General features: G+C 36.1%; 6 protein-coding genes and 1 non-coding gene across 7 annotated transcripts; 1 reads left to right on the top strand and 6 right to left on the bottom strand.

Moving 5' to 3' along the window:
* Positions 1-32,643: 32,643 nt before the first annotated feature.
* On the bottom strand, positions 32,644-56,090 carry LOC134662450 (proton channel OtopLc-like). The gene is given in 15 exon segments (XM_063518679.1): positions 32,644-32,986; positions 33,884-34,133; positions 37,603-37,758; positions 38,622-38,721; positions 39,053-39,252; positions 39,791-39,918; positions 41,403-41,599; positions 42,081-42,222; positions 42,560-42,762; positions 44,771-44,859; positions 45,480-45,633; positions 48,212-48,277; positions 48,622-48,694; positions 53,266-53,436; positions 55,679-56,090. Coding segments are annotated over 15 exon segments (2,409 nt in total). The 5' UTR covers positions 55,838-56,090; the 3' UTR covers positions 32,644-32,665.
* On the top strand, positions 33,473-33,544 carry Trnat-cgu (transfer RNA threonine (anticodon CGU)). Its single transcript has one exon. It is a non-coding gene; the product is annotated as a tRNA-Thr (tRNA).
* Positions 56,091-58,258: 2,168 nt separating the features above from the next.
* Positions 58,259-78,653, bottom strand: LOC134662657 (proton channel OtopLc-like). The gene is made up of 11 exons (XM_063518930.1): positions 78,544-78,653; positions 70,076-70,181; positions 69,536-69,682; positions 67,350-67,524; positions 64,631-64,839; positions 62,944-63,067; positions 61,002-61,151; positions 60,748-60,841; positions 59,845-59,997; positions 59,367-59,616; positions 58,259-58,637 (listed from the first exon to the last, which is right to left on the bottom strand). The coding sequence occupies exons 1-11, from the start codon at positions 78,651-78,653 to the stop codon at positions 58,314-58,316; spliced, it is 1,842 nt and encodes a 613-aa protein (XP_063375000.1). The 3' UTR covers positions 58,259-58,313.
* An 865-nt stretch (positions 78,654-79,518) lies between these two features.
* LOC134662656 (uncharacterized) lies at positions 79,519-86,719 on the bottom strand. Its single transcript, XM_063518929.1, has 8 exons — positions 86,555-86,719; positions 85,966-86,139; positions 84,825-85,153; positions 82,496-82,670; positions 82,076-82,171; positions 81,517-81,615; positions 79,905-80,116; positions 79,519-79,781 (listed from the first exon to the last, which is right to left on the bottom strand). Exons 1-8 carry the CDS (start codon positions 86,708-86,710, stop codon positions 79,550-79,552), a joined length of 1,473 nt encoding a protein of 490 aa, XP_063374999.1. The 5' UTR covers positions 86,711-86,719; the 3' UTR covers positions 79,519-79,549.
* A 7-nt stretch (positions 86,720-86,726) lies between these two features.
* Positions 86,727-111,986, bottom strand: LOC134662439 (uncharacterized). The gene is made up of 9 exons (XM_063518665.1): positions 111,857-111,986; positions 111,290-111,437; positions 104,464-104,569; positions 97,842-97,986; positions 97,146-97,238; positions 96,665-96,763; positions 96,369-96,583; positions 95,658-95,889; positions 86,727-86,737 (listed from the first exon to the last, which is right to left on the bottom strand). Exons 1-8 carry the CDS (start codon positions 111,953-111,955, stop codon positions 95,658-95,660), a joined length of 1,137 nt encoding a protein of 378 aa, XP_063374735.1. The 5' UTR covers positions 111,956-111,986; the 3' UTR covers positions 86,727-86,737.
* On the bottom strand, positions 93,761-95,494 carry LOC134662432 (organic cation transporter protein-like). Its single transcript, XM_063518653.1, has one exon. The coding sequence runs from the start codon at positions 95,389-95,391 to the stop codon at positions 93,772-93,774; it is 1,620 nt and encodes a 539-aa protein (XP_063374723.1). The 5' UTR covers positions 95,392-95,494; the 3' UTR covers positions 93,761-93,771.
* Positions 111,987-127,232: 15,246 nt separating the features above from the next.
* LOC134662429 (uncharacterized) lies at positions 127,233-129,347 on the bottom strand. Its single transcript, XM_063518649.1, has one exon. The coding sequence runs from the start codon at positions 129,256-129,258 to the stop codon at positions 127,246-127,248; it is 2,013 nt and encodes a 670-aa protein (XP_063374719.1). The 5' UTR covers positions 129,259-129,347; the 3' UTR covers positions 127,233-127,245.
* Between the last annotated feature and the right edge of the window lie 14,832 nt (positions 129,348-144,179).

The following is a 144,179-nucleotide window of genomic DNA, read 5'->3' as shown; positions in this document are numbered from 1 at the left end:
TAACCTCTACGAAAAAGCAACGTCAGTGCGACAAGATACGTGCGACATTAGGACGTTTACCAGGAACGTGTACCCACAACATAAAACATTTCACATCCATTAGTAAACTATCTAAATAAACGTTTTATTCGTATTGTAGGCAAAGAGGCACTGCCATGTGAAATGTCGAAGTTATAGAATCAGGGAATGTGACACCAGCGCGGCGTCGGCCTATTCACGTCAACGGTGTCTGCCTCGGCGCACCGCACGTGGTGACAATAGCCTTCTGTGGTAGGCGAATTCGATCAATCAAGCCCCCACATGCACTAGAATGTGCCTTCCATACTAAACGCTTTATTGCAACGCTTTAATAGATACACATGGCATATGACTGTGTTGACGATACCTTTACAGTGGAGTTGTTAAACATAAGTACTTTGTTGCTAAAAAGTTTATCTAGACAGTAGACACATACCTCTTATAAATCCTATAGAAATTTGATTTGACCTCTATTCTAATTATATTAGTCGAGATGACGTGTCACCTACTGGAATTGAAATGTCAATTGCAAACAATGTCGTCAATCATGACAGGTTTGATACCGAACGATATAATAGTGTGCAAAACGTTAAAGTTGATAAACAATATCAAGTGCGGGTAGTTCGAAAAACTTGCGAAAAAAACGGAGGAGGTTCTCAAGTCGACGCGTATATTTTTTTATAAGGTGATGTCCTGAGACGTGATACGTTCTTGAGAAATAATAAAGATAAGATAAGATAAAAGATAAAAGATAGTTTATTCAAGTAGGCATAATTACAATGCGCTTATGAACGTCAAATAAAGCTAGGTAGACCGGCTCCAACCCTACACCTCTGCCCCGAGAAGATTTAAATCCCCCCTCAATTGGAGGAGGGTATCCCAATATGGGACCGGCAACAAACTCGGCGGGACACATCTTTTCAAAAATAATTACATCTTATAATTAACATGCATTACGAGAAAATAAGGGAAAAAATACAATTTAAATTACTATAGAATTCATGCAATTATACACATAAGGTGTAATAGAAATTTGATTTAGAAAATATACATATGTACATGGAATCATACATAATCGTAGCTCTTTCAGAAAACATATCAAATTCTTACAAAAGGAAAAGAAAATAAAGTTATTAAAAGAAATGGGAAAACATATTATATAAATCTGATTGATTATTATTAATTACCAACATATAATATTTGATGTGCTTTCCTGCTTACCTGAGCTGTGTCACCTATAACTCTATACATAATACAATGTTTTTAATTGCTACTACTTTTTATTAGTTAGTTTCTGGTTTGGACCATGCATGTTTGTCTGTCAAGTAGTCCTCGACTCTGTAATAAGCTTTTAACATCAATGACTTTTTTAAGTAATTCTTAAGAGCTGGAAAGGGTAATCTTAAAGCATTCTCAGGTAACTTGTTATAAAAATGAATGCATTTCCCAACGAATGACTTTTGTACTTTACGGACACGAAACTTTCTGATAGCAAGCTTATTTCTATTTCTAGTGTTAAAGTTATGGACATCAGAATTCTTAGTGAAGGAGTCTAGATTCTTAATAACATAAATAATACTATCATATATGTATTGGGAAGCTACAGTTAAAATATTAATTTCTTTGAAAAGTTCTCTTAATGATTCACGCGCTCTTAAGTTATATATAGAACGAATGGCTCTCTTTTGTAAGACAAATATAGTCTGTATGTCAGCTGCTTTGCCCCAAACCAGAATACCATATGACATTACACTATGAAAATAACTATAATAAACAAGGCGAGCTGTTTCAACATTAGTCAGTTGTCTAATTCTCCTCACGGCGTAATAATATGGTACCTACAGGTGAAGTAAAATGTTGTATTGCATATAATTTACTTTACATTGTGGAGCCCATAGCTTATGCCGTAATAAAAAAAATCAAAACAAATCTGTAGTTCAGCCATTCCCTACTTCCATCAATCGCATGTTTTATAGGAATTTGTAGAAATCATGTAAGTAGACATATTGCCTGACATATTGCATTGCAGTTATTGCCTGACGTTAATTAACTTCTAAGTAGGTATACCTAAACTTATTGCTTCAGGATTTTTCATCATACATATTTCTTCTCGTCCATATGTATGTTATTAACTTTTATTCTTCGCTTATAAAATTTACTTTAACCTATTTGAAGATAAATTAATTGAACACGCATAAATTGCTAAATGTCGGCAAAATATAATCTCAACGAATTACTGAACACCGCTTAATTTGTTTTGAAAGGTATAAAATTACCTTCGTTATTTTATTTGAATTCCGAGTGATTCGTAAAAGTTTGATTAGCTTCAAATCACAGAAGTCGGGAGCGCCGTGGAAACTCATTAAAAGTCAACAGAGAATGTCGCAACACCAATCAGATGTGGCTAATATATTGGCCGCAGGTATGTTTCGTACGCGGTTGAGTCCGATGCCATTAAATACAACTTCATATGCTAAAGTTGTTTGTGCCCGACGTGGCCCCGGAATCACTGCGGATGCTACATTGAGCATTGTTCCCGAACTATTTCAGTGCAGTTATATGCGCGAGTAATTTATTGAATATGAGACTGCTGCTGATTGCAGCTGTTGCTAAATGACTTAATGTAAGTCAAACAGCGATAAATAATTCATAAACAAATTTAATGTATTGTTTAAATATTTTTACTTTTTTGTGTAGTTTATGTCATATTACGTTAAGACTTAGTAAATAAAGTATTTATATGTATGCCTTTTTGCATTAAGTCGGCCATTATTTATCATCATACATTTTTCCTTATTTGTGCAATAATATTTAAAGAAATAAATGTAGTGACATTTCATTGGTGTTGCGCTTTATGTAGCAAACTCATCGAAAGTAAGTACCTGACAGGGGTACGCTGACGACCTTGTTGTGACGGTGAGGGGCAACTGCCAAAGTACTTTATCAGACCTTATGCAGAGGGCTCTCAACACCATAAATACATGGTGTGGAGAGAATGAATTGTCTATCAACGCAGATAAGACAATTATAGTTCCATTCACGAACAAGCGGAAAATAGACAAACTCAAACCGCTTGTCATGAATGGTAAAAGTATTCCGTTCTCAACAGAGGTCAAATATCTGGGGGTAACACTGGACCAGAAACTGACCTGGAACAAGCATGTGGACGGAATTATACAAAAGGCTAGATCAGCCTTGGCAATATGCTGTCGTTTAGCAGGCAACCGATGGGGTCTAAAACCCAAAATTGCCTTATGGCTGTACACATCTATAGTGAGGCCGATAGTGTCTTACGCCTCTGTAGCATGGTACAGGAAAACGACGCAGAAGGTAACAGTGACGAAGCTTGGCAGCCTGCAAAGAACTGCCTGTGTCATCGTCACTGGAGCCATGTCATCCTCCCCGACGGCAGCCCTAGAGGCCATACTAAATCTACCGCCCCTTCACCTGCATCTGGAGTTGGAGGCGAAATCTAGTATGCTTAGAATAGCGGGCGCGAGGAGAGGTAATTGGTTATCGAAAACTCTGAGACTGTTTAAGGAATCAGTGTATGATATCCCTGTTCTTGGGATGCCATCCGACACTATGGCACCCAAATTTTGTCCACTCAAACATTACTCAGTGGAACTCCCCAAAAGGGAGGACTGGTCAAACAGTCAAATTAAGTGGAAAGAAGGAAGCCTAAGGTGGTACCCTGATGGCTCCAAATCCGGATCTGAAGTAGGCTGCGGAGTATACGGTGAAGCGCCTAGGAAAAGCATCAGCTTAAACCTAGGACGTTTTTGCTCTATATTCCAGGCGGAGGTATACGCCATCCTAGAATGTGCGTCAATCAATCTGCAAAGCAACTACGGTAATCACACAATCTATATCCATTCGGATAGCCAGGCGGCACTCTTAGCCCTAACCTCTGATGTCACCACATCGAGGCTGGTTGAGAACTGCAGGCAACTATTGAACAACCTTGGAGCCAGGAACAAAGTTGTTCTACGTTGGGTCCCAGGGCATGCGGGTATCGTAGGAAATGAAAAGGCCGACGAGCTCGCGCGAGCAGGGGCTAAAGGGATAAACTACAGTCCTGAGCCGTTTTGTGGTATCCCCAAAAGCCTAACGCGGCTCACCCTAAAGACCTACTGTCAATACACAACAATTCAACTCTGGAGGGAAACAACAGGTTTGAACCATTCCAAAGCGCTTATCAAGGCCTTCAGCAAAAAGGCGTCCTCGAACGCCTTAGCGCTGTCTAGGAACCAACTGCGCAACTTGGTAAGGGTGCTTACTGGGCACTGTTGCCTAAATAAGCACATGCACACCATGGGGAAACGTGACATGGGGCGGTGCAGACTCTGTATGGAGGCAGAGGAGACGCCCTTGCACATCCTCACAGAGTGCCCTTGCCTAATGCGTACTCGTGACTTAATCCTGGGCGGGCACATATTGCGCCCGGAGGAGGTAAAGTCTCTCGAGTTCAAAAAGATCCTGCAGCTATTTGAAGTTGCATGTTTGGATCGAGAGTTGTAGTAGGTGGCGATCACAATAGATCAGCGATGGTCGCAGTGATACATAGGCTTTGGAGCCTTATATAGCCCCTAACAAGAAGAAGAAGAAGAAGTACCTGACGCAAGTTGCACCATATAAATATTTAGAGACTTGGAGACGACCTTACACAGACTTTTGACAAAATAGGTCCGGTTTAAGTCGGGTAAAAGAAGCACAAACTGAACTCCAGAATTCTTTAAAAGCCAACAGGAGTGGTCATTTCTCCATACAAACTACTCGACTGTTTCCTTCGTGGGTTTTGAAGCTAGAGCAAAGATTTTTTCAACACAGATTAATATTATCAATATCTGTGTCGAACCGTTTTGCTTTTTTTGATATTTTCCTTTTTTAAGGCGCTAGAGCCCTTCAAAAATGGCCAAAATGGCCTAATTGACTATGCCGAAATAAGAGGCGTGGTATTCAAAACTGATATCAATTAGCCAAAAAAGCAAAACGGTCCGACACAGATAATTTCATAATCATTTAGATTTCCAAATTTGGTTACGATTGGTTAAGTTTTGGAAGTCGAAACAGTCGAGTACGAAACCTCGATTTTTGAGATTTTTACGCAGGATTTTTCGCCTTGTCCTTATCGCACTAGTTTTAGGAGCCGCTTCCGTTAGCGAGACGGGTATATTTACCTAAAATATTTAAATCTCAGCTCCTGTTTCGTCTTAAGCAATCACAATCCACATCCAACGGGTGCGCGGTATGTAGTGTAAATGTACCTGCTATTATAACGTCATTGAAACAACGACCTATCTCTATGGACGCGGTTGCCGAGAACAGACGAGACTAGCGTCAGGACGCCGAGTGTGTTTCATTACTAGATGACTAGATGACTGGGCTGGGACGCTGGAATTTCCCTTTGTTGTGTCAAGGCTTGCAAGTACATTTTATATGCGGTTATGGTCACATTTTTATTATCATCAACTCATCAGAACTAAATATCTATAATGATAGTAAGTTTTTTCTCTAATATTTAACCATTAAATGCAAAGATGAAAGATAAAATAACTGGATGTAGAAAATGGTAGAAAAGTTTTATTCGATTTAAAAAGTTGTGGGATTTTAATGTTTTTACTTTTTATGTAATACATATTATACGTTAAGACTCAACACATAAATCAGTGCCTATATGTATTTGATATTAAATGTTTTATCTAATAGCTTTAAACGAGCAATTCTTGTATTTATTTAAATGGCGATTAGATAATTATATTACTGGGTAGGTAGGTACCAACATTTATTGATTATATATATATATTATAATCTTTTAGTTCTGACACTTAGAAACATTTACACCTCTAAATAATTTTCTAGGTTTTTCTCTTTGTATGTTTGTTGTTTTTTTTTGTAATTCGATATTTAGAGACTTTATACATCTCTATGTTATTGTAATACTTTAGTTTGAATTGATATTTGCGGTTAGATGTATTTCATAATTGTTGATGTGTTTTTTTTGCTTGTATGTAAATTCCATGTTGACGTGTAAAAGTGCCCTTGCGGCCTATTTGTTGCATAAATGTTGATGTTTGATGTTGATACATCAATAAATGTTAGTACTATTGATGCATTTATTGATGATTTTTTCTGCATCTTTTTATTATAAAAAAATACATTTTGTATCGCTATAAATGCTATAATAAATAATCTGCATAACAACAAAAACTAGCCGAACGTATGCCAAAGCTTAATAAGAACAAAAATTAAAACGTTTTATAAAATACCAGTGAGTGAGTGTGTAAATAAATAAAGTGCTTTTGAATAATGTCTTTTTTACTGAAATGTTCAAAATTCTGTAAAGTTAAAATAAAAATTATATTACTTTGTAAATATCTGTTGACATAGTTTAAATTTACTTTTCAAATAAGATGAAAATGTGACAGCACAGAACCACCGGTGCGCGTGTGTTTTAGTATTTTTTTTTACCTACGCAGTATTCTAAGCGCTGGTGGCCTAGCGGTGAGAGCGTGCGACTTGCAATCCGGAGGTCGCGGGTTCGAACCCCGGCTCGTACCAATGAGTTTTTTGGAACTTATGTACGAAATATCATTTGATATTTACCAGTCGCTTTTCGGTGAAGGAAAACATCGTGAGGAAACCGGACTAATCCCAATACGGGCCTAGTTTATCCTCTGGGTTGAAAGGTCAGATGGCATTCGCTTTCGTAAAAACTAGTGCCCACGCCAATTACTGGGATTAGTTGCCAAGCGGACCCCAGGCTCCCATGAGCCGTGGCAAAAATGCCGGGACAACGCGAGGAAGAAGAAGACCTACGTAGTATTCTATCTAGTACGTACTTACATTTGTGCGAAATCGTATTTGTTTGATTACATGCATTCCTTTGAAAATTGTGTTAAATATATCCAATCACGTGATTGAATTTTTTCAGTGACCTCTATTATTATAATAAAATAAGGTTCACAATGGCTAAGTTTTACTAAAATAGGTTAAAATGGTTCTTAAATAAGTTTGCAGATTTTGTTAAATTCTCAGATGAATAATATATACAACAAAAATTCTAACAGAAATTAAGTTACCCATTTACAAGATAAAATAATTATATCTCATATGTATTTCAAAGAGATTGTTCTCAAAAAGGTAAAATTGAAAATAAATTTTGCATATTTGCTCAATAATAATCCGCGAGTGGTAAAAGGTCAGGCGAGGACACCGCTCATAGATGATTCGGCTTGCGCTCCCGCCCAAATTACAATCCTTTGAAGATTAATGTTCTATCCAAATTTAATACGACCGGCGTCGAGGAAAATATCAACCAAATTCTAACTTGGGTCGGTATTCAATCTTCAGTAAATACGCGATATTTACGTATCAATCAAATACGCATAAAGGGTATATCAGTCGTATGAGCTGACTCATCATCAGCCATGAAAAACGCCACCTTTTATTTTTCTGTTTTTAATGAAAATAAATGGTATGAACAGAACTATAGGAACGATTCCTCAATAAAAGTTGAATATTTAATATGTTGAGTATTTGATTTAAGTTATGTTGAAACTTTCGGACATTAGGCACGTTTAAATTTGAAGTTCTGCTAAAACAAGCCCAACTTCACCTTGTTTCATTATTTTAGATAACTTGGTTTTAAACGTAAGTATATTCGCGAGACACCGTAGAAATTGCTTTTTAATCAAATAAAATGTTCACTTACCCTCGAGCCGGCGGCATGCTGTGTTTCGATAGGGTGCGAAGGCGCGCGAGCGCGCCGCTCAACCCCGCGAGAACAACTGAATTTCCAGCGTGAAAACTTCCTCCAACGCGTCATAACTCACCCCAGCTCTAGTTCAGCCAATCACAGAAAAGCAACGTTGACGAACCTACCCGATCATCCCCGGGAACTCACGAGCGCACAGGGCGGGCGGCTTGCCTGTCACATCTTTTAATCTGGAACGTAAATGCATGAGAAAAAGAAAATTAGTGGTGCTAGAGAATCCGAGTGCGGGATGAGCGCCGTAACATGTAATCGTATAGCGCAACAGGTAAGGGACAACACAGCAAATAATTGACACAACCCACAAATTAGCCAAAAATAAGTATCAAGACATGATTTTTAGCAAATATAGGCGTGTAAGTGAAGAAAAATACTAACATTAGTGTGTTGCACTTATACGCGAGTGATAATCGGCGCAATCAGTTTACCCATTAGCTCATTCAAATAACCCCACTAGGCGGTACCTACAAGGTACTCATCAAATGTAAATTGGACGTAGGTATATTTGACTGCACCACATATTTGGGAAGCAAGAAGCTAATTAATCTGTGGGTTTAGATATACTAAATATGATAAGGATTAAGCATGGAACTACGTGGCTGCAAGACATTTATTAACTTAATTCTGATTCATAAAGCAGATATTTTGTGCTAAAAGAAACAGTGAAGTCGGTGGATTTGTCGGATTACGAATTACCTACTTTACAATTCAAATTATTTGTTTACCGCTAGAAGTGGGTCGGTATTAAATTGTTAATTTATTCTTGGGACAGCTTTTTTGTTAATTGCACGAGGTGAAATTTCGTATTTTCTAAATGTTGAATGAATTATTTTTGTGGAATTTGCGTTAATAAATTTCCAATGTTTTTTTTTTCTAAATTAACACCTTTATATTTAGGTAAGTCTTGTGTGAAAATAAGGTAGAACAAATAATTATTTGGTTTGTGACATTAGAAATGAAACCGTATGTAATGCCTGGCGGGACGTGTGCCGGTAAATTGAAACCTCAAAGGGCGTCAGTGGCAGCGCGTCACGTGCGCTCCAATAGATTACTTGTTTAATTCTTGACCACGAGAGCAGCCGTTCGTAATCTAAGTTGTAAACTAAATCTTGGGCCCCGTCTCACATATCCCGTAAGCCGGGCTTGGCTGCTATTTGAATGCTCCTCGAACGGGCACGAATTAGTATGCGCGCTAAGTTCGGGCGCTGTCCCATGGGCCGCAAGTCCTATTCTATGCATTAGGCGTACGCACACACTCCTAAAACAATTAACTTTGGGAAAACATTTAAATATTTTAAATAAAATTATCAGTTAAAATTTCTTTGTAGTTTTACATGTATGTAAAATGTATAATTATTGGTGCAATAAAGAATATTTACTTACTTAACATTATACATAGGTAGTAAGTAATTTTTACGAATAAGTCGTGATACTCAATTTTCTGTTTTAATATTTTGGATGATAGGTATTTTAAATTTTTGTTTATTCAAGTATTGTAAAAATAGTAAACTTGTGTATACGCTAAAAGAAAAAAAACCTGAGTTACCTACCTGTATTTACCTACCCGTGAATAATTCAACATTTGAAGCCTGCGCCAAAGAACCATACTTAAAATTAGTTAAAGACGTAACCTATTTGTACATACCTCAACAATTAACGGCACATCTGATACTTAAAGAACAGGTTGACTGTCTCGGGTATAAGTTTTTCATCCGATGCAATATATGCAGTACCTACCGTAATACTATTACTTAATCTGTGATAATGTTTGGTATAGGCAATGTTGGGCAAGTTTGCGGTAGCTGAGCGACCGGAGCAGAATAGGACTGTAGCGCGCTTCAATTTGTAGGCGGGATCTTGGGATACGCTCATTTTGTGTATTACGGAACTACACGGAATCATTCCCGTGGAGCCTGAATTATGTAAATATGGATTCAAATATTTGTGCAAATAAATGGCTTCTCTGTCCTCTACTATCCAGTATGAATATAGGTATATAGATTGCGGCTGAGTAGATAATGAAAATAAAAGTATTTTGATTTAAATTGAAATAAATTGTTTCTTTTTCCTTCGCCTAAATAAATACATACAATATTTACGTAGAGTGAGTATAACACTCATGCTATACTTTAAGGTTAACAATGAGTTCTCCTTGAGGTCACTTAGGATTCGTTTTTAAGTGCATAATATGTGACATTATCTATGAAAAGGGACCTTATTGTCGATGGCGGTTACGCCATTATTACCGATGCTCCGATATCCGTACGCGCCATCGACAATAAGGTCCCTTTTCGTAGACAATGCCCCATATGTAAAAAGATACGTCTTAGACAACATGCCAATCGCTAACGCTCCGTAGCGAACGAAACGCAACTGCTACTGTCACTCTAATATGGAAGAGCGATAGAGAGACACAAAGCAATTCGATGGCGAAGCGCAAGCGATTGTCATTGCACCTTGGTTAGGCCGCCAGTTTAAGTACTTACCTTTAGTTTAACCTGTAACTTTTGGGTTAGGAATTGGGCGATTTTTTTTTGTTGTCCCCTACACTTTTTTTTCCAAATTTGGGATTTTTTATGTTATTTCTACTCAGAATCACAAGCTCTTTCTATCCTAATAGGAGAAAAAAAGTGTCCTACACTTTTTTTTCCAAATTTGGGATTTTTTATGTTATTTCTACTCAGAATCACAAGCTCTTTTTATCCTAATAGGAGAAAAAAAGTGTCCTAAGGTTTTTATTTCCATTACGTCACCATTTTTCATAGACTTTGTATGGCGGTCGCGGAATGGAAAGATCGAAAAATGTATGGAAATTTTAGGACACTTTTTCTCCTATTAGGATAGAAAGAGCTCGGGATTCTGAGTAGAAATAACATAAAAAATCCCAAATTTGAAAAAAAAAAGTGTAGGGACAACAAAAAAAAAACGCCAATTGCATTTATTAATATAGGTAGAAACATGAACCTATAATATTACGGACAGAGTTTCGCTTACAACACAGCTGTGATTCCAACATCCACCAGTTTCTAAGTATTTACGCGTGACACACACACATTGACAGCCTACATCCACCAGTTTGCCGTCAGACGAATCGAAACGTCATTGAAGTAAACATGTCGAAGAAAAATATAAAATATGCCGGCATGCGTAGTTAAATCCTGCTAGAATTGTACCGATCGAAAGAAAAAAAGTCACGGAATAACTTTTCATTCTTAAGTTTATCAATTAGTACGTAAAATCACGATAATTTGTTGTTTATAAATTATCAAACTGCAAAACAGGAGTGTGACCAGTAACATGAATAGGGTAATTTCCGGAAAGTAGGGTAATTGATACCCTTCTTATTAAATCATTATTTATTAAGAGATCATTTAGGTAAATGGTTAAATTATTGATTGTGCATTTCAAACTAGGTCGGTATGGTAATTTCCCGATACTAAGGAGCGATACGTTTGTTTGTTATGTATTATAATTTTTTTGTTGAAAACCAGATATGTTTCAAGTTAAATGTATAAATTAAAAAAACATGACGAACTGATTTCATTACGATGCTAAATATCATTAGGTATTGAAAATAATGTTTGCACAAAGTAATTGTGCAATATTGCGCATTTTCAAGACCTATAAAATCAGATACGTACACACCTTTTTTATTGTCTAACGTAAAACTGTCCTAATTTTTTATTTTAAATAAAAAAAAAACTAGGACGATATTAAAAATAATTGTTTCACCATTAGGGGAGAATTTGTGTTACATGGTAACACTCGTCTACACGCACACATTCAAACCGGCCGCCATTGCAGTGTCACAGTTTGTCTTAGGTGACAGTCCGTCCGTAATATTCTAGGTCCATGGGTAGAAATAGTACTTAAAGCTCAAAACCTTAAAGACCTGGGACCTTACCATGATGTCCTTATTGCGATGCATCATGGTAAGGCCCCTGAACTAGATATTTGAAAAGTAAGACTACTTGTAGCAGATACAAAGTTGGCAAGTTAGATATCTTGATGTACTTAGTTCCGCTTATCAGGCCCGTTCAACAATGGCTCCGTGTACAGTAGAATACAACTCTGACGATTAAACTAAACAGTTACACTTACACCTTACATTCGCATGGATTTCTATTTTATCTCTCTGAAATTTACTACAATACAATAAGGTAAACGTACTAGTACTCGGCATGCTAATGTCCAATAGATGACACCCTGCTGGTACCTCTATTAACAATGACTTAAGTTAAAGATGACATGTATTGGGACCGCGTCGAGCACCAGTACGTTCCATCATCATCATTTACTCTTTATTGCACACCTCAGTATGAGCAACGATAAAAATCACAAGGTTAAAAGTAAAGGTAACACAAGCAGCGGTCATATCGCTAAAGGGTCTGGGTAACTTTTTTTAAAATGATTATAGGGTGAATTGAAAAAAAAATTACGTAGTTAAGCATTGCATTGTTAAATAGGTATTATAGTTATGTTCTAATTAAATGTTACGTAATTGATAAGACGAACACAATATTTAAAAGCGTCGTAGGTGGGAAACGGTCAGATGAATTGCCAGATGGTAAGCAAGCCGGCCGTTGCCGGCCTTTAAGATCGGAAAATGGTATTTTATTGATGTTGTTGTCTATTTTTATATTTTATTTGGGGCATTATCTATAAAAAGGGACCTTATTGTCGATGGCGCTTACGTCACACAGCGTCGTGCGGCATTGTATTTATATCGGAGCATCGTTAATAATGGCATAACCACCATCAACAATAGGGTCCCTTTTCATAGATAACGTCACTTTCATTTTAGTAATAGTAGTAGTTTCACTTTAAATCACTTTATTGTACAAAGACAGGTTCATATGAAATTCACATAAATGTAGGTACAAAGGCGAACTTATCCCTATAAGGGATCTTTTCCAGCTAACCTTAGAGTTAATGAGAGAGTGGCTTTGGTTGCTTAGAGTTAATTGTCCTTTACGGTATTTTCTTGAACTATGGCATTTTACAAAATACAGTGTTTTAACTTTAAAAACGGTGTGGTTTTTACGGTAGTATAAATAAGAATGGTCACCACGGTCCACATTCTGACTTGGCCATTGATTAGGGCTTTGTATAATTTTTTCGTATTTTTTTTATTAGGATCACCAACAAGTTGCATATAAGTAGTAGTAGTAGGCCATCACAGCATAATCACTAAGTTAACACTATTGCATCAGAATAAAAAGTAATTTAGGGCCTGATTCGGATTTTGTAATAGACATCTATTAGATATCTTTAAGACATCGCCAAGATACGATAACGATATGTTTAAGATCTAATCTGTCAAATTTGACATTTCCGCGATTCTGGAGATACTCTTGAACGATTTCCGCAAGATATTACTTAGAGATCTAATTCACATCTAATAGATATCTAACACGATCTATCGTAAAAGTGACATTAGTTGCCCGAATTGCGCTGCAAAAGAGAACTAGTTGAAATATAAACTATAACGTATCTAGAATGGATCTAGTACGTGAATATCTAGAAGTTCGAATACGGCAGTTTGTCTAAATTAGAAGAAGAACAAATCGTTTTAACGAGTGACCTTAACACATCAGCTCGTGACTCTCTTAGTACTTAAAAAGCGGATAAATTTGAATTTTATTTACATGTGTGGCACAGTTTTCTCATGCAAATCTGGTTTGCCGACTTTTGGCGTAGCCAATACTAATAAATGCTAATTAAGATTGTTTTAATGCACTATCTATAATAATTTTTAATTCATGTAAGTACATAGTTTTAACCCTTGAATGTTTTGATTATAAAAAAACTACAAGTTGAATAATTTATCAGTGTCGCAAGCGTCTGCAGGGCTAGGTAGGAGGCAATTTAAAAATTTGTCGTGAAGGCGTCGGTCGGGCGTCGTCTATACTCGTATTATGGGGGCAGGTAGGTACCCATGCAGCGACGCGTAGCGCTACGAATGTCTCGACCTGCTACGACTCTACGGATACTTTGTGTAGCACAACTGACAGTAATTTAAAGATTTGCCTCTTTTTAAGAGGCCTGTCAGTGATTTTTCAATAATTTGTCGCAGAGTTGAAAACAGAGTTATACTCGTAATTTTTTTTATAGAAATTTGACGTATATTTCCACACTTTGTTATTGCAAAGTCAGTGCAGAGTTAGCCTGGTCCATATTCATTTATGAGGTATAGTAGTAGCAAATGAAAAGTTCCACTATTTATCTTCTGGCTCCATCATCATCAGTTCATCTCTGATAGCAAAATATTGTATTAATCTAATCTGTAAGCGTTTCAAAAATGCATTATGTACCTACACTGTTAGTTTAAAGTTACAGGTGAAATTAATAAATGTGTTAATTTCAAATAAGAAACGTCTATCCAAACACAAAACTTCACTACTACATTCAAAAGGGGCTTTTCTTCAAATACTCTTTCCCTAGGTACAGTCACCAGCAAAAATATATGACTGTGGGCAGCCGTGCAAAAATATCTGATGCTCCATTGGAGGCATAAGTATATGACGACACTACCTCGGTAAAAATATGTGATGCTTTGTGGCCGGCAAAAACATCGTTACTCTGTATCCGCATAAATATCGGATCGGATCGCTTAAAAATATTTGATTACTCATAAAAATCAAGATTATGTGATTACTCTCATCTGGCATAAATATCTCTCCAATGTGAATGCAAATACATCGGATGGCAGACGGACCGCCTATATATCTGACACGTTGGAAAATCACAAATATGTCATCAATCGGCAAAAGCGAACCATACCTGGATAGCATAGAGCCTTACATTGTTTGAAGTGATTTGACAATTTACGAAAAGAGTGCAGACTTGTCATTGCATATGTCTGTCTCACATATTTCATTTGCAATTTTAAATTGTGACATAATTCAGGTAGACTTTTAATAGACAATGTGTAATAAACCTCCTTCTTACATAAAAAAGAATGATGAAGAGGTCAACCTGTGAGACTGACAAGGACAAACAATAATAGCGCTTTCGCTGCTACTCCTACTGAAAGATACATAAGACTATCCCGTTTTGTCATTTCCCCCACCCCTCGTGCCAGATCCAGTTATATACTAGATTCATGATTGCAATACGTTACAATTCAAAATTATATCCAGTTTATGCCGTCAAATCGATGATAGAATATAATGTGAGACAGACATATACAATGACAAGTCGGCACTCTTTTCGTGAATTGTCAAATCACTTTATACAATTTACGGCTCTATACCAAACATGTATGGGTTCGTTTTTAAAGGGCGATAACATATTTGTGATTTTCCAACGTGTCAGATAAATAGGCGGTCTGTCGTCCATCCGATGTATTTGCTTTTACAGTGGAGAGATATTTATTCCAGATGAGAGTAATCACATAATTTTGAATTTTATGAGTAATCAAATATTTTTAAGCGACCCGATCCGATATTTATGCGGATACGGACTAACGATATTTTTGCTGGTCACAAAGGATCACATATTTTTACCGAGGCAGTGTCGTCATATACTTATGCCTCCAATGGAGCATCAGATATTTTTGCACGGCTGCCCATAGTCATTTATTTATGCTGGTGACTGTACTTGTAAAGTAAAAACCGATCATCTCTCCACGTTGCTACATCTACGTTTCTTCCGCAGCGAGGCGGGGCGCCAAGCAGACTTGATTGGAAACCCTATTCCATATTTATTATGGGCCTATTTTGTCATGTTTATTGACGCGCCTGTCGGGTTCCGCTTACTGACTGGATATCCAGTTAATGCACCAATCGTATTAACATTTCTTTTTATGTAACACTTCTAAGAATATTTGTTACACACCATTGGGTACTACCTATCTTTATCTACATTTACCTATGGAATTTGAAATATCGATATACTTAAAAGGTTTTATAAAAAAATCTATCAGTCTACTTAGCTAGGAAGGTTTTGTATTTTGAATTATGATATTATATTTCACTATAAAGTTGAAAATAATATTTATTGTAAGCTTTTGTTGAATTGAAAATTCTAAATCAGTTGTTAAATTATACAGCTCTTATAAAGTAAGAGTAAATCCCTATAATCTATTAAAGTATCTCTCGTATATTTAAGCTGCTCGGATGTTCAGGAAACATTTATTGTGAGGTGGAAACTCTATCAACAAGCGAGCAGCATGACTTGAAGCGATGCTGTGGCCAAGCCTCGTCTGTGCGACCATATACGTGTTACTAAGCCAGTTACTTGGCGTTCTACCAACTAAAACACTGTACTCGGTGTTTATGGAATTTGCATAACAGGTGTTTAAAACGGGGTATTTAATCTTCCATTTAATAAAAATAATGACCATGTATGTTTGAATTACTTTCATTCGAATCTGCATATAGGTATAAGAAATCTTAAGACATGTTGATATCATATACCTACACTTATTGAAACGGAAGCATATGTAAGTTTTGGTGGTTTTCTAATAAATATTAAACTGGATAAGTGCCTGTCAGACCACATATAAAGGAAGGTTCCGTATCTTCATACGCTACAAAAAAATCATAAGTATAATAAGTATATAAAAACCCATCTACAATAAAATTAAAGGGGCGACTTAACTGATCATGTTCAAAATAATTTTTAGTTTTTTTAAGTAGTAGTTTTTTGTAGGTAGTTATAAGTTTAGGTTAGGCAAATAAACGATTCATCTATCTATTCTAGGTTACTTTTTATTGTTAGTTTATACTATATGTGGTAGTTGATAGACTAAATGCCTAAAAATGTACCTATGTATAGTCCTTGCCTATGTTTAATTAGTTACAAAATGTTATTTAGCCGAAAATGGACTACAAGAAAATCTGGAAGGCCTTTAGGCTAAAGCACAGAATAAATAATAGTACTAAGTACAGAAGACTCACTCTCTAACAAAACGCGTCTGTTACGATCAGCACAGATATGACCGCTAGGTGGCGACAGCGCCACGCGCGGCTTATGGCTTTCCCCAAAATTGGGGTCGAACGGATGTACTTTTAGCTACCTGTAGCAAAGCGACGAAATCGCGGAGTGAGACACGCCTGGATAAAGGTAGAAGATAATTATCTAGATAAGACATCCACATAAAAATAACCAAAATGAGCACCCTCTTACTACTACTTAACGACTCGGCGGCAAGTGCACTGGCCGTGTAAAGGCGTGCAGGCGCCCGGAAGCGCTGTTAAAGGCATTATTACCCGGACGGTCGCGCCGCAAATAAATCGTCTACCGAGCGGCTCTTTCGATTATCCTCAAATCTTCATTACACCTACGTATGCCTTGCCTGTGCTCTCGCGCCCGACCCTTGCACGTGTGACATGTGCATTATGGGGCCATGGCGATTGAGTTTGCCTTGTTTTACACCCTCTCGCGTGCTATGAATAAGTATATTGTTCCTTTGCAGATGCGGTTTTTTGCCATAGCTCATATTTATCTACTTTATTTTTAATATTTATACTTATAACGATTTTGCAAATAAAATTTTCTACAGCAGTTATCTTTAAAATATATTGCTTGAACTAAAATTATATTAACCTACTGTACCTATAATATTTAAACTACAGGTTTAGCATGTACGCGGCGCTAATGTTCTTAAATTATTCTATAAATGAAGATAGGTTCACACTTCGCGTTTATAAGTATCAGCCATACTCTTATTATGGAGACTTTTGATGCGTACTGTGTTAATGCTAATTGTACTGCCGAACACATTGACATAGATATCTAGGGACTGGCTTTACAGGCATTGGCTTGGCTTTATAATGAGGCATGACAGGGGCCAGTATACAGCGGTGTGAAATCGCTACAACGCGATTGGTAGATGAGTTCGCATCACGCGCGCGATTGGTTGACCAGTTCGCATTACGCGCGCTATTGGTCGCAACTAGTTGCGTTAGACTGCACGATTGGCTGGAATTCGTGAGTAGCACCGCTGAAATTGTACCATTTTTAGTGCCCCATTAGCCCGTCCTTAGATATTATACGTCAATGGCCGAACATAAATACGGCTGAACGGCCAACAAAGTTGGAATAGTGAAAACATTTTGCTCCTCGTTACTTAGTTTGAGTTACAAGTGCGTTTCGCATCAAAGCTTAATAGTTATTTTGCTCGAACGCTCGTATTACGGATTGAACATCGCAAGAAAATTTCACCCGACATGTTTCCAACTCTGCGGAGCAATGAAACTTAAGTTCAATAACAAACTTTTAATGAAACACTGTTAGTTGATCTCCGTACGCTGTTTTCATTAAAATGAAGTTATTTAAAGCTTATTTTATTGACATGCACACACTTTTCGGATTATCCATCTTACGCAGGTAGGGAACAATTTATTGTAATTATTACTCATGCCAGGGCGTGACCTTCAATATAAAGTTTCGAAGTTTTGATAGCCACGAGTAAAGGAGAGGAAATATAGTCAGCAATAAAAACGTGTTTTTTTTTATATTAACTTCATTGTGTAGGTTAGGTTAGTAGTAGGGTTAGAAATTTAAAATAACAGCTCCGTTCTTTTGATACTTATGATAGATACTAAAACAGTGTATCTAAATTACCCAAGATTACCTATCGCACTGATCTATTTGGAATATAGCACTTAACTTAACTTATAGTAACGGAATGGAAGAAAAACCTGGGCGGGGTATGGTTATAATAAATACAAGCCTAGTAGGAAATAACTCGTGATTAATATAAAACAATTATTGATATTTCCAATATCTATAAAAATTGGGGGTGCGATATTTACGGCCCTGAACCTGAACGCATCTCGGAAGTGGCTAGTGGTTGTGGTCGCTCGGCGCGCGGCAGCCAGTGGCCGGCGCGCCCACCGGATATTGATTTACAGCGGCCATTCGAGCCCGTTTCCGGTTGCAGCCTGATACACTGCCACATGTGCTTTGTGTGCCTAATTACTTTATAATTAAATGAAAACGGCCAGGAAACACATCAGGCTCCTTATTACAGCCGCTTTTCATATCTTTCGAACGGGTAGGTACTTTACACAACATATTAGGTTAAGTACCTATTTTTTTTTTATCATCAGGAAAATAAAACAAACTATTAAACTTTATACCTACATATTTCTAAGGGCCACTTGCACCATCCCACTAACCCGGGGTTTAGCGGTTAAAGCGTTAACCAAGTGTCAAATTGTACTGGAAACATGGTAACTCCAGGTTTAATCGGTTAACCCCAGGTTAGTGGAATGGTGCAAGTGGCACTAAATGTGTCACTATTACTTCTACAAATTAAAAAAATACCTTTTACGATATAATGAGTTATTATGTATTTCTTAGCTCGTTAACACATTCATGTGTATAGCAAGTCAAAATTTTGCAATAGACAATCAACATATTTTGGGGTCAGTCTTTTTTTAGGGTTCCGTACCCAAAGGGTAAAAACGGGACCCTATTACTAAGACTCCGCTGTCCGTCCGTCCGTCCGTCCGTCCGTCCTTCCGTCCGTCCGTCCGTCCGTCCGTCCGTCCGTCCGTCTGTCACCAGGCTGTATCTCACGAACCGTGATAGCTAGACAGTTGAAATTTTCACAGATGATGTATTTCTGTTGCCGCTATAACAACAAATACTGAAAACAGAATAAAATAAAGATTTAAGTGGGGCTCCCATACAACAAACGTGATTTTTGACCGAAGTTAAGCAACGTCGGGCGGGGTCAGTACTTGGATGGGTGACCGTTTTTTGCTTGTTTTGCTCTATTTTTTGTTGATGGTGCGGAACCCTCCGTTCGCGAGTCCGACTCGCACTTGGCCGGTTTTTTTTGTTAGCTTAGCGATAATAATAAACTATGTAATATGAATATGCGCCTTATAAAATAGATTATTCTCAAGACAGGAAACTGAAAACATAAGTCCCTAAAGTACTCGTAACTTCATACCTACAATACTGCCTGGCTTAGAAGGGCAGAATATAAACCCTGAAATATTTTGACCTGCACGTGGGCATCGGCGTCGTCGGTGCAAGCCTTGGAGGATATAATCAAACGGAGACGCCATGTCTGTAATTTTCTGTACAAAACTGTCTGCCGATTTTTGCGGGGGAGGGGAACGTCAAATGTATGCGTAACGTAAAAATAGCCATGTCAGATAAACGTCAGTCCATACATTGTGTATGACCGTTGGCCGCCTATTTTCGACAGAGGGGAAAGCCTGTTAATGGCTACTCCGTTTAGTTGTATCCTCCAAGGTGCAAGCTTGTTAAAGGGGTGCACGGTGCACCTATTCTATGATGAATACGAGTACTTATTTAGCCCACATACAGTGAGCAGCTAAAACAGGCCGCGCTGTGTTCATGAGTAGGGATAATAGGTAAATCCAAACAGTGTGGGAATCGTGTAATGCTCGCTAAACGTTTGATATGGTATGAATAACATCACAAGCCCGTTTCAAATGGATGAACCGCATACGGGACCGTGCTTGCGAATCATTATGAAGCTATATTTCATTTGCATAGCTTTGAAATGGATGTGGCAAGTTTTAATGAAAAAGTAGGTACCTATTAAAATGTGATTTTGCTTATTGCGTGAGAAAAAGTAATTTTTTTTATTAAAATTCCCCTAGTAAGTTATTTTCCAGATAAAATGTTAGCTGGATAATTTTCATTTTGCGAGATTAAAATTTAAAACTTTTAACTTAACCTATTTTAAAATTTAACATCACCTATTAAAGTTTGGAAATCAAAAGTCTTACCTAGTCGGATAAAAGAAAAACATCCTTACAAGATTTAGTGTTTCGACAATCATTCATGATAGTTGTGCAATTTTGCCATAAATCCCAGTGGTCCCGTGGATAAAAATATTTTAAATTTATAAAACATAATATAATAAGATGAGCTAAGATACAAAAATTAGATCACTGTAATAAGTTTTACTAGACGTCCATTATTATCTCGGAATAATAAACCAACAGGAACCGCCATGAACAGGCGTTCCCCTCTGCCAAAAGTCGGCGGCCGCCGGTCAAGGAGGTTATATAAAACTAGTTGCCATACGTCATACGCCATTCAGCAAACGTCAGTCTAAGCGGAATGTTAGGAGCAGAAAATGCCGAATTGTAGCGTTTTCTCCTGTAAAAACCGATTTGACACATCTAGCGTACTTAAAGAACACGTTTCTTTTCATACGTAAGTACTATTACATGTAAATATTATCAAATAGTACACTAATTTAGCAAAAAACTAAAAAACATTGTTGATCTGAAAGTGATACCACTTCATGGTACTAGATCTAATTTAGGGTAATATTTAAAGAATACTTTCTAAATATTCATTAGGTATACCTAACTTCTAATTTGCGTTGCTTATTATTATATAATTTATATAACACATTATTTTTCTATAACACCTTATTTTTATATCAACATAATCCATTCAATGAAATAAATAGTATACATCATAAATAACGTGATATTACCGATATAGGGTCATTGTGCTAGTTTCCGTCCATTCTCTAGTCTCTAGTTTTCGTCCACATGACAGATTAGCAAATAACATATTTGTTGATATTTAATTTGCTACTTGCCAAATACATTTTTTAAGTAGATAGATACTCGATCGTATATTGTCTCGACATTAAGGATTGCATTAAGTCCAAATTTGTGCAGCAATGTAGATTTATATTCAATTTCGTCAAGTGGACGAAAACTAACGCCCCTACCCTACTACTGTTTGAAAAATCATTTTTCTCTTAGTTTCTATCGTATATTTTTTATTTGACATGTCCAATATTTGTATTGTATTTTATTTATTTTAAGGTATTTACTGCCGTCATTTTCCATAAAAATAGGCACTTTTAATTTATTACTCTGGTATCACTCTACCATAGTTAGCGATGGGACACCATAAAAACCAATATCGATAAAATCTATATGAACATTATAAATATATTGTTATTTTGATTGATTTTTTTAGATTTCCAAAAAATGCAATAAATTTTAAACATTTAAAGTAGTTTTCAGCTTATAAAGCCATCGAAAAACTAAAAATATTGCAATATCAGTCACGTTTTAAAGATCTAAGAACTGCATAAGTAAGTTTGTAATTCCATATAAATATATGCTATTACAAAGTTACTGTTGCAGTTCCTACAAATAGTAGATAAAGTAAAGGTACACTACGATGTATGTACGATGTGAGTATGTGTTTAGTTATGATATAAGTATACATAGTATGGGTATGAGTACCCGAAAAGAAGGATTGTCTACAAAAAGAGATGAGATCCCATCAAAAACATTACATGTACAGTCTCGCAACGCTTTTATTACAAAAAGTTCTGAGATGTAACGTGAAACCAAGTCGGTTATTTTAATCAGTGCCAGGGGGTGTTAAAACCGTATCAATAAGATATCTTAAATTTGTAATACATATAATGACGTGGCAATCGCACATAATGCTTTACTCGTACCGTACTCGTAAATATGTGTAATGCTCAAACTCCAATTAGCGCTAGCGTTATGTTCAATTAGAATTATTTTTAATAGGTGACGATGATCCTTATGTCATTATGCAGCCGTGCGATGGCCAAGTCATTATACGTTTTACAAATTAAAGATATCTTATTGATACGATTTTAACACCCCCTGGCACTGATTAAAATAACCGACTTGGTTTCACATTAGCATTACATCTCAAAACTTTTTTGTAGTAGAAGCGTTGCGAGACTTGCACCTTTTTACATGTAATGTTTTTTATGGTTATAATTGACTAAAGCAGACAGTTAAAATTCAGTCAATAAAATATCGACAATATTATCGACAAGTCCCTCGCACTTCTACGTTTACTTAGAACTGACATCATCTCGTTCACGGACAGGGTTGTCTGTGTTTGTTCTTGTATTTGTGTGAATATAGTTTATGCTAGTGTTTGATAATTTTGTTGTGTGCGTGTGTAGCGACGCATGCAAAAAATGCATTAGTGTTTACATTATTTGTGTGCGTTCCTCGCCCCCCGCGCCGAAAACGGCAGAATGTTTCACATAGAAATTAGTGCGTGTCACCACTCCATATTGGATTATTCCTCCGAGATTATTATATAAAAAAATACTACGTACCTATCTAAAATTCTATATCGCTACTAGAGTCTGTGCGGAAAGAGAAGAGTCTTGGAATGTATGGGGCCCAATACATTCCACGACTCTTCTCTTTCTGCCCAGGCTCTATCTATTTGCGTTACCGTTAGGTAAACTAAAAGACGAAGAAATATAAGACATATAATGCGCTTTGCGCGCCTACATATATTCTCGCGCAATATGAATGAAGACTGATACAGTTCATTTCGTATCTCCATTCAAACAACCGTTTACCTACACAAATATTATATATAACTTTATTAATTCGCGTTGAATCTAAAAATCAACAACATTTCTAATTCCACGTCACCAGCATGTTTCCGATATGGAGCGGGACGCGGGCACGATTCTCTCACTCGACAGATCACCTGAAAGTATACCACTTAATAACTCACATCCTCTCGCGGTTCACTGGGCATCCGCTGGATCGTCACATATCTCTAAATATGAGCGGCGGAGCGTGGCGCCCGCGCCGCGCCATCGGATTACGACGCTGCCTTCTCCGTGCCTCGGTGATTAAAGCAAATTATGCCTCTTTCAGATCCTCGTTTGTGATTTTAAACACTAATCTGTTCCTGTGAGCTTCACAGGTGGTTCAATCAAAACAGCGCTTCATTTTAAGCCCCTTATATTGTCACTCATAAAAAATAAATAAGTAATTACATTCATTATATAAATTGTTATGTTATAAGGTAAATATTTATCTATAGGTCAATCGTTACCTGAAAATAAAGATTTTTATTTTATTTTATTTTAATTTCAATACTCGTATCTGGTAAACAACAGTGAACTATTAGGTTGATTTATTATCAAAATTTTGTCCACGCACTAAGCATTTATTAAATCTATTAGTAATGAGGAGGATGTTCATGTTGCATAATGTTTAATGTTATGTTAGCGTATCTATGGTTTTCGCCTACAAGATAAAAGTACAAGGAAACTATTGAAGAGTTTAATAATATTCATTGAGCCCGGGCAATTTTCCGGGCGAGTGGCGTCGCGTCTTTGATCGGCTCGACTACTCCGGGAATAGTCGAATTGGTACACTAACTATGGCAACTAAGTAACTTGTACCTTGTACTAATACCTATTTAAAAAAAACATTACTATAGCTGCCATAAGTAAAATATATCTAACGACATTTATAACGTTCAATTCGATCGAGCCATTGCTGATGAAGTGCTTAAAATAAGTAGGTGTGAGCAAAATAAAATACTTACATAGATATAACATGACAAATTTATCTACACAATTGGTTTTGAACAGATCACGGAGGGATATTTATCAAGCAACATCACATTACTAAAAGCATTTTCGAAATTCTTGTTCCCCAAAGTAATTCAATTTTACACCCCAAATAAGTGAGTCGCGAACACGTGTAGGTCGGTAATCTGGCGGCCGGCAAGGGTTGCCGTCTTGCCGGTGCTGCCTTTAAACATTATTTCCGGACCACCCCATTATGCACAGCACACTGATCACATGAACCTATTTGGTTCGACTAATCACTTCGGTTTAAGGAGGTTCATTAGATAATTTTGCATGTGTAATTTTCATAATTCCTTTTGATAGCCAACGAGGTGTTCAAAATATGTATGTCGTACCATACCACCACCTCGTATCTAAGAAATTTTACAAAATAGAGATATTATGATCGTGTTTCTTCCTGGCAACTTAAATACACGAGATTTTTGGGCGAAGATTGCTTTTAGCCATCGTGATATATTAAATCTATTGCAAAGTGTTGGCCGCTGAGTTATTTTGTCGACGTGTAAAAATGCTTTTACTACAGATAAAAGCCCATATTTTACTTTATGTACACATCAATGGGTCATTGTAATAGTTACTATATATATGAATATGAACTATATTTACAGTTGCTATTTAATGCAAACGAGAGGCGTATTAAAACTTGGGTGAACCCATTCTTGAGTAGGTAATCGACAATCGTTTTACGTACCGAAATGGTGGGCATTGTTTTGAAGTAGATATTTCAAAGTTGACAAATAAATTTGTAAACCTTATTGTAAACATATACAGTCTATGAATGGACAGTTATAAGAATCGCTGTTAATCAATACATATTATAAAACAAAGTCCCCTGCCGCGTCTGTCTGTCTGTATGTTCGCGATAAACTCAAAAACTACTGTACGGATTTTCATGTGGTTTTCACCTATTAATAGAGTGATTCTTGAGGAAGGTTTTGGTGTATAATTTGTAAAGGTTTTGTGTAAAATCGTTGAACTACCCGTGCGAAGCCCGCGCTCTCTTGTAAATAATTTATGTAAATACCTATTATATTTTGACATGCATGCTCTCAAAATTTGTATGCCGTAAGGCGCCACATAGTGAAACTGACTGAACTGTAACACCCTATTACCTATGTTGGACAAATAAATAATTTTGTATTTGTATTTTTTTGTATTTGAAGCCAGGGCGGGTCGCTAGTTAGTAATATTATGCTGTGTAATATGCTATTTAGCAATATTATATTCAACTGTAAGTCTTGTGGGTCACAGTATCACGACAAGCTTTACAATTGCGCCGCTACCTTATAACGTACTTGATTACGCGCGAGATTATAATTCAATTTCAATGTAATTTTGGCGATGCAAGAACTGAAACTCAGTGCAATAAAGAAAGATAAACTATTTGATGTTTACACGTCTCTAGATTGTTGAAGCTAATGGTGTTGCCGAGTGCGATTGGTGATCGAGTGGGATAATAAGTCGCTCACCTTGAGGCTGTAGGGTCCTCCAGACCCGGAGCATCCTCGACGCGGCGCAACACTAATACGTCCTGATAGACCGACGTGGAGACTCTTCACGTTTGTTCCGCTCGGCTTATGGCAATCTGTGTCACTTCGCGTCTCGTGTTCTTTTCCATCTGTATGTAATTGGGTGAAATAAGTGTAGTTTTACTCATTACAAAATGAATCTTCCGAGGGAAATTTCATTAGTCGCTCTTCTCCACTTAAGTCAGCAATACATTTTTGATGAATGTGTTAAAATAAGTGATTCATTATATAACAAATTGCAGTGGGATCCTAATCCTGTTCAAGGATATAATAGCGGTTTTCAAATGCACTGTATTTTTTTTTGCTGTGTGACTAGGTACTTGCTTGCGAAAAGCAAATTTTGAAAAAAATACTTTACTGATACGGTTCTTATACCTACTCGTCATCAATTGCCCCATTCGTTCTGAGCTAAATGCTCTGCAGATATGTACCAGTACTTATGCACAGATTTCGAAAAAAGGTATGTAAATGTTTATGATATCACTTTTATCTCTTCAAATCACATTTTTTCAATTTGGTCCATATATCACGTGTGCCTCGATCAGGCAACAAAGCGCGTGTGCGCAGTGTCACGGGTCGTAGGGGCGCTTCCGTCGTCGCGCCCTTCCGGCCTGCAACATCATTACCATGCCTTTCTAAGCCTGGTATTTGATACAGCCAAACCAGTGTAACTGCTACCCTGATACGCATAACTGCCACGGATCTCGAGGTCACAGATCAGCCGAGTCTAGTGCTCGTGTGTACTCGGTAAGCGTTCAAAATAGGTACTGAGCTTGCGCGGGCGCCTCGAGCGTGACCGCTATCCATTATAATATCTCATTGTCCTGAACCATATGTGCACGCAGAGCGAACTTAACTGTCCATTAAATAAATGTATCGAGAATTATACCGGTCATATATGAGAGGCCGCTCCGGATTTAAGTTAACCTTTTAATGGATAACAGCAATTAATGCTGTTCCAACTATACAGTAAGGCCGTTGTATAATTAATTTGTTGTTAAACGCTGCTACGATAATAAGAGGACCATAAACTAATTAGGTGGCAGCTAAAAAGCTGAAATTACTGAAAAAGCTTTTATAACGTAAAATGCATTTAGTTAAAATGACATGAAAAACAAAGGGGTATCAATTAAAACGTGACACGCTAATGGCCAGGGCCACCTGAGCTGGCGTTTTAAAATATTTCCCTTTATTGAAATTATTGCGTCATTTATGTTCATAATTTAATTAAAGTTAAACAGATCTCACGTTAATAACTGAAATCCGCAAACCTGTTAAACAGTTATTGAGATATACATATGTTGCAGAAGTTGGCTTAGTTTTATAATCAGAAATCAATTATTTTAAGGAATGGGATAGATAGTGGATAGATTTTTAATTAAAATATACCGACAAAAAAGTACTTAACTCATGTCCTATATTAATCGTACTAGTTGAACTAGGACAAGCACTTGCATAGAGTCGGACCAACCTAGCTGTACAGATTTTGCAGTAGCAGAGTGTGGTGGAGCCATCATAAACGTCAAATTCGGTCCCCTAAGGTCCCCCGAAGGTCCATATACATATTACACCTATAGGTCGGTTTTGTGCAAATCAGCAAATCTAATCAAAATTAAGTCTATGAATGTCAAAATACTTAAAAAATAGATAGATTAGATTAGATTAGATTTAGATTGACCAGAAGTAACAGATTTTGGCAACACTGAGAAGTGTTGCCAAATTCTTTCTGCCATTCTCTTGGCAAGGATGGACTGTTTTGGATCCTCGGCCTCGGATTGATATTTAGATAATTTGCATGGAATTTGTTTTTCAAAACATCGAAAAAAGTCAAATAAAGGGGCATGATATGGGGTTAATATACAATAAATTGTGTAAAAATGTTTTCCATAATGTCAATATCAATATCCAGGAAGGAAAATGGGTACAGTCACCTGCAATCATATCTATGTTACACAACGAAGGCTGCAAAAATATCTGACACGACTTTATTTCTAGCGCCATATCCTTCGAAGAGTACCTACCATATTATTGCAGGTGACTTTACTAATGTTTGTATGGAGAACCGGTCGTCCAATATCGTTTTCTGCATGCATTGCGACTAGTACCTAACTATCAACTCGTTATAAGTATATACTAAATATAATTTAGTGGGTTTTAACTCAAAATGCTATATAGCATAAAAAAGATCATAATTATATTTCAAGTGTAATGGGGAGATACAGGGTATTACACTCAATACTTACTAATTGTAGACATACCTACTCGTAGTAAATTATATATTTCTACTCGCCTAAACAAATAAGAATACCAAGCATAGATAACTGGAGCATCCAAAATTCCTATGTGCTCGCTATTCATTTGGTTGAAATTCGTCAATAGTAGGCAGTCGTTATTCAGAGAAGGTCGGAAACAATTAAACAACAGTGGCATTGGTCAGCCGAGCGCAGATCCGCGTGATTCGAGCGTGCCCTACTGGTTCACGCGCGGCTCATATGTTCCAGCGTCGCATAACAATTGAGAATATTATTCACGAAATATATCGGGAGGCCAATTGGATCTTACGTTTTGACATCAAAATGGTATTTGATCGTTATCATTCGTCTCACGCTCGCGCCAATACATGTATTAACAAGTACGAGCGAAATGCTCGCGCGAATATAACAAAATGACATCATTGAGATATCAAAATGTAGGTTTGAATTGGCCTCCGGTTTCGTAGTTTCACTCACGTATAAAGACTTGACGTAAACGTAACGTTAAAAAAGGAAAAGAAACAAACAATACCCTAAATAAATACATAGTAGGTATGCCAGTATTGCCGATCTAAAAGGTATCTATAGGTATCTATTCATCTGACGAAACACAAATGTTGCAGAACTACGAATCTGACATAAATACATATATAAGAAACTCCGAATATTTTTTGTGATGCAGTTTTCATTGTGATCTCAGCCAATAACAAATGTATGTTTACATATTTAATGAAGCCTTCTTCTCATGCGATTGGTTGTCGTTAGTACTTAAGAGTTCAACGTCCTCAAAATTCTAAATTGAAATGTTTCACTGGTTCACTTATTTATATGTAACTTTGCTCTCTTGTTGCACAAATAACTACTCTTGGTAGTTTTGGATATGTAAAGTCAAATGTAAAAATATGGGTGCACAAATCACCTCAAAAATATGTCCCATAGCTCTTATGTCAGCGAATTATAAGCTATGTGATAGGTATATTTTAGAGTAAGTTGTCTACACTACACCCATATATTTTTACACTTATACCTACCCCTATCCTATATATTATATAAGTAGCGCATACCTACTTGAAGCTTAGAGCATTTAGTAACTGAAGATGCCTTGTGTGTTATTTTCTGTATAAAACAGGCTGCCGATTTTTCGGGGGAGGGGCACGTCAAATACACACACACACACACACACACACATACACATACACATACACATACACATATGTCAGATAAACATCAGTCCATACAAAAGTATGCACAATTGTGCAAGGCAAAAAAGGCCAAAGGCCCAATTTATATAACGCTCGGTCCAAAATACTTTGACGAAGAAGGCAATAGTGTAAAGTTCACCCGAGTACGTGGGTAAAGTACACATCAGGCTTGGGTACACACACAGCGTGCGGCATCGTGGCCGTAGGTACAAATTAAACTATACTGTAGCAAGTGTAGCAGATACGGGGCTTAAAAACAATTACTTATCTCTTTATTTTAATACAATGGTCAATCAATAAATATTCTTGTTGTTAGATTTTTTTTATTGTTGCCACCTGTCCCTTTGCAAGCGAAAAAATGGGTATACATGGCGGGATCCGGAGTCACTTTAAGTATTTGCCCTATAAATAATACATGCGAAAGTGATGAAATTCTGTAAGAAAAGAGCGAAAATGCTTATTTTCGATAGTGACGAATCTTTAGTATTACCTATTTAATCTATGATTCCGGTACCTAACTAGTTTGTATCCTGGCTAAGTGCGCCCTGGCTCCTCGGTGGTAGTACTTAACCTAATATTGGGTAATTGCATCAGGGTAGAGGCATTAATTAACTCGCTCGCTGGGTTGGTCAGCTAAGACGCCGCCGCCGTCGTATTGAGACGTGCTTTGTGGTTATGCTCAAACGCATATCGTGAGTAACTACTCAATCCATTTACTGCGTGGTTACTGGGCGTGGTCGACTTACTGTCGATCTAATATTGAACATTGACCGTGTTGATGTCTCTATTAACTTCATATTACTAACAACAAGAAAACTTGTAGGTACGATTTCTAAACAATTGTTTATACTTTCAATTTCATTTAAAATACACCACATGATCGATATTCGCTGAAAATTGAAGTATCTATTGATTATCTACCAAGTAAAAGTACCAATTAATCGTTTACTTATAATAGTAACTATTCACTTACTACTTACTCATAATACTACTTACTTACTATGTCTATACCTACGAGTATTTAATGTTAGTGGTAGTGTTGTTTTTAAATAAAATATAATAATAAATCTACCATGTGTAATTTTAAGTGAAATTGTATATTGTGAGATCATCATCTTCCTCGCGTTTGTGAGATAAATAAATCATATCATATCATATAAAATAAATAGTTACCTACTTATTCCTTTCGGGCTCCATTTTATCAGGAAAAAAATGAAAGTTTAATAAAATTATTTATTATTGTATATGTATTTTAATAAGTATATTATTACATATATTATTAATCATATATTATTACAACTATAACTACTTATAAATATACTAATTAAATTAAGACATTCGACCGAAAATGTGATTCATTTACACATTGATTGTTAAGTGCGAGTTATGAACTTTTGCTACTAAACACAAGTAGCAAATGTATGAACTCGCAGTTAAGTAAATCGGGCCTTAGATAAAAGACGTCACTTTCTGGGGTATTAATTAGGACAATATAATTATAACCCCATAATATTAATTTTAAAAACGCGTCGTCAACCACCGAAAAGTGCCACCTTTGTTCAAGACTTGAGTGACTTTCCTGTAGTGTCCCTTATTAACAAAAAATCTACTGATTTTAATGGGTTTCTTATGAAAATTACTGCCACACAGACGCAGTACCTGAATATTATTCAGTGTACGGTACACACCATTGGTATTGGTGAAGTATGGAATCCGTACTTAAGGTGACTTGTTATTATACTTCATCAATAACACTGGGTGTGTACCGTAATTGAATAATATTCAGGTACTGCGTCTGTGTGGCAGTAATTTTCATAAGAAACGGGTTCATATTGGGTTGCATAATAATTGATTGTCCTAATGTAATGTTACGCATAAAACTCATTTTACAATTGTTATATGATGCTGAATATATTAATATTTCTGAAAAATTATAAAATAAACCTAACCTAACCTACCCTGTTCTACACAACCTATACAAGATATTTTCGAAAATTCTTTTTGTTTCAGCTGGAGAAAAATTATGCGAAAAGAGTTTTATGCGTAACATTACATTAGGATTAAACAATTATTATGCGACGAGATGTAAGACATACATTTGTAACGATTTTTTTTATACAAAAAATATACCTACAGCCAGGGCCGGATTAAGCATGTCGGGGCCCCTAGGCAGTGCAATGCTCGGGGCCCCCTTAGGCCCTTACAGTCAATTCTGTGTACATAATGTTAATTTTTCAGTTCAGGGAAGTAAGTTTGTGGTTTTAATTTCAACCTTCAGGTGTCGGTTGAGCCGATCCGAACATGCCAAGCGATGTCTTTTTCGCTGTTATTGCGTGGACATAAAGCTTTTTTCTATCAGTTTTTGCCGATTCCTTTTTGCGCCAAGTGTGGGGAGAGCCCTTTTTTTCTCAATAGGTAGTTAAATATTGTGCGAGGCTGAACAGCGATTGTCCGACCATAATACCATACGCCGAGCCACATGATTAAAATTAACGTAATAATAAAGATATTCCATAGGTTTAAATTACTATTGATTCACCAGTCAAGTTAGCATGTAGGTACAGGGTCAACCAGAAAAGTAGCAAAAAAACGCGAGCGCAGCGAGCGCGAAATTTTTTGTTAAAAAATTGTGAAAGCGTGTTAAAAAGGCCGGGCCGGGCCTAAAAATCCGAAGTTCCACAGTGAGCAGAGCTTTCATACGAGGTCAAAGCCGTGCTTCAGGATAAGCTCAGCTAGAGCACAGACGCCAACCAATGTCCATTGTATTAAAAAGCGAGGCCGCAGGCCGAGCTTGGCGCAGCGAGGCCAAAGGCTAAGCTGAAGAAGAGGAGATTTGGAAGACAAACCAAAAATGGAGGTAAAAAGTGAGGCTGAAGGTCGAGCTCAGCAATCTCCACATTACTTAACAAGCCCGAAGCGTACTTATAACCAGCGAGGTGAGCTTTCATGCGAGGCAAAAGGCCAAGCTTCTTAAATCAATGTTTATATTTGTTAAAAAACGACGCCGAAGGTCGAACTGTAAGAAAGCAGCGCTCTGACACGAACCAATCGTCAAATGTTACTCGACAATAATATGTGCAAGAGTTACTCAGAGATGAGGTATTAGGCCCTCGGGAGCCTGAAAATCGAGCTCGATATTACAGACTTTAAATCTATAAAATAACATAATTTACATAATCATCTAATGATTGTGTATCTGAGAAACTGATATTGGACATTAAGTAGGTATTAATTAGGTATAAATATTTAGGTACAATAAAAACAATATTTATGAATTTTGGCCATATGAAACAAATATTGTTTTTGGCGCGCGCGGGGCCGCCGGGGCCCCCTAGCCGAGGCGGGGCCCCCTATCCGAGGCGGGGCCCATAGGCAGTTGCCTACTCTGACTTAGGGTTAATCCGGCCCTACCTACAGCTTTGTCGAACGTGAATTAAGACGAAGTTTTAATTTACGTTTATGATAATACTCTCACTCACTCACTCTTTATTCAAATCATAACCGAGACAGAGAAAGAAGCATTTGTTCTAATGTTCTGAGCCCGGTTTGTAGGCGGAGTCCCACATGTCCACGAAGCAAACGCTCGAGTGGAACCGGTAGAACATGATGAGCGGCAGGCTGATGTGGCCGAGTATGGTCCACGTGACCTTCCCGTAGTACGCGTACCGCTCGTCGAGGCTCTCCGGGCTCTTGTAGGAGAAGGTGTTGAGGAGCCACATACCCACGTTGGCAATGATGAGGAACATGAGCAGCTCGCGGCCCGGCTTGCTGCGCCGCAGCTTGCGGCTGTTGCTGCAACGCCGCAGGCCGTCCACTAGTAACGCCGTTTGCAACACCACTTGGATCATCTTTAAAAAATAAATTAGTAAATATTCAAAATTTAAGTATGTATAATAAAACAATATTTGTGAAAAACGGCTTTGCGGTTATTGTGCTATTATCAGATTTACTATGGCCAAATCACATTCACTCATAAAAGATTACCTGTGATCGAGTGGTTTAAACATTCAGTCAATTAATTTATATCATGAATGTAATGGTTTTGCGTCATATTCAGATTATATGCTAATAAGCCATGGCAAAATTCACCATTTTCATCTAGTAGCAATAAATCATTTATTAATTATATGAAATTGGTTGTTAACTATACGCCGTCTTTACTCCTCGTGTTATCTTGAAGACGTTGTATTGTATAAGATAAATAAATAGCTTGATTGATGATGTTAGACTGGCGTCCGTGTATGTGTGTGTACGTGATGTATTTGTTTATAGTTCTTACTGCTACGGCCGAACGGCGCCGATCGTCTGATTTAATTTAGCAAAGCGACCTCATCGCCTCTTTAGCTCAGTGGTAGAGCACTGGTCTCGTAAACCAGGGGTCGTGAGTTCAATCCTCACAGGAGGCACATTTAGTTACTTGTTTTTATTTAAAAATATTTTTTAAACTACATTTAATACCTCATTGTTAATTTTTACTCGATAAACCGTAAATAAATATGTAATCATTATCTAATATTTTACCTTAAACATTGTTCCTTATACTTATTCTGTTTCTTTGCAAGCGCAAAGAAAAAATTGCCAATTAGTTAATATCGAGATAATTCTGATGAACTTCAACTTGGTAATGATTTTCATTTTACCGAATTTAATTATTACCAAATAAATTTGGACGACAACTTAATATAGATATAAAACAGAAATCATTATTTTGCAAGTTAAATAGAAGCTTGTAAAACACAACTCACCATAAGTATCAAATCGACAGTTTTCACAACGTTAAGTATCGTGATCGTAGCCACCAAAGACAGTACTGTCTCCAAAAAGAAGGCGGGTATGCAGATAAAGAGTAAAATGTCGTCAAGAAGGGAAATGGGATGTTCGTTGATGTCCAACTTCCTCGTCTGGAAGTAAGCAAATATGGCCGCGATGAACATTGCCGCGTGAAGTCCCAGTTTGGCGGAGTCGTTCATCAAGTATCCGATCTCCAAAAGTCCCCTGAAATATAAAACGCAAGCAACTCAAGGTATGTACAGTCAGCTGCAGAAATAACTGACCCCTCACTTGCCCTCTTGCATATAAATTTCTTTGCAGGGGCGTCAACTATTTCTGCAGCAGGCTGTACATACATTCTTACATATTAATAAATAACAAAAGTAATACTTATTAATTTAGCGAACATAATTTTTAGATAAATAGGACTTAATTGCGTATAGACTTGAAAATTACCTCAAACTTGTGGTGTCGGAGAAAGACTATTCTTAGCTAGTCTCAGTTGACACCAACGGTCAACTATTTATTCGAAAAATTAAGCTCCGTTTTAGTAAACAATATATGTAATACAAGTTGACACTAAATATATTTATTAAAATGTCTAGACTGGGGCAAGCCATTTAAATAGGCATAACTACAAGAGGCGGCCCAGGTCGTCGTGTCGCCAATCGATGCGAAGAAATCTGCGCACGATTACTATTTAAGATTACAAATTGAATATAATAAATACAGTGAAACCTGGATAAGTGAGACTTCAAGGGACGAGCAGATTTGTCTCACTTAAAGAGGTATTTCACTTACCCAGGCTCTAATATTTTTTAAGTCTGTTTAAATATTTCTTTGAATTTACTTTGAATGATTCTCCAAAGGATAGATTTTTTCAATTAAATTTGATACGGACTTCATTGCGTCTTAGAAATGTATTAAATGAAAATCTGTTTATTCGTGTTACTTATCAAAATTTCAGCTTTCGTTTCGATAGTTTTAACTACATAAAGTAACTAAATGAAACTTGAAGTCGTTTAGACACAATTAAGCAAATGCGGAATTTGTGTTTCTCACTTATCCAGGTCCCACTTAACCAGGTTTCACTGTAAATAATAATAGGACATTTTTTACACAAATTAACTAAGCCCCACAGTAAGCTCAAGAAGGCTTGTGTTGTGGGTACTCAGACAACGATAGATATAATATACAAATACTTAAATACATAGAAAACAACCATGACTCATGAACAAATATCTGTGCTCATCACACAAATAAATGCCCTTACTGGGATTCGAACCCAGGACCGCGGCTTCACAGGCAGGGTCACTACCCACTAGGCCAGACCGGTCGTCAAATATGGCTCTAGTGCTTGAACTGCAGCACAAGTGTTCCCTGTTCCCAGGGGCGTATTTACCCTAGGGCCAAGGGGGCCATGGCCCGGGGCGGCAGACCACGGGGGGGCGGCGAAGCCGCCCCCTCGCGGCTTTTTCTGGGCGCCTTTTATAATCAAACTTAGCTATATATTTTATCATATTTTAATTGACATTTAAATTAATAAACAAACGAACACTTCAAACTCCACCAATTGCTTAAAATATCTACCAACAAGTACCTAAATTAAGCAACATTTTCGTTCAAGAAGTATTAGTACGGCGTAACTAAAATAAAATGTTACGCGGCAGTCTAGTCCACGTCTAGTCTAGTCAAAAATTTTTGGACTTCAATTTCATTTCAATGAATTTAACCGCAAGTTGTTACAAGTCCATATTTTGTTGGTTTCCACGTTTTGATATTTTTACACAGTACGCAAACACGTAGTAAACGCCAGTACCAAATGTATGGGATAGCATTTTCTTAAATTTTGTATGGACATCAAAAACGCAGTAATCCACCTGAATATGACAAAAGATATGCGTAACAAAGTTTCAAACGTTGCGGTTTAGAAAATTTGGGTGAACAAAATGCTGTAACAGTATTTGTTTTCTTCTTGTAAGCAATTTAGAATGCATTAAATGTATTGCCAAAAATTTTACCACACCCTTAAAAATGACTTTAATGGCATCTTGTAAATTCTTGTAAAAAAAAAAGTTAATTGCACGACATTTCAAATGTATACTATAAAATGTGAAGATATTTCCGGGATTCATAAACGAAAATAAAACATCTATTATGATGATTTGAATTATTAAAATCAATATGAGCATTCTTAAGACCAAACAAAACACATAATCTTTGTTTAATATTCAAGAACATAATTAAATCTTATAATGTTATTGTAAAACCAACTAAAAAATAAGAAGTACATTTTGGAAAAGACATAACGTAATGGGAGATCAAAAGTTAACCAAAGTATATCAAAGTAGTTTGGTTAAAAAAGTGGTTTCTACATTTTCTTATAAAATAAAAGTCCACTTTAGACAAAACAAACTTTCACCAGATACCATAATAAGACCAAATTTTATTTAAGTACCATAAAATCGATACACACACCGTAAAATATTGCAATTTCACATGCTTACAATTTAAAATAAAATACTTTTCTTAAATAAGAACAATCACTTTAACCAAAATCCCCGTAATATTTTACTTAATTATAAACATGTCGACTCACTTTTCACCCCCCGAACCGCACTGAGCGACGGCGCAAACGTTGGAGTAATATCCGCCATAGCCGCGTTAAAACGAAATAAGGCGCAGGAGTTTAAACCTTACGCCCTACAACAGTGAAGTAATTATTAAGTGGTAGTTTTACTTGATCCTTGTAAACGTAGTTAAAATCATGTCTCTCAAATTTTAATAGTATGTGAATTTGTGTTAAACCACTACTCGACTAAACATTATTTCCCGCCAAATAGCGTAACTGCAAGACATTTACATTTATGAGCGGCAAACACGTAGTTAGTAACCTACATTTGCGTCAGAACAACGGAGGTTGTAAATGACAAAACTAGAAATTGTATGGAATTCAAAGTGCTGTAAATACAATGATTTAAATTATTGAGTTTTTTTGCTATTTACTGCGTGTTTGCAGAGTAAATTTAAGAAAAACGAGAAAATTTGTGTTCCTATTTTCCCCATTTTTCATCATATTGGCACGTGGTTTTGACCTATCGACGCAGAAAAAATTGGAGATTCCAAAAATGCAATAAACATTTTTTGACCTTGTGTGGGTTACTACGTGTTTGCTTTTCGGCGTCGATATGTAGAAATTGCATTGCGCATTTTTCTTTGCACCGCAGTGACTAATTGCAGTGCAGAACGATCATTTTCTGTACTCAAAAGAATAAAAAATTATCTACGTTCCACTATCAGCGAAGAGCGCCTGAATAGTTTAACTCTTCTTAATATAGAAGCTGAGCTGACAAACGTTTTATTTAAATTACGACAGCGTCAATGATGATTTTGTCAACCAATTTGTACATAGGAAAACAATGTAAATGCCTATGTGAGTAAATGGTAAAAGTTTAGTTTTTTTTTTCACACCCCATAGGTACTTGTTGCAGGTTTATCTTCTTAAATAAAATACTTTATCGTCACTGATGAAGGGGGGCGGCAAATCAAAATGGCCCGGGGCGCCAAATTTGTAAATACGCCTCTGCCTGTTCCCTATTTATTGTTGTAAATTGTCAATGTCAAGTTTAAGTTTTCGATTTAGGCCACAAGATGGCAGATTTTCCAACAGGTTCTATATTCAAAAGAAACTAACTCGCCGCCGCTGCTGAAGACGAAACCGACGATGAGCATGCCCACCACGAAGACCATCAGCACCAGCCCTATGAACATGCCGCGGTTGGATGCGTGGCAGTCTGCATGGATCACGATGTTGCTTGTGAAGTCATTGTCCTCGTTTGCTGTGGGGATTCTGCAGAAAATAAATAGCTAAATAAGTCAAACAAAACTTAAGAGTCCGCAGTAGGGTTTGCATTCCGGATCCGAAATGTATGGAATTATCCGGATCTGGATCCGGATCCGCAGATATTCCCATACATTTAGGATCCGTCGTGCAAACCCTAGTCCGCAGCAAGCTCGGCCGAATTTCACCTTCCCATACAAACGGAGTTTCGTTCTCATTTTGAAACTACATGTTGGATTGTAATGAAACTTTGCACATGCTCCTACAATGACATGAAGTATATACTTTATATAGCTCCAGCTTTTAATACAAACGAAATAGAGCAACAACTATGACTATACTGAAGCTACATTAACTAATTACAGGCATATAATTATATACCTTATCCTATTGTAAGTACAAAGTTTCAGAGCAACCTAGCTAGTCGTTTTAAAATGAGAGTATGGAGAATCGAGCTTGCTGCGGACTGTTAACAGTTATAAACTAACACGTGCCATAAGGTAAAATCGGTGGCTTTTTCTGGTAAAATCGGTGACATTCAAGGACTTTCAACATCTGTTGTCAAAGAGTACGTTAGTTTAAGAGATTCTTTGCCAGTAAAATAAATAGTATCACTGAAAATCCACAACATTGCGATAGCCAAGTAGATATTTTCAGAAAAAAAAAATGAAATTATGTTTAATATCATCGACAACATTTGACGATTCTCACAGCATTGTATGGGGGTTGTAAGTCTTCTTTATTTATTAGACTCTGGTAATATTAAAGATCCATTAAATAATCCAGTAAGATGTGTAAACAGTGTGTAAAGTTTAACCCGTGTGTAAAGTTTATTTGAATTTAACAGGTGCCGTAGGTGGCGATATACTTACTGGCAAATGGTGTTGTGGTCGCCCAAGCTAGAAGAGCCGTCTCCGCTATCCTCGTTGTCGCATTTACCGATACTGCTCCAAATTATGTAGTATATGGCAACTGGAAAATTGTGAAAATAATTCCTTGAGTTAATAATGTACTTGGTTAAAAAAAGTGAAATAATTAGTGACTCTTATGCTGGGAGAACTAGGAGAACACAGTGTTTTACTTGGATATGTGACAAAAAACTTCAGTGTATAAATTTCATAAATTAGCTGTATCATTATCAAACTTGCAAGTCGATTTTAATCACTTCTTATAGTCGTATCGCTTTGAAACATTGAAGCATATATAATGTAAATATAATAACAGTACAATAGGCAATCTGGTACCAAGTACCTACAGCCGGCAATAACGTGTGTTTTTTTTTGTAGAAACTTATTTTACATACCTATTAGTATATTGAACTCGACACTGAACGGGTAAAGGTACGGCGAGAAGCTCTCAATCACTCCCATGACAGCGGTGGATCCTAAGCACTCTTCGTCGTACAGGCCGCTCACGTCAAACACTCTGCTTTGTTGGCTCGAAGCTGAAAATGTTACATGCCCTAATTTATAAATCGTTTTATGATTTTCTTCAACATTTCTTCTTCGTTATGCCGAAATTTAGATCTGTGCAGTATGTATTGAACTATAAATTTAAATTAGAATTCAATACCTAGGGATCCACGTTCCGCCGATATGAAAGGTTAATAAAAGAAATAAATATTAAATTAAATATTTTTGATTTAAGTACTTTCAATTCGCCCAAGACAGAATATAGTTTTTTTCATTCTTTGTTTATCTGATTCTTCCTAATTATTAAGAACATTAATGTTCTATATGTATAAGGGTATAAAATAAAGTTTAACTAAGAAACCTAGTCCTTTGCAAATGAATAGATAATCCTCAAAAACGGCTTAGTAATTTCGATGCTACCATGCATACAAACATACATACTTATATTTATAACGACACACACTGGTAAAAATCTTTACCATTTTTTATAACTTTTCAGCGTTGGGAGAAAAACCATAGCTAGGTACGTTTCAAAGGTTAAAAGTTTTACTATCTTTGTAACTCATATTTTATAAACACATGGAAGAATGCAATCACACTAACCTGAGGAATTAGTGGCGTTTTCATACGGCCCTCCAGGTCCATATTGTGAGTAGGCGTAGATAGTGAGTGCCACTAATGTCTCCCGGACGATTGTGCCGATCCAGAAGCAAAGACTGCTCCCAATTATGTGCATGAAGGCGTAGCTTGCTAAACCCTGTCAACCAACAAAGTTCATAAAACAACTTACATTCAGGCCGATAATCTAAGCAAAGACGAGTATGTTAGTCTTGTCTGAGTAACGAAAATTAACCCACTAATTTTACCCCGCCGCGCCGCGGGGTATCGCTAAGTAACAAACTTTAAATACCTATCCAAATGCACGATAACTAAATGACATCATTCAGCATCATTCAGATATCATTCTGATGCCAGTATTCGTTCGAATTTGGCCTCCGTAATAAGAATTGATTTGTGTAGGTAAGTAGGAAAAATCGGCCATGTGCGAGTCGGACTCGCGCACGAAGGGTTCCGTACCATTACGCAAAAATCGGCAAAAAATCACCTTTGTTAGATAGGAGCCCCACTTAAATATTCATTTTATTCTGTTTTTAGTATTTGTTGTTATAGCGGCAACAGAAATACATCATTTGTGAAAATTTCAACTGCCTATTAGCTGTATATGGGACACGGTTCATGAGATACAGCCTGGTAACAGACAGACGGACAGCGAATTCTTAGTAATAGGGTCCCGTTTTTACTCTTTGGGTACTGAACCCTAAAAAGTAGGTTTTAGTTTGCTTTGAGGTGAGGAATTCCTGAGGACTGAGGTGGCGGTAATCGCTTACCATAAGGTGATTCGTGTGCTCGTTTTGTTACTTACAAATTTCTGTTAATATTGATTTTATCCTTGGAGGGATAGTTTACATACAAACTCTTTTCCTATAATTCACACTGATTTACACACTATGTTAGTACTGAGTAGGTCAACTTTACACCCAACTGCAAAATTGCATGGCCATTTTATGAATGAATTAATTAATAATCCCTTTTGCAGCTCGATTATTATACATACGTATGGATATTTTATAATGCATTTGCGATGTAAATAACATCGTACATACTTGTATCATGAAAGCCTAGACTGTGCAAGGTTGGATTACGAGGTGAAAGTGCCGGGAAGGTCTGTCAGGGATCAATTAAACTGATCGTGAAGTTTTAGTTTATATTGCGTATAGTTATAGTTAAAATTATACCATGTCGGGTTTTCTGTACATATCGGGTCTCTACTAAAACAAGAAGCTTGGCAATGTCTACACAAAATCGCGTTCCTTCTATATACAGCGCCAACTATTGTACGGAGTTTGAGTCATTTTGACCAGAGTTATAAACGCCGAAGGAAATGGATGAAACTGTTGATCTGATTTCAATACTACGTATAATAACTCAACGTTCGTTTATTAGATGGCGCTGAGGTACCCAAACCCGACACCAGAGAGGCCTAAGCGTTGAGCAAATCGTCACTGCTGTATCTGACGGGAATCAAATGATAATCTATCACTGTATAAGATTTATCCTGTGCATAAGGGCGTCGCAACGCTAACTGGCGCGGACGCATGGATGCGATGGATTTTACGGTGCGCCCGCTGCGCTGCGTGCACCCGCGCCAGCTAGTGGACGCCCCGAGGTATAAATAAATACCTTATTTCTTAAAACGATGACGTTTGAGTACTTAAACACGAAGAAAAGCTGCTGGAAACAGTAGATAGGGCTGAATATGTCCTGTGCGATCTGCGAGTAGTTGACGCACTTGTCGTTGTTAACGTTGTCGTCGATTATGTAAGCCACCTGGTTGACGATCAGCAGCACAGAGTGGACTAAGTGGCCCATAGCGAAACCTATAAATTTAAAATTATTGTATTAATTATTAGGAAAGCGAAAGGCCACATCGGTGCATAACCCCTCTCTTCTTGCTTCCCACCAATTCTCGAATTGACAAACAGACATAAGGAAAATCCAGTGTATGATTGATGATAGTGATGATTTAGAAGAGATGATGCGGCGTATAAATTGCGTCTAGTTCTGTTGTGGTCGATGCATTAAATATAAATTAAATAAATAGGTAAATAAACCTATTATTGATAGGTATAAAATTGTCTTAATACCGCCAGGAATACTGTAATTAAAACCTTTCAGGTAGTGGTACACACCTTATATATATGAGCCTTAAGTTTGTATAGGTTACGTGCAACTCTACTCGTCACACGCTATATTAAATAATGCTTATTTTGACATCTTCAGTAGTTTTAAAAATTCTAGATCCTTGCTCTTATTTTATAAATCTATTGAACGTAAATTGCTTTGAGTTCTTTTTCTTACCAGCAGCGCCAAGTTTAAGATAGAAACTGCCGGAATGTCGGCCTTGACTGAAGCAATAAGCATGTTTTAAGGGAATGAGTAGTGGCGGCGGTTTGAATGCTTCGGAGCCGGGACTACCCGGCATACTTTGGCCAAATTCTTCCTGAAAAACACATTTCATAAATACATATACCTGATTACTCTATTGTACACCTTAATACGTAGGAAAAATTAAAACAATGAACTATATAGGTATGTATAGGGTTTGCAATCCGGATCCGAAATGTATGAAATTATCCGGATCTGGATCCGGATCCGCGGATACTCCCATACATTTCGGATCCATCGTGCAAACCCTAGGTATGTATACATTTAATGTGGAAGTGGAATGGCTATAAAGTTATAATTTCGAGACAGTACTTATAGCATTTATAATATATGCGTATGCATATTTTCATGTAGCGGACCAATAAATAGTAGCGAAGTGGAATCTTACTAACCTCTTGTTTCCTAAAATAATCCACAATCTTTTGCTCGTGCAGACCTTTCATTTTCTGATTATGCAAGGCAATACTCTTGTATCGGCCTATATCGATGAACAAATATAAGTGATAAATGAATCCTATGCAGGTCAGCGCCATTGTATAATACTAAAAAAAAAAACAAATGACATAATTTTAGATTTCAGATATAGATATTTAGTCTCATAATATAAAATTAAAATATGAATGATCCTAAACTAATCTACCTACACGATTTTATATTATGATCGTCAGTAGGTACTACATATAAATTACAGTATTTAATAGATCCAAAAATACAATTTAATAACATAATTTAGGTAGGTAGGTACATTACATTATGCAACATCTGTTACAAGCATGCCGTGTTTGCCTGTAATTGGTTGAATACCTACTCTAGCAATATTATTTTATAACTTGTTATTTATAAGTATTTTTTGTATTGCATCTGTTGGCGAACATAATAAAAAAAAAATCAAATAAATTAAAAATCAACTTAAGAATGTCTGAGTAAGTAAGTAATATGTCAAAATTTTTATCCATTTATGTCAAAACAAAAAATCGGGAATAACTAATTCGGGAATAAACACCTAATGATCGTTATGTTCTAAATAAATAAAATACTAGGTACAAATTATTAGAGATGCCCCGAATAGTGGTTTTGACCGAATACCGAATATTCGGCCCCTCCCTCGGCATAACATTTGTACATTTTGAGTCACATTTATGATGAAAACTGTTCGCCAATAAAGCACAACGTTTGCTAAGATTTAATTTTGGTTGCTCAGAACTAATGAATGTAGTCTGAGACAGTAAAATCGAACCTATGATAAAAATAAAATTATTAGTAACCACAACAAATGCTCAAAAAAACAGTGTTCATATTTAACAACTTTCCAAGAAAACATTTTAAACATTAAATATAGTGGTTTGTGGTTATTTTTATTGTATAATTTAGCTTTTTTGTAAGGTGTAAGAGATATTCGGTATTCGGCCGAATAGTAGGCAACATTCGGCCGAATAGCGAATATTCGGAAAAGTAACCGAATAGGCCGAATACCGAATAGTTGCCGAATATTCGTGGCATCTCTACAAATTATAATACAAAAAAGCGGCCAAGTGCGAATCGGACTCGCCCATGAAGGGTTCCGTATTTAGGCGATTTATGATGTATAAAAAAAAACTACTTACTAGATCTCGTTCAAACCAATTTTCGGTGGAAGTTTACATGGTAATGTACATCATATATTTTTTTTAGTATTATCATTCTCTTATTTTAGAAGTTACAGGGGGGGGACACACATTTTACCACTTTGAAAGTGTCTCTCGCGCAAACTATTCAGTTTAGAAAAAAATGATATTAGAAACCTCAATATCATTTTTGAAGACCTATCCATAGATACCCCACACGTATGGGTTTGATGAAAAAAAAATTTTTGAGTTTCAGTTCGAAGTATGGGGAACCCCAAAAATTTATTGTTTTTTTTCTATTTTTGTGTGAAAATCTTAATGCGGTTCACAGAATACATCTACTTACCAAGTTTTAACAGTATAGTTCTTATAGTTTCGGAGAAAAGTGGCTGTGACATACGGACGGACAGACAGACGGACAGACAGACAGACAGACATGACGAATCTATAAGGGTTCCGTTTTTTGCCATTTGGCTACGGAACCCTAAAAATATATGTATTAGCCTTCGCCTGCGATTCAACCAATCATCAGTATCATCCCCCTTTTGGATTGAATATTAAAAAAAAAATATTCCAATGTGGGTGAATAAAGTAAATAACAGATAAGACAGTTGTTACTGCACTGTAAAGTACCAGTGATAATTCTATTTATACCTACATAGCAGTTTAACGAGGTGGCGTGGAATTTCCAGATAAAAGTCATTGTCAGAAAGGCTTTTATACAACTTGCATTTAACGGCATTATAGGTCCCTTTTTGCTTCCTATTAATAAATATAGCTGGTCAACCAAATCTTGTCAGTAAAAAAAGGCGCGAAATTCAAATTTTCTATGGGACGATATCCCTTCGCGCCTACATTTTTCAAATTTGCCGCCTTTTTCTACTGTCAAGATCTGGTTGACCAAGTATACTTACATATAACAGCAATATTTATTACTTATATTAGTAAAGGATTATTTTATAGGCAGTTAACTTACCGTAGTCAGATTATCTACAAAACCGACGAATGGCTCCGCTAAGAAGACAATCAGCCCAAAGGTTACTAATAATATGGCGTAAATTGAGCTTAAAATGATATTCAAATATTCACTGAAAAAGAAAACAATATTTTAGACACATTAAAAATCTAAGGCAATATGAAATACTAACACAGAAATTTGGGGGTTAGAATAGAACCAATACTAGCAGATTAAAAAACATCGTTTTAGGGTTCCGTGGTCACAATGGCATAAACCTATTGAGCTCCGTATGTATGTTATGTCCGTATGTATGTATGACACAGCAATATATTCTCACTATTTCTTACTCAGTAATTGAAAAGTGTACTAAGTTAATAAAATTGGAACTGGAGGTGTGTTTTCTAAGCGGTTACTCAGATTTGTAAGTACCTAAAGTCAAAAAATAAGTTTAAGGATTTCACTCAATATCTGTAACAAAATGGAAAAAGAATATTTGGCCTAACATGAACGTTTGGTACATCATTTGATAAAACCTATAAAATAACTTAAGAAACATTTACTAACTCAACCACAATTTTTAGAAATAACTGGTCCAAAAGTCACTTTTGAACCAGGCATACAAAGAATATGATAAAATACTAAGTAACGCCAACATACGCCGCCTACATGTTACTTTAGTATGTAAAAATAAAAAAAAAACAAAGTAGCTGTAAATGTTACATAGTTAGCTAGGTAATATATCGGACTAACTTCGTAAGCCGCTTGTTATCTTCGGGCCTGGTCGGCGCCGGCGCGTGTGTCTCCACGGAGCGGATAGACAGCGCATCCATGGTGACGACGGAGCGCTTGCGCGGAGTCGCGCCGCCGCGCATGTCGTTTGCGGGCGCGTATAGCCGGTAGCTGTCTGAAATATAATTTTACTAGCGACACGCCCCGGCTTAGCACGGGTTGACAAATTATATATAAACCTTCCTCTTGAATCACTCTATCTATTTAAAAGAACCGCATCAAAATCCGTTGCGTAGTTTTAACGATCTAAACATTCATAGGGACAGACAGACAGCGGGAAGCGACTTTGGTTTATACTATGTAGTGATGCTTATTAGTAGTGATGCCACTTGATAATAAAGGGTTAGCCAACTAACTTGGAGTTATACAGGGTTACTTCATAAACGGTTAACTCCGAGTTAGTTATCTAACCCTGGAACGCGCAAATGGCCTTTGGCCAACGGAGAGCTAATCTTCGCGTTTACTGTAATATTTTAAGTGTGTTGTTAACTGTTAATTATTTGTCTTCCTTTATGTACTTAATACACATCACGTTGGATTACTCTGTAAGTGATATGTATAGTTGATTAAAAAATAATTTTTTTTTTCCCTATTGACACATTTGTTTGTTTGTACTTTTGCGGCATAACATAAGATAAGTTTCTCAACTTTATGGTCAGTTATCGTTATCATACGAATAAAATTCTGATAATGTTGTTTTTTTTTAATGAGGCTTTTAAAATACAAAGAAAAATTATAAAAAATATTATGTACTAATAGAATTCACAGAATCTCAAATTAGTAGACAATTTTATTTATTGGTAAACATTAGGCATTAAATTATGTATTTGAAATCATAACTTTGTACCAAAATATGATGCCTGGGATCGCTACGCTGTGATTGGTTGATATAATCTGGGGGCACGGCAGTGCCCCCGCCAAGTCGAGCGCGAAGCAAACACTGCCGTACTATCCTTTACTGGAACCATTTCGCCGCATTTTCAGGACCCTATTTGAGAACCTCTGGATAAGACCAGAACGCAGAAATGTTCGTCATCCAGTAAGCTATAATCACATACTTAAAATCCAAAATTTCAAGTCTGTAGGTCATTTAGTTCCGAAGTTAAGCGAAAGCAAAATTTCGCATTTATGACACTCATTCATTCACTCACTCATGATCATCAGAGTAGAACTAGTACTTCCCATAAACTCAGAGAGCTGAAATTTGGTATAGAGTTAGGGTTTAATGGCCACATAAAGGGAAAACCTAAAAATATTGCAATATCAGTCACGTTTTAAAGATCTAAGAACTGCATAAGTAAGTTTGTAATCCCATATAAATATATGATATAACAAAGTTACTGTTGCAGTTACAACAAATAGTAGGTAAAGTAAAGGTACACTACGATGTACGATGTGAGTATGAATGAAGATATGTTTAGTTATTATATGTGTATACATAGTATGGGTATGAGTACCCGAAAAGAAGGACTGCCTACAAAAAGATATGAGATCCCATCAAAAACATTACATGTAAAAAGGTGCAAGTCTCGCAACGCTTTTACTACAAAAAAGTTTTGAGATGTAATGTGAAACCAAGTCGGTTATTTTAATCGTTTCGGCGGCTTGGGACCACAAATGAAAATTACCACTTTTAGTATTGTCCACAAGTAAAATTGTCCAAAATCATCATGCCTACTTTTAACAATACCTAGTTCTATTAATACCCATCTTGAAAAAACACCAATTCTGAAAATGACCACATTTTAAAATGTATACTTTTTAAATTGAGCTGTTTCCAAAATTACCGTTTCTTTAAAAGATTACTTTTAGAAATGCCCAGTTGTAGAATGAACCACATCTGGCAGAAGCCATGCAACCACGGGAAGTACCCGATAGGTTTTGCGAGTTTCAAAATGTCTGAATTTTACAGCGAGCAGCAAGTAGCGATCAGCGAGTCTTTTCTTCGCGGGCGGGTGACTTCTCTTAGATAAAGTATTCGTGGACAGCCTGACCAGCCAGCAATTAGCGATTTATACATGCGTCTTTTTCATTCATGTGGTATCTACATATACTCGGACTCGTGCCTTACAGTATTGTACTCGTATTATTCCCATGCTCCAAACCGGATTCTACCGATAATACCCATAGCACCTCAGTGGGTACGTAAGGCTACGCTTTGAGCATTACCGGTGGGACTAGTAAATTAAATTTGTATGATAAAAAGAAAACGTGATCCCAACTGGTGATTCTCATGACAGACAAGACAACCCAACGCTTTGGAATAATAATTATCGACGAAGTCAAATCAATAATACTTCTGGTTTTTTTCAGAAGTGGTGATTATAAGAAGCATGTAATTTAGAAAAAAGCCATTTTAAGAAATAGTCATTATAAAAAAGCAGCCAATTAAAGAAATAGTCGTTTTACAAAGTGTGTGATGCTAGGATTGGGTAATATTAAATAGAGACATTCTACGTACAAGACATTTTGTAAAGTGGACATTTTGCGAAGCGGGAATTTTGAGTAGTGTACTTTACTAAAAGTGGTAATTTTCATTTGTGGTCCCAAGCCGCCGAAACGCACATTACCGTTTATCTCAAAACTTTTTTGTAGAAAAAGCGTTGCGAGACTTGCACCTTTTTACATGTAATGTTTTTGATGGGATAATGGTTTAATGTAATCATTTTACTATCACGTCTACTGTTACTTACTTAGTGACTTCATGTCGCCATTGCTTTTGTAAGTGCCGTTGTATGGAAGTGGACTGTGTCGATCACCTGAAAAAAGTTTTCTTTAAACATTAAAATTGTTACGAATAGGTAGGTAGGTACTATTATTACCGTCTCCACCTTCTCTAATGTATTGGACGCGTCATAATTACAACCAATTAAGAGTTACTGGTAAATCTACCAAGATTTTTACCATCATCATCAGTCGACTTTACATAGTACCAAATTATTGTTTTGCCATCTGGATTACATATACTTATAAAAGTCCGTTTACTTCGGCGATTGAAAACTATGTAATTTCGAACATTGTTAGCCCGAAAGAAAAAGACAAAATATATACGTAGATATACCGAAGTGGCTCAGTGTGAAATACGTGTCCGTGGACAACTTACCAACTGGCGTATTGGAGCCGGAGTCGTCATTCCTTCCCGGAATTATGATTTTTGGGGGTCTCTCAATAGATTCCTGGAACACATGAGCAATGAAGAAGATTACTTATTTTATATACCTACTTATGGCGTTCTTCATAAACGCCTGTCAAGTTACCTTAAGCCGTTGATAATCGTCTGAGTTTAATCCGTCATTTTAACTTTTGTGTTTCTTAGATAGGGACAAAACTTAACAGAGGTTTGCTTTATGAATAAGGGGGGGTTACTTTTCTAATTCTACCTACCTATTGTAAAAACTATGCTTTCCCGGGACGCAAGTTCCTATCTCCATGCCAAATTGATCTTGGTCTCCGAGGGTTAATCGTGGAGAGGTAAGTAACCAACAGAAAGCGGTATATTTAATATTAGTAGGTATTTATACAGACACGCATACCTTTACCTAGCAGTGGGACACTTTGTAGGCATACTATGTAGTACGATTTTTGCACATATACCTATGTGACATGGAAATGAAGTATGATAATATAATTCAATATCAGTAAGTGAGCAACATTTTGAAGTAAAATTAGGGAATTTTCATACCAAAGTTTCTGTATATGGTTCCGTGTGTCGAAATCCAAATTGCATATAAATTCATATGTGCGCGGAGCCGCTAAAAAGTGCATTGAGCGCGAACGTCGAAAGCCGTGCAAAATCGCATTAATAACTTCATTAGTCGCTTGTTTCTCTCGATCGACACTACCTGTATTTCACTATATAATCCTATTACGGTATTCCACCGTGGAATTTCCACGTTTTTCGAAAACGAAATTGTGATGGTAGTTTCCACTACGTATGTAGTAGGTACTTTAAGAATAGGCATTTTAAAACGTAGCAGATAGGTATTAAAGATTTTCTATGTTTTTATGTTCCGGTATCTGAGTTACATATCTGAATCTGACTATTATAATTTTAATTATAATATCAGTTGCCTACTTTTTGTGTTTTTTGAATGTGAGTAAACGTAACGTATGTATTATGTAACTAAGCATAGTTGTCGATATTTGTCTTGATGAGTGGTAAATTACTGGAGAAAAAAGTAAATTCGGCGAAAAACACCTGTTATACACTAAAAACAAAAATCTTTTTCTTGGGTAGGAACTAACAGACGTAGAATGGACCATTACTAGGAAAAGCGACACAGTCAATAATACTGACAATTCTGCTTCAACCAGCAGAATTATAGGAGAGGGCAATATGATCTGAACAAAGTTTTTTAAAAAGATTTTTGAAGTGAAAACTTCTTTAGTGGCGCTGTGCACTTTTTGAGGTGGGGAAAAAATGTTAAACTCGAGACAGCGTAAGGCGTAAGGCGTAAGGCGTAACCCTCTCTTTCTACCGCGCGGCGAAAATGTATGCCTGAGCCTGCTGTTTCGTTTATATTCACCAAAGAACTTTAGTCATAAGTCATAACGTATCATAATCAGGTCAATTATTTAAAACTGGGCTTTTATATTAAGCAATAAAGCTCAATGTTCTAATCTGGTACGGGCTGAAATACGAGGATCTCACAGTTACATTATATATACTATAACTTTATATCACTCCAATATAATTCAATAAAGCTACATCTTGATGAAATCGCTAATAAAAGTGAACTCTAGTAGTGGTGAATAAAACTCAAAATATCATGACCAAATATATTTAGATGAGAGCTCTGCAAGGTAACTTTACAATTTCTATTCGAATTATAAACAATTAACGCTAAAGCTCACTGGCCAGCAATTTTGGAACTAAAGTTTTTCAATAGAAAGGAGGATGGGTCAATTATACATAGTGCTGCAGACATTTTGGACTAGTCATTGAGTTTTTACTTCTATCAGCATTCTCGGAGTGCAACCCGTTATTTTTTCTTTTTTATAATACTTGCATTAAAATTTCCATCGAATGTTATTATTATTATTATACAAACGAAATAAATTATATTGAAAATTGCTATTATTGGTTCCATTAATAATATATAATTTTTGTTTTTCACTAGACGAAGTCCGCTGCATCGAGGCTCATACAAACAAAAATGGCATATTGAAATGTTCCCATTATGTGACGTGGTGAGTTATAAGGGAACACAAAATAAAGAGATTGAAATTTCATTAGCCGAGGCGTTGGGGCGGCACGGTGAGTTCGCAGTGGGTATTTACAGCGAGGTAAGGGGGTCGACGTGGGGCGAGGGTGGCTTGCAGGCGGCTGGACTCAAAAGGTTCACACTTGGTTGCGCTGGAGTTGACCCGCCTTGCAAACACGGCCCGCTCGCTCGCCGCTCACCGCTCGTTCATATGGAACTGTACCTTTTCACATTCCCTTACATTACATTTTTGCTAATAATAATAGACTTCATTAAATTAATGTAAATGTTTGAAAAGGATACTGTAATGATTACATTGCACTTCCGAACAGGATTAAAATTTATACAAAGAAAAATCATAATATTTTGTAATTCAACTCGATTAAACACATACAATGACACTGCTTATAGATTGAAGTGTGACATGAAAATTGCTGGTCGGAACCATTTTTCCTTCTGCCTAAGCCTATATGGAATGGATTATACTTAATTGCTTTGCTATTTGCCTAGTTGAATGACAAATTATTATACATGCACATAAAAATATAGGCTATAGTGTAAATCACTACATAGTACAAAACAAAGTCGCTTCCCGCTGTCTGTCTGTCCTTGTGTATGCTGAGATCTTTAAAACTACGCAACGTATTTTGATACGGTTTTTTTTAAATAGATAGTGATTCAAGAGGAAGGTTTATGTATTATTTGCCGGGGCGGGTCGCTAGTACTTGAAATAAAATAAATATGTAAAATTTTCTTCGTATCTATCGTATTAAGTACAATCGAAAATCATATCATGTCATCCGATGAGAAATTATGTTCTGATTGCGTCTTGCTTGAGATATAAGCGTTAGCGCTATAATACTTCCATATATTTTGTTTCTGTAATTAACCATGTACTATTTTAAAAACGTTTTAGGTTAGAAAAATTGTATAAGTGGTACTAAATAGTTTTTCTATTATAGCCTAATAAAGATAAACTGAAATAGATGTCATATATTAAAGAAAAAGTGACGAAGCCCTGCAGGGGTGAAGGCCGGATTCGAACCGGCGTCTTTAGCAATCCGGGCTAACGCCTTGAACCCCTAGGCCACTCCGCTACGGTGGAACCGGCCCCCATTTCTAGGACTAGGCGTCTTTGAGCAACTCTAAGGGCAAGCAATATGCCCTTGCATTTCCTATACGAATTTCTTACGGAATTACGATATAGCGAGAGAGACTGGTGCTAAAGACGCCGGTTCGAACCGGCCTTCACCACTGGAGGGCTTCGTCACTTTTTCTGTAATATATGACATCTATTTCAGTTTATAATATATAATATATAGTAGTGTGACTACTTAAAAAAACACAAATCAAAATATTTAATAAAATAATTTGATTTGTTCCCAAAGTTGTCTAATAAGACATTTTAACACATTAGTCAAATCAAAACAGATTCCACTGAAAGTTTCCAATTTTGCTCTGAGAGTACAAAATGCGATTTGTATACAGGTATAAATCATTCTTGGCGATGAAAAGACGTATTTATCAGTTAATGACAACACGTAGTTAATCGTAATTAATTAGGTTGTTATCTGTGATGAATGCTCGGATAATTTGTCATTAATGACATTATGTCTCCCTCATTGAATAGTCTGTTAATTTAATAATTATTGATATTCAATAACATTATTATGCTTTACGTTAAATGATGTAATCAGTCTCAATCCAAAAGATATGTTTCACGTAATAGATATTACCAGAATTATTAAAGTAATAAATAACAATATTTCACGCGACATAATTATGATTCGGTGAATTGTTAAAAATATGAACTTTATTTAAATAAAAAATATATATTATTAATTATATTAATAACAAATAGTACTGGAGAACAAAAAACATGATGTGACCTAATGTGGTTTGACGAAGTTCCATATACTTATATACCCGTAAATACCGTACAATCACCTGAAATATTATGTTACACAACGAAGGCCGTAAAAATACTCGTATCTGATCTGAAACGATCTTATTATTTGTAGTTGCTTAAGACCGCAGGTCACATATTTTTGCGGCCTTCGAAGAATAACATAACTGCATATTAGCATAAAGGCCGATTAATGTTAGTTAGCTGCCATATGTAATCTATCAGATGAGTGAATGTTTACCACATTTCAGTCGTTTAGCCTGTTTAATTGACATTTAAAATTGACAATCAATGAGCGTTATTGACACGCCCTCTATTCGATAAAATTAGGATTGATTGATTAGTATGATATACTCGTAATATTATCGTTTTATTTTATGTGATGCTAAATCAATATTTTTTTACACAATGAGATGGTACAAAAGGCAAAAAGTAATTCACGATCTGTCACATGTTCCTATTAAGCAAGATAATGTCACAGAATAAGTAACATTTTCTACACTAAAATGTTCAGTGTATATTTCCCTCTATCTGCCGTCTACGATAGCCATGATCACATTTAGTTTATTTTAGTGATATTTATTTTAGGAAGTTTATGTGTTTATGTTACTTATATTATGATGATGCCGTTACTCACATTTCTTTCGATGTTAGCTGCGTAGTTGACGCTGCGCTGCGGGCGGCGGCGCGCTGCGCGGGCGGCGCTGGCCGTCAGGAAATTCCCCGACACCGGGCCCGGCTGGGACACAGTGCGCCGCCGCCGGGAGGTTTCTTCCCCCGAAGACCCATTTACTGATGTATTTACAACCTAAAAAAGCGAATTGTATATATTGAATTGTATACCTTTATGCTTATGACTTTTTAGGAAATATGTGACTTAAGTAGCAGGATTTTTTATTTTTAAAGTCATCACCACCTTTTTACTTTGCTTAAGTAGATAGGATTTTAGTCTTATATTGTACTACAAATGTATTTGCATCCTGTATTATGAGTTTGAATTCGAATACATAATCAAACGCAATCAAAACAAATCATGTAACGTAGAAAAAAAGCCGTATTTACTGAATGTTCAAGACCGATTCACTTTTTTGCTTAGCATGCATGAGTTTGACAGTCCTGTAGGAATTCGAGCCTTGGTCGGTAGTCATTAAAATGTTAATATTAGCGTAGCTCACAAATGCTTAAACAAAAGTTTCATCCTTGTAGAAAATCCGCTCGTTTAGGTTTTTTCTCTGAAGAGGTGTACTTTTTTCATAAGGTGTGTAGTATTTGAACAAGTTTTAATGTTGCCCTAGAGCGCACATTTTCATTGAGTAGATAAGCAATTTAACAATCAAACAATCTTTGTTTTACAAAAGAAAGTACTATGCTTAATACTACGCTTTTTGTTCATCATGCTAGAGGCGGACTAAAACAAAACAAAACGCGCCCCTCCACTTCAATTCTCGTAAAATTCAAAATAAATTTCTTGTTAATAAAATACAAGATTTAATAGTTGACTGTACCCTTATGTTTCTTACAAGAGTCATCTATTACTCATCGATACAATGCACAGTGTTCCTATGGCCACCTCCGGTCTCCAACATCAGAGCAGCTGGATGTCATAGTAGTAATGCATTGTCAGTTGTCACGTCTTTTATAAATAAGTATAGGAACCAACTCTGCTTTAGCACAATCGGATACCTTACCAAAAGGTACTCGAAAAATGATTTGAGCGTTTTCCAAAAAAAGTGTACATTTCATTCATGTCTTCAAAATATTGACTTCTTGGGCTCATTTTACTCAGAATCATTTGTACATTCACGCCTCATACATAAAAAAATGTGTCCAAAAATTTCCTTTCCTGATCGTCACATTCTGTATGAAATTTTTTTTATTTGTATGAACGTGACGCACTGGAAAAAAAAATTTTCATACAAAATTTTGGGACACATTTTTTTATGTATGAGGCGTGAATGTACAAATGATTCTGAGTAAAATGAGCCCAAGAAGTCAATATTTTGAAGACATGAATGAAATGTACACTTTTTTTGGAAAACGCTCATTTGCAAATTAAGAAGACAACTTACAAATGTCCAGCAGTGGATTTCTGATATCAAAATTTAATTTTAAATATAAAGTATAAGTATAATTAAAACAAAACTGTTTATTTTATAAAAAGAACTTGAATACGTATTTGAGTTTTTGAAAATCACATTTTCTAAATGTCGAACTTTGCCATGTACGCATTCCTCCAACCTTTTTCACATATATTCCGTAATTAATGCAAAACTTATGCCTTGCTTGCGGTACAAAGTGAAAAGCCATTGGTTACGATACGCCTTAATAGCATAATTCTGCTGGGCTGGCCAGCGATCCATTGTCACTAGTCAATTCGCAACACTCACGAAACTAAAACACCCCGCTCTGGGATCGCACTTCGCGTTAGAATATTATTTGAATTTGAAATCTAAAATCTGCCGCAGGACACCCTGTAAGTAAAATCAAGCCCTGGATTTAAAGCCCCATGGTCAGAGACACCATGTATGTAATTACTTGAACATAGATAATGCGTTTATTTCTTTTCCACAATACACACAGGAAATCTTATTCTTAACATCTTATTATGTACCTAATTTATGTTCATGACTATGCAATAAATGAAATAAGAAATACAAATAGGTAATAAAATGACAACAAAAAACAGATGATACAAAATCTAAAAAGAGAAACACAAATTTTTACAAAATTGTAATAGAAATAACCGTTCCATACCAGTTTCCATACATACAAAAATGCTGTGTGCGTCTCAGCAAAACAAAAGGGTTCTGGCTCAGTATTACGCTTCACCCTATGGAAGAGGCACTGATATTCTGCCAGGACCGGATCACGTCATCCAAGATACAGTGCAAAGGATGAAATATTCAAAGTTAGTAAGTACTTACCCAAATACGTTGTTTATAAAACTAGTGACATATACCACTCAGAGTGTGTACCTACCTACAATTTACATGCTTAGTTATGATGTTGAAGTGTCACATACACACAAATAAAAATATATAGGTACACACCCCCGGATCTCTGTCAGCTTCCACGTCATAATCAGGTTCATCTTCTGGTTCCTCATAATGCTGCAAAGAAGTCTCCGAATGAAACTTCTTGTCTCCCATTCGCTTCCTATTCACTATTTCATCTAAAAGGTCTTTTCTAATATTGCCCGTATCAGTCATATTTGAACCACTTTGAAATTAATGAAATCACTTCACGTTTTAAAAATAATCTTCTTCTTTGCAAATAATTCAATAATCTGTCGTATCTATTACTTACGCACGGACGATTATAGACTACCTTCCTTGATCGAGTGAGTCCTGCAATTTAGATTGCGAATGAATTAATAAAAATATTCCGATTGTTATCTTTTATCAATCCGAAACGTAGCAATCTACACATGGTTTAATTGTTATGAAGTTCATTGAATCGTTTCCTTGTCTGCCGGCCTAGCCAAGCTGACAATCGCTATCGCTTCGACAACGAAACGCTTTGTGCCTCTCTATCACTCTTTCATATTAGTGCAACAGTGACAGTTGCGTTTCGATCGCTACGGAGCGTAAGCGATTGGCACGTTGGCTACGCGGCCTGGTTGTTTCCTTTTGTATATTGCGTTCTTAGACTACGCTGCTAACGCACGGTTAGTAAAAAAAACCGGCCAAGTGCGAGTCGGACTCGCGCACGGAGGGTTCCGCACCATCAACAAAAAATAGAGCAAAACAAGCAAACAAACGGTCACCTGTCCAAGTACTGACCCCGCCCGACGTTGCTTAACTTCGGTCAAAAATCACGTTTGTTGTATGGGAGCCCCACTTAAATCTTTATTTTATTCTGTTTTTAGTATTTGTTGTTATAGCGGCAACAGAAATACATCATCTGTGAAAATTTCAACTGTCTAGCTATCACGGTTCGTGAGATACAGCCTGATGACAGACGGACGGACGGACGGACAGCGGAGTCTTAGTAATAGGGTCCCGTTTTTACCCTTTGGGTACGGAACCCTAAAAATGGCCTTTGTGGGCACAGGCTTGGACTATGACGTACTCAAACTTTTGTTATGTTTGTAAAGAAAGGCGGTTTCGCGCGTTCATGCTATTTCCTCTTAATTCGCAATTTAAAATAGACCGTAGACCGAATTTTTATAATTTATTACTTTAAATATTTCGTTGAAATACCCGAATTTCATTCGACGTCCTGACGCTCATGATGTACCTATTGCATTCAATTCCCATTTCCCGCTGCTCCAACACTGTATTAGCAACTGTTGCAGTCGCAATTCAAATATGTATAACCTTAATAAGGAATTTTTATCTGCATAATAAAAACAAAAAGATTTTTATTAGGATGCTACATATTTATTATAAATACAAACTTAGTACTAGATGGTATCTTATCTACAAAATAATTAAATGCCACCAACTTTGATACAGTATAATTAATATAATTATCAAATTGCGATTAGAACGGGATTAAGCAGATTTGTATTTTTTTCAAAGTACATTATCAATGGTAAAGTAAGGTCAATGTGGCTAATTCCGTCATAGGGACTATTTCGTCCACGAGCGTACATTTATTTTACTTCCATTATTTGAAAACCATCTGCTTTTGATTGCTGAAAATAAAAGCAATCGCAGCTTTGTCGAAAAAAATATCAATTTTGTTCGTTGTTCGAGAAAAACGCTAGTAGACGGAATAGCCTCTATGACGGAATTAGCCACATTGACCTTATGCGAATAAATGAGATAGGTACTTGTTTAAAAAAATGGTGTTCTAAGACAAGTGGGAAAAAAACTATGGTATCTTCATCAGTATCACCTGTTAGAATCACGCATTTAATTTTTAATTTAATTTTAACACATCATGTCTGTATCTGAATTGTTAACCTTACGGCTTTGTAATAGAGGCTTGGCGTCACCCTTACACTCGGCGCTAAATAAGGAACACATAATATATTCAGTAATATTTACATTATGAATTAATCGTCTGGGCTAATCATAAGTGTAAGGGTACTTTGAAATCTTTGAATCTCATTCTCATTGTGGTCGAATAATATTATGTAGAGTAAGGGCCACCCCTCACTAGCGTCGGTGTCTAGTCAACTCTATGGAAGCTGCTCGACGCAACGTCGGCGCAACTGCGCAGAGACGTCATTTTCGCTGACTACATGCCACGCCGACGCTCAAAAGACGACAGTGTGGGGTGGCACCATAGAGAAATATAGTAAGACAAGAGTGCTCACTCCATACATCAGTTAGACTATTAATTTCAGTGTCTACATCTAGCATCGAGTAACGGAACTATCAATACTGCTACTTGACAATAGATGTAGCACCGACCGGAAAGTCTTATCTCAACAACATAAGTTCCGCTACTTCCGGGACTTAGTCTACGCTAAGGCGGTTTTCACATTGGATGCGGATTAGAACGCCGCTTCGGTGTGCGAGCGGGACATCTCTATATACGCGCATAGCGCTGTCACGCTCATAACAGTGTAACTTTAATTTGAACACTGACTTGTCGGTAACAATGTATGACTGTGCCACACTTGACTTAGCACTTGGCATAGCCGTACTGTATTTAAAATTAAACTTCATTAAGAGCTTTCAGATGCAGTAATTTTAGTAAAAACTAAAATCTAAATCCAGTCAATTATTAAAATCAGTGATCTTCAATCTCTGGTTTATATGCATAAGTCCAGATATCAGCTATGCACACACTCGAGTGAAATCGGAAGAACATTATTATGGGTTGACAAAGGTGGCCGATTGCGAGCCACATCTCTTTTCCGTAATACTCATATCTCACGTCTTTGCTTTCCGGGGACTGGTATGAGAAGGTATACATAACCCACATTGATACATTCGCGACGAGTAAGTATAGGACAAATTCCCGGCCAGGCTTGATTCTTCGAATTTTTCGAGAGTTGCTGCATCGCCGCAACCCGTCAATTATGAAAACGATTTGTATTACCATTTGTAAAGACTGAAACAAAATAAAGTCTAGTTATTTGTGTATTCAATTTAATAATTAAAACTCGTAAAAATAAGATAACGAGTAAGGAAACGAAAAAGACACGTAATTATAAACGGTTTTGTGAAATATTTGGCGCTACGAGAGCTACTTACTTAGTTGAAAAGTTCTTTGACTTACATACTTACGAATCGTATCAAACATTATTTCTTGAGAAAAAAAAATGCTTGAGTAGCATAATAAGCAAATGTTTTTCATACGTTTGAGGTGTTAAAAACACACACATTTAATGTCTTTTGAATAATCGTATTCAATCGAAACAGAATTACATTGTTATATGATTTATATCAAACACACAAGACCATTGTGCAATACCATTTTGTGATTTGTTTGATTTCATATGATTTTTAGCGTTATTGTTTTTCTCATCACGAGTCATTAGCCTAACATGCAACACAGTATTTAAATATAAAATGTTGATATCGATAACAATATTATTCCTACTGCCCTGAATGAATGAATCGTAGAATGACTAGTTGGAAAGGTTTTCAAATTGCCGTCCGTATAGAATACTCGTAATACTAAATATATGATGTTCCGATTTTGGAAATTCGTACAATATTTTGTACGAGTATGTATAGTTAAAACGCACACTTTTTAACGGCACTAATTGATGATGACGACGTATCTCTAGATATCTATGTTTACAACCTTTATTTTTAATCATCTGCGATTACTCACCATCATGATTGTATCTAGGAATTTTACTATATTCAACGTCGTGATAGCAGGAATGACGGTCAGCATTGATTCTAGGAAAAACGCAGGCACGCAGATGTATAACAAGACGTCATCTAGCCACGGGACTGGGCGCTTGTTGATGTCTAGGGATTGCGTCTTGTAGAAAACTATTCCACTGGTTACCAACATGACTATGTGAAGTGTTAGTTTCACAGTGTCAACAAAATATTGGCTGATGTGTTGAAATTCCCTAAAACGAAAAATAAAGGGAAATATATACACAATAGGTACGTTTTTTAGGATTTGATAGAACTCCGCAGAAGTAAGCATCCGGTTTTAAATCAGGAACTTTATGATTGAAAATCCCATGTGTTTAGGAGTAAATGGTGAGTAAAAACTAAAAATCATATTACTCAGATTATTAGACATCGATTTTAATCCTCACAGCTAGTACTTACACATTGTAACTAACACTTACTCGTTTCTTATGTTGCCGAGCACGAAGCTAAGTATAATAGCAACAATGAGTATGACGACCGTGAAAAGACTAGAGAAGAGTCCACAAAATGCGCTGCGACAGCTGATGTGGATCTCCAGAGCGTGAGGACTATTTACATCCCCACTGACGTTACTGTAAAAATATATATTCCGTAATTACTGACACGGATGTTCTGGATATTAAAATATTGAGGTAAACATGTACTAACTAGACATGAAATAGCAAAATATAAGATAAAAATACTAAAGTATTCGACATATCTAGGGTTCATACCAGCATACGTATAGGTATGTAGGTACGTATCACTACATATTATAAAACAAAGTCGCTTCCCTGTCTGTCTGTATGTATGTATCTTTAAAACTACGCAACGGATTTAGATGCGTTTTTTTTTAAATAGATAGTGTGATTCAAGAGGAAGGTTTATGTATAATTTGTTAACCCGTGCGAAGCCGGGGCGGGGCGCTAGGCGTAGTTATATTTATAGCCTTCTTATCAATTTGTGCTTTTGGACAGTTAAAACAATGAATAGGTACTCTTATTTATTAAGTATGGGCTCTATTTAATAATATCAGGCAGGTGTTTTTATTTTATTCCTTTAACTCCTAGCAATTAAGCCTTTGAAACTTTTGGGTTTTAACACATACGTACCTACATAATAAGCTGACAGTTTGATACAATACAATCACTACATGATAAGATAAGAACATTCATTCATTCATGAAATACCTATTGATTTCGATTTTCCTAAAAATGTACTTTTCAGTCGTTCAACACTATGTAACTACGGTTTTGGCGTTTAGCGGGCTTCCAACGTTTCGGCGATTGTTCGAATTGAGACAAGTCAGTATAAAATATTGTTATGTTTTGCTAGGTACTCACGACTGTGCGTATAATGAGTGATGAAAATTTTGGACCTCCTCTGCGGAATGTCGGCATTTACCTATACTCCTCCAGACCATGAAAAAGATTCCAACTGAAAAAAAACAGAAACTATTACTACGCTTACGTGTAAATAAACAAAATATATATTTATAGCATTTCAGCAAAAGTGAAGCAAGCTATTTTCCTACAAACTGTTTCAAGCTAAGCAAAACGAAGATTAAATAAGTGTTTTTTTCTAATCTTTAATTTACCTACTAAAATATTGAACTCCACTGTAAACGGGTACAAATATGCTGAAAATTCATCATAGATTTTTGCAGCAGTTACAGTCGGCCTGCAAGTCTCTTGCCAGCTGAAGTCCGCTGTAGCTGGGAGTACTGAAGTGTTTGTAGTATTATTAGCTAAAAAAAAGTTACCATAAATAAAGCATAACATAAAGATAAGTCCAAAAGAGTAATCTACCTTAGTACAATTTTCCGTCCTCAGAAGGCCAATTCGAGCGGGTATTTTAGTGTCTAATATAATTATAGCTGGTCAACCAAATCTTGTCAGTACAAAAAGGCGCGAAATTCAAATTTTCTATGGGACGATATCCCTTCGTGCCTACATTTTTCAAAGGGTGTAGCAGGATAAGCCTTCAAAAATTGCCCCCAAAGCTTTGAGTTCAAAACTACTACCAGTTGATGCCCCGTCAAATGAAAATAATCCACACCAATTTTTAACCCTCTACTGCCGCCTGGAACCCCGTGACATTCATTTAACCCTAAAAAGTTTTTATTTTTTTTCTCAAAAAGTATAAAACGGACAATTATGAAATTTTTCATAAATGTTGATGTCATCTATACAAACTATCAAAAAAAAAACTAACTCTCTACTTACTTATTTTCCTAGAAAAAAACCTAAATAAAAAAATAAAACACCCTGTATATCAGTTCAAGCTCGTCGTACTATCACCATTTTTGTACTAATTATTAACCAACTACCTATCTACATAATATATAAGTTTCATGTAAATAACAAAGGTGGAACAGTGTGAAAATATAAGTATTGTTCAGTACGTACCATGTATGTAACACGCTTACCAAACGACGACACTAGTAAAAGATATCGGCCCGCCAACCGGGAAGCCATCCGTAATCATTTTTTTTTTGTTAATTTGAAATGGAGGACAAATGAAACTCATTAATACTTATTCGAACAAGTGTTTCTGTTTATTTTACTTTATTGTTTTGTAAAAAGGTACTACGTAATTGAGTTACTTAGCATTTTATGTAAGTTCTTGAGTCCTGCAAGCGAAATAAATTAAAAAAAATGGCCCTCGGCCGTGATGCTGGCCGTGTTCGATTTTCAAATATTTTTTTCGTAATTAACAAAAAAAAATGATTACGGATGGCTTCCCGGTTGGCGGGCCGATATCTTTTACTAGTGTCGTCAACGTTTGGTAAGCGTGTTACATACATGGTACGTACTGAACAATACTTATATTTTCACACTGTTCCACCTTTGTTATTTACATGAAACTTATATATTATGTAGATAGGTAGTTGGTTAATAATTAGTACAAAAATGGTGATAGTACGACGAGCTTGAACTGATATACAGGGTGTTTTATTTTTTTATTTAGGTTTTTTTCTAGGAAAATAAGTAAGTAGAGAGTTAGTTTTTTTTTTGATAGTTTGTATAGATGACATCAACATTTATGAAAAATTTCATAATTGTCCGTTTTATACTTTTTGAGAAAAAAAAAAAAACTTTTTAGGGTTAAATGAATGTCACGGGGTTCCAGGCGGCAGTAGAGGGTTAAAAATTGGTGTGGATTATTTTCATTTGACGGGGCATCAACTGGTAGTAGTTTTGAACTCAAAGCTTTGGGGGCAATTTTTGAAGGCTTATCCTGCTACACCCTTTGCCGCCTTTTTCTACTGTCAGGATCTGGTTGACCAAGTATACATCAGTAATGTAACTAAGCTGGATCTCGTATAAACACGGTTAGCGCTTATAAAATCATAAAAGTAGGTTACTACTACACACTAACTTAATGTACGGGCAATAAAGTCGTGTATAAGTGCTTTTGGAAATTTGTTCGTGTCGATATTTAATACCTCTCTAATACGTAGGTTAGATACAATAAATCCGATATTCAAAAAACTTTATAAAATCGATGAAGCTGACTATCTTACTAATGTTACTTACTTATTTGTTTTACTTGGAGGATTTCATAGGCTCTGTACGCAAGTCTCGTTTCCGTGGTAACTGCTGCAAACCAAAGGCAAATATTTCCCGCCATTACGTGCAAGAATGCTACACGTAGTATATTCTGAAACATAGTACATAGATACTATTATAGTAGCAATATTTGTACCTATACAGTGATGAACGAAAGACAAGACTTGGATTTTTTGCATTCTGAGCTTGTATTGTTACATGGGATTAAATTATTCCATAAAATACTTGAGTGTCTTTATTTATTGTAGTTGGTTAATGATTCTTGTAATTATAAAGGAAAACAAAAAATTATATAAGTATTTACAAAATATAATTTTTTTTTCAGGAATGAACGAGAACAAGACAAAAATATTCAAATTTTTTGGAAACATACTTTTCTAACTTGCACATCCGTGAACGTACAGTCAGCTGGGGGGTCACTTTTCTCTGTAGATGACTGTACATGAGCTCAGTGCATGATATATGTATATTTATTTATTTAGAAATTTAATTCAGGCAACAAGGCCCATATTACAAATACCTTACAGACTAACATACATATGTATTTTATAAACTTAAAACTAAACACTAGTTATTTAGTCGATAAAACGGCTATGCATCTTAGCGGGATATGTATCTATGGGCAAATTATTAACATTGGCTATATGGAGTATTACTGCAATGTTTTGCCGCCAGAGTGCAGCACTAGCGCCTTTAGTAAACCATAAAGTAACTTATACATACTGTACCTTAAACTGTTTTTTGACAAGTTTTCACAGACAATCAAATATGACATTGATACATTAAGGCGGTTTGTTTACAAAGGGCGTCTACGCTAACTTTGCACCGACTTGAATTGAACAAAATGAGGCAGTTTCATTGTAAACGTCATAATTTCATAGAAATTGGACATTACAAATGCCATGCAGTGTTAGTATGGTCAGACTCTAGCTGAATGGGCTAATCCGTCATACATATAACCATAACCAATGTCTTAATTCAAATAACAACTTGAAGATTGAACCCTGTCTGTTACGAAATATTTTCGTTGTTGTATTAATTTAAAATATTGTACCCAAAAATTATAACTGGCTACAAATTAACAACAAGTGCTCTCTCATTATGTAGGTAGGTACGTACCTAATAGAGGCTGCTCGAACGAGTTGGATTAAATTTGCAATATAGGGATTTACGGGGAAGAGGAATATATCCAGCTGGATTTCATTTCTAGGAAAATTCGTTTATTCGGGATTCCAAGTAACTAGTATACAGCAAAATATGACAATTATTTTAAATCATCACTTGATATGTAATAATAACATCGAATTTGCCGAATATTTATTGAATTTTTAACTACTTCTTACTAGGTCCTTATAGTTTCCTGCTATGCGTCTATTATGTTACACATTTTATTGTGTCGTTAACTTTTTCGCGTCTGTCCTGTAGATCTCGCAAAGTTCAGAGAATCACTTTTTTACGCTTCACCCTTACAGATGGGACACATTATTTCAGTCCTTGAGACTCTAGACTAAATGTACCAGAAATGTTAACTTTAATTGTTTTGTCCACAGAAGGGACTTTTTCTGAAATAAGTTTGACCCGTAACCGTAATCAAATTAAATTAAATTTAAGGTAAATCTCATAGTTGTTCGGTGATTATCAGTCCGTGGCTCACCGTGTGTTTAACGATGATTAAGTTTGAGTAGTTAAAGATGAAGAATAGCTGCAGGAAACAGTAGAAGCACTGCAAGAGGCCGGCGGCGTACTCGGACACGTTGATGCACTGGGCGTTGCTGACGGCGAGCCTCCAGTGCACGGTCACCACCAGCAGCACGGTGTGCACGAAGTGCCCCAACGCGAAACCTGTGTACAATATACATTTTTCTACTCCAGCACTTAAATGTGTCAATTAAATGACTGACAGTGATATCTAAAGCAATGTCATTTGAATGCTTTGTCTATAGGCTCATAAGATGACTGCTAGCAGTCATCTTATGAGTATAATACAACTGCTTTATTTTTTTTAAAGATACAAGTTCCGATCATCTTGATTGAAAGAGGTATGTTTTCATTTACAATAATAACTCTTTTTTTTTTTAAATAATAACTCATTTTTTTTTAAATAATAACTCTTTTTTTTAATAATAACTCTTTTTTTTAATAATAACTCTTTTTTTTTTTTTTTTTTGCTGCAGCTGTCATAGAAAAAGTAATGTATGCAACAGCTCATAATTGGTTCTTAAAATTCTCGGGTCTTTTTTTACAAAACTCGACTACGTCTCGTTTTGTAACTTCGACCCTTGAATTTTTAGAACCCTTATTATATCACTGTTGCATAAACTACTATTTTAATACCCCTACTACTACTACTTGTTTGTCCCTCTTGCTGTGGAAACCACTGGCTGTTGGTGTGCTGAGGCCAAGACTTTTATTGAGGAAGTTGGCAGGCGTTTGAGAGAGAGTGGTCATGACCCTCGCTCCGGGTCGTTCCTTATGCAAAGGTTGTCCATCGCGGTTCAACGTGGCAACGCGGCGAGCGTGATGGGCTCCTTTGTATTTGGTGAATAGGTTGTGAATTAGTTAGTTGTTAGTTTAGAATGTTTAGATTAAGATTTAGTAGTAGGCCTTGTTTAGTTTTAAGAGTTATTTAAGTATAGTTAATTTAAATGTAATTTATTAATCTTAAAAAATATTGTATGAAATACATTGTTGCCAAGCTTCTTTTAATACCTTATTAAAAGTATTTTTCATGTTAAATAAATCATTTTCTGGTTTAATCCAAGTTAAAAGATTGGTTGTTGCTGAAAATATGCAATTGGAACATTAATAGTTTCATGCCAGTGCAGTGTTGTGCGAACATGGAAGCCACAATGTAATTGGGTCTTATTTTATCTATTGCCAGAAAAAAGTATGATAGATTTTGAATTGGATAAAAATTGCCTTCCCAAATTGTACCTGATTAAAATAATAGAAATTCATATCTCATACCTTTAAACGAGAAATTCTTGTACCTACATAATACCTATATGTATGTATTTATATATTTCGGCGATCTCGGAAACGGCTCTAAGGATTTCGATGAGATTTGCTATACCTATTTGGTATAGGGAGGTCTCTGGGAAAACGCGCATTTTTGAGTCTTTATATGTCTCCCAGATATTATTGATTCATGTAAAAAGATAATAACGCAGTGGTAAATGCCTTATTTTCATACAAATCAGGAGACAATCAAGGTCCAATAAGTTACCATGAAAGAATATTTACAGTAGTTATTTATTGAACGATGTCATCGGGATTTATACGTAGCTTAATTTAAACCTCTTTCTCCATCACAAAATAGAAAATGAAAGTAATGAGCATGTATTCTAAAATATACATTGTACGATAAAGAGTAAAAAACGTATGCACCTACAACAAAAAGTAGAAAGGTCGAATTAACGTAGCCACACATTGACACCACACACACACACACACACACACACACACACACACACACACACATTGTTACCATTTATACATTTAATTTATTGTTTTGTGTGCACATGTGCTGATTCCTACGGGACTACGTATTGGTCTGAAGGGCATGTATTCTAAAATATTAACGTAGCCACACATTGACACCACACACACACACACACACACACACACACACACACACACATTGTTACCATTTATACATTTAATTTATTGTTTTGTGTGCACATGTGCTGATTCCTACGGGACTACGTATTGGTCTGAAGGGCATGTATTCTAAAATATACATTGTACGATAAAGAGTAAAAAACGTATGCACCTACAACAAAAAGTAGAAAGGTCGAATTAACGTAGCCACACATTGACACCACACACACACACACACACACACACACACACACACACATTGTTACCATTTATACATTTAATTTATTGTTTTGTGTGCACATGTGCTGATTCCTACGGGACAGTTTTTTATGATTTGTCGTGGACTAATTCAATGTAAGGTTAATTAGAAAAAAATACATGTAGGTACCTACCTACTCCGTTTCAAAACTCACGTAACGAAAAAAACCGGCCAAATGCGAGTCGGATTCGCGCACAAAGGGTTCCGAACCATTACGCAAAAAACGGCAAAAAAATCACGTTTGTTGTGTGGGAGCCCCACTTAAATATTTATATTATTATTTGTTGTTACAGCGGCATCAAAAATACATCTGTGAACATTTTAATTGTCTAGCTATCACGGTTCATAAGATACAGCCTGGTGACAGAGACAGACGGAAAAACGGACAGACAGACAGAAGGACAGCTGAGTCTTTAATTAGTATAGGGTCCCGTTTTTACCCTTTGGGTACGAAACCCTAAAAACGGTCACTTCTTATTAAATATTAATAAACGGTAATTTTATTTTACCATACCGGCAGCTCCCAATTTTAAGTAAACACTTCCCGCGTGCCGCCCCTCTGCGAAGCAGTAGCTGTGTTCAATGTGCTCCAGCTCCCGTACAGGAGCAGGCGGGATGAATGCACTTGATACGTCCAGTTCATTGCTGTTGTTCAGGTTACTGCCATTTTCGTCCAAGTGTGTATGATACTGTAAATGCCAATATACCACTTATTCTAACTACAAAATAACCTTTAAAATATAAGTAAGGCGTATTCGGGTAATTGCGAAAGTCGAAAACAGTCGGATAATTTCCGAAAGAGGACTCTTATTTTATTATGGTGGAATTTTGGGTGATTTTCATCTGATTTGATATTTTTATAATGTCTTCGGTTACCGCGATAGTCATAAAACTCATGAAATAAAACTATTAAAAGTAACTATTAACAGTGTAATATTTCCTCAGTCATCCGTTGACCACGAACGCTGTAAGTAAAGGGTTCGAAACGTCGGGATGATGTGTATAAATTCAATATACGCGATATAATTCGTTTTAATAATTTTATTTATAATAAAAAAAATCATAAAAGTACTTCATTTATTGTATATGCAGGTATCGCTTAAAAACATTACATGTTAAAATATGCAAGTCTCGCAACACACTTCTTCTACTGTAAAAAAGATTTGACATATACCTAATGTAAAAAAATTAAAAATGTAATGTAATGTAAAAATGTGTTACTTACACTATCTGTTAACTCTGCAATTTCATGTGATGTTGAATAAAAAATTTCTATGTCTAATGTAAAACCATGTCGATTATTTTATTCAGTGTCCTATTTACCGTTCCATAGAACCCAAATGTTATAAATTGTTATCTACGAGTAATAATGATTAGTTAACAAAATTACCTGTTATAGTGACCGCAGCAATATAAGAAATTTTTAACGAATACTTTATTATTTAAATTGGTCTCATTGGTGGTATTGGTCTGAAGGGCCTAGTCACGTTTGCTTTAGTAAATAACATCTATTTCAGTGTATAATTTATATACAGTGTGGAAAGATAAGTCGGGCCCTGGGGGGAAACTACCTTAAATCCTTAAGCTGGCTCATTTTACTTAATGGAGACATTCCTTTATTTTTAAAAAGAAACAAAACTGCATTCAAAGTATTTTTCTTTTTTTCTTCAATTTGGCTTGTCTAAAAAAATCTTGAGTACTAAATATTACATTTTATGGATTGTTTGTACGATAGAAGAGTTTAAGATCTAATGTTTCTTGGAGAAATGTTATCATTAACATTAACTGTATCGACTAGTAGAATAAAATTGCGAGTTTTTATTTTTTGGAATTTTTAGTCGGTTCGAGTCCCGGGCGAGGCAAGCGAGTTTTAGAAAATCTTTGAATGCAGTTTTGTTTCTTTTTAAAAATAAAGGAAAGTCTCCTTTAAGTAAAATGAGCCAGCTTAAGGATTTATTATCTACTTCTACTGTGACCACTTAAAAAAATACAAATCAAAATAAGATGATATGTTCTCTAGTTAAATTGGTCCTAATTGAACATAGCGCTTTGCATTTTTTACAAGGGGGCAAAGTTATTGTTTAACCTCTCGTGCTAATATTGATACCTACCTGAGCAAGGGAAATATTCGAAAAGAGGAATCTTTCAAGGCACGAGGGTTAAACAAAATTTGGCAACGATGGAAACACAAAAAAAAACACCGCACCAACGCAAGGAAATACTAACTGTAAAATATCACACAAAATCAAACCAAATCAATTCAAAATGAGTGTTATTAAATATGTATCATTCAAATCATAATTTAAAGCCGATACATAAGAAAACCACTCAAAATTTGCATTTGATTACTTTGCCATATATGTGGATAAAATGCAACTTTCTCATCAGTTTTTGAACAATAAAGAGAGCCTTTACCATTTGGTGTGGTGAATTTTTTTTTACATGGAAATATTTCAACGCGTCAGATACTTATTATATTGATTGGGTTGGTCCCGCAACGTTATAATGGTTTGATAAATAAACTTAAACTTTTATTACAGCCGAAATATTGCAGTGAATTTAGATTTAGTTATCCTAGTTTGGTTATATCGTAAAACAGAATTTAGCAAGTTAGTTCAACATTACTCTTATTTTGCGCAATTTATATAAATTCACTGCCTGGGATTTTAGGGGTAGGTAACTTAAAAGATGTGTTTTTACCTCTCTCAGATAATCTAGTTCTCGTTTCTCTTCCTTATTTCGTAATGCTTCTACCTGCTTCCGTATTCTTCTGGTAAACAGTTTGACGTCCATGATTAATATACCCAATATTATCAAACCGCTTACTGTTATGTAGATGGTTATTATCTGAAAATAGATAAGTCATTTTTAATTAATATTCGTAAAAGAACGGACGGTTAGTCTAACATAAGTTTACATAAAATGTAAGTAAATATACGGATATTTTTTTTACAACAACCAACTTTCAAAGATCCGGTTCGATTAGTGTATACGCAGGGTTTTGGAGAAACAACATATTTCAAAATAACATAATAAAGACCTAAAACAGTTGATTTTAGAATTGCTCATGACTAAGTTTAAGAAAATGTTGGTTATAATTATTTATAAAATATATTTTTTTCATTTATCGATATATAAACTAAAAACCAAGCTACAAACTGGCATTTAAATCCAATCTATAGTGTTTACGCGTGCTGCCACATTATTGCTTTTCAGCATTCAGGTATTATTAATACTCACAGGAGACCATTTATCGTTGATGAGTGCTGTCGTCGAAAGTACTATTACTGCTAATATTATCAAAAAGGATGAGTAGAGAAATCCCAGAACATATGACAAACGTTTTCTGAAACAAGTCATTCGTATATTACAGACATTATAGTAAATAATTACGGTGGAGTCGACACACATCTTTTCAAGCAAACGTTTCTAATAGTATTTTTTCTACTCCAGCACTTAAATGTGTCAATTAAATGACTGACAGTGGTATCTAAAGCAATGTCATTTGAATGATTTGTCTATAGGCTCATAAGATGACTGCTAGCAGTCATCTTATGAGTATAATACAACTGCTTTATTTTTTTTAAAGATACAAGTTCCGATCATCTTGATTGAAAGAGGTATGTTTTCATTTACAATAATAACTCTTTTTTTTTTTAATAATAACTCAATTTTTTTTAAATAATAACTCTTTTTTTTTAATAATAACTCTTTTTTTTTAATAATAACTCTTTTTTTTAATAATAACTCTTTTTTTTTTTTTTTTTGCTGCAGCTGTCATAGAAAAAGTAATGTATGCAACAGCTCATAATTGGTTCTTAAAATTCTCGGGTCTTTTTTTACAAAACTCGACTACGTCTCGTTTTGTAACTTCGACCCTTGAATTTTAAGAACCCTTATTATATCACTGTTGCATAAACTACTATTATACAACCGTTGTTTAAGAGAGGTCAAAAAAGGCGAGTGGCGTGAGTAACAATTCGGCTTCGCCTCAAATTGTTAATAAAGACGCCTCGAGTATATTTTGACTCAGTTAAACAACGTGGGTTTTCCCATAGTTCTTAATTCGCTGACATAAGAGCTATGGGACATATTTTTGAGTATGATGGTGGCACCCATATTTTTATTACACATACATATTGTCAAAAAACATCCCTTGCTTTATTTGCAAAACAACAATTGTTTTAAACTGAAATAGATGTCATATATTAAAAAAACAAGCAACAACGGTTGCACTCCGGGAGTGCCGATAGAAGTGAAAACTCACCTCAATATGTTACCGACGCCCGGTAACACGATACATAGTTACATACGTTTAGCGGAGGTATTCTATTTATTTATTATATATTATTATCATTTTCAAATAAGATCACACTTTTTCATTGACATGTTTATTTACATATTACTGCCATGACAACGTCAAATTATTTGAACATAGATAAAGAGTCTTGAAAAGGAGTCCGCAACATAAATGTTAAATAACATTGAGTTTTTCTTTATTGATTTAAATGCCATTTAAATTATGTGTGGCCACCTTACGAGGCTTACGGTCATGTGATCGCCTTGCGCCCCTTACAGTCACGTGATCGCCTTACGCTGCTCGAGTTTATCATTTTTTTCCCCACCTCAAAAAGTGCCCAGCGCCGCTAAAAAAGTGACGAAGCCCTCCAGTGGTGAAGTGAAGGCCGGATCCGGATGACATCTATTTCAGTTTATAATTTATATATATATATCTGTCATTCAATAGAACTTGCGAACTATGTAAACAAAAGTTACTAGTAATTTGACATTTAGTGTCAATTTTAGTATGGCGGTTTGTTTACATAGTTAGCAAATTCTATTGAATGACATTTTATATATATATAGTAACGGCACCAGTCATGGGACATTTAAGAGGAAATTTGCTTGTAATAATGTAATTTAATTGGTATGTGTATACCTAATTTCAAATTTGTACGCCGGCCGGCGAAACATAGCGTTCTCAAATACTTTTTGTACCTATCCAACACTGTTACTTATGTTTACAAATAAATAATTTGTCTTGTCTTGTCTTGTCTTGTCTTTGGAGTATTTGTGATATTTCCCTGATACATGTAAAAGTTCTACCGCTTAGCTTGTTAAAAGATGAATATCCTATCCTTCTTTCATGTTTCAGGCGTGTTGTATCAAAGATACTGCAGTTAGTTTCCACATAATTAATAAATTAAAAGTATGTTTTTTTTCTCCAGTCATGGACACCAAAGCTCCAGTAATGGAACCCCGGTAATGGACGTGGATCCAGTAATGGGCCCCCTATAATGGGCATACCCTATCAGTATAAGATATTGGAATAGGGAATAAGTTTTTGGAAAAAACTAGTTATTAGTATTTTTTGTCACCCGATTGCATTGTCATCCGATTTGCTTACGTATCCAAAATTTCAACTCAATCGGAAATCCAAAAGTGGCTCAAATGCCATTTCCAAGATTTGAACCACACTAACTAATACAGTTTTTCCGGTTCCGGTACTATAAACGTCAGTTGATTGAGAGTGAAGCTCCCGTGTTTTAAATCAAAAACTGTGCAAATAGTTACTATCTGGTAGAAATAAAGTGAATTCCAAGTTATCCGTGTGACTGTGCTCATAAACCAACCAAAGTGCAGAAGAAACACATCGGTTTAAGCGATAAATCATTACAAATATCATCTCAAGAAAAAGTGAGGTTATCTGCAAATAAAAAGCAGTACCAACATCGTAGCACAACTGCGTTTTGTTCAACAACAAAGAAAAACGTTCCGTTTTACGTCAAGATGTGTGCGCAACTGACATCAGAAATGTCACTTTTACTCGAAAAGATGAAGGAACAACTTAACCTCCAAACAATAACAATTACGGAAAACATTACAACTACAATAATGGCAAAAGTGGATGAAAAACTCAAACCGATCATAGAGGAGAATGGAAAACTTAAAAACGAAATAGAAATACTCAACAGAAAAATAGAAAACCTAGAAACAAACGGAAAGAGAAATAATTTGTTAATACACGGGCTCCCAGAACAGAAGGACGAGTCTCAAGAAGAACTGAAAACGCTTGTAATATCCACCATGAAAGAAATTGATGTGAATCTGAAAGAAGATGAAATTAATAGAATGCAGAGACTAGGAAAACGAGAAGTACAAGATGGAAAAATCAGACCCATTCTACTGGTTACAACAACTCTTCAACGAAAAGTGCAAATATTAAAAAACAAGAAAAAGATGAAATCTAACACATACATTACACAGGACTTGTCTAAAGAAGCTCAACTCAAAAAGAAGGAAAAAAGAAACATCAATAAGAAAGACAATGAAAACGAGAAGAGGAAGAGATCTGAATCCCCGAGCCCAAAATCTAGTGATAATAAAAACAAGTCAGACAACTCAAAAATAAGGAGGTGGGATACCTTTCAGTACTTGCGTCAAAGATCAAACTCACTCTCTGACGCCCATTCAGACCGACCCGAAGACATGCCGAGTACCAGCCGGAAACACACAACACAATCATAAAAAACAACTACAAAAACCGCCCCCAAGCCGGCTGGTCACCGTGGGGGTTACCGACCACAACCTTCCGAAATCGCAGGATACAAACTATATAAAAAACATATATATCAACACTTACAACACTAGATCACTTTCTAAAGAAGAACAGCTGATAGAATTAGAATCTGCCTTAAAACACATAAAATGGGACGTAATAGGCCTAGCGGAAATAAGAAGAATGGGATACAACATAGCTGAAAGAAAAGACTATACACTATACAGCTATGGAGAAAATAAAGGAATAAGAGGAGTAGGCTTCATGGTTAAAAAGCACATAAACCGCTATGTAGAAAACTTCAGATACATCTCAGAAAGAGTATGCTCACTTGACCTGAACATTAACAAATTCAATTTTTCTATAATTCAAGTGTATGCTCCGATGGAAAAATCAAGTGATAGTGAAATAAATACCTTTTATGAAAATATAGAAGAAGCTATGACCAACAGCCACAAAAACATAATTTTACTAGGGGATTTCAACGCCCAGATAGGGCAGACAGAACCAGAGGAAAGTGCAGCTTTAGGAAAATTTGGGTTTGGTACTCGAAGCCCAAGAGGAGACAAACTTGTTCACTTTGCAATGGAAAATCAACTGAAAGTCCTTAACACACTATACAAAAAGAAAAATGGTAGACGCTGGACGTGGATATCACCTGGAGGCGACACAAGAAACGAGATCGACTACATCACGACAAATTTCCAACAAAACTTCAAAAACTGTGAAGTCATATCCAACCTACAACATAACAGCGATCACAGAATGCTAAGAGCCACTTTATGCATAGATACACTTCGTAAATCTAGGAAAAACTTTAACAGAACTCTAATAACAACACCACCAGAAAATCTGGCAGAACTCAGGGAAAAAATACACCAAAAACTGGAAACCATATTTACGGGACAAAGCCCCTACCCCGTGCAAGAACTCTACAACAAATTTGAGGATGTTTTAAAAGAAAATTTAGCGGGAAAGTCCAATACAGGACGACTGGATAGAAATATTTTGTCAAAAGACACACTAATACTAATAGAAAAACGTCAACTTTTAAGATATACAAAATGCAAGACGAAATCACAAAGAGAAGAACTGTCAAACCTTTACAAGATTACCAAAAATAAAATAAAAGAAGACATCAAAACCTACAAATTAAATGTCATTAGAGAAAATTTAGAAAAATCAGGAACAATAAAAAAGGCACAAAAAATTCTAAACAAAGAAAAACCAATTATACCAAAACTGAAAAATAGAAAAGGAGAAGAAAAAACCAACAGGAAGGATATCAACGAAATTGCCACAATTTTTTATGAGGAGTTATACTCGTTAAAACAGACAAACCAGACAACTAGAAAACAAAATGAAGAGAGAAATCAAAATGTAGATCCGTTCACAGTTGAAGAAATACAAAAATCAATACATAAACTTAAAAAAGATAAAAGCCCAGGACCAGATAATATCAAAAATGAAAGTATACATATGATGAAACCAGTAATAGCAGTTCCACTAACAAAAATATTTAACAAAATTTTAGAAAAAAATGAACAAATACCTACTCAATGGACAGAGGCACATATATCCCTACTATACAAGAAAGGAGACCCACATGACATATCAAACTACCGACCAATTAGTCTAATGTCTAATATCTACAAGATTTTTTCAATGACACTACTACAGCGCCTCACACCTATTTTAGATAATAAACAGCCACCGGAACAAGCCGGATTTATGAAGGGTTTCTCCACAACAGACCACCTTCAGACCCTAAGTCAAATAATTGAGAAACACACCGAGTTCCAGATACCGCTTTATATAGGATTTGTCGACTTTAAAAAAGCTTTCGACTCGATTACCCATACATCTATATGGCAGGCACTAGAGAATCAAGACATACCAGAAGTCTACATACAGGTCATAAAAAAGATCTATGAAAAAAGTACAGCCAGAGTAAAAACAGATAAAATAGGAAGACAGATCCAGATCAACAGAGGGGTAAGACAGGGAGACCCAATGTCACCAAAGCTGTTCATAGCGGTCTTAGAAGAAATATTCAAAAATCTAAACTGGGAAGAAAGACAAAAAGGCATCAAGATAAACAACAAATATTTATCAAATCTCCGATTCGCAGATGACCTGGTAATATTAGCATACAGTGCAACTGAGCTCAGTATATTACTACAAGAATTAAATACACAAAGTCAACAAGTAGGTTTAGAAATGAATGAAGAAAAAACTAAAGTTATGACCAACTCAAAAAAAGTGACTATACAGATAGAGAATACATCACTGGAATATGTTGACGAGTATATATACCTTGGAAAACAGGTATCTTTCACAGACTGCACAAACAAAGAAATAACAAGAAGAATTGGACAGACATGGAAGAAGTACTGGTCCATGAAGGATATATTTAAGAAGAAACTACCAATGAAACTTAAAAAACTAGCCTTGCTCACTCACTAACTCATGCATTCTACCCTGTCTTACATATGGCAGTCAAACATGGTCACTCACAGGAGATATCATCAAACGAATTCAAGTATGTCAACGGTCAATAGAGAGAAGTGTCCTTAACATAAAATTATCAAACAGAGTTAGAAACACAGAGATAAGAAGAAGAACAAGATTTATAGATGCGGCAATACATATACTGAAACAAAAATACAATTGGGCAGGGCACATCGCCAGGATGAAAAACAACAGATGGACAAAAGTAGCAACAAATTGGAATCCAAAAATTGGTAAAAGAAAAAAGGGCAAACCAAAAACAAGATGGGAAAAAGACCTAATAGAAACAATAGGAAAAGACTGGAAAGAAAGGGCAATAGATAGACAAGAATGGAAGAGAATGTTGGACAAATACTTAAATATATTAGAAAAAGGCGATTCGGAAGAGGCCTAGGTCAAAAAGACCTTACGAACATGCATGTAGAAATATATATACACATATGATGGTTAAATGAAATGTTAACAGTTCGTATAAGAAAGGCTTTAATAATAATAAATAAAAACTAATACAGGGTGGATTTTCTTTTTGGGTCAGTGAGGGCAGCTACCAGATCCCGTGCTGCTACGAGAAAACGATCTTAGAAGACCTTCCCTCGATTTCAAATTAATGAAGATTGGCTCTTACAGATTTTGGAAAAAACATACAGGGTGCGAGGAAAAGGTAATTTCTGACAAACTTTTTTTTTTATGCCAATCGATCCCATTCCTATTGAGGATCAAAAGCTTGTATGGAACCAAAAAAAATTTTCCGGCTAGAAAAGCCACAAATCGAGGAAAACTTTTCCCATACAATGTATATGAAAATGAAAACTTTTATTTTTCATATGCTATTTTTGTATGCCAATCGATTCCATTCCTATCCAGTATCAATAGTTTCTTTGGGGTCAAAATTAAATTTCACATTTTCTCCATAGTAAATGTATGGAAAAAGTTTTTATTAATTTGTGGCTTTTTAGTACATTACCGTAAGTTGACCTCAAAGAAACTATTGATACTAGATAGGAATGGAATCAATTAGCATACAAAAATAGCATGTGAAGAATAAAAGTTTTCATTTTCATACAAATTGTATGGGAAAAGTTTTCCTCGATTTGTGGCTTTTCTAGCCGGATTTTTTTTTTGGTTCTATACAAGCTTTTGATCCTTAACAGGAATGGGATCGATTGGCATGAAAAAAAAATTGTCAAAAATTACCTTTTTCTCGCACCCTGTATGTTTTTTCCAAAATCTGTAAAAGCCAATCTTCATTAATTTGAAATCGAGGGAAGGTTTTCTAAGACCGTTTTCTCGTCGCAGCACGGGATCTGGTAGCTGCCCTCACTGACCCCAAAAGAAAATCCACCCTGTATACAAACTAACAGGGCAAGTTATTTTGTAAAAACGATATTAATTTATCCGAAGTCCGAGGAGACCTCCTGACATAGTTCGTACGAGTAACTACATTATACTTCTGTATTGTTTAAACATGAAATTACGCCATGGCAAGCATCATTATGTAAATTATCCCATCATAGGAGGTATGCAGTTTTACAGCTCCTATAATGGGATTGGGCAAAATACCACTATTTTTTATACATCTCTAGAGTCACAACATAATGTGTTGTATACCTTATCTCATGGTAAATGCAATTAACAAAACACATTCTAGTTTACACCAAGTAATAATTAATTACAATTTAATATATGAACTCACCTCTCTTAGCGAAGTTGTTAAGAATTCTTACTGGTTATTTTTTCCAGTGACACGACAACTTTTGGGTTGGCGCCAATTTCTTAAAAAGTAACCGAAATTAATAAAAAGTCAAACTTAAACAGCTCTATGACTCTTATTTATGGTAAAATATTGCCAGTGTTTATAAACTACTTTTACATACTTATTTTAGAGGATTTGTGGTTTTATGTCCCATTACCGGTTCCACGTCCATTATAGGGTCCATTACTATATATATATATATACAGTAGTGTGACTACTTAAAAAAAACACAAATCAAAATATTTAATAAAATAAAATAAAATAATTTGATCACGCGGCCGCGGTAGGCCTAAGAAGCGCTGGCTGGACGTTGTGACAGCGGACATGGGAGAGAACAATCTCACACCTGAGGATGCCGAAGACTGGGCAAAGTGGAGAAGACTGAACAGGAAAGCGGACCCTGGCGCTAGGCCGGGAAAACGCTAGGTTGAAGAAGAAGAAGAATTTGATTTGTTCCCAAAGTTGTTAACAATAGTTTTTTTATGTAATGGTCCACTTTCACCAATGGCGCAAGACCCTAAAAATTTACATCTACCATAATTTGCATAATTTGCAGTCAATAATACTCGATTTTTAACCGAAATTCGGTTTTTAGTTCGAGTGTGACCGATAGAAAACTGAAACTCGGTTTTCAGTTATAGTTGCATTGCCTATTGGCCACGCTTTTATCATCTGTCATCGTAGCCGACGTAGCTGTCATTTCTAACAGGTATGCAAGTTCGAGACGAGAGTGATTCATGAGAATCATGAGTCTCAGATGATAAAAGTGCATCCATCATATCCGTACAGCTGTGCAAAACACCAGTCATCATTAGTCCTAAACAGAAAGTTTATAGTAAACAGCCAGCACTGAAAGTTTAAAATTATATATAATGTTGAACATACATAGTCGTTGCTTTCTTCTCGCAAGGAGGTGTTGGTAACGGATTGTAGATTTCGTGCTGGTCCTGTAGCGAATGTGCCGACCCTACTTCCATTGCACCTGCTGATGTCATTTTTCACAACAATTTTTACCACATAAAAACTAAACACCTAAATCTATATATCAATTAGCGTTTTAAATAAAATTAAAACAATGTCGGAATTAGGTAAGTCTATTTAAAATACTCAGATACTTCTTTTAAATCACAATAACGCACTGACTGATGTAACATTTTAACATTTGCGAAGAACTCACATTACACACAAATAATTCGTTTAACCACAAATGTGTATTTTACGTCACTGTATTATATAGAATCTAAGGCGTGTCTTATCTTTTGAGATAATGTTATTTTATCTTAAGATTATCTTTCTTTTCAAATTCTATATTTTATTCCACTAACACTTGTCTTTTGAATCGGGCATAGAAGAAAATTTTAATGCAATAAAAAAATGTCTATTAAGTAGTTCGTTTTTTAGCATTCTTAGAAAAAGACTACGCGATCTTGACGTGTCTTTTAATTGAAAAACGCTTTTAAAAAATGAGTAACTATTAGTTATGAAAGCAAAAGAATGTAAGTAATCGGATATGATTAATAATTGTTACATAATTGCTGTGACTTATTTTTCAACAGTGTTTTTCAATAAAAAGACACGTCAAGATTATTTACCTTTTTCTAATACTAAAAACGAACTATAATAGATTTTGCCGGTCGCCGGGTAACCAACTAGGTACCTACTAAATAGGTTGTACATTGTGTTGTTGTGTAGGTACATTGTATTATTTACCTACGTTCATTTTCATGTTCATAAACTCAGTTGATATTGTATTTTTTTATTTGCCAAGAGTTTTTTTTTCTTTAATAACATGTTCAAAACAGTGAGAATAACCTTCACGTTACAAAATGTGATTATAAAATTTTTGTAGGTCTATAATTATGCAATATGGCGAACGAACGATTGGTACTACTTAATCGTTCATAATTTCCTGCAGTACTTCTTTCAGTTCGAGAGTAAATTCTGAAACTGGCAGGGCTAAGTCCTGAGTAGAACTAATACTGCTTCCTTCTTTTGCAAGTACATAATCCGATGGTATATCAAACGCTTGCTTTTTGTCTCCTGGAGTCTCCAACGACTTCAAGTACTTAGCCATTGGAAGATGTGGACGCTTCTGAAGCCACGCGTGGAAAGATTTTGTGGACCTGTATAATACGATTAATTAATAATATCTTACAATTCGACATTAAGAGTCTACTGGCATCGGTAATTTCCAACGAAACCGTGAATAAAGTTTTAACTACTTTAGTGTTAATAGCTAAACTTACGTCAGATGGGAAATTTGGTCCCAGACGGCAGACATAGTCTTAAGATCTTCAGGTATTACAAGAGAATGCCACATCTTTTTGGTATCATTATTAGGAGGAATATGCTTCATCCTCTGCGGAAGACATGTGCCGAAGGCTTCCTTATGTGCGGGGCTAGTTTCCGCGTGAATATCGTATGCGATTTGTCGCTTAAGTACACTCGAACATGAGGCCTACGAGTAAAGACAAGTGTAATATTGTAATAGAAATTGTGGGCATGTTTCTTCAGTTTGGTCAACTCCAGGCCAGGTTACCGACGTGTAGATGGTAAAGTCTTAGAAACTAAATAATATCGTTCGTTTCTCAAAATGTAGGATCCAATTACATACAAATTTGTGTTAGGTAGTCATTTTTTGTACAAAAACAATTATAACACAATCGGTATAATTTAACAAAACGAAACGTAATGTAAATATATCAATGACAATGCGTTAAAACCGGCCTGTGCTAAATTTCCTAAAAAAAACTCCTCCAGAGGGCCGATTTTTTAATTTCGAGCGCTTCGTCACTACAAAATCTGTAGAAAACGGCGAATTGAAATACGAGAAACAGAAATTGAGAATCTAGTTGTATTGACCATTCGTTTTCAATTCTATTTGTATAATTTGAATGCCTAGTCGTGGAGATATACATATTATATATTGAACGGAACCACACGAAATCGAGCGATCGAAATTCTAAAATCGGCCCCCAGAGTTTCAAAAAAAATGATTTTGTTTATTAAGAAGAAGAATTAATAATGTTTATTTTGAACCCCATTCACCCCCATTAATCAAGAAAAAAATTAAAATAACTGGCATGGCCTGACACGAGCAAATAATTAAAACATAGATTATACTCCTGAAGCGGTGATTGATACTTCATTTCAATAACTTTTAAAAATTATGAAGTCTTTTGACTTCCCTTTTTCCAAACAAATATTATCTTCAATGTACGCCATTTTCATTGTGATTCACACAGTGAACGCATATAACTGGATTGACATTGCTTGTCACGCCTTAAAAATAACAAAATTCGCAATACATTGCGTCTTATAATAAACTTTAAAGTGTAAAAGATAAGTTATTTTTACAAGTCGCTGAAGTTGCTGAACAAATGCAAGTCAGTAAGAGGAGTACAGCCTACAGTCAGGGGGCGAAACTGATCCTTTCGGGCATTCTCGGCTCCGTTCGGCTCCCGCTTCCCCTTCCCCTCCCTTCCCACCTTTCGTGTCCCTTTGCGTGTACGACCACAGCTAAGATAATGGCTTGAATTTTGACAACCCTAAATAAATAGTACCATACATAAGAAAGGGACAGCATAATTCGTCCCTGAATCGCTGTCAAACTTCGGTTTGGTAGGAAGTTTCTTTTCTGTACTATTAATTATTCTGTGCTACAGTTTAATTTTTTGCTCGTATTACGGCCACACCCGTATACGTTTGAATATGTACAATATCTTGTACATTGGGTTTTACAAGGTTAGCTAGGCAAAATTAAATCACTCCCTCGAACTTATTCCACGCAGTCAAAAATAAAATATCACGTAAGTGTAAAGCGACAGGTATTATAAAATGTATTAAACCTATGCTTACCTTAGGTACGCCAACAAATTTCGCAATACTCGACAATACACAAGGTAGTATTTTTGGGTCTAGTACAAGTGCTCTTGAGGCGTGTTCATCGAACAAAACCTGTCGGACGAAATCATAGTTATTCAATATTCAGTACTGATGTATACCTACTTAGATTTTGACCTGTGAATAATCAGTTCTTAGATTTTTTTTTCGTAGGTCCCCCGGGGGGGGGGGGGGACACTGGGAGTGTAAATTCAAAAAGTAGACTGTATCAGGCTCCTGTGTATATCCGAAAAACGGTTTTTCTTGAATAACTCGGCCATTTTTGATTTTACAGTAGAACAGTGAGGACAAAAATTGTAGGAAATTTGATTCTCTACAAGTTTGGTCCTCACAATTTTTCTTCTAGGATCGATATTTTGGAAATAAAATTTGAAAAAAGCGACAAATTCAAAATTTGATTCTCTACAAGTTTGTCCTCTTCATTTATGCCGTAAAGTTGAAAATAAACTAGATTCACGGGTTTTTGGATATAATGACTGAACTAAGTCAATAGTAAAATAATGTGACCATTTACTTGGAATAAGTCTTCGATATCTTCAGGACGCTTGATTTCGCTCTTAAACTCCACATTGCCTAAACCTACCCACCAATCATAAAACTCTTTTGAAATCTGAAAACAGCATAACAGGTAGGTACATTTCATTTGTATTGTAGGTGTTATTAATATATATTTGCAGGCTTTGATTTAGGTTTTTGTGTCCCGGTGTCTGTCTTTCTGTCTTTAAAAGTGATATTCGGTTCTCTTCCCGATTTCCGACTGAGCTGAAATTTAGTATCCTCTACCTACGTAACTTTGGTAACTAAGTAAGTACCTGGACTTTGCAAGAAAAAACAATAACGTAGATGATTATTTCAGACATCACCAGATGTTTTTTGTCATTATCATTAACTTTACTCTCTCTGCTAATTACCTGCTCCTCTCTGCTAAACCTACCTGTTTAGCCAATATCTCAGCTTTTTTACTGAATTCATCGGAAGCCGATATTTCAAAAGCTTTCTGCTTATACTTGGAATTCCATTTGATCATATCGGTTTCCGATTCGTTGCAGTACAGCATTTCAAAATGGGGGTTTGTCGCAGCCATTCCAAGTTGTGATTTCCCGACGTTTCTAAAATAATTATAGGAAAGGTTGAGCCGTTTTACAGACTGTACTTATAATAAACTAACTTAACATTACCAAACCAAAACCAAACACACAAATTCAATGAACAAATGCTCAATACCATAGACTGACGTCTATAAGTACCTAAGTATTTATGTATATAAATTTTGTAAACATATTATCTTATTATGGGTTTGTGTTAGCGAAAACATTAAACGCTACTTGCATTTCCTTATAGACCAGGATCTCTAGAACTGTGTCGTATGCATAATTGTTAGACCGCAGTTTGACTTCTGATCCTTGTAGCGGTGCTCCCAAGCTTCAAGGAACTCGATGTTGCCGGGCTGAAAAGTGGTGCCGTTTCCACCACCAGCCCTTTGAATTTTCCCCTTAGAATTCTCATACATTCGCTGTCGAAAAAAATAATTTTTTTTCACAAATAGGACTAATGTGGGTCTAGCTCTTAGCGTATTTGCACTACCTAATTAAAAATGATATCAATTGAAAGTACGTTTAATTACCTTTACAATGACATATTTTTTGTTTGCATAAAATATTATTTATTTGAGTTTTGGACTTTAAAAATAAAGTTGCAAATACAAGTTTGAAGGGCCGGTGTTGTGTATGTTTGCAAAAGCAGAGGCCCGTATGAAATGTGCATCATAGGAACCTTATTTTAGCATTTTGAAATGTAGTTTTCAATTTATTTAGACCACTGAAAAACCTGATAAATGCCAAAACGGCTGAATTCACGTACCATAAACATATTACACGACCCAACTCTTATTAGAACTAGTCCACCTAACTGATATAGCTCCAGAAGTTTCTATTATTAATGATAATTTTCTGGCTTGAGTTATGAAACGAGCATTAAACACAACTTTATCTAACATCTGTTAAGTGCATAAGTATGATCCTGACCATTTTCAGGCCGTTTTTACCATAACGGAGACGCTTTAGAAATTAGCATAACGCGCCACCCTTCAAACAGTTATTTTCATGTTTTTTTCAAACATCTTAAACTCAATAGGATAATATTTTCTGTAAACTTAAAATAGGTCTTTGTAAAGGTAAATAAACGTTCTTTCAATTAATACCAATCTTAATTATGTAGTGCCAAACCCTAAGATCTAGACCCACATAAGTCCTATTTGTGAAAAAAGTTTAATTTTTTCTACAGCGATTGTATGAGAATTGTAAGGGGAAAATTCAAGGGGCTGGTGGTGGAAACAGCACCACTTTTCTTGGAAAAGCTTGGGAGCACCGCTACAAGGATCAGAAGTCAAACTGCGGTCTAACAATTATGCATACGACACAGTTCTAGAGATCCTGGTCTATTAACAAAACGTACCTACCTACGTACAAGGTAAGTAAGTTCAGTTAATCACTACATAGTATAAAACAAAGTCGCTCCCTGTCTATCTGTCTGTCTGTCTGTATGCTTAGATCTTTAAAACTACGCAACGGATTTTGATGCGGTTTTTTAATAGATAGAGTGATTCAAGAGGAAGGTTTATGTATAATTTGTTAACCCGTGCGAAGCCGGGGCGGGTAGCTAGTTAGAAATAAAAAAAAAGCTGTATTGAACAACGATTTTTGTGGGACATACAGTCAGTAGCAGAAGTTGCTAAGCGGGCGAGGTGTTCAAAATTACCTAGACACGCTCTTATTCTCTTAACAATAAAGTCGCGTCAATATCACTTTGAGCACCTCGCCCGCTTAGCAACTATTGCTGCTGACTGTACATAGGTAATACAATTTTTATTTGTTTTAAAAGGTTGTTGTTTAACCCGTCGTGTCGCGCTAATATTAATATCCTAACAAGCGAACGAACGTAGCGAGTGGATCGAAAAGTGGAATCTTGAGCGTTGCGAGGGTTTCAAGGGTGAAACACACTTTGCTCCCGAGTGAAACATAATATTTTTCACCACACCAATACGAGTAACATATTAACTGTAAGACGCTGCGATTCCAAATCTACACTTAAAATAAATTTTACTAGCCAAAATGAAAAAACAACTCGAAAGGTGTGGATTTTGAAAAATCTTATTCTTCAAAAACTGATGAGAAAGCTCTTACGAGCTGGTGTGGTAAAAAGTAAATTAACTTGCGAATCAAACAGATATTACCAGAAGTCACATAAAATTAGGGATAAAATACCTGCCATGCTTCTTACTATCTTGAACAATTAAATCATCATCGGTACAAGCTGGGGAATCGACCGACACTGCTATATGTGATAACCTTTTTGAATATCTTATAGATGATTTCTTTATAAAAGATTTATTTGTAGACAATCTTGTGATATTCATTCTGGACGTAAAAGGTCTTGACGAAGTGGATTTAGACTTTGTCATTGATTTGTATCGTGAAGGTTGGTTGTCCAATGCTTCTGATGATGTGCCCCAGTCAGAGTATTCTTCCTCTTCACCCTCTTCTTCCACTGAAGGTTCATACTCACTTACCGAATACCTCGACTGTTTTCTTGGCTACAAAACATTTGATTTTAAGTGGTTTGGCTAAACAAGGCTAAATTTTGGTAAAGTCAATCCTACTATCGAGAACGTAACTTACTTTCTATGCATGGTACGTATAATAATATACTCCGCCTGGTACTCTCTTCCGACCACGTGACTGACACAAGCCTTCGTCATCATGCGACAGCGCTATATAAAGTGGCAATGTTATTGTGACGTAGGCTTGTGTCACTCTGGGAAGAGAAGATCATGTTTTATTAGACTATGCTTTCTATGCATAGGTACGTAGACGTTAGCGTATATGTCAGTTTTGACACTGTTTCAGTCAGTCTCGGTACAAAAAGTACTGTGGTGGACTGAAGTAGCATGACAAATAGAGTCTGTACGGAAAGAGAAGAGTCGTGGAATGTATGGGGCCCAATACATTCTACGACTCTTCTCTTTCCAAACAGACTATACGAACGTTTCCAAAAAAATACGATGGAAAACAATTATGGACTACATCTGTGGCTCCTCCATTTTGCTTTTAGTTGTTTACATGGAAACTTACTTACAAGTACTTTACACTTGACATCTTTTCCTACTTTGTCAGTCAAAATCCTCCTGTCAAAATAACTCAACTTTCTTTAATAGATGGCGCTGATTGAAGGACCGCGCGCGCGCTCGCTTTTGCATTGAAAAATCCAACCTAACCGCGAAAATCGGTGTTCGGGTTCTTGTTTTATTCGTCCATGGTAAAGATTATGTACTTATTTTTTTTTAATATACACGTTTGCGACAAAATTTAAACTAGAAGTGGAGTAGAGGTGAATTTTTGAACGTACAATTTTTTGGTATGATCCCATTGCGTAGAATAGTTCCGACCCCTGGGGAGAGCTAGTGTCCGGCGGTGGTTCGTAGTGTTTATCGTCAGGGGGGAGATTGAACATCTGTGCTAGTCTGCTGAAGATAGCAGGGCCGACCAGCTCATGAACGGTGTCACGTTGGGTCTCCCAGAACTGCAATATTCCATAAATTAAAAATACCTATGACAAAATTTTCCAAAGAACGTAACATATCGTCTTCTTAGCTTTGTAACGGCATTATTTTTGAAATTATATCCAACCAAAAGAGACTTGAAGGAACTGTCGCAAGGACCATCATTCGAAGCGAGTGGTACAGATTTCAATACATATGATTTGTCCCCTGCCGCGTCTGTCTGTAAACTCAAAAACTACTGAACGGAGTTTCATGCGGTTTTCACTTATTAATAAAGTGATCCTTGAGAAAGGTTTAAATGTATAATTTGTAAAGGTTTTGGGTAAATTGGTTGAACTACCCGTGCGAAGACGGAGCGGGTCGCTAGTAGTTATATAGTTTCTAATTTTCCCTCACTGCCCCATTATATGTGGATTTATCACTCTGTATATTTACTTTATCATCCTTGTAGGACAGTTCCAGGTCTCGGATAACTTTCTTCCAGTGAACTTTGACGGAGGCCTCATTTTGTTGATATCGGGACGGGTTTATAACCCGTAAGTCTTTATGCTTATCCCATTTTTTCACAAGAGGTCTTTTACCACAAGGCATCTTGAAAAAATCTCAACAGGTACTTATGTCAAATTCTTTAACAACTTTACGTTTTTTAAAAGGCCATGAAAACCTTACAAAACTATATTTTCGGACCTAAATTAAGGATAAATAAATAATATATGAATAGAAACGCAATTGACATTGTCAAAGAATGACAATAGAATAATAATTTTATTTCTTTTATCTCAGAAACAAAGTACTCCTAAATTAAATACCTACGCCTGTCACCTGTCACAGTAAGGCCACAGTGGGTTTGGTCACAGTCTTTACTGGACAAGACTAATTTCAAATCATAGCTCACCACTCATCTCTGGCTCACATTACATTCCTCAAGCCAAAAAGAATAGAGTCAAGCTGACCAAACCAGCTGATTGTATCCAGGAACTGTCACCGAGGTCAGCTTCTCCCGTTCCCTCTTGCCTGGAGATTGATTGATAGCATAGCTGCAATGCACTCTATGACGCCTTGGCGGTACTGCTTACAAACGCTACTCAGAGAGCCTACCGCGAACTACGTTCAACGTGTTGCCTCTCTGTCGCACTTGTAAATTCGTACGTACGTTCGGCCTTCTGTACTATGTAAAGCCCGATCAGAAATATATGATCATTGTCAAGAGGGCGCTGTTATTCCCATGTATGTGGTGACAGTTCAGTTTAGTATGAAAAATTTAGTTCCATTGAAATTCCGCAATATATCGCGTGATCATATATTACTGGTTAGGCTTTAACACCCTAGCTTGCTCTATTTGTCAAAGATGGCATGATCAAAGAATTCTCTTAAAATGCGATAGATGGCATGATTCAACCGTTCTCGGACATACGGTACGTATATTTAATTTATAATAGTGCCATCTACACAGTGGATAAAAAATAGGTACCTAGCTGCGATGCAGATTTCAACTACATAAGATAGGTTTGAAACTAGTTCGACATAGATCCAAAAGATGGCAGCATTGCGTAACGGTCGGTTTGTAGGGGAGGGCGATGGTACGAGGCACTTGGAGGCACGAATGTTTGTCCTCTGTCGGTAGACAAAGTGTAGGGTTATTATCGTTAGATGGCGTGGAATACTTCTATCTCGTGCATGCTGCATTTCTTGCTGTTTCATTACAGTAGGTGTGAATAGTAATTGCTTTAAAGTTCGGTTTCCTAAGTCGGCTGGTACAATGGCTAAAAGGGGAATTTTGAAAAAATACTCGTAATGGATTTATTTTATCAGTATCGTCAGTTTTAGATAGCTGTGAAGTCTCGGTACGCAATCACAAACGAACCTACCGAACCAGGCGGACTTTTTGTTTCGGCGGCCCAAATGTCTGAATGAAAGGGAGTTTGATTTTGGTCCGCTAACTAATGTAAGTATAAAAATGTTATGGGATGAGAGGCTTCTAAAGAACGCTTTATCGTTTAAAAAATAAACTCGGAATATGCCGCTAGTTACCAGTTTAAACTTTAGGTGGCAATTAATCAACAGCTTTTGTTTTCAAATATATCTCTAAATCACAGACTTGTCATTCTCGCGCTCGCGCTTGACAGACAGCAGAAGTGTGCGAAAGGGAAGCCATCACGTATATGAACATCGCATGAGTGCGAAAGAGTCAGACTACAAATGAGAAAACGTGACCATTTTTGAGTTTGACGACGGCCGCGGACGGCCAAGAGCGTATCACGGTAATTTTCAATTTGAAAAATATACACAAAATCGGCAGAAAACAATTTGATAAAGTAATACAATGAAGATAGTGTCTTGTAGTGTACCGGATTTCAGTGTCACAGGGCCAAATAAACCTAGCAAATACTCATTTCATAGGAATAATGATATTCCGAGCGAAATTTTCTTAACGATATTTTGTCAAATTAACAGCATAAAAACTGTAAGAAGCCGGTTTATACAGTTGATTATAAGTTTTTCTTCCTTTGTGTGCTAATATTTTATCATATTACTCGATAATTTAAAATATTTTGCAGTGTTATTTTATACATCATAATGTCGTAGAGTTTTAACGTTTAAAATAACACATTTGAAAAAGTAGTCGATAAAGCAATCAAACACCGACAGATTATTAATATGTTGTAATATGACATCACTATTTTTGATCTCACATAGACAATTTACACACTTGCATTTCATTTTTGGTCGCACTTTTGAAGATTGACAGTTGTTCTTGTCTATTCTAATTCTATGCTCTAAATATATGTAATGTACCTATGTCGAAATAAAATGCATGTCAGTTAGGCACCTACTGAAAGAAATGGCTAGAGGGTTATACTTAATTCTAATTTTTTGCAAGAAGTTTATACCGAATAGAATCTATTTAAACATCATACGATTTGATTAGATAAAAAGAACACGTACCTACAGTATCTATACAGTTGATTTAGTAGACGGATGTATAACTAAATTATTACTAGGTATGTCGATGTCTGTGCTCGGTGGTAAAGTCATAAAAGTACCTACCTATTTACGTTATCTTAGCAGGGAGTAGTAAATAAATCATGAGTGTTAACCTCCAGACAACGCCGTGTGGATCGTCATTATTATAATTGGTGACTGCTATTTCTATTTTATCCACGATTATCTATAGTCCGTCAACCAAATCTTGTCAGTAGCAATGTAAAGCAAACTAAAGTAGGGCAACACTCAAAGAGCAGTATTGCGCTAAGAATAGCAGCAATGTACATCGAACCAAAAGATTTTTTTTTTCCGCTGAGCGCGCCCTGCGTACGTCAATTCAAATTGTCACTCGCGGTTTATTGAAAAAATTTGAAACATGGACGGACAATTTAAAAGCGATGTTAAAACAATGTTAATCAAAATGATGAACAAATTTGAAGATATCAAAAACAACTCCCTATGGTAGTGCTTATATTCTCTTTGTTCCCTATCTATGTCTTCTATGTTTACTAAAATAAAATCATATCAAAATGCAGATAATTAGATAGTGCATATATTTGTTATTTACAATATAATATGCCACTTGTTAATGTAAATTAGTGTACTCTTCTGGATGAATATGACATACCTGTGTAATTTTTTTGATTGGTATATATTGTACAATAGGATTACATATTAAAAATAAAACAACTGATATTTGGGTGTTTATTTAATTTAAAGGTAAATAAGATAAGGGTCACTTTAGCTTACACTATAATTCAGGTCATTAATTGAAAAAATATAATGAAGTTACCAATGTTACCGGGTCACTTCAACCAAGCATAATACTCTGTAGTATTCTATTGCATCTTTGTAAATAGTCACAACTGATTGCTGAAAATATTAGACATGTGGGCCTATGGACGGTTTCCAGGACACAATTTATGGTCTTGTTGGATAGATTTAGGCATACGTTTTAATTTTATTTATGCCTTTTAACCCTAAAACAAAAAAACTGAACATAATCTTAAAAGTTCGAAAGAGTTCTTCCAGTATGTACTTGTCATAACCTCAATTTTTAGTAATGTTTACCATCAACGAGCATGATTGTACATTGTAGGCCCCTTAGCTTTGCTTATTCTTATTCAATGTATTGGTATTTAATGGTGACAGCAGAAATATCTCTTGAAACAGAAACGATTCAGAATGAAAACCAAATGAAAACAAATAAGGTGACGGCTGTCGTTCACGATACACATTCCACAGATAAAACACAGATGACACGCATTTTGGAATTATTCGAACACAGTGTTGCTAACCCGCGATTTTTCAAATTTGCCGCCTTTTACTACTGACAAGATTTGGTTGACGGACTTTATCTTCTATCTATATAAACGTGAAAGACCTGACTGACTGACTTAAATCAACGCACAGCCCATACCGCTGGGACTAGAAAGTCCAAATTTGGCAAGTAGGTTCCTTATAAGGTCTAGGGGCTCACTAGGAAAGGATTTTTCAAAATTCATCCCCTAAAGGGGTGAAATGGGGGTCCAAAGTTTGTATGGGGTTCAAGTTTTATTTTGACCTAGGAAATTTAAACTTCGTTAAAAGATATATTATTAAAATACAAGAAAACTGATTTCAGCGTTTTTGAAAATTCATCCCCTAAGGTGGTGAAAAAGGGGTAGAAAGTTTGTATGGAGATCGAAATTATTTTCGAGTGCGGGACTTGAAACTTTGTATATGGGCATATTATTAAAATACAAGAAAAGTGATTTCAGCGTTTTTAAAAATTCATGCCTTAACAGGGTTAAAACGGGGTTGAAAGATGGAATCCGTTACGAATTCTTTGAAACTTCTTATAAACGCGTAACATAAAATAAAAAAATATCATTAATTGAACATTACTAAAAATTCAACCCCTAAGGGGGTTAAAAAGGGGATGAAAGTTTGTCTTGGGGTTCAAATTTTATTGTAAGCTAGGAACTTGAAACTTCGTAAAAAGGTATTATAATAAAAAAGAACAAAACTGATTTCAGCGTTTTTGAAAATTCATCCCCCAAGGTGGTGAAAAAGGGGTTGAAAGTTTGTATGCACATCAAATATTTTTTTGAGTGCGGGACTTGAATCTTCGTATAAGGGCATATTATTAGAATACAAGAAAAGTTATTTCAGCGTTCTTGAAAATTCATCCCCTAAGGTAGTGAAAAAGGGGTTGAAAGTTTGTATGCACATCAAATATTTTTTTGAGTGCGGGACTTGAATTTTTGTATAAAAGTATATTATAAGAATACAAGAAAAGTAATTTCAGCGTTTTTAAAAATTCATCCCTTAAAAGGGTTAAATAGGGGTTGAAAGTTTGTATGGAGATCAAACATTTTTTTGAGTGCGGGACTTGAATTTATATATACAGGATGCTTCTTGTAACAGGAGCAATAAATTAAACTGTAGGCTGTACCTATTCCTTAAACTGACCAACATTTGTTCAGCAACTTTTGAAAATAACTTATGTTTTGATTTTTATTTTTTTATTTTTTTATTTATTTATTTATTTATTTATTACACTTTAAAGTTTATTCTAAGACGCAATGTATTGCAAATTTTGTTATGTTTAAAGCATGACAAGCAACGTCAAATACACTGATGTTAGCGTACATTGAAGGCAATATTTATTTTGTATGAAAAAGAAGAAGTCTAAAGGATTCATAATTTTTAAAAGTGGTTGAACAAATGTTGGTCAGTTTGAGGAGTACAGCCATTAGTTTAATTTATTGCTCCTGTTACAGGAAGCACCCTGTATAAATGCAAGTGTCCTGACTGACTGACTGATTCATCAACGCAGAGCCGAAACTACAAAAAATAGAAAGTTGAAATTTGCACACTAGGTTGGATTTATAAAGTGTACAAGAGATAAGAAGCGATTTTGAAAAATTAAACCCCTAAAGTGGTTAAAAAGGGGATGAAAGGTTGTATGGGGTACAAGTTTTATTTTAAGTTAGGAATTTGAAACTTTGTGAAAATGTATTGTATTAAAAAACAAGAAAACTAATTTCAGCGTTTTTGAAAATTCATCCTCCAAGGTGGTGAAAAAGGGGTTGAAAAATTGTATCGAGATCAAATATTTTTGTGAGTGTGGGACTTGAAACTTTGTATATGGGTATATTATTATAAGACAGGAAAAGTAATATCAGCGTTTTTGAAAATTCATCCCCTAACAGAATTAAAAAGGGGTTGGAAGTTTAAATCCATTACAAATGCTTAGAAACTTCTTAGAAAGGCATAATAGCCGATTAAAAAAAAAGTAATTGCAACGTTTTTGGAAATTCAACCACTAAGGAGGTTAAAAAGGGGATGAAAGTTCGTCTTGGGGTGCAAATTTTATTTAAAGTTAGGAACTTCAAACTTCGTAAATAGGTAGTTAAGTAGTAGGTTTTATTAAATAGAGGACATGAAAATCTTCTAAGGGGGTTGACAGGGATTAGGTATATCGAGAACAATTTTATTCATTTAGAGGCTTGAAACTACGTAGGTTGTGAAAGACAAGTCTCATGCGTTGTATAATATTAATAATTAACAAATGATTAACCGTCCTACTGCGATCTTTTGCTGCGTAATGTTCTAGAATATATAACCACCGATATATAAATCCACGCGTAGGAAGTCGCGGGCAACAGCTACTTTTATATAAAAGTTGTCTATGCATACTTATAACTTCGAAACTAAAATTACCTACACTTGTTTAACCGTTCACAATGTAAGAAGAAAAAAAAAATCAAGATCGGGACAGTTTTTAATTTTAAATTTTAACTACGGATTCATATAAAGAGGCCTTTCGGATTCTCATGTAGGTATCAATTTTCCGTGATCCGCTTAAGATGTCAGCCGTTCATTCCAATTTTGAACGCATGTTCTTATTAACGGGCTTTTCAGATCCTCGGATAATTTTTTGTCATGATCAAACCAATGAATAAAAATATGAAGAAATTAAAGATGGCAGTCCATTGTTGACCCCCGTATTGTATTAGAAGTCCTTCCGCACATCTTCTATCGATTTCAATCTCACTTAGACCAGTACTTATCACCTACCTACTGATATGTGATATGACTGATAATGCCACCTAAAACGCCCAGTTTCCCGCCGCGTAGCCATTACCCCTGACCAGACAACAGTCCACTTGCCCTACCTATGCACCTACGCTTCGATAAAACATACCTATCTAAGAACCACCGCCAGAAATCCTGTTTTTTTTACTTCTAAGAAAAAAAACGCAACCAAATCGGTTGTCCCGTTTAAGAGCTGCGGTGCCACAAATATGTATACACATTCATAGCAGTCAAACTTATATTAACACCCCTATTTTTGTATCGGAAGTTAAAAATAAATGGGATGGGATTTAGAATAAGTATATTGGCTTCAGTATCTCAGATTTTATGTACTGAATTCAAAATTGTATGTTCTATTATACGCACATGCAACCACTCATGCAACACTCTTTAAGTATCCGCTGCATTACTATTGATGCTGACTGAACCACACATTATTGAAAAGACAACAGAGGCGCCGTAGAGCATCACTTCTTTCCAAAATTAAAATTTCTCAAACTTTTTATTAACTAAAAATGTGTGGTTAAAAATTATTTTTATCTGAGCATTTAAAAAGATTTAAATTTTGTACATATATTATTCTTTTACGCAGATCCAACAAGCTCCGCGTCTTCTATGGTGTCTGGTAGTTTGGTTCCTAAGGTTTCCGGCTGCGAGAGAACCAACACCGCCGAGATGACCGCCATCGCGCCGAACAGCACCGACGGTATTCCCGACCAATACTCCATCAGAGGCGGTGTCAGTGGAGATATAATGGAACCTATGCGACCCATCATTGAAGAATACCCCAGGAACGAGTGTCGATGCCTCGTAGGATACAATTCAGAAGTATACAAATACAATGAAGTGAAGACGGCAGCTATACTAAATTTGCCAGTAAGGTATAAAGCTAGTGACAAACCATACATATTATTAGGGATAAAAGCAAATGAAATGCAACAAATGGCGCACGACATGTAACCCGTAAATAAAGTCACTTTTCTTCCTATTCTATCCAATACTAAAACTGCCATCCAATAGCCTGGAATTTCTACGGCTGCGGTCGAAACATAATTCATATACATATTTCCTGAGAGACTAACTGAGTTTATTGACAAACCATAGTAAATGAAAGTAGTAGTAATCCACCAAACCGGAGTAGTGCAACACCTTCGTAACATAACACGACTTTTAACGACTCGCATAAATAAAGGTGTTTTGGTATCACTCTTGTTTGCTTCTATTTTTCTTGGTATCGCTGTCAACAAGTATTCCATATCGGACACTAAAATAGTACGTCCATTGACACCAGCTACGTGATTAAGCGTGGCTCTAGCTTGTTCCTGTTTATTTTGGCTCAGCAACCAACGGTGACTTTCATGAACAATCCAGTGGTAAAACACTATAAGAAATACGGGGCAAAAGAGCACCAAGGTTAAATGTCGCCATTCCGTTACTACTGAAGCTACAAGGCCCACTATCATTTGACCCGCAGCAAATGCAGATGACATTGTAGCGCTTGTAAGAACACGGTACTTTGGCCCAACTAGTTCTGTCGCTAGAATGTAACTGGCGCTATATATCCCGCCGCCGGTTGCCGTCTGCAAAAATTGAAAAGCAACGTACATCGCATAGTTAACGGAAAATGCTCTTATCAGACCAGTCAGTGCTTCGTTAAATCCAAAAAATATTATAGACATTCGTCGACCCAAGTTGTCCGATATGTAACCGGCAATAATTAGAGCTACCATTCCTCCAACGCTATTGAACGTCCCAGCCAGAGCTCTTCGCCATTCTTGGCATTGTAAATTAAAATCATACACAACGGTGTTCGTTGTCTCGAACACGAAGCTGTCACAAGACTCGGTTCTATTTCTGTCAAACATGCTTACGGGACACTCATCACCCAGAGTAGTATTACTACTGTCTGTTATGTTTATATATCGGTTACATTCATCAAAGCCTGTGGCAGTTTCTGGTATTGCATTTGATATCCAGTCCGGTAGGTACTCTGGTTCTAATCCATCACATAGTGGCACGGCGCATCGATGTGGAAGCCTGGCTGCAGTAAAAATGTAATCTCCAGCCATAAACCCCGAACACGCCGCTGGTATTGCTAACAATAAGATACTAATGAACTGGTATTTGCCAAATTCTCCTACGACATTATTCAAAACAGTTTCAAAATCCAGTTTCGTTGCACCTTCACTGACACTTTCAGTCATCGTTGTAGCCGAAAAGTAAATTCCAATATTTTAAACTAAGTCTGTTTCGTTTTCTTAGTCTCCGAGATGCGCGAGTGCTTGAATAAATATGAGTGGCAACTATATAAACGTTATCTTGCTTATCGGCATTGTGCCAAGGTCGGAATAGCTGGTATGAATGACTTGAACGAATAGAACCGAATTTTGGTCAAAGGTTGTTGTTATATTTAGGAAACAGAAATTAGAAGGAACATCAAGTTTTAAACATTGCAGGTAGGTACATAAATTTATTCCATATCAGCCAACTGCGAAAGCCTTCTTCGGATGTGTTCTATTGGTGCTGATACATTAGAACTGGGGGAATTAATTGCCACCGCAGGAGACGCCATTCTTTGGAGTGATTCCAGGGTGAGCCTGGCTTCTAGCACGGCAGAGTCGAACATGCCAAGACTGCTCAGGTAAGGGGCTCGCTTATACTCTGGATGATCAATCATCCAGCGGCAATACTCTTTAACGCTCCTGCGAATTAACAAAAAGCAATTATTTATGCGTCCGAGGATTGCTTGAATGTTGTTTAAATGTACAAAGTAGATACTGGTATTATAATATTTTGAAGTGATAAGGAAACTACTAACTAACGTAACACAGTAGGTAGGTATTACCTTACGGTTTTTTCGTACAAGGATATAAATATGATCATTGTCAAGAGGGTGTTGTTGTTATTCTGATAGGGTGACAGTTCAGTATAAAGTATGAAAAAAATAGTTCCAGAGAAATTCCGCAACATGGCGCGTGATCATTAAAAACGTGTACTTAAACGTAACGCCCATGTCATCGAGGTTATCGAATTGATTGACAACTCAGAATCGATTCCGTATTTTTGATGCTATACTAAATTCAGGTAAATGCCCACGTAAATACCCCACTCACATATGTCACACTCATCCATGCCGAAGATCACCTCTGGAATTACCAGAGTGGAATAAAAACAGCCAAACCTGAGGTTAGTGATGCCTTCCCACACTGTTTTTAGTGAGACGAGGTCTTTAGGCACGTGGCGAGCTGACCGCCACATACTCTTGGTTTGATTATGAGGAGCGTGTATTTGCTCGCGGTGCGGGAGTGATCGGTTGAAGGCTTGCAAGATGTCAGGGCGACGCTCCGCTTTGATGTCCCTTGTCACTTCCCTCTCCAATACTGCATATTGCGATAGCTAAAAAGTTGTAAGTAAAATATACTATTTATCTGGTTATCAATTAATTGAAAATCGTTTACGGTATTAGCTATTGCTAACCTCGGGGTTCCCAGTTACTTCTGCAATTTTTTCCTCTACAGATGGCAACTCTTTTGGAATTACTTGAAGACTGCGAGCTACGTGCGTGTCAAATTCAATCTGAAAATACTCCTTAATCAGCTACTTAATTCGTAAAATAATTAGGCACGTAAAGGGAGAGTAGAGGGGATGGCTTCTCCAACGTAGTAGAATATTGACACTATAGAAAATATTTTTTTACAATTTAGTAGGTACCTTTTCAATTTAGTGATTGACTTTTTCGTTTTTTTTTTACTATTATAAGATTTAGACAAAACACATTCCATGCAACATTTTATAAGCTTTAAACTCTAGAAGATTTAAGACGAACTTTAATAATTACAAGTAGACAAGTAGGTTCAAGAGTTAATACATAATTACAATTAATTGATTACCAATAAGAAACATACTTAATTTTAATTTAATTCATTAATTCATTAAATTAAAATTAAATAATTATTACCTGAAAGAGTTCCTTTATAGCCTTCGGTTTAAACAGTTGCGATTGTTGGTTTCCTCCCAATTGTGTCATATACTCACAAAACTCATGCACAATCTGAAAAACAGCAATGGTAGCCTTTTTATATGCAAAGAAGGACGTTACCGCAATATTTTACAACCTTGCCAAAATTAGTAAGGTATGTTGATTTTCTTTGGCCCACTTCTACGAAACAAATTTTCATTAACAAGTAGGTAATAGTTATTTTCGATACAAGTGCGAAAAAGAGGAAATTCGAAACGAGTGGCGATAAATTAAAACACGACCGAAGGGAGTGTTTTAAATCGACATGAGTTGCGAATTACCTATTCGCACGTGTATCGAACAACGTTTTACAGTACCTATGGCACTTTAAAGTTTCGACATATGCACGAAAAGTGCTATTTTACGCACTAGTGCGGAAAAGTAGCCCCATATGTACTGTAAACCTCTTTTTATGCCCATAGATACGAATATGTGTGTGAAGTGAGCAATGATTTGCTTAATTAGGTACACAAGTAACAACAAATTACTAAAATATATGTGCGGAAGTGTAAATGCCCAATATAAGTAATCCAATATGAAGCAATTAGCTCAAAGAAAACAAAATAACAAATAGCGGGAAAAGTTGCCAAACATGGTAAAATTGCAAATAAATACAATGTGGGTGTCAAATTTTACCCGGTCTGTGAGGTCATCGGCTTTCCGGACGAGGGTTTTTTCTTCCTCCCGCTCCGGTTGAAGGTAGTGCGTCGGCCATGTCACTTGCTCTCGTTCGGGCTTTTTTAAAAGTTCCCAGTGAACATTTACTCCGTCTTGGGTAACTCTGTTGGTAAACTTCTGACTTCGTAATTAACTGTGTATTTCAACTAAAACCTACCATAACATCAACATAAATTACAATATCTCTTATCCTCCCTTATTCTAAAGAAAGTTTCTAAGAAAAGATAATAATTATCAGCAAGTAATATTATCGTCTCTTAGAAATAATTAGGGCGAGCGAAGCGAGCCCTATCACTATTCGACAAACTATGCATTCTTGTGGTACACTTTACGGAAAAACTACTGCACTGTTAGGTTTGAGATTTAACATAGTAATTTAAATTCATGTCTAGATGTGTTATCAAACTTAAAAATATCATTTTATAAACCTAAAAAAATTAAATAATGTAATAACACTTTGTATTACTACTAGCGCCATCTGTTGGCAAAATAATGAATTAACATTCGTGCTAATGTTAATTATTTATTTCTCTAACAGATGGCGTTAGTAGTAAAAAAATAAATAAATATTGGACGTCGTTATACAAATTGACTAAGCCCCAGAAAAGCTCAATAAGGCTTGTGTTGTGGGTACTCGGACCACGATATCTATGTGGTGTTTTCAATTTCAATAATGTCGATGGCGCTTACGCCATTAACAACGATGAATACAAAAGAGGGTTAAAATTTTGGATTCAGACCCACCTCGCTTCGCTTGGTTTGATTCCCAATTTAGCAATAAGTTTCTGTGAATACCTACTAGAACAATCAATCTTGCTGTATATTCACTGCGGAGGTCAATTTACTCGTATGTTTTGTGACGCTGCACGCTGATGAACTGATCAGTCATGTTGTGTTAGCAAACGTAGATCGGGTATTTTCAGTTCGAGAAACAGTTTTGGCGCCATTCATTTATTACGTAAGATGATTTTGGGGCTGAGGGGGTCGAACATATCTTATTTTTTCACATTTTTTCTTACTAGGGGGAGGGAGGGGGTTTTTATACTTCTTACGTAAGTAAGATCACAAAGATGCGATTTTTTTTAATTTCTACGAAATTAAGACGTTTAAAATAATAATAATACTTCCACACTCTATGCTATCAAACACGGTGCAGAGTTAACTTAAACGAGCTCAAGTACCTTTGTCCTGTACAAACGTACGTACAAATAAACATACATAAAAATATTTTTTAAATAATAAACACTAAAACAAACCAAACGTGTACTCATTTTTTCCTTTAGATTCTTACGTAATATATGGTAATATAGGGCGAGAGGGGGCGGGGGTCAGCCTATTCTTATGATTTCTTACATATAGGGAAGGGGGTCAAAAACTGGTAAAAATTGTCTTACGTAATTAATGAATCGCGCCTTTAGTGTTACTATTGCTTGGAACTGCTAAAATTATAAATTATAAATAAAGATCATATTACTAGCAAAAAGCAGAGCTTTGTAAGGGCTCGCGGAGTTTTTCTACCTAAACGTACCGGACCTCGACTTTGATCCAATCCGATGCTTGTTTCATGTTCGATCGAGTGGGTACGTAATAAGTCCGTTAAGAACGCAGCTATAAGTGAGAGCAAGAAAGAAATGTACTAACCGGACCCCGGTTGCTGTCCGGTACGCCTGTCTGTCACAGCTTTTACTTTGTCCATTAAAAACGTGTCCAGACGACAAAATCATATTGCCAATATCATCCACACGTAATATACAATTTCATAAGTGCTTATTACATCCTACACGGTCGCCCAGTACTTTACTTTTTGTAAGGAAGACAACTGGCTTTCCTACATAACGTTGGGTCAGCGAACTCAGCGAGCCAATGTCCTTGAATTTAATTTTTGCGTCCACACCACACAATTGAGCGAAAAACTATCCCGTCTGGATACCTACTGGCCACCAGGTACACTGTTCCACTAGGTACAGCCAGGGTTAAGCATCAGCTCTATCTTGGGTACTAATCTCCTAAGTGCTCATCAAGACGAGTCGGATGACCAAAACAGCGTGTGCCTACGTTGCACCTAACCTGAGTTCCAATAAGCACAGCCCGGATTCAGCATCAGCTTTATCTTGGGTACTACTCTCCAGCATCAGCTTTATCTTGGGTACTACTCTCCTAAGTGCTCATCGAGACGAGTCGGATGATCAAAACAGCGTGTGCCTATGTTGCAACAAACCTGATTTCCACTAGGTATTGCCAGGGTTCAGCATCAGCTCTATCTTGGGTACTGCTCTCCCAAGTGCTCATCATGATGAGTCGCATGTCCAAAACAGCGTGTGTCTACATTGCAATTAACCTGAGTTCCAATAAGCACAGCCCGGGTTCAGCATCAGCTTTATCTTGGGTACTACTCTCCTAAGTGCCCATCGAGACGAGTCGGATGACCAAAACAGCGTGTGCCTATGTTGCAACAAACCTGAGTTCCACTAGGTATTGCCAGGGTTCAGCATCAGCTCTATCTTGGGTACTGCTCTCCCAAGTGCTCATCATGATGAGTCGGATGTCCAAAACAGCGTGTGTCTACGTTGCACCTAACCTAAGTTCCAATAAGCACAGCCCGGGTTCAGCATCAGCTCTATCTTGGGTACTGCTCTCCCAAGTGCTCATCATGATGAGTCGGATGTTCAAAACAGAGTGTGTCTATGTTGCATCAAACCTGAGTTCCACTAGGTACAGCCAAGGTTCAGCATCAGCTCTATCTTGGGTATTGCTCTTCCAAGTGCTTATAAAGACGTGTCGATTGACTAAGACAGCGTGTGCCTGTGTTGCAACAAACCTGAGTTCCACTAGGTATTGCCAGGGTTCAGCATCAGCTCTATCTTGGGTACTGCTCTCCCAAGTGCTCATCATGATGAGTCGGATGTCCAAAACAGCGTGTGTCTACGTTGCACCTAACCTGAGTTCCAATAAGCACAGCCCGGGTTCAGCATCAGCTCTATCTTGGGTACTGCTCTCCCAAGTGCTCATCATGATGAGTCGGATGTTCAAAACAGTGTGTCTATGTTGCATCAAACCTGAGTTCCACTAGGTACAGCCAAGGTTCAGCATCAGCTCTATCTTGGGTATTGCTCTTCCAAGTGCTTATAAAGACGTGTCGATTGACTAAGACAGCGTGTGCCTGTGTTACACCAAACCTGAGTTCCACTAAGTACAGCCAAGGTTCAGCATCAGCTCTATCTTGGGTACTACTTTCCTAAGTACTCATCAAGACGAGTCGCATGACCAAAACAGCGTGTGCTGTTGTATAAAACCCGAGCTCCACTAGGTACTGTCAGGGTTCAGCATCAGCTATCTTGGGTACTTAAGCGGTCTACCCAGTGATCACATGACGAGTCGGATATCCAAAACAGAGTGTGTCTATCTATATATGTTGCAGTTACATACAAGTTGCAGTCGTGTACGTATCGGCCCTAGGTCACTGAAGTTTGTAATATGACTTTATTTATAATTTTAGCAGTTCCAAGCAATAGTAACACTAAAAGCGCCAGTCATTAATTACGTAAGAAAATTTTGCCAGTTTCTGACCCTCTCCCTCCCCTAGAAATAATAAGAATAAGCTGACCCCCTCCCCCCTCCCGCCCCTATATTACCATATATTACGTAAAAATCTAAAGGAAAAAATGAGTAGGTACACGTGTGGTTTGTTTTAGTGTTTATTTTTCAATAAAATATTTTATGAATGTTTATTTGTACGTACGTTTGTAGAGGACAAAGGTACTTATTTTGAGCTCGTTTAAGCTAACTCTGCACCGTGTTTGATAGCATAGAGTGTAGAATTATTATTATTATTTGTTATTATTTTACACGTCATAATTTCATAGAAATTATAAAAAATCGCATCTTTGTTATCATCTTACTTATGTAAGAACTATGAAAACCCCTCCCTCCCCCGAGTAAGAAAAAAATGAAAAAATAAGATATGTTCGACGCCCCTTCACCTCAAAATCGTCTTACGTAATAAATGAATGGCGCCAAAACTGTTTCTCGAACTGAAAATACCCGATTTAAGTTAGCTAACACAACATGACTGATCAGTTCATGAGCGTCACACATACGAGTGAATTGACCTCCGCAGTATATTCACAGCAAGATTAATTATTCTAGTAGGTATTCACAGAAACTTAATTGCTAAATTGGGAATCAAACCAAGCGAAGCGAGGTGGGTCTGAATCCAAAATGTTAACCCACTTTTGTATTCATCGTTGTTAATGGCGTAAGCGCCATCGACATTATTGAAATTGAAAACACCACATAGGTATCGTTGTTTGAGTACCCACAACCCACAATTGAGCTTTTCTGGGGCTTAGTCGATTTGTATAAGAATGTCCAATATTTATTTATTTATTAATTTACTACTAACGCCATCTGATTTTATTAACATTAGCACGAATGTTAACTCATTATTTTGCCAACAGATGGCGCTAGTAGTAATACAAAGTTTTATTACTTTATTTTATTTTTTTAAGTTTATAAGATGATATTTTTATGTTTGATAACACATCTAGACATGAATTTAAATTATTATGTTAAATCTCAAACCTAATAGTGCAGTAGTTTTTCCGTAAAGTGTACCACAAGAATGCATAGTTTGTCGAATAGTAATAGGGCTCGCTTCGCTCGCCTTAATAATACAAACTTCAGCGACTTAGGGCCGACACATGACTGCAACTTGTATGGGAACTACACGCCGACTGCACGCCAATTGCAACGTCGGCGTGCAGTTCAACAAAATGACCCAGAACCCTGGCAGTTCCTAGTGGAACTCAGGTTTGGTGCAACACAGGCACATGCTGTCTTAATAAATCGACACGTCTTGATGAGCACTTATAGAGCTGATGCTGAACCTTCGCTGAACCTAGTGAAACTCAGGTTTGATGCAACATAGACACACGCTGTTTTGGACTGGACATCCGACTCGTCATGATGAGCGATTGGGAGAGCAGTACCCAAGATAGAGCTGATGCTGAACCCCGGCAGTACCTAGTGGAACTCAGGTTTGTTGCAACATAGGCACACGCTGTTTTAGTCATCCGACTCGTATCGATGAGCATTTAGGAGAGTAGTACCCAAGATAAAGCTGATGCTCAACCCTGGCTGTACTTATTGCAACTCAGGTTTGATGCAACAAAGACACACGCTGTTTTAGACATCCGACTCGTCATGATGAGCACTTGGGAGAGCAGTACCCAAGATAGAGCTGATGCTGAACCCTGGCAGTACCTAGTGGAACTCAGGTTTGTTGCACTTAGGAGATTAGTACCCAAGATAGGTTTGGTGCAACATAGGCACACGCTGTTTTGGTCATCTGAAACGTCTTAATGAGCACTTAAAAGAGCAGTACCCAAGATAGAGCTGATGCTGAACCCTGGCTGTACCTAGTGGAACTGTGTGTGTGTGTGTGTTTATGTACGGAGCAGCGTGATTACCGCCAGTAGGTGTCCAGACGGGATAGTTTTTCGCTCAACTGTGTGGTATGGACGCAAAAATTAAATTCAAGGACATTGGCTCGCTGACCCAACATTATGTAGGAAAGCCAGTTGGCTTCCTTACAAAAAGTACTGGGCGACCGTGTAGGATGTAATAAGCGCCTATGAAATTGTATATTATATGTGGATGATATTGGCAATTTGATTTTGTCGTCTGGACACGTTTTTAATGGACAAAGAAAAAGCTGTAAGTGCTGTAACAGACAGGCGTACCAGACAGCAACCGGGGTCCGGTTAGTATATTTCTTTCTTGCTCTCACTTATAGCTGCTTTCTTAACGGACCCACTCGATCGATCATGGAACAAGCCTCGGACTGGATCAAAATCGCGGTCCAGGTAGGAAAACTCCGCGAGCCCTTACAAAGCTCTGCTTTTTGCTAGTATGTAGTTTAATATGTGACATAAATGACTTAGGCGCAACTAGAACGCTTACTTTATATTGTAAGAAGAAGGAAAAAGCTGTCTACGATATTAAAACAAGAAAAAACTACGCTCAAGAGCTATGAAAACGGGTCAGTTTGTTTAGGAATGTCCTTTCATTGCTCAGTGAGTGAATTTATGTGCACGTTCTTAAGGTAGGCATATTATACATATGTAGTCTGATGAAGAAAATGTTGATAATTATAAGAGTGCTTAAATTGACGTTAATTAGTGATACGTGTAAAGATACGCCAACGTCTGCTTTCTTTAGTTTCCAATAATCACAGAATTTTTACTGTCTTGGCCAGACTTGATACGATAGAATGAATGATTTTTTGCGTTCATGATAATTCAGGCTACAGTAGCAGGTACACATTTACATATCACAAAATAGGTAACCTTAACAGGTTACAATTTAGATTGGTTAATGAAAGTTAGTAAGTACTCAGCCCAGGGTGCCTAGCCAAGGTGATAAATCGCTACGACAACGAAACGCTTTGTGTATCTCTATCACTCTTTCATATTAGTGCGACAATAACAGTTACGTACGGAGCGTAAACGATTGGCATGTTGGCTACGCGCCCTCAGTAGTGTAAGTCTATAAGATTTGCGCTACGCGCTGTGCACATTACCTGGGAGAAACTTCTACTTCAGTGTCGGAGTCAATTTCTCTATCTATACGAATGGTTTTTCTCAAATATAAAACTGGTTCCTTCACGATCCTACTATGACGCTTCTCTAAAATAAAAATAAAAACATGAGGTCAGCTGAAATCTATACTAGGTATCAGTGGCGGCGCGTCAAACATATCCATAGGAAAGCCGGGGCTAATTTGGCTTACATATTTCTTTTACAACTCTTCTCAAACGTCCAAAAACAGACAACCCGGTGGGAATCGGCTTTTATGGACGCGCCGCCAATTATAGATCAATTCACCAAAGCTAATTTAAGCTAGCACGAATGAATAAAATGAGTTAGTGATATTTGCGGGGGAAGGGCACGTCAAACGTATGGCTTATTTGTACGTAACGTAGAAATAGCCATGTTAGACAATGAGTATGACCATTAGGCGAGGTTTTTGACAGAGGGCCGGGCTCTTAGAGGCGAATCCGGTTTTTAAATGCTCTAAGTTTCTCACTGACGCCATGAACCGCGGAAATTGCACAGAAACAGCTCAATTTCGTGCTCATCGCATGAAAATGGTATTAATAAAGTAAGTAAATAAAATGAAAACTCCATGATAGTAAAAATCTTTGTAACGAACCGTGAAATTAACTTTTTTCTTAATTGGTTGCAGGAGGTCTTTGGAGGTTTATTATAAATACTGGAAGGCACTTTAGTTTGTCAATACATTATTTATTATTTAATTTATAAACTTTATAAACACAACATTACATGACGGCGTTTGGAAGTAGAGTAATTGACATTCTCAAGTTTGAATTAAACATCATTCAAACTTGAGCTTCTGTATTCAAATTAAATGTGTCAAGCCAGTGTCGATTGCATATACACCCTCTACATACCAACACACCCCCTCAATCGACTCTGCTTGAAGCATTAATTTACAGCGCTATTCTTTAGTTAAGACAATATTCCAATAAATAATTTCATATAAGTACAATAACCAGAAAAAACATAACACATCCTGTATATTTCCCTCATATTACATCACCCTGTATATTTCCAACATATTACATCACCCTGTATATTTCCCACATATTACATACATGTAATCCCCATTCAACAAATACATTACAGTAAATTCTCATTCAACAAGATAAGTACTCAAATATTCCTCCACTCGATACGTCACCACAAATTATCTATAATAAACGTTTTATTCTTCCACTCTTTAATAAATCCTTTATTCTCCTGCTCGACTCATCAACAATAATCCTCTTCTATATTTCCTTTATACTCCCACTCGATTCTTCCATACTAATCATATTATATAAAATAAAACCTTTATTCACCGACTCAACTCTTCAACATCACTAATAATCTATACCTAATAACAATTCTAATACCAATTATAAAATATTAAAATACAGACTTAGAAACAAAAAACTCAAGGATATTTATCAGGAACGATGTAAAATGTACCTATTAAAGGGAATTTTACTCTTCTTCTTTTTTTGGTGGATGAGGTTAAATAATGATTCAGTTACACTTTCTACACTTACACCCCCTTAAGTGAATCATTATTAAGCACCCCCTCAATATTGAATACACTTTGTTTCTAGAATCCTTGATCCTCAAGTTTTCTTTCAATAAGTATATATTTCTGTATTATAATATAAAAGTTTACACACCCTATAAAAAACTTACATACTACGATATAATATAAAAGAAAACCCCGACATTTATTCGAAATAATTATTAACGTTCACTTTAGCCCGCACTTATACTACATTGTCTACACTCAATAGCTCACATTATCACTAAAACACTAATCTTCGTTGACATTTTTCAAATTTTACAGCTGGTAAACTTTTCGTTAGTATATCAGCCAGCTGTGATCCAGTTGGACAGTATTTTACTGTAATCTGATTCTCGTCGATTTTCTCCTTTAGATAATAGTATTTTACGTCTATATGTTTGCTTCTTTTTCCCATGATTCCTTTCTTCATAAGCCAAATCGCAGACTGATTATCCACTCTCATCTCAACTTCGAGTTTTTCTTTGGTTATCTCATAGATCAGATCCCTTACGAACAGTAGTTCCTTACAACATTCTGCTGCTGCTATAAATTCTGCTTCTGTACTGCTTAATGCGACTACTGATTGTTTTCTTGAGCTCCATGCCACTGGTCCACCATTCAGCCAAATCACAAAACCAGAAGTGCTGCGTCTAGTGTCTGGATCTCCCGCAAAATCCGAATCACAATAACCCCTGAGAACTTTATCATCTTTACTAAAGTGAATCCCTTTTTCTGCTGAACCTTTAAGGAATCGCAAAATTGTTTTAGCATTGTTTAAATCATTTAAATTTGGAGAATTTTGATGCCTCGAACAATAACCTACGTGAAAACTAATGTCTGGTCGCGTTTTATTCGAGAGATATAACAATGACCCTATCATCTCGCGGTAAAGCTCATGAGACTTTGTATCAACTTTAACAGATGGATGTTCTTCTATCATAATTGTTGGGCATTTACATTCTTTTGCATTTTCAAGATTAAATTTTTTAATGATTTTCTCACTATATGTCTTCTGAAAAATTTTAATCCCCTTCTTATCTTGCTTTATATCCAAACCTATATAATTAGTTACTTCATCTAAAATTCTTAGTTCGAAGGATTTTTGAATTGTATCTATTATATGCAATAGATCTTCTTCTCTTTCTCCGAGTACTAATCCGTCATCGACATATACTGCAAGGATAATTTTCCTTTCACCTTCCATGACAAAGATGCATTGATCAAGTTTCATTTGTTTAAAACCCATCTTTGTTAAGAACTCTGTAAACTTGATATTCCACATTAGTGGAGCTTGTTTTAAACCATACAAGCTCTTGTTTAGTTTGCATACTTTGCCTTCTTTGTCATTGTAGCCTTTAGGCACCTTCATATATATACATTCCTTCAAGTCTCCATGTAAAAAGGCCGTTTTCACATCAAACTGCTTCATCTTTAGACCTTTCGCTGCCGCAATTGATAATAGAATTCTTAAAGAAGTAGTATTGACTACCGGACTATATGTCTCATCATAATCTATTTTGTACTTTTGTTGAAAGCCCCTTGCAACTAGTCTGGCTTTATACCTACCATCAGACTTGACAGTAAAAATCCACTTGCTAGTAACTAATTTCCTTCCTTTTGCTTCTTGTTCATCCACAAATGACCACGTCTTATTTTCTTCAAGTGATTTAATTTCTTCTTCTATAGCTTGTTTCCATTTGTCCTTTTCTTTTGATTCTATTGCTTCCTCGTAGGTCAACATCGATGCTTCAGTGTCATAATTCATTAAATAATCTTTATATCTATCGGGTAGTCTACGTTCTCTGGCAGGCTGAACTCTTCTATTTTCATTATTATCACTATCATTATTTCGATTACGATTACTTTCAACTCGATTTTCAACTAGTTCAGTATCAACAGGTTCTTCATTTCCATCATAGTATTCTTCATTACTTTCTTCTTCTTCTACTTCTCGGTTTGTTTCACTTTCATTTATTTCAACTTCATTTGTTTCATTGTTATTTGTTTCATTGCCATTTGTTTCGAATTCATTTGTTTCTACTTCATTTGTTTCATCTTCATTTGTTCCACCTTCAATTGTTCCACCTTCAATTGTTTCACCTTCAATTGTTTCACCTTCATTTGTTTCGTCTTCATTTGTTTCGTCTTCACTTGTTTCACTACTCAATCTTCTCAAATGAATATCGCCTTCTCGAACACTCTCCATATTTCTACTACTCATTCTTTTTCTTAACATTTCACCTTCTCGACCTTCATTATTGTTGACTCTACCACCTTGATTTTCTTCCTGTCTATTAACTTCTTTATTTCGTGTTGTGCCTTCCCTAACCGTCTCTTCATTCTCTTCGAATATCTTCCAAAGACCTCTAATGCTTTCATCATTTTCTTCATTTAGATATATACCTTGCTCGTCTTCATTTATTCTTACATCCCTGGCTCTTACAATGGTTTTCGTTTCATCCACCCATATTTTGTAACCATTTCTGATATAGCCAATCAGAATTCCTTTATTACATCTAACTTCTAACTTTCGTACACCTGAGTTTATTTTATAATAGGCTGTTGAACCAAATCTTCTTATATGCGATACATTTGGTTTGAAGCCAAACCACATCTCAGCTGGAGTTTTGTCTTTACCTTCGGTGGGGCTTCTATTTATTAGGAAGCTGGCAGTTGTAAGTGCTTCGCCCCATAGATAGTTTGGAACACGGCCATCGAATATTAATGCTCTAGTTCTTTCTAACAGGGTTCTATTCAGTCTCTCCGCTTTTCCATTCAGTTGCGGCGTGTAGGGTATTGTTAGATCTAGAATTATTCCTTTAGAGTTGCACCAAGACATTAGATTATTGTTCGAGTATTCGCGTCCATTATCGCATCTTATTTTTTTCACTTTTGAATTGAAATGATTTTCCGCTAAAGTCACAAACTGTTTTATTTTGTCAAAGGCTTCACTTTTAAAAGTAATTAAATAAACGACACAAAAATGTGTAAAGTCATCTAGGAAAGTAATAAAATATTTTTTGTTATCCCAAGTGGGAGTTTCTATTGGACCGCAAACATCCGTATGAATTATTTCCAAAGGGAATTTAGCTTGAATTCTATTGTTTTTGAAAGGTTTTCTAGTCATTTTCGCTTTGACACATATTTCGCAAAAATGTTCTTGATTTGCCCCCCCAATTTTAATACCGTTTACCAATTTAGCTAGACGCGGCACATCCGATACGTGACCGAGCCGGCGATGCCAGATATCGACATTCTCGGAGAACAATACCTCTCGAACGATATTTGCAGAAAATTCTGTTTCATAGAGACCGTTTCTAGTTTTATAACCAGTAAGAATAATATTATTATGTTTCTTTACAGATACCTTATTTCCAGCGAAGAGTACAGATGCACCGTGATCAGTGATTGAACTTACAGATATCAGGTTTCTAGAAATTGCAGGAACATATAGTACATCTTCCAGTTCAAAACCATTTGTGTTGACTGTACCTATTGCTTGAGCGACGAGGTTCTCTGCATTGGCACATCTTATATCTACATTTATATTTTCTGTGGAATTTATGATATCATTATTGTAAAACATGTGGGAAGAAGCACCTGAATCAATTATAGCTCTAGTACTAGTCGTGTGTTTTATTTGTTCACTCACCAGGCTGAACGTACGGCAAAACCTTTCAATGTGTCCCTTCCTATTACATTTCCTGCATATTTTTGTAGAAAAACATTCACTGGAAGTGTGTCCACTTTTATTGCAAATGGTGCACTTTTTATTAAAGCAGAATCTCGCAATATGACCTGGTTGATTACAGTTAAAGCACTTCTTTTCATTACTTTTCATGGCCTCTTCTGTTTGTGGAAGTATTTCTGAAGGACTACTATCAAATAGCTTAAGTTCTTTTTGAATACGTTCAATGAGAGTATGTATGGTTTGATCAGATTTTGGAATTACCTCCCATACAGTTCCAAAGAAATTTAAATTAGCTGGTAAGATTGTTAAAATCTTTTGTATAAGCATGTCATCATTTATTTTATTTGTGGTAGACTGTAGTTCGAAACACATATTTTGAAGTTTGCTAATATCCTGAAGTATATCTCCGCTGAATTTATAGTTGTAGAATTCAATTACCTTTAGGTGGCTGTCTTTTTCCACTTTGTAATTAAAGACAACATCTAACTTATCAAAGATATCCTTTGTAGTTGAGCAATTAATAACATAATGTAAGATATTCTCATCTATTGATTTTAAAATAAAATATTTAGCCTTTGCGGCTTTACCTTTATCTTCGCTGTCTTCTCCAACTCCCTTGGCGTCCAGAAATAATTTTGCTAATTTACGCCACGTAGGATAGGAGGAATTTAAATTCAATTTATTTAGGCAGTCCGAATTCTCCATCATTTAAAATTACGTACGGTTTACTGAAACGTCAGTCTGGTTGCTAGCCTTATTTTGTAAACAACTCCGTTGCTAGGCTTATCTTCTGAAATATTTGTGTACGAAAGCTGAATCGTTTTATCTGAAACACTAAAATCACTTATTTTACTTTATCTTGTGGGCTCCATAACCTCTTAATTGGTTGCAGGAGGTCTTTGGAGGTTTATTATAAATACTGGAAGGCACTTTAGTTTGTCAATACATTATTTATTATTTAATTTATAAACTTTATAAACACAACATTACATGACGGCGTTTGGAAGTAGAGTAATTGACATTCTCAAGTTTGAATTAAACATCATTCAAACTTGAGCTTCTGTATTCAAATTAAATGTGTCAAGCCAGTGTCGATTGCATATACACCCTCTACATACCAACATTTTTGTATCGACCTTTATAAATCTCAAACATTGACCACTGCAGTTTAGACGACGGTTTCACTCACTTGAATTTTTAGTCGCTATTGGCGACAATGTTTCGGGCCCTTCGGGGCAGTGCACGAGTTGCAGTCGCCGCGAGCACTCGAGCCTGAAGAAGGACCCCCGAAGGGCCCGAAACATGTCGCCAATAGTGACTAAAAATTCAAGTGAGTGAAACCGTTGTCGTCTAAACAGTTTAAAATATGTCTCACGAAAGTTTAATATCGATTATTGACCACTGCAATATATTTTACATGCAGCCCTTTAAGCTAATTTAACAGTTTCACTCACGTATTTGTTATTTCTATTACCTACGTAACAAAAGGTGTACAATTTCATCGACTAAATCTATAAATTTTTCATTTATGCGACTAAAATCGATACCGGCCTCTTAAAAACCCTACCTTCTATCGGATCCTCGATTTCTTCTGTGGCATATTTTTTTTTCAGTGGCAAGTCCAATGTGCTGCAAACTTTGCGATATAGTTTCTCGGGCAATACTTCAGCCAAATAGGTGCTCTCGGCGTCTTGATTTTGATTTTGCTCTTCTTCCTATAGATAAGTGTAAATAAATGAAAATGAATAAAATAGATATTACCTATAGGATAATCTTACACCCCACAGTAAGCTCAATAAGGCTTGTGTAATGTGGTTACCTACACGAAGATATAATACGTATCTACATAGTAAACATCCAACACAGGAATAATTATTCGTTGTAAACACTCAAAATACCCTTCACGGGATTCGAACCCAGGACCTGCTGCCTTATAGGCAGGGTCACTAAAATACGTATCGACTAGCTAGGCTATTACTCACCTACTTTAAATAAAAAATGGCAAGAGTGTAATATCATTAAATTAACATCGAATTCGTGTAAAGTGAAAAACGATACAAGTTCTAGAACTTGTATGAAACTTTTAATGTTTTTCATTTGAGCCAAAGTATTATTTAAGTACCTACGTACTTACTTGGAAAGGCGTATCCAATTTATCAAAAACATTTCCCCAATATTTTCTGTTGGCTTGAATCGCTTCAGTGGTTTCGTATTTGGATGGTTTAATTATCATTATCTTACGAGACTTATGTGGATTCTTATTGGGTGACATTTTCTAAGCAAAACACGGTTGTAAATACATGGCCACATAGATTTCAATCGGTCACATTGTAACGTCACGCTGTTTCAGGGACTCATTCCGAATGGCAGTGAGGCTAATGTAAAGCAGCCCGGCAGTACCTACTGCGCTTTTCCGCATAGCTTTTAATACATGAAGAAATGACATGTGCGTTAATGAATGAATGAATGAATGAGTTTATTTCAGGCAAGTCCCATAGTATGTTAGTAACAAGATAAATACTTAAAATTAGTGTTAGTGCACAACATAAATAAAATTTAACGCAAATAAAAACTTAAAAACCTATAACCTGCCTACGTGGAGCGCGAGACATGGAGCTGCGTCCATCGACGCATCAGCGCGGAGTCCCAGCGGTCCGCGAACGCGCTCAGGATCCCGTTGGTGCTGCAGCGAACTCGGGCTAACAGGGAGGCGCACCGCTTAATGGGCTCGCTGGCGTTGGCTTAATTAATGTCTGTTTTCTGACAATTTTTGTTTAATTCTAATGGTTAGTTGAAATATATGTGATTTATTTACTTACTTCGTGCCATCTGGCGGTCTAGTAAGAGTTGTGTTCCCGCGCGCGACTCCATACTTGAAGTCGCGCAAGATACATGGAGTCGCGTTGCGCCTCCGTCGCGCGCGAGAACTCAACTCATGCTATACCGTCTGTTGTGACTCAGGGAGTTTAATTTTGTGCCATTTCGAACCTTGTCACAGTGTCATTAAATAGAAAATGCGCTAGGTAAAGTATCTCATATTGTCATATATTACTGTGACTCCTTTAGGTCAATTAGAACTTTTATTCCGAAATCAAAATGATGTTATTTTGTTATCATTCGCTCGTTAATTTTACTCGTACTACGAGTACATGTAGCGAATGGTAACAAATTCACTTAAATGGGAATGTAAGTTCAAATTGGCCTCAAGGTACGAAGTGGCATAGAAATCAAAATATTTGACCGCACCTTCTCATATATACCTAAAATAAATACCTACCTATGTATTTTAGTAATTCCCAAAAATGTTACTAAATAAGTTGTCTTTTGATTGAGTCTTGATTGAGAGGCTTACCATATTCACCATATACCTGCATTACTACCTACACATAAAATATTGATGCACATAATACTTTCTAAAGTAAGTAGGTATTACATGTCTAAATATTCTTAGATCTGCGTGTTGAAACGTAGCGTTGCTATGGAAACGTGGTAACATGATAATTGTTCAAAACGAAATATATTTTGCTCCAGCTAATTTTCATTCCTTAGGTTAGGTTAGTGATCAGTAGGTAGTTTATTAACTTTACAATCAACCTTATTGGCATTGTCTCTGCCTAAATTCGGGCATTATTTATAATCGTAAAACAACTAATAAGTCGGTACGTAAATTATAATTTTGCGTCATAAGCAAAAAATATTGTAGGTCATCTTTTTACTATCTTTTGTTTGTTTTTTACTTATATTATTTATACATATTTATCTTCGTTGAGTCCTCACAAGACTATTAGGTATTGATGAGCTTACCTACTGAGAGAACAGGTTTTCATGTGTAAAGATTGTCCAATTATATTTTTCCAAGCAACACACTCAACACACACAACGCATAAAGTCAATGAAACTTGGTTGTATCTAGTTAGACTAACAGACCAGCCCTAGTAGCACGGTCGCATTTTTATCGTTTGTCACCATGCCGGTCACGTTCTAACAAGTATGTAAGTGCGAAAGTGACGGGCATAGTGATAGTCGATAAAAATGGAACCGTGCTGAGCCCGCTGTAAACGAACTTTTCAAGGCATTTATCTCTTCTATACCTACCTGCATATATATCTCAAAAAGGAGTTTATGTTAATGTTATGTCACTAGTGAGGTATTTAATATTGAAAGCAATGTTTATGGATTTTTCTACATTAAACAAATAACCAAGAACCTCGTCGGCGCTACGTTTGTAACAGGTTTTGTCACTTTTGTTGAGCTGTAGACTATCGGTGGTGTTTCTCAGGGTTCGTAGGTTCGACGCTTTGCTGTCACACAACCCGTCTGTGAAATTCCTTAAGAAATACACTTACTAAACGTATTTATAACTAGGTATTGGGCGCCAGCACGCTGTACAGCGTACAAAAAAAAGGTTAAGCTAGAATGAGATAAAGTAAACTATTTCTTTGAGCTTGAGACAGTTATGTATTCTAAAAAAACTATCAGTTAGTACAAGTAGGTAGTACAGAGGATGACCTTACGCTATTATTATGTATCTAAGCTTAATACTATTACAGTAGACTGGTAACGCAGTCTAGATTAAAGTTTATCAATTTCTAAACACTGAAGTATGCACCGAGCATTCAAAGTCTATAGAGAGGCCACTGTCGTGTTTGCTAAAGTTTTAAAATTAACTGAGATATTAGATTGGACCACACCTGAGTCACGTGTCTGTAGCAGAAGGCAGTGGAGCCGTGGCCACGCTGTTCCAGTGGCGTGCCGAGGATGCAGCCAAAAGTCGCGGTGTCACGCGTCGAAACCGTCGGCGCGCGTCCAGTTGGCTGACTCCCCAGTCACGCCAACGTCGCGGTGAGCAGCATGGACCACGAGCCCAAGGCTACAGCGGCACCCAGCATTGACACGTGCCCGGAGAAAGAGTAAGCGTGCCCAAGTAACGGAGTGGACCGATGGAGGGACGGATGGACCGGCATCAAAGCCGGATTTTTATTGAAACTGTCGATACTAAAATCCCGACATATGTAAGAATGAGTTTTAACTTGACTTTCCTAAGGAATGACGGTACACGACGCCATGTGTGTGCTTGCTACAAGAAGTGTGGGTGCATGTTTTTAAGGGATGCCTCCCAGGACGAATTGACTCAATGACCACGACGCTGTTCGCTCACATGCCGCCGGATCTCAAGTGATGAGAGGATCGCGTTCGACAATCGATTTCCTTTCATTCTTTTTTAAAGCTTGCGTCTATGACGCGGAGTCGAGAAATTTTGCCATGTAGCAAGCGATGTCCCAAACAATATTTGAAAACAACAAATTAAAAGACTAATTATATTGCGTGTCAATATTTTCGAACTATTAAACCTAAATATTTAAACTCTAAAGAAGATATCTAAAGTTAAAATAATAACCATAAACAATATAGAAATATAGTTGACTTTCACCTGATCGAGTATCTCTGGATGCCAACAGATGGCGTTAAAATTAATCCGTGACGACAGCTATTCCGCCACTAGATGTCGATAGGAGTATCATAACGAGGTCAATATTACCATAGAATTTTGAACCGTTACATTACCACCTAACTTAGATAAAAAAAAATGTTTAACTTACATTTTTTTTTTTTAATACCCTACTAACTATATTCACCATACCATGAGGCATATGCAACGCTAACTATCAAGTTAAAATATGTTTATACCTAACATGCAAGAAACTATTGACTAATGAGAAGATTGGGAGAGTAAATCTCGGCGGTGCAGCGAGCGAAGAAAATTCTAAGCGGGGTGCACGTCCGAGCTTCGCCTACACCACAACCACTAAAAGCTAAGAGTTGACTGCAGGAACACCACAGTGGGGCGTACAGACAGGAAGAAAACAAAATTTCGACCCTTGTCGACTTCATGGAGATGTGCATCAGAATAACACGAACTCCCCATGCACGGACCGCAAGCGAGAATCCAATGCATGAAATAAAGTAGACCGCGACTTAGCAGTCAAACCCGTTCCTAATTAAAAATAAACTACAAAATTATTCTAAGTGTCGAAACCGGTAGTACATTTTCCCCTATCTCCCCTTTTGTACCAAATGTGTAGAAACACACCGAAGACTTCCGTCCCCTATCAGAGATACAAAGAGAAGTATTCAGAGTCAAGTATTTTATCAAGAAATAAAGTTACGTAAGTATTTGTCCTTCAGAATTTGTTCCAACAGAAGTGAAAACAATATCCCCGTACACTGTTCATAGAGAGAGAAAACAGTGCACAACAAGCAGAACGTACCTACTCAGAAATCTTCAATTTCCAATTAAAGTTTAAAGTCATCACAAAAAATTAGAGTTTTAAAAGAGATGAGCACCGAATTGCCTCAGTCTCCCCTTTTCTAGTGTCAAAATGTGTAAGAACACACCATGAAATTATTTTCATAATATAAAACACAAGAATAACCCTTGATCACAGATGCAATTAGGTTTTTACGTGAAACGGAACGCATATAGCTTGACGTATAGGCTTCCCATTCCAAAAGGTCATAAGCGCCAAAATAAACGGAAATGGAGGCTATATATAAGTGCTTAATGAAAAATTTCGCTCCAGATGGGACCGAAATTTCCTCCAATGTTCAAGGGAACATGGATAAACACATCACTGCACTTATAACCACCATTTTCACTTCACAAAGCACTTTATCACATCACTTTATTAAATGAACAACTGACCTTCAATTCAAGACAAGAATCCAGGAAATCAGCTGACGCCTTAAGCATCAAAAGACGAAGTCATATCCGAATCTCTTCAACAACGAAACATCGATGTCAAAAAGCAATAGTTACAAGCCAGCAGTATACTTCCTAACTGAAACCAGCCATAGAAGAGTTCAAAGTGAAATCCAACATAACAAAACACTTTATTGAGTTATGGGGAATAAAAAAGTCAAGTCCTAGATATGTTTTGTAAACAGTGGGCTCCATGCCAAACTATTCAAACATGTAGTGATATTAAAGTAACTAAATAACCTGCATTGTTGTTTTGTTTACAACCATGTTCATGGAACATTTAGATAGCAAAGTTATAAAGTTTAGTGACACCTAACCTAACAGTATTCTAAGTAAATATAGTAGGTATTTACAAGAGTAAGTAGGTATTTGTACTTTGCAGAGAGGCAATAGTACAGCGTTCATTTTAGAACAGAGAGAAATACCTATGCAATATTCCTTTGTTGAATATCGCTTAAAATAAAAGAGATAAGTTTCTTAAGAGAATAACTACACCTATAATTAATATTTAAGTTGTCTTGTTTACAGTATACCAACGACTTAGAAAAATATGGTAAAATTATAACATACCTATTAAAGTAAGATAAAATAATGTCTAAAGCTAAAAGTAGGTACCGTCAGTGTGACTAAGTACAGTATGTTCTTCTTTAGAACACAGAAGAGATGAGTAACGTTTTTTTTTGTAAACATTACTTCTAGTAAGAAAAAAAACTAAGTTTCATTAACCTATTAGTAAGTAAGTTAAGAGTATCAAGAAAAAGTAAGGCGGTAATGGAAATTACTTTAAGAACTAAGTTTCCTTAACAAAAAAATATAATTAAGTAGGTATTTGCATAAATGACTACAGTAGGTACTAGCAAATGGCTTGGTACAGAGTTCTTATGTTAGAACATAGAAAGTAGCTTCACTTTCAGTAAGTATTGGTAATAAAAATAGAACGCTTTAGCCCTAAATTGCAAGGCCTATAAAGCAATAAATAAATAAATATAAGAATAGTTAAAGTGAGACAGAGCGAACTAACTTTGACCTTCGAGTGGAGATGACCTGTGCAGAGAAGACCAGAGACGGCTGCGAGACAACGATGAGAGGTATAACCCACCAACGACTTCTGCAGACCTGAAATTGACCAGCGACCAACAAATTTGAGGGAAAAGGAGGCAGATTAATTTTAGTGTTGTCGCTTGGTGCATTTTGAAAAAATAATGTTTTTAAGTTTTACTTAACAGTGGTCTCTTTTTACATAAAAAAATTAGTGCATCTTTGAGCATACAGTAAGTAGTTATTTATATAAGTCTGTCTTACATACAGAGTTATTATTAAATCATTGAGATAAAATTTAGGTACAGATTGGTACAGAGTAGTCAATGTTTAGAGAGTTTCATAATCAAAATTTAAAGAAAAAATACAGTTTCTTGGTTTTAGCAAAAAGTATCACAATTTATAAAGTTGTAGTATTAGAAAATAGCTTTATCAGCTTTTAATATATTATGTTGACATACATAGTCAAAGGTCAAAATATTAAACAAGTTGTAGGCAAGCAAGCAGAACAAACCATGGCGTCTTAAACTAAAATTAAAGGTGTGCACAGTGCATTAGTGAGCTCAAAAAAATAGCAAAAAAAAGATTTCTTTCAGAATCCACAGACTGCGACAGCAATATAAAAAGCGAAAGCGTAGCCCCACGTTGGGCGCCAAAATTGTAACAGGTTTTGTCACTTTTGTTGAGCTGTAGACTATCGGTGGTGTTTCTCAGGGTTCGTAGGTTCGACGCTTTGCTGTCACACAACCCGTCTGTGAAATTCCTTAAGAAATACACTTACTAAACGTATTTATAACTAGGTATTGGGCGCCAGCACGCTGTACAGCGTACAAAAAAAAGGTTAAGCTAGAATGAGATAAAGTAAACTATTTCTTTGAGCTTGAGACAGTTATGTATTCTAAAAAAACTATCAGTTAGTACAAGTAGGTAGTACAGAGGATGACCTTACGCTATTATTATGTATCTAAGCTTAATACTATTACAGTAGACTGGTAACGCAGTCTAGATTAAAGTTTATCAATTTCTAAACACTGAAGTATGCACCGAGCATTCAAAGTCTATAGAGAGGCCACTGTCGTGTTTGCTAAAGTTTTAAAATTAACTGAGATATTAGATTGGACCACACCTGAGTCACGTGTCTGTAGCAGAAGGCAGTGGAGCCGTGGCCACGCTGTTCCAGTGGCGTGCCGAGGATGCAGCCAAAAGTCGCGGTGTCACGCGTCGAAACCGTCGGCGCGCGTCCAGTTGGCTGACTCCCCAGTCACGCCAACGTCGCGGTGAGCAGCATGGACCACGAGCCCAAGGCTACAGCGGCACCCAGCATTGACACGTGCCCGGAGAAAGAGTAAGCGTGCCCAAGTAACGGAGTGGACCGATGGAGGGACGGATGGACCGGCATCAAAGCCGGATTTTTATTGAAACTGTCGATACTAAAATCCCGACATATGTAAGAATGAGTTTTAACTTGACTTTCCTAAGGAATGACGGTACACGACGCCATGTGTGTGCTTGCTACAAGAAGTGTGGGTGCATGTTTTTAAGGGATGCCTCCCAGGACGAATTGACTCAATGACCACGACGCTGTTCGCTCACATGCCGCCGGATCTCAAGTGATGAGAGGATCGCGTTCGACAATCGATTTCCTTTCATTCTTTTTTAAAGCTTGCGTCTATGACGCGGAGTCGAGAAATTTTGCCATGTAGCAAGCGATGTCCCAAACAATATTTGAAAACAACAAATTAAAAGACTAATTATATTGCGTGTCAATATTTTCGAACTATTAAACCTAAATATTTAAACTCTAAAGAAGATATCTAAAGTTAAAATAATAACCATAAACAATATAGAAATATAGTTGACTTTCACCTGATCGAGTATCTCTGGATGCCAACAGATGGCGTTAAAATTAATCCGTGACGACAGCTATTCCGCCACTAGATGTCGATAGGAGTATCATAACGAGGTCAATATTACCATAGAATTTTGAACCGTTACACGTTCAGTTATTTGTTTGATCAATACTGTCTGTGCGCTTTTGTTGTCTAGTTAGGTACTACCTCCTACCTTACTATTTTTACAAAACCACTTATTTAAATCAAAAACGTCTTATTTTAAATTGATATAATAATGTATTATTAACTAGCTGTTGCCTGCGACTTCGTACGCGTGGATTTGTACATTAGCTTAGAACATTATGCAGCAAAAGATAGCAGTAGGGACGGTTAATCATTTGTTAAGTATTATACAACTTAATTATTAGATTTGTCTTTCACAACCTGGCTACGAAGTTTCAAGCCCCAAACTGAATAAAATTGTTCTCGATATAATCCCTCTCAACCCCCAGGAGATTTTCAAGTCCACTATTTAATAAAACCTACTACGTAACTACCTATTTACCAAGCTAGAAATTCCTAGGTTTAAATAAAATTTGAAACCTCTACCAACCTTACAACCCCTTTTTATTTAAACCTTTTAGGGGATGATTTTTTAAAAACACTAAAATCACTTTTCTTGTATTCTAATAATTAGTTTTCTTTTCTTTTTATAAAATACCTTTTTACGAAGTTTCAAGTTCCTAGTTTTAAATAAAATTTGAACCCTATACAAACCTTCAACCGTTTTTTAACCGTTTTAAGGGATGAATCTTTATAAACGCTGAAATTACTTTTCTTGTGTTCTAATAATATGGCCTTGTACAAAGACTCAAGTCCCGCACTCTCAAAAATATTTGATTTCCATACAAACTTTCAACCCCCTTTTCACCACCTCAGGAGATGAATTTTAAAAAACGCTTAAAAGTAGTTTTCTTCTCTTTTAATGAAATAACTTTTCACGAAGTTTCAAGTTCCTAGCTTTAAATCAAATTGGAACCCTATACAAACTTTCATCCCCCTTTGGGCCCTTTTAGGGGATTCGTTTTTAAAAACGCTGAAAACACTTTTCTCGTATTCTAAAAATATGTCATTATACAAAGATTCAAGTCCCGCACTTAAAAAAATGTTTGACCTCCATACAAATTTTCAACCCGTTTTTCACCACCGTAAAGGATGAATTTTGAAAAACGCTGAAATTAGTTTTCTTCTCTTTTAATGAAATAACTTTTTGCGAAGTTACAAATTCGTAGCTTAAAATAAGATTTAAACCCTTTACAATCTTTCAACCCCTTTTTAACCCTTTTAAGGGACGAATTTTAAAAAACGCTGAAATAACTTTTCTTGCGTTCTAATAATATGGCTTTATACAAAGATTCAAGTCCCGCACTCTCAAAAATATTTGATCTCCATACAAACTTTCAACCCCTTTTTCACCACCTTGTGGGATGAATTTTTAAAAACGCTGAAATTATTTTTCTTGAGTTCTAATAATATGGCTTTATACAAAGATTCAAGTCCCGCACTCTCAAAAATATTTGATCTCCATACAAACTTTCAACCCCTTTTTCACCATCTTGGGGGATGAATTTTTAAAAACGCTGAATTTTTTTTCTTGAATTCTAATAATACGGCTTTATACAAAGATTCAAGTCCCGCAGCCTCAAAAATATTTGATCTCCACACAAACTTTCAACCCCTTTTTCACCACCTTAGGGGGCGAATTTTTAAAAATGCTGAAATTAGTTTTCTTGTTTTATAATTTAATACCTTTTCACAAAGTTTCAAGGTCCTAGCTTAAAATAAAATTTGCACCCCAGGACAAAGTTTCATCCCCTTTTTTACCCCCTTAGGGGTTGAATTACCTAAAACGTCGCAATTCCTGTTTTTTGTCATCGGCTATTATGTATTTCTAAGAAGTTTCAAAGCATTTGTAATGGATCAAACTTTCAACCCCTTTTTAACCCTGTTAGGGGATGAATTTTCAAAAACGCTGAAATTACTTTTCCTGTCTTATAATAATATCCCCATATACAAAGTTTCAAGTCCAACACTCACAAAAATATTTGATCTCCATACAAACTTTCAACCCCTTTTTCACCACCTTGGGGGATGAATTTTCAATAACGCAGAAATTAGTTTTCTTGTTTTTTTTTTTTTTTTTTTTTTTTTTTTTTTTTTTTTTTTTTTTTTTTTTTTTTGTTAGTATAAAACCTACACTATTAATTTATTGTATGATAAATAAATTAACAGGTAAATGTACATTCATCAATAAATAAACTAACTTAACTAAATAAAACTAAATTAAAACTAAAAAGTAATACTTTAAGTTTTCTTGTTTTTTAATATAGTACATTGTTACAAAGTTTCAAATTCCTAGCTTAAAATAAAACTTGCACCCCATACAACCTTTCATCCCCTTTTTAACCCCCTTAGGGGTTGAATTTTTCAAAATCGCTTCTTATCTTTTGTACACTTTATAAATTCAACCTAGTGTGCAAATTTCAACTTTCTAGCTTTTGTAGTTTCGGCTCTGCGTTGATGAATCAGTCAGTCAGTCAGTTAGTCAGTCAGTCAGTCAGTCAGTCAGGACACTTGCATTTATATATATAGATAGATAAATACTTAAATGTATACTCGCTTTCTTAAAACATTATATTTGATGTACCTATAAGGTAAAACATAGATGTACCGTTAAGTATTAAGTAAATTTATCGACAACAATAAAGTTCCAAGTAATTTTACGGAATTTAAGGGAGGTAAAAATTAGGTACCTAAAGAAGAAGATCGAACATCAACTACATATATAAGGTATTATTCATATTTGGAAGGTACTTTGTCAGGTGTACCTAATCCCGATATCTATCTATCTATCTAATCTAATACCTTTAAACGAGCAATTCTTGCATATTTATTTATATATATATATATATATATATTTCGGGGATCTTGGAAACGGCTCTAATGATTTCGATGAAATTTGGTATATGGGGGTTTTAGGCGACGAAAAATCGATCTAGCTAGGTCTTATCTCTGGGAAAACGCAAAATTTGAGATTTTATATGTTTTCCGAGCAAAGCTCGGTCTCCCAGCTTCAGCTTCGTACCAATAATATTCAACTATGTTGGTTTGCAAGTTTTAATTTTTAAGAGATTTAACTAAGTAGAGTCTGTGCGGAAAGAGACGAGTCGTGGATACGTGGAGCCAAGGCTATATCTAATACTATGATTTGATTAATTGAATTATTGGCACTTAGTTTTGTTTTATCCATTATTTATATATTTTTTATAGTAAACAATATGAATATTCAAAGTAGGTGTGATATTTTGATTTTGTATATGTTTTACTTAGTACTAAGTCCAGCCTTTCAGTCATACCTAATCTTTAATAAAATATTATAATGAGAACAATAGGTGAACATAATAAATAAAGTTTCCACGAGTGAAGTTGGTAAGTTTATTCAGACTGTGCAGTTGTGTCAGATTTCGTGGGAACTCGCGCTTAACACAATATTATGGAACGGCAAAACGTCAAGTTAGCATAACACAGTTAACTTTACCCGGCAGTATTAAAATTGGAATAAACGTCCATTTCCGCTAAAATGAAGTGTTTAAAATTATCAAAATAAGGTACTTATGGCATCTTCAGCGACATACACACTCATGCACAGTCACACACATGTAACTAATGTAGATATAATACATATAGCGTACAATATAAATAGATAAAACAGTTATACTTATTTCAAAAGGTATAATATACTCGTAATGGGACCGAAAATATTAATAAAGTTACTAAAGTATGTATTAAAAATAAGTAATAAGCTTGTAATATACTTGCAATCGTGTGGTTATAATAGTTCCTGTTTTTATAGGTTTTATCTATTTTTTGTCTAGTGTAAAACATTCCCGCACCCAAAATCCAGGGGTAAATTACGGGCACATGATAATTAAGATCTTCCGACAGGTACTTCTACCGTGTCATTATTTGTGCAAGTCGTTGACAAGATAATACCCTGCCCTAATATAGTCAGATATTTGCTTGCCTACAAGTTGCCTACATGCTTGAAACATTCCGCGTCACGATATTGTTTATCTTGCCAAGTTTGACGACACGGTTACGGCAACTCCAACAAGATTATGTTTAATTAACCGAAAATTGCTTTGTAGGCAGATTTATTTGAGAACTTTTGCTAGTGATGGCTGTTATTCCGGCTTTTGTTCAAGCAATCTTTATGTCGGCCAAGATAGGTGTACCTACTTGAATCCTTGAACGAAACTGCATAATTATTTTAATATTACTATAATCAATATTTTAAACCGTCGAAATAAAGCGAGGGATAAGTAGTGTGAGTCCGTCAGTGGAATACAGATTATTTAATTTGCTTGATAAAATAATATGAATATACATAAGAGATATAAATGGTAGGTAGCGAGTATAAAGTTATTTTATAATATTATACTGAATTTAGCCAAATACCTAGTGATCATATTATTATCAAGTTTTACCAAAAGCACATCACTAATCTTAGTTGAGGAGTAATTCTAGGAATGTCATAAGGAAACTCCGAGCTGTGACGACTTAATAAGTTAAGTTGTTATGGGACGTGTGTAAATTTACCTTAACGCGGATCCACCGCCCCGCATCATTCTAAGCTAACGCTGCAATTTATATTATCGTGTAGTAAATGCGAAATTTAACAATGCTTTGGGGTAAAATGGAAACGAATATTTTATTTAACTTTTATTATTAATTGTGTCATTATTATTAAGAAAAAACTTATTACGTGCGTAATGGTGTAGTAATTTTACAATCTCTGAAAGGGTATAGCCGGGTAAGCATGGCCAAACTGCCCTTAGCGAAAAAAAGCAATTTCCTTTTACTGGATTATTAACCTATATATACAGGGTGCTTCCTGTAACAGGAGCAATAAATTAAACTGTAGGCTGTACTCCTCAAACTGACCAACATTTGTTCAGCAACTTTTGAAAATAACTCATGTTTTGATTTTTATTACACTTTAAAGTTTATTCTAAGACGCAATGTATTGCAAATTTTGTTATGTTTAAAGCGTGACAAGCAACGTCAAACACACTGACGTCAACGTACATTGAAGGCAATATTTATTTTGTATGAAAAAGAGGAAGTCTAAAGGATTCATAATTTTCAAAAGTTGCTGAACAAATGTTGGTCAGTTAGAGGAGTACAGTTAAATTTATTGCTCCTGTTACAGGAAGCACCCTGTATAAGTAGTGCTTTCACCAAATATTAAGCCTCAAATGCTTCAAATAAAAAAAAAATGCAAGAAAAGAAAAATCATTTTTATTTTATTACAGCCAAAGTACTAATCCGATTTCTTTGTAATTTGTGTATGTTGTATATATAATTAAGGTCGCTTTTAATGGGATGTTACAAATTCGAGTTTTTAACACTGTTAATCCCGATTTTAATTTTTGAAAAAAATATATGTTAAACATTATTAAATTCTACATGAAATATGTAAATTTGATAACTGTCGCTATCTCGCATGTATTTTTTTTATTTTTCTGAAAAATTTCATCTCTATTTTTTACTATTATTTTAAGAGATAATTCAATATAATTTTTTTCAGAAAGCGACCTTAATTGTATATACAACATACCCAAATTACAAAGAAATCGGGTTAGTACTTTGGCTGTAATAAAATAAAAAATATTTTTCTTTCATTTGCATTTTTTTTTAATCTGAAGCATTTGAGGCTTAATATTTGGTGAAAGCACTACATATACATAGGTTAATAATCCAGTAAAAGGAAATAGTTTTTTTCGCTAAGGGCAGTTTGGCCATGCTTACCCGGCTATATACCCTTTGGGAGAAAATAAATTTAAAACATTTTCCTTCAAGACATAGTCCCTCCTCGTTCCTAATACCATTTATTTTGCCATATTATGCACAATACCGATATTCAGCTATGCACAATTTCAATGATTAAAATTACATTATTATTTCTCGTGTAGGTATAGAAAAAAAAACTAATGATTATATAATAAAATTTTATTCGGATATTTTCCCTTAACTTGCGTAAATAAATACTGGAAGCAAACAAGAACAAATGAATAGAGTTTAGGGAGTAACCGACAAGATACGGCGAGCAATTTGTGATCACTGACACGGGTTATGTTAACACCTGGTTAAATTGAACGCGCCGGCGGTTCTAGAGTCGGGCTCTTACCAAACTACGAAGCTAAATACATACTTACCTAATGTATATATTTTAATAATGACGTAAATTATTCCAGGTAAGTAGTTTTCATTTAGAATTACTAATTGTGGCTTTTGATTGGCAAACCATATCGAAAACGATGTGTGGTATTTTAGTTTTAATTTTTTATCGAGCGTACTCGTATATTATGTAGGTAATCATGTTACCAGCTCCAAAGAGGCAGGCCTCGATTCGAACATAGTGATTTAAAAAATGCGAGACATTTTATCAAGCTTAACAAATTAAAGTTAAATTATAAAGCTAATTTTAAGCATAAAATCTGTATTGGACTGATTCCAAATTTAAAATTCATACTGAAAGAGTTCAACTGGGTCAAGGTCATAGTTAAACGGTTAAGTACCTAATTTCTCTGTTGTATGTTGTATTGAATTATTCCTATGTACATATATTATATATTTATTAGTAATATAGCGTAAGGTTAAAAAACATTACTTTGTGCCTCTTTTTAAAGAAGTACTTACCTAATAAATACCTGTATTAAGAGGTACCTGTCTCAAAGTTTGCGGACACATATAAGTATAATTTAATTTTCACCACACCAGCGGGCTCAGCACGGTTCCATTTTTATCCACTATCACTAAGCCCGTCACTTTCGCACTTACATACTTGTTAGAACATGAGACATGATACTTGTGAGGCATGGTGATAAATGATAAAACTGCGACCGTGCTACTAGGGCAGCTCGGAAAGGCTTACTTTACACTTCAAAAACCGATAGCAAATTTGCATTTTATTCACATGTGAGGCAAAAGTAATCAAATGCAAAATTTGAGTTGTTTTCTTATGTTTGCTGGTAGAATTGACTTTTAAATGATGATTTTGGATGATAAATATTTAATAACATTCATTTGGTTTGATTTTGTTTGATATTTTACATTTAAAATTAGCTTCGGGTTAGTGTGGTGAAAAATTTTGTGTTTCACTCGGGGGCAAATTTTGTTTACTTAACCCTCGTGCTTTGAAACCCTCGCAACGCTCAAGATTCCATTTTTCGAACCACTCGCTATGCTCGTGGTTCAATTCTGGAATCTTTCGTTTGCTCGGGTATCAATATTAGCACGAGCGGTTAAACAACAACTTTGCCCCCTTGTAAAAGAAATTTTATTAATTGTGTCAGATTACGCCTTAAAATGACATGAAGATACATAAATAGTTGGTAATTAAGTTATTTATACAGTTATCACAGTTATGCATTTTTGCAAACGGTACACACACTAATGCAAGAGGGGCAATATTTAATTATTTTACCTATACATAGTTTAAGGGGATTGAGCATCAAAGACATCGACGACCTGTGTCTATATTATGTACCTATTTATACAATCCCTTTAGTAACCACATCGCAACAACGGCAAGTGTCACATCAGAGCAGATTATGCAGAATGGTAACGAAAACGTCTAAGTCGGGTTATTGCGGTAGCCTTTCATTTTATCAGCCCAATGCACGCCGGTACTATGTGTATCAGTCCATTACAAAACCAATTTGGGTTACAGACTTACACCTACATATAATTATAGCTAATGAAGAATGACAAGCGGTTATTGCCTATTTTATTTTTATTATTTAAAAAAGAGTATGTAGAAAAATGCTTTTAAATCTTTATATCAAAACTTTCATCGGTAAACATCTTCAGTAAGCTGGGGTTACTAAACAATAAACGTTGCATAGAAATTCTGCGCTTCACCATTATCTCGTTAATCAGTTTGCTCCTGGACTCTTTTTCCTTATAATCTTTTAACTGCTGACAACTATGCTTCTTCACGCAAGTACATTCTGGCAGATCCTTTTCGATTTCTATGAACGGCATGTCCTCGTCACTAGAGCACTGAGTTACCGCATCATGATAATTTGGGCCCTGCTTTATACCCTCGACAAAAGGCAGTTTTCTGTGTGCAATTTCTTTAGCACTCATCAATTTTGGTCTTTCGGCCTCTTTAAGCGGAAAAGTAAATCTATTTTGAACCGATTTAAAATTTTCTTCAGAAAATTCAACAAAATTAGATACATCAAGAGTCATTTGCTTAGTCCAATCTCGACAATGTTTAAACGGACAATCTTGCATTCGTTTGAAATCATCTAGCTGCATTAGTTCAATCGAAGATTCACTTTTAATTGATTGACTTCCTTGATCTAATTCACCAGAAATAGACGCAGATTTGTAAACGGATGGGTTCGATGGCGTTTTTTCTTCTTTATTTCCAAAACATGTACATGCTTTTTCTTTAAGACATTTGCATGATTCCAATAACGCTTTAATTTCATCAAACTTGTTGCATTTGGCATAAACAAATCTTTTCTCTAGTAAAACTGTTATAGTGGGAAGTTCTACGTGCGAAGGTAAGGTTTCGCGGCTGCCGTAAGGTGTTGGGATGGATTCCGAAGTATCACCAACGACCTGAAAGGGTTCCTTATCACATGTAACATTCGCTTCATCAAAATGTAAAATATCGGCTAAATTATTTTCAACTTCCACCAATATCTGTGGTGCTGCTTGGGGATGTTTTTGAATTTCATTAAGTTGTAAAACAAACATTTTTTCCAAGTCCAGCAAAAACGTAGTCTGTTCAGGAAGCAACTTCAGACTAAAGCTTATAAACTTCAAAAATAACTGTACTATTTTTTTTATTTTTTCTTTCCATTCAAAGTTGATGTCAGCTATAAAGCGTTCTCTTTTCTTATATGAATCGATTATCTCTTGTTTAGCTTGCATTTTTCCAAGCCTTTCTTTTATTTCAGAGTTTTGATAATTTTCAAGCAAAAATTGTTTTATTTTACATTTCTTTCTTTCCATACTCATCACATACATAGTACTAGCCACAGTCTCAGCTTCAATTTGTTTATAGAAAACATTCAACGCGTCGTTTCTTTCATGTAGCGCTTTTGATATAAGCTTGCTATTTCTGTTAAATTCATAATCTGAAATTAATTTATAGTATTTGGTTATCTTATTTATTTCCGATCGGTATTGCTTTTCTAAAACTTGCTCGAGGATGCACCTTTCTTTTTTTAATCTCTTGTTTATTTCTACATTTAAATCGCTGATTATATTTGCATGAGCACTGACCAGGACATGTTGTATTTCAGAACGCAAATGGTTTTCTAGCTCCTGAAGACATTTTTCATAAAAATATTCTATTTCTGATGTCATTATATTACTTTTCTCTTCAAATATTTTCTTGAAAAAACTCCTCACTTTAAGTTTAACTTGTTGCTTCTCATGCAATAAAATATGGTTCCATGAAGCATCATTGTCCCGAAGCAATCTTCTCAGTTCAGTTTCAAATTTTTGCCGTTCTTTTGTTAATATGCCATTACCGATGGATATAATACCCTCATGAGTAATCCCTCTAGTTATTTTAGAGGTAAACGGTGGAGTGAGTTCTATTATTCCGATAAGTAAATCACTTGGTGATACCCAGTTTTCTCGGAGCCTATTTAGACCAGCATTTGATTTATCAATGTTTTCTCGTTTCTCGCTATCTGTTGATAGCAGTCCTGATGATCCTGAGCGATTTTGACAAGGGCTGTATTCATCATCAAAATAATTTTCAGCGTATGTACTAGTCACTCGTTCACCACCTTCTAACGTGTCTATAATATCCATTATATATTAAAAAATGTTTGCGCGATTATATTTTGTAAACACAATTCAAAAAGATTTTTTGACAAAAGTAATTTGCCAATACGTCAATGTCACAAATATTGCAAGGTTTGAAACAAAGAAAATATAATGATATAATGTTTGTATACTGGGTCAACCAAATCTTGTCAGTAAATAGGAACAAAAAAAACTATACCCATCCTTTTCTTTTGGGTGCTAGTACAGTGAAACCTGGTTAAGTGGGACCTGGATAAGTGAGAAACCTCTATAGCTGGGACTCCTGGTGCGGTCCCGACACTTTAGCACTGAATTACCTCTGTTAGTGAGAAAAAACGAACCTCTATAACTGGGACTAGTTGTTGTGATTTTATAGTCACATTTACCTCTATAATTGAGACAGAGAGTGTATTTTACCTCTTTTACTGAGACTATATTTATAAGATTACATTTTCCTAATTGTTTTTTTAGAATTGTATAGGAATTGACCTCTGTATCTGAGAGTAAAGTCAATCTATCTTGGACTTTATTGATCAATTTCCGTATTCTTACTAACTCTTAGTCTATGCACAAATTCCGCATTTGCTTAATTGTGTCTAAACGACTTCAAGTTTCATTTAGTTACTTTATGTAGTTAAAACTATCAAAACGAAAGCTGAAATTTTGATAAGTAACACGAATAAACAAATTTTAATTTAATACATTTCTAAGACGCAATGAAGTCCGTATCAAATTTAATTGAAAAAAATCTATCCTTTGGAGAATCATTCAAAATAATTTCAAAGAAATATTTAAACAGACTTAAAAAATATTTAGGGACAAGGATTATTTTACCTTATTTATTTTTAAATATAATTACAAAAATCTTTATTAACCACCTCTATAACTGAAATATATCCTCTATTCTCACCTCTATTAATGGGACCCTCTGTAAATGAGACAAACATTTATTTGTACCTGGCTAACTGAGAGCCTGGGTAAGTGAAATACCTCTTTAAGTGAGACAAATCTGCTCGTCCCTTGAAGTCTCACTTATCCAGGTTTCACTGTACTAGAGTTAGACAAAGATAGTATGATTCTCTCTGTCTATGTTTCAAATCAAACAGACCTTTGACACACATAGAATTTAAATTTTTAAATCGACCGAAAGCAGGTCGGGCTACGCCCATTGTAGGGTTTCGTACAAAGAGTAGTATATAGATGGTCAACCAAATCTTGTCAGTAAAAAAAGGCGCGAAATTCAAATTTTTTATGGGACGGTATCCCTTCGCGCCTACATTTTTCAAATTTGCCGCCTTTTTCTACTGACAAGATGTGGTTGACCATCTATATATACGACAGTTTCGTAGTTATCCGTTAATTAAGCGAACTTAAAAGACAACATTCTTGTTAAAACGACGCCTTTCTTTACAGAGTAGATACTTTGGCTTTTTATATCTATAGAGATAGAGGCCTAACTTACAAATACCGGCCAAGTGCGAGTCGGACTCGCTCACCGAGGGTTCCGTACAAATGAATCTATTTTTTTTTATATTTTTTACAAATTTGTATTTTTCAGGTTGTTCCTTATATTTATAGTGTAAGCCGATATTACTTGCCAAGTTTCATAGTTCTAGTCCCGTTGGACTGGTACTCTTAAAATTTTGATTCCCTTGATAGTGTCGAAATTTACGTTTTTTGCGGTATAAACAGCCATATCTTTTTTTACGTTAACATAGAAGATTTATTTATTTACAGCTTCGAGGGACTGTAGACTTGAGTAAATGGTTTTAATTTCAACTTGAAACCTCCATGCGTTCCGAGATAAAGGGCCTTGACAGACAGCCGGATGGACGGACAACAAAGTGATCCTATAAGGGTTCTGTTTTTTCGTGACACTTTATGGCCTTGTTTACATTGATTACCTATAGTGATAGTTATAATAATTATGTAGAGTTAGCTAAGAAGTAAATATTGCCAGTTATTAATTGACTCTTATATAGGTATATTACACTAAGGCTACCAGTTAAATTAGCAATAAGTTAGCTAGATCATTTTGTTAAAAAGGAATTATATTAAATTATTTCGAAAGCTGAAAAACGGCTTGACAAAACCTTCAACATAGTTTTCATTTAAGTCTTTCTTGAGTCCTTCAAGGGAGTAAATGTGTGAAGGGGAACCATGTTTTTAAATTGTATATCAATATCAAGTATTTTCGATTATATTCACTTTAACAAAAAACATTTTTCTAGACTATTCTTTTTGAATAAACTCACAGACAGTCACGGCGAAAATATTCCAAGTTTACTACGGAACCTTAAAAACGTGCATAAGAGCATAATTTTTATCCTCACCCGTCGAGTAGTGGTCTCTATGAGTCTTCATTTTTATATAGAGCAGCTGTAATGTTAAATATGTGTAGACATTTTTAAGAATTTAAGCAAATCAATTTCTTTAAAAATATAACATTATATGGTAAAAACAGATTTCTTCAATTAGGTACTTTATATATTAATCCCAACTAAATGAGACTTTGGGGAACTGTCATAGGGATAGTTTTAAAACAAAGTATTTAAGTAAATATTCGTTATTAAATCAATTTTCAACCCTTATCATCTTATCAATTATCAGGTTGGCAAAAAACGAAGCTAATTTTAATTTTTAATAAGCAGAAACGTCTGCGAACGATGCTATTAAGCTTAGAATAAATTTAAAAGTGGAAAAATTACTGTCTTGGGTGAGACTTGAACAGAGGCCGTGAGTTCAAGTCTCACCCAGACAGTAATTTGTCCACTTTTTTTATTCTAAGCTTAAAAAATGAAGCTGTTAAAGATACGATAAAATGTACCTTTCACTAAGAAAATCCTTAAGTAAAGAAAAACAAACTTATTAATGGTTGTTTGTGTTAAGTCAATGTCCGTGTCGACGGCCGTCTACTACCTGTGATTAGTGGAGCTGATGTAGAGGGGCAGAAGCCCGCCGCTGAATTTAATTAAATACTTCCTCAGCCTTCCCACCCACTATTTCACTTCTGGTACCCGCCGCTTATCTCTCGTGAAGCCGAGGTGCATTGCTAATGTTCCCAAAGCCGGCAAATACTTAACCCGAATGATGCCATAGGCCACTTACAAACGACGACGAACTTTCCAGGATTTACTTATCTGCAATACGAACACGTTAGCACCCATACCTGGGCGTTTTTTTTTGTTGTCCCCTACACATTTTTTTTCAAATTTTAGAAAAAAAGTGTCCTAAGGTTTTTATTTCCATTACGTCAACATTTTTCATAGACTTTGTATGGCGGTCGCGGAATGGAAAGATCGAAAAATGTATGGAAATTTTGGGACACTTTTTTTCTCCTATTAGGATAGAAAGAGCTCGTGATTCTGAGTAGAAATAACATAAAAAATCCCAAATTTGAAAAAAAAGTGTAGGGGACAATAAAAAAAAAAAGCGGCCAAGTGCGAGTCGGACTCGCCCATGAAGGGTTCCGTATTTAGGCGATTTATGACGTATAAAAAAAAACTACTTACTAGATCTCGTTCAAACCAATTTTCGGTGGAAGTTTACATGGTAATGTACATCATATATTTTTTTTAGTTTTATCATTCTCTTATTTTAGAAGTTACAGGGGGGGGGACACACATTTTACCACTTTGGAAGTGTCTCTCGCGCAAACTATTCAGTTTAGAAAAAAATGATATTAGAAACCTCAATATCATTTTTGAAGACCTATCCATAGATACCCCACACGTATGGGTTTGATGAAAAAAAAATTTTTGAGTTTCAGTTCGAAGTATGGGGAACCCCAAAAATTTATTGTTTTTTTTCTATTTTTGTGTGAAAATCTTAATGCGGTTCACAGAATACATCTACTTACCAAGTTTCAACAGTATAGTTCTTATAGTTTCGGAGAAAAGTGGCTGTGACATACGGACGGACAGACAGACGGACAGACGGACAGACAGACAGACAGACAGACATGACGAATCTATAAGGGTTCCGTTTTTTGCCATTTGGCTACGGAACCCTAAAAACGCCCACCTACAATAAAACGCGCTGTAACTATCGATTCACTAGAATCAATAGTCGGTGAAATTTATTGAATCGATAAAACCGCGCTCCTAAATCAATACAAATACCATTAATCTGTAAAGTAGCGATGCAGTCGGGTTTGTGTTTATCTCAGCAAAAAGTCGCCGTGTATAAATTATGTCGGTTATAGCTAAATTGTGCTCAGTTTGTCATACAAATTAAATAGCAAAAAGTCGATTGCGGGACTCTAGTTGTACCGAACAGTAGTATGTGATAATAAATTAAGGTCATATCTCGACTCCATTCTCATTACGGATGCGGCAATGTCCGGCGGAGTTTTGTCATAACTCAGTCTCGGTTGAAATTATTTCCGTTGGCTCTGATGAGAAAACTAGAGGTGGAAAACTCGAAATGTAAGTATTCGCGCAACAAACCTTGGAATAACGGCGGGACATATTTCATTCTTAACGAAGTTAAATTTCCGGGAAGGTCCTGTAAGAGCGTGCGTAACTCTGATAACGGACTAGTCCCGCAATACTGATTTCGTATTGCGTCACTTTTCTATTAACATGGGTGCAAATAAGTTACTTTATCTCATAATAGGTTGACCCTATTATGAGGTTGACCTATTATGGGCATTTGTTAGTTTTTAGAAACAGATTACTTAATAGCATTTGAGGTTCAATAGGTATATACCTACTCCACTTAAATTATCAACGCGAACAAGTATCGCCATTCGGCGAGGCGATACGGCCAGCCTTATGAGCAGCCTGCCCGTTGACGGCGATCTGGGCCAATTTTTTCATCTATAATTTACCTAAGGTCATTAATAGGCATAGAGGTTATTATAGACATTATCAATAGCATCATTCCACGCAGACGAAGTCGCGGGAAGGTTTGTAAGAGAATATAGATTTATCCTAGTGATACCATTTGTCAGCACCTAATTGTACATCTATAAAAATAATTTCAGTGATTAAATAAAAAAGTAGTTAACCGACTATCGAAATAAGACTCCACTCTATTTCAGGATATGTTATATTTTTACATAAAGTAAAAAAAGCGATCTCGAAAAGTTTGGCATTGACGTGCCCCGATGTAACAACGGCCATAATTCAGAAAGTCGAAACAACTTGGATTGTTTTCTACACATCATATCGGCAAATAAATCTTTGGGCCGCTTATCTGGCGTCAAACTTAATTCCCATGCATAATTCATGGCGTCGATGTTCGAAGAAGAAAACTTTCCGACTGTAGTGCTGGGCTGAAGAGTCATGTCAACCGCTTATCGAGTGGGCTAGTCGAAGGCTCAGCCGAACCAAGTAAGCGTCCTCTTCAATCACGCATATTTCTAACGGATTGCTAGATCATATTAGGCTGGTTAGTCTAAAAACGAACGTACCAGCGCTCGCACGATGGAAACTCGGTTTGGTGTCGCCCACCGGCCCGATAAACGTCCGTTGCCGTCGAATTTTAAAGGATGAAGCAGGATAATATGCTTAATAATAATCTTCAATAATATATTTTAATGACAACAGTTTGCGTTTATTGACGTAGAGTACCATACATCGGGGTTTTCGGTGCGGGAATGTTTTACACTAGCCAAATAACAGGTAAAAACTGTAAAAAATGATACTAATTTAACATTTCTAAGCACATTTGGACCTTACTACCTACGTTTAATTCATAGTTTGGTAATTATTTTACAATAAACAAAGTTATAAATACACGAAATCATTCCCGCACCGAAAACCCCGATGTATGCAAGATGTATGTAAGAGCACATGACTGTACAAATAATACGGAACACCCTAAGGGATATGGACTGACAAGTCATATCAGCTTCGTCTTTTGAATATAAAACTAACGACTACCATACCAGAGGGTATAAAGAGTTTTAAGAGGCTATGATTACAGTGGAGAGTAGATAATTATTAAGTTAAACCTTACATTTTATTGTTATCGAAGTTACGAAGGGGACATAGACGTGCTAAATTTCATCCCAGATTGTAACTACAAGCAGTCAGGGACAGTCGAACGTACTTACCAGCATATAAAAATGTCATTACATGGAACTGACTTTCGCTGCCGATAACCCCTTCAAATTTGGAGGGTAAAGGCGGAGACGCCAATCAAAAATATATACAGGATGGTCCAAACCTCGACGTCCAAAAATTTTATTTAGAGTTCTCACATCGTGGGCTAACAGAATATAATATATCCCCATGTATGTTAGCCGATTTTTCGTAGTTTTCGAGTTATGAATTTTTAAACTTTTAACTTTTGTTACGAAATTCTGGGGTGAACTAATTTATAAAAAAAAAAACTATTAAACTTTTTTCAATATTACTTTTTCTGAATGTTGTTTAGAAAATAACCAAAAGTCCTTGAAATCGCTTGTAATTTTTTTTATTTAGGTAAGCGTAAAAATTTGACTTTTGACTTTATTTCCAACTCGCAGCCAAGTGAGGATGCTGATTTTTTTAGCAACTGCGCCGTTTGTACAGGATTATGTTACAAAAGGAAACATTCCAATAAGTTCAATAGTTTTTTTAATAAATTAATTGGTTCACCCCAGAATTTCTTAACAAAAGTTGAAAGTTTAAAAATTCATCGCTCGAAAACTACGAAAAATCGGCTAACATACATGGGGTATATTCTGATAGCCCACGATGTGAAGAATCTAAAAAAATGTTTTGGACGTCGACGTTTGGACCCTCCTGTATATCACGGGCAAAAAGGGCCTGTGTAAGACGTTAGTAAATAATAATTAACCCACGAAATAACATATATAACTTTCCTTTTCATCGTTTACGTCACGAATATTTCATTCAGTCCATGACTACTCCATGGAGTAAGTTTTCGCAGGTACTATCGGGGTTATAAAAATCTATCAATGTAAAGTGGCTAGGTTGGTTGCTAGGTTGACACTAGGCAGGTACTCGGAGCGTTGTCATCAATCGGAACGGGGAGGCGGAGGCACGAATCAATTCCGCGTAGCACCTGCCGTCGAATTATTCTGCTGCTGCCAAAACGTAAAATTGCTATTTGTTTTATGCTTGTACCGCTATTTGCTTTCGTTGTCGTGAAATAGTTCAATATTTTTTTTCCTTTCAGGTATTTTTTCATTGTGAATTCAATTTGGTGTATCAATGCCCAATGCATTACAACAACATGCATCATATCCAGAGATCGGACAAATTGGCGTCATTGCTTGCAATAATGTGGACATGACTCCAAAATTGATTAATTAATTAATCATTTAATTAATTTCTTACATGAGGTTTAATTTTGATTCCTAAAACTTACATTTAAAATATTGCCAGTGACATCGCTCGGATATATCGCTAATACTAAAATTTTACTGCTAATATATGCCTGGGTCTAGGTTTAAAAATATAATACTAAAAATTAAAATAAATGAGCCGCCTTTATAATCTAGTTAATCAGGTCTTGCTTAAATATTATCTACCTTTGCAAATATTATCTACCTACTACTAGTTTCCATGTTATACGCCAAACTATGTCAGGCTTCGTTTACACGTATGTATAGCGTGGCTGTTTTTTTATGTTTACGACATTTGAATTCAGTAAGCGAAGCACTGGGAGGAGTTTTAGCATTTGTCCGGTAAAGCTGAACTCACATACGGAATTGTAAATTCATTCCTTGGATTCTTAACGCCGAGGTCGCCGAACGTCTCAAGTTGTTCGAGGAAATATTTTTAGAACTGCACTGTTGGAAGACAAATTTTAAATAGGAGTTGACTCGGTTATAACTGCTGTGTTGTACAGTCGAACTTAAAATTGTGATATTGACCATGGGAGAATTAGTTCATTCATTCATGAATTCTTCTGTTATTTTGTGCCGTCATCCAAGAGGTAAAATAGCGGCCAAGTGCGAGTCGGACTCGCCCATGAAGGGTTCCGTATTTAGGCGATTTATGACGTATAAAAAAAACTACTTACTAGATCTCGTTCAAACCAATTTTCGGTGGAAGTTTACATGGTAATGTACATCATATATTTTTTTTAGTTTTATCATTCTCTTATTTTAGAAGTTACAGGGGGGGGGGGGGACACACATTTTACCACTTTGGAAGTGTCTCTCGCGCAAACTATTCAGATTAGAAAAAAAATGATATTAGAAACCTCAATATCATTTTTGAAGACCTATCCATAGATACCCCACACGTATGGGTTTGATGAAAAAAAAAATTTTGAGTTTCAGTTCGAAGTATGGGGAACCCCAAAAATTTATTGTTTTTTTTCTATTTTTGTGTGAAAATCTTAATGCGGTTCACAGAATACATCTACTTACCAAGTTTCAACAGTATAGTTATTATAGTTTCGGAGAAAAGTGGCTGTGACATACGGACGGACAGACAGACGGACAGACAGACAGACAGACATGACGAATCTATAAGGGTTCCGTTTTTTGCCATTTGGCTACGGAACCCTAAAAACATCTTATGGGTCGTTACCCATTATTATATTAGCATGTGCAATAAGGGAATTAGATTTGATATGAAAGCCACTAAAGATCTCGTATAAGTGTCTATGACAAAGTATGAAATGGTATAGAACACAGAACTAGTATCTAAGTAATATGCCTCATTAAATTATTGAATTGGGCGCCACAAAAAAATCATGTAGGTAACTACCTACTTATTAATTTGGGTTTTTTGCCCAACCTTCAAGATATTAGTGTTTATAAAAGGGTTACTATTTTATTTAGTTTAGTGGTTAATTATGGCCGTTGTGATAATTAACCACCGAGATCCCTGCTCCCCTATCCCTTGTTTAATAACACAAATATGTCCTCCAAATTCAGCAAACACTACAGCCGACACGTCTGGCGGAATGACGAAGTGCTACGTGTGATGCGACCTTCGTATAGTGTGGAAAGGTACGTTGAAGGATTTAAATTAAACATGTAAGTAACACAAAACGAAAGCGATTAAGTGTATTATGAGCAAATGTTAAAGGCCCTGCCGTCCATGTCGTCGCGGGCCGCAGTAACGGCCGCGCGGCACGGCACGAGGTGTTGCTTATAATTTCGCCGGCTAAGATTGCGCTCTAATGTAGGGTAAGGGCTGCTTGAATTGCTGTATTTCCTTAATAGTCTGCATTTACCCTCGCTGACAATTTGTGACAAGAGCGTGAGCTAAATTGTCGCCAAGAGGAAATAAACTAATTTACTTAGGTATATATGTTATTCATAAAGTAAAGCGTTCGCTGAAATGCAAAGTGCCTACTGAAGACAAAGAGAATTTGCGCACAATTCTGTTCTGTTGAAATAGCTTCATAATAAAGCTGCCGGGGAAAGGATTAGTTCATTCGAGACCAAGTATATGTTTAAGTCCATATTTATTTTAAAGGAAGGTATTATTACAAATAAATTTCAAAATTCATCATATTGATGTTGTAATTTGAATACCTATACAAACTCTTTTATCACACATCTATACCAACATCTAACGTAGAACAACCATAACGTTTTATGAGCATTTCCAGAGTATAATTGCATCTTAAATTCTACTCCAGACAGTCTTAGTCTCGGAGGTATTTTAATAATGAATTCTTTTCCTACGGCACGTAGTTAATATTGCCGTTGCCATTTTAATGAGGGGCGTTATAAACGTGTCATTGTAGCGAGTGCGGGGAGGAGTTTAATGCCTGGCATTAACACTATCGCCCGCGCGGGGGATTAGCGCCACACTTTGTAACTAGCACGGGCGTCGCGGCGCGGCGCGAGCGCGGCGCTACGGATGCTGTCGGGACGGGAGGCCGGCCGTCAACTTACGGCTGGACGCGGCAAACAGAATACACAATCCAGCGCACATTGTCGTGTGTCCATTCATGTTGATTCCAACGAAACTTATGTTTGGTCAGTGGCATTGTTATCTCAATTTTGAAGCATCCTGCAAGACTAATATTTAGTCATTCAACTTCGAAGAAGTTGAATTTAAAAACATTTTTTCTTGATAGAGTTTTAAGACATGTGACGAATATTTCAAATATCATGGTCCTACTTTAACGATTTAGGCTGAGTTTTGTTTGTCAATATACTAGTAGTTCGCCCCGAACTGAGAACTCGCGGTTCGCCAAAAATATCAATTGAATGCAGTCGTCAAAGGATCGAAAACCGCGTAAGATTTATTGCAAGGTCTGTGGAGCCCTTAACTGTTACTGTATCTGTGGTAAGCCGAAATATTTCCTGTCAAATGTCAAATACCTATATTAATGTTTATTTTATTTTATTTTTATCTTGCTAATTATTTCAAAATGGTAAATTTAAAAACGATATTATAAAAGTGTAAGCCGAGCACTTTCATTTGATACCAAACTCGACCATACTTTCTTGCAAATAAAATGACCAGAATAGCAAGACACTTCACAAACAGCTTTTTGGCCTTCTAAGCTCTTCTAGCTCAATAACTCCTTGATCGAGCCTGCTCATAATTTAATGACTAAAATATAATGCCCTCAACTACACGTTTACCCAATTTCATTTAATTTAGAACAAGTTATTGTGTATCAAACTATCTTCTGACAGTTCAGCTTAAAAACATCGAAATGCCGGGACGTGCCGCTAGCCAGCCGCGTGTTCAAAGTTGAATGTAAGAACTTCGCTCGCTCGTTCGATTAGTAATTATATAAGTTTAGATAATTTTGCTGCTAGAAAATGCATATTAAATTATGTAAAAGCTTCAAGTATTGTACATTTGTTCGAGTTTTATTAAGCTTTAGAATACCTATCTAGACACGCGGTAGCGTGTCCAGCCAAGTTCAAAGAAAAAGGAACTGGCGACGCAGCAACCGTGTGTAATATTACATGAACCATTTCGAGCTACTTTTGACCCCTTCACAACTTTTAACCTACTTAACCTACACACATGAAATTTGGCACATGTATTCAAGTCCCTTAGCTTGTACAAAATACAAAATTTCATAAACATAGCTCAAACAGTTATTGATAAATTAACGTTTAAAAACCGGCATTTTTGTGACTGGCTGACATATAGATCAAAAACCTAACCCACTTCCAGATGACCTAGAAACTTGAAATTTGGCATACAAGTAGACTATTAGGTGTATATAGAGGAAAAAATCTGAAAACTGGAAATTATTGATATTTCGATGGAAAAAAAATTATTAATACTTATAGACCAAAAACCTAACCCACTTCTAGATGACTTAGAAACTTGATATTTGGCATCAAGGTAGACTATTAGGTGCATATAGAGGAAAAAATCTGAAAACTGGAAATTATTGATATTTCGATGGAAAAAAAAAATAATACTTATAGACCAAAAACCTAACCCACTTCTAGATGACTTAGAAACTTGATATTTGGCATCAAGGTAGACTATTAGGTGCATATAGAGGGAAAATCTGAAAACTGGAAATTATTGATATTTCGATGGAAAAAAAATTATTAATACTTATAGACCAAAAACCTAACCTACTTCTAGATGACTTAGAAACTTGATATTTGGCATCAAGGTAGACTATTAGGTGCATATAGAGGGAAAAATCTGACAACTGGAAATTATTGATATTTCGATGGAAAAAAAATATTAATACTGATAGACCAAAAACCTAACCCACTTTTAGATGACTTAGAAACTTGATATTTGGCATCAAGGTTTGGCATTAGGTGCATATAGAGGGAAAAATCGGAAAACTGGAAATTATTGATATTTCGAGGGAAAAAAAATAATTAATACTTATAGACCAAAAACCTAACACACTTCTAGATGACTTAGAAACTTGATATTTCGCATGAAGGTAGACTATTAGGTGCATATAGAGGGAAAAATCTGAAAACTGAAACTTTTTGACAATTAACCGCGCGTTAGCGAGGGTTTCCTTTTCAGCTTAGGCAAACTGCTTTCATGATGAATACTATAGTAATTTCTGTACAAAAAGTAATGATATCCCAACAAAAACATGAATGTGAAATAAAAGCCAAGTTCAATAGGTATTAAGAATATGTGTCGTTGTTGACTCGCCGACAAAAGAATTGAGATCTATATGGGTGCCAAGTTCTGTGCTGTGTAGAAAATCCTGAAATTATAAAGGATTTGTCTTGGCTAGTTTTTAAAAACAAACCAAATTTTTGAAAAATAACATAGATAAATATATATTACCTATATGCCTATACGTAAAAACTAGCTAAGACAAATCCTTTATAATTTCAGGATTTTCTACACAGCACAGAACTTGGCACCCATATAGATCTCAATTCTTTTGTCGGCGAGTCAACAACGACACATATTCTTAATACCTATTGAACTTGGCTTTCATTTCACATTTATGTTTTTGTTGGGATACATATATTCTTTAAAAGTCTAAACCATTTATCCACTACTTTCAAACGGGTTGTCACGGTTCCACCGCCTTTAAAAGTGTCAGATTAGTTAAGTAAACATTCATAATTTAATTAAAGGGAACTTTATCGGAATATTAATTTCGCATCAATAGGATGCCATTAGACTGTGACGTCGAGATAAGCTTAGTCGAGTACAAGCCCTAGATAGAAATGATATACCTAACCTACGTAGTACCTACACAGAATTACGTGCAGGCCGAGCGTTAGACCCAGTCACTGGGGCCCAAACGCTTGCTTGGAATTCGATTCCATCCCATTGCCCGATGTTCGTAGTTTAGGAGCATTACATTAGACACTGCTTGCATTCCGGATGCCCTGGCTACCAAGGCCCCTATAAGCACCACAGGAGTAGTCGCGTATAACATATAAGCATAGCTAGCTTACAACCAGTTTTACACACTTTATACTTTATGGAACTGTTATAAGAATAGGAGGACTTTCTCATCATATACAATTTGTATTACTTTAACTTGTTAATGACACTGTATGAATTCCGATTCTTTTAACCTCGCAATTCCATGTAAATTTAATTGAAAATTCAGAGATAAAATATGCTTTCATTTCGAAAAAGCGAAACCATAGCACAAAGTCAATAAAAATTCAGTTAGTAAATTATTTTTCGCAATTAAGGAAATTGAATGGAATTCGAACTTATAAAATCTGGCTCTTTATATGTTAACTAGCTTCTGCTTAGAATGATAATTTCCGTAGAATAAAAACTATCCTGGTTGGTATGTCCTTCCCCATACCATAATCGGTGCAGAGGTTTTTAGCTGGGAGAGAACTACCATTGCATTTATAGTATTAGCAGAGAGTGTTGGGATTAGTAGCGATTTTCTGAGCATCTAGTTCGCATCAGTGTACCTATAACTGGCGGTCTAGCATGAGTTGCGTTCTCGCGCGCGACTCCATACTTGAAGTCGCGCAAGATGTATGGAGTCGCGCGCGAGAACGCAACTCAAGCTAGACCGCCTGGGAGCATAAAGCACGCGCGAGTAGGTAATGTCAAAATGAGAACGTTGTTTATTTATCCGTAAGCAGGGGTAGTTGTAGGTACGTGTAAATGTGAGTTGTATCAGTTGACGTTAACCTGTCCGCCTGCCGGTCCGGGTGAGGTCGGTTGAAGACGGTCGCTCGCGGCAGACAATTGAATCATAAAGCGCCACGTGACCTGACCTTCTCTGTTCCGCATTCGTGCTTTCGGATATTTGCTTACAAAATGAATGTGGTAAATTAAGAAGGCACTCATCTGTGCAGAAAAGTTGTAAGTACTCTGTTCTACACAAGGGTCGTTTGGAACTCGGCAAGGGTGGTTTGCACGGCAGGCATACCTACTACTAGTTAATGTTGTTACAAGTTAGCAAAATACTAAAATTTAACTAAACTCAAATTGTACTCACTCAACTTAATCGACGTTTATTTTAAAGGTATTTTTAGTATCACCATCATTGATTGGCCCATCAGACGTCCATTAAAAACAAATTTAGCTATTCATATTGTATGTTACTTACTTCTTCACTTTAACATTAGCCTCAAATTTTATGAACTTTCAAGTTTCTAAATAATGCATTGTTTATATTGATTTCCTTGAAAAAGTGTGCTTATAGTGGACGAAGACGAAATCATTGTTGGAACAACAGACGAAATATTTATATACATCGAAGATGTGACTGAAAATGTTTATCTGAATAAGTATATTGTATGCAACGTTGAATAACTAAGTGTGAGTTAAGGAGGACTCACGCTAGACCGGGCCATGCCCGGGCCGTGGCGTCCGACATGCCATTTTCTACGACGGCTGATAGGTGATCACTTGGTGCTTTCCATAGAAAACTAGCGCCGGAAACTTTCGTCCCTGCCTCGGCCCGGTCTAGCGTGAGTCATCCTTTACATTATGACACGGAGGCTTTTTTTACCTCTATTGTACCTATGTACTGTCAGCATATAACAACGCGCCAAAGTAAATATTTGCCACCTTTAATCGTTTTACATCTTGACACAAATCTCTTTTTGTAATAAAGCTACTAGTAAATAGTGGTATTTTTGACGCATAATCTCATCCGCTAATTTTGATCTGACTGTACCTACATTGTACTGATGCTAGCTGTTGCCATGTATAAAATATTAAATTTAAACTTAGCTTAGCCAATCGAATCTTATACGCCACTCTCTCGTCGTTTGTCAATTGTTATTAGGTTCTGTGCGTTCTAACTTCTATACGACTCAGTAAGTTTGTACTTATGGCGCTGATTACAAAAAACTCTAAAATGAAACTACCTAAAGTCTATTTTTTTATTCGGTAGACTAAAATGACATTTCATAGTATGAACATCATGTGTCATGTGTCATCTCATACTATGAAATGTCATTTTAGTCTACCGAATAAAAAAAATGTTCAATTATTTTTTTCTGAAAAATAAGATGGGCTACATACAGGTTGAATTTGCAAAAATTACTTTTAAACAACAAATGACAAAAGGGAAACTATTTAAATTTTAATGCTTTAATCATGTGTTGG

The sequence above is a fragment of the Cydia amplana genome, chromosome 3 (assembly GCF_948474715.1).
Source record: "Cydia amplana chromosome 3, ilCydAmpl1.1, whole genome shotgun sequence".
Classification (NCBI taxonomy): domain Eukaryota; kingdom Metazoa; phylum Arthropoda; class Insecta; order Lepidoptera; family Tortricidae; genus Cydia; species Cydia amplana.
Note: the sequence above shows the minus strand (reverse complement) of the source record. Positions and strands in the feature narration are given on the sequence as shown.

What these genes read in the sequence shown, in the direction of transcription:
- LOC134662432 (XM_063518653.1), bottom strand. Translation starts at nt 95,391, where the DNA reads ATGACTGAAAGTGTCAGTGAAGGTGCAACGAAACTGGATTTTGAAACT.
- LOC134662656 (XM_063518929.1), bottom strand. Translation starts at nt 86,710, where the DNA reads ATGCCTTGTGGTAAAAGACCTCTTGTGAAAAAATGGGATAAGCATAAA. An exon ending in TGGGATCATACCAAAAAATT is followed by an intron (nt 85,154 to 85,965) that starts GTACGTTCAAAA and finishes AATGTTTTGTAG; the next exon opens with CCAAGAAAACAGTCGAGGTA. An exon ending in AATTTGTTGGCGTACCTAAG is followed by an intron (nt 80,117 to 81,516) that starts GTAAGCATAGGT and finishes CTTTACTCGTAG; the next exon opens with GCCTCATGTTCGAGTGTACT.
- LOC134662657 (XM_063518930.1), bottom strand. Translation starts at nt 78,653, where the DNA reads ATGACATCAGCAGGTGCAATGGAAGTAGGGTCGGCACATTCGCTACAG. An exon ending in GGAGTTCAATATTTTAGTAG is followed by an intron (nt 60,842 to 61,001) that starts GTAAATTAAAGA and finishes GTTTTTTTTCAG; the next exon opens with TTGGAATCTTTTTCATGGTC. An exon ending in CTCGGCAACATAAGAAACGA is followed by an intron (nt 59,617 to 59,844) that starts GTAAGTGTTAGT and finishes TTTTCGTTTTAG; the next exon opens with GGAATTTCAACACATCAGCC.
- LOC134662439 (XM_063518665.1), bottom strand. Translation starts at nt 111,955, where the DNA reads ATGATAATTAAACCATCCAAATACGAAACCACTGAAGCGATTCAAGCC. An exon ending in CCGATGACCTCACAGACCGG is followed by an intron (nt 97,239 to 97,841) that starts GTAAAATTTGAC and finishes GCTGTTTTTCAG; the next exon opens with ATTGTGCATGAGTTTTGTGA. An exon ending in GAAGGCATCACTAACCTCAG is followed by an intron (nt 95,890 to 96,368) that starts GTTTGGCTGTTT and finishes GTTAATTCGCAG; the next exon opens with GAGCGTTAAAGAGTATTGCC.
- LOC134662429 (XM_063518649.1), bottom strand. Translation starts at nt 129,258, where the DNA reads ATGGATATTATAGACACGTTAGAAGGTGGTGAACGAGTGACTAGTACA.